This window comes from Mustela nivalis (genome assembly GCF_964662115.1).
Source record: "Mustela nivalis genome assembly, chromosome: 15".
NCBI classification, from domain to species: domain Eukaryota; kingdom Metazoa; phylum Chordata; class Mammalia; order Carnivora; family Mustelidae; genus Mustela; species Mustela nivalis.
The window spans coordinates 21,669,729-21,813,907 of record NC_139034.1 but is presented as its reverse complement, the minus strand read 5'-3'; the positions used below and the strand labels follow the sequence as shown (position 1 = coordinate 21,813,907).

Sequence of the window (144,179 nt, the reverse complement as noted above, 5' to 3'; positions counted from 1 at the left end):
GGACTCCAGGATCATGACCTGAGCTGAAGGCAGTCGTCCAACCAACTGAGCCACCCAGGCGCCCCCCCCAAATTTTTTTAATTAGAAAGAAACTTGTGTGTCAAAGGCCATTCCTAATAAACATCTCTATTTTCTGGGGAAAAAGTAACAAGGAGTCCAGAAAATAACTCAAAAATTCATCTGAGACTAAAACCAATGCAATTTAACCATGATTTTTAAACTGTTGAGACCAGGGGCAGACTTGCCAGAAAATGAATAAAACCTCACATGCAGAGTTTCTGGAGTGCTGGGAGTAGCCAGGAGCTGTGAAGTATTCCAGGTGAAAATGAGAAGCTGGGTGTCAATAAGGAAGCTTTTTAATGTAAGCATTTCTGGTAAATTGTCTCAAGATGACTTAGAAAAAAAGGGATCTGAACCTCCAAGTTCAAGTAAATTGTCATGATTTCTTTTCCTATGTTAAATGTCATTTTTTAAGATTTTATTTATTTATTTGACAGATAGAAATCACAAGTAGGCAGAGAGGTAGGCAGAGAGAGAGAGGAGGAAGCAGGCTCCCTGCCAAGCAGAGAGCCTGATGCGGGATTCGATCCCAGGACCCTGAGATCATGACCTGAGCCGAAGGCAGAGGCTTAACCCACTGAGCCACCCAGGCACCCTAAATGTCATTTTTTTAAATGTTTGTAGTTTTTTCTTCTTTTTTTCTTAAAGAGGGCCAGGAAAAAAAAAAAAAAGTGTCAGCTTACAATCCACAAAACCTGCTTCTGGGTAGTATAATTTACTCAAAACAGTCCACACAAAAAATGTTATTTTACTTTTAATGGGAACAACTTATATTAATAGGAAAAAAATTTTAATGGCAGTTTTAGAAACAAGATTAATCAGGAGCTTAAAAAGGCATTGGTAAAAATACTTTATACAGTTTTTAAAGGAAAGAAAGAAGATTAATATCTGCCCAACAGTGAAGCTATCTAGCATACGAGAATCTCTAGTTTTTGATATCTATGAGTGGTTAAGAGTACTGGCTATGGTGTCAGGAAATTCTTGATTTGAATCCTGAATTCATCACTCTATAGCTAAGTCAGCTTTAACAAGTTAATTGTGCTTTATAAATGTAGGTATTTGATAACTATTTGTTGAATAAATAGATGCATGCATCAACTCCACATGAAAACTTCAATTTAGCAAATATAATAGTTCAGTTTACTTCCATTAAAAAAAAAAAAAAGAGGGGCACCTGGGTGGCTCAATGGGTTAAAGCCTCTGCCTTTGGCTCGGGTCATGATCCCAGGGTCCTGGGATCTAGCCCCACATCCCCGCATCAGGCTCTCTGCTCAGCAGGGAGCCTGTTTCCCTTCATCTCTCTGCCTGCCTCCCTGCCTACTTGTGATCTCTGTCTGTCAAATACATAAATAAAATCTTTAGGGACAAAAAAAAAGAATGATTTGTTGCACAGATATCTGTTAGGGGAAAGGTATTGGGCAGAGGGGGAAGAAAGAATATTAGAGTTCATGCAAAACATTTTTTGAAGATTTCTATTTGCATTTGATGAGATGGGGAAAGACTTCCTGGAGCACAAAGCATTTAAGAATGAAGTCTTGATAGATTGTTAGGATCAGACCTGGTTGGGAAGGTGGAGCAGGCTGGAAGCATTTCAGGCTGAGGGAAAATACACTAAGCCACGACCCAGAGACAAGAAAGTGGAGAGGTCTAAGTATTCTGGGAAGTTAGCAGCCCTGTTAGCTTGAGGTTTGGAAAATCAGGAGAGACTGGGCTGAAAACAAACCAGGGTCACATCACCACTTCAGTTAATAATGTTCCTTATTCTGAACATGCTTATAAAATTCCTTATCAGTGAAAGTCCACACAACCACCATTATAAATTACATTTGGCTTTCTTTCATAGACAATGTCTTTAACTGATACAAAGAAATATAGAATTTAGGATAAAATTTTTTATTAAACTATAATTATTTGAGTTCCAGATTTGAAAAGGGATTTTTTTTTAATTTATACTTTCTCCAAAACTGGACTATCTGTAACTTTTTAAAATACTGACTTCCCTCAGACAGAAATCATTTGAATTTCAAGGCTTATGTTAAAGCCATTCATTGGAAGATTGAAAGAGAAGGAAGCATAATGGACATTGGGTTAGCTACAATAATTTTCTAGTAGGTCATTAGGAAGAAAACTGTTCTCAAGGCAAATGTCATCAACAAAGTTAAGTGGATAAATGAAAGAAATACTATTCTTGTTGGTGTAATACAAAAAGTAATGCTGTTGGGTCAGACTTGAATTTTGAATTGGCCTTGACCACTTGTCAGTACTGTGAGCTTGGGCAATTCATCTAATTTCTCTATGCCTTAGTTTCTACTTCTGTAAAATAAGGATAATCACAATAATAAAATTTGCCTGTGGTATATTATGTTACTATCTGTCCGTGGGAGGAGTATACATTTTCACACACACTGTCTTTGGGCCTGGACATATGGCATGTTTTGTCCAACACAATGTGACATTGGTTCCAACTTTTGCCATGAGAATGAAACCCCCATAAGGAGGCTACCTTTTCAGCCTGGATTCCAGAATGAAGAGGACACAAAAATCAGAGATGTACTGTTCTATATCCTCCATAAAATGTAAATGATGAATAAATTTTATTGTTGCAAGCTGCTGAGAATTGGGGGTTCCTACTGTTGCAAAGCCAATTAATATACTGCACTATCCACTTCACACATTTGTTATAAATATTGAATAAAATAATATATTTTAAAACACTGTATAACCGTCTATGTCCACACATACCTTATACTACCTCCTTCTCTTACCTAGGTTGATGGAGATTAGAAAATTTAGGAACATTAACTTGCAAAGTGCTCAGTTCCTATCCCACCACCATACCATACCTCATAAAATGGAATAGTCTTGGGTTCTTTGTTATGTGTGATATGAATTCCCATGAGAATATTAAAGGAGGATATATCCTTAAAATGATACAGTTCTTCATGCTAGTGCCTAACCCAATTCTTCTAAGAAAGTACTCAGAACCACTTAGGTCTGGTTTCCCTCTGTATTCTCACTAAATCTTACTTAAATCTTTGTTTAGCCAGAGTTTTACCAGAGCTTCTGTGTGGAATCCTGTTTATACTTAAAGGATTCCATGGCGGGGAGGAGGAGCGGGAACTGAAAAAGGATAGCTTAAAAAAAAATTTTTTTTTTCAATTTAACTAACAGAGAAACAAAAACAAAAAACCTTGATAAAACTCAAAAAAAAAAAAAAAACCTCAATAAAGAAATGACTATGGAGATGGCAGAGAAAAAGCCTACGAGATGGTACCATGATTCACAACAAACCATGTAGAGATAATGTCAAGGGAAGCACGTGAGCCAGTGCTTGGGCCAGAAAACAAGAATATTTTTATTATTTAAATCCTGGGGAGGGGCGCCTGGGTGGCTCAGTAGGTTAAAGCCTCTGCCTTCGGCTCAGGTCATGATCCCAGGGTCCTGGGATCGAGCCCCGCGTCTGGCTCTCTGCTCTGTAGGGAGCCTGCTTCCTCCTCTCTCTCTCTCTCTGCCTGCCTCTCTACCTACTTGTGATTTCTCTCTCTGTTAAATAAATAAAATCTTTAAAAATAAATAAATAAATAAATAAATCCTGGGGACTCCCATTTTTGCATGATAAAGTTGAAAGAATATGGGGTGCCTGAGTGGCTCAGCTGGTTAAGCCTCTGCCTTCGGAGGAACGTAAACTCAAGAAGAAAGAAAAATAATTAATGTTTGTGGGGCGCCTGGGCAACTCAGTGGGTTAAACCTCTGACTTCAGCTCAGGTCATGGTCTCAGGGTCCTGGGATCTAATCCTGCATCAGGCTTTCTGCTCAGCAGGGAACCTGCTTCCCCCTCTCTCTCTCTGCCTGCCTCTCTGACTACTTGTGATGTCTCTGTGTGTCAAATAAATAAATAAATAAAATCATTTTTTAAAAAATGTTGAAAGAGTATGTGTTTCCAAGTTATACAAGACTAGGCAGTTTTGACCCTATATAGCTACAATCTCTACAGAACCTTAGACCAGCTACATAATTTCATATATACTTTCCTTATTCAGTAAAGGGAAAAAACAGTTATTTTCCCTTACCCAGTTAGGGGGAATAAACAGCTACCTCATAGGATTGTGGTATTAAAGGGAATAAGGTGAGTGGAGCACCTAACATAGTACTTGAACAATGATAGCCTCTCAAAAAACTCTCTCTTAGCTCTTTGCCATTAACTCCTCTTTTTTCCTTTCTCTGAACCAAACTTTAGCAACCCATGTGCAAGTGCTTTTGTTCCCAGGTTGGGAATCTCCTGTAGAGTAATAAAAGAAGCTGAAATCTAACATATAAAGACAGAAGGCATTTTATGCTTTCAAGCTACGAAGTTTTTTTAAAATATGCACAGATTTATATGTAGTTTTTTCTTTTAATATATTTACAGGTTTAATTGGTCATAAAACACATACACACACATCTGAAATATGTAGAAATAAAATGACACCTTTTCCAAATAAAGTTGCATCATCAGCTCTGTATTTCTTTGACTTCCAACTTTGAAACCCCTAGGAATTACAAAAGAGAGAGCAAGACACTTACCCATCAAGAGGTCATACTGAGAGATTCCAAGGAACATTAGAAAACCTGTACTGAATCCAAGTTTTTAACTGCCAGATTTTTAACTCCTGGCTACAGTTTCCATGTATGATATAATATAGAAACTTAGTTTAGGCACAGGAGAATCACAGGACTTAAAACACTGTGTCCCTCAACACGCAAAATATTAATAGAAAATCCAGACAAGTCATAAATTGTTATAAAGAAATGAAAAAACAAAAAGAAATTTGAAAAATGGAAGGGAGACCTTTATAAACTGTGGGGGAGGGGGGGAAGAAGGATAGCTCCTCTTTAATGCATAGTAGAGTAGAACCTCCAAAGTCCTTCACCTCTTTCTCTTCTTTCGGCATTTTCTACACCAAGGTTTCCCTCGGTCCATTATGAGACCTACTAGGGGATTGAGCACGCAAGTATGGTGCTACTTTTCCAGTCAGAGATGAATCACAGAAGTTCAGAAACATACATTTTTCACCCCAGTCTAGCAGTACCAGCATCAGTACCCACAACCCTTGCATACTGCATACATACAGACTTGTTCATATGGATCTTGATTTTAAAAAGTTCTGAAATATTCCCACTGCATTTCTTTGAACTCATCTGCTGATTCTTGGTTTGAGATTTGAGTCAAAAAACTCTAGATAAAAATAATTTTTACCTATAAATTTCATCTTTACCTCTAAAATCCTATAGTCAATCTGTCATCCCTATTATAAAAAGAGAGGAGTCATACAACACAGGAAAAATTATCAAATCATACAAACCAGTTTTCTTCTACCCCTACTAACATTTAACCTTAGGCATGTTCTGATACACAAACACCCAATTGGAATTGGCTGTTATTACTTCTTGCCTGGGGGCTATCATGCCAAAATTAGTGGAGGGATTAGGCCACAGTCGCATTTCAACACAGTTCATTCATATCTTCATTCATTCATTCATTCATTCAACATTTACTTATTAAGCACCTACACCTACTACATTCCAAATAATGTTTTTGTTTCCTGAGGTCATATCAGTGAACAAATAGATAAAAAAAAAACCTCCTACTATCATGGAATCTATACTGTAGTAGAGGCAAATAAATAAAATAAATTAAATTATTTAGAAGATGATAATTATCGTGATGAAAAATAACACATGAATGTAAGGTAGAGCTAGCAAGAGCAGAGAGAGAGAGAGAGAGAGAAAGGGAAGGCAAATCAAAAATGACCTCTTAATGTTTGGGCTGAACAACTAGGAAAAGTTAACATAAAATGAAATGTGGAAGACCTTGACAGGGCCTATTTGGAGCAAGTCAGATTGAGACTTTGGTTTTGGGGGCACCTAGATGGCTCAGCAGGCTAAAGCCTCCGCCTTTGACTCAGGTCATGATCCCAGGGTTCTGGAATCGAGCCCCGCTTCAGGCTCTCTGCTCAGCGGGGACCTGCTTCCTCCTCTCTCTCTCTCTGCCTGCCTCTCTGCCTACTTGTGATCTTTGTCTGTCAAATAAATAAACAAAATATTTAAAAAAAAAAAAGAGTTTGGTTTTGTATGTGTTAAGTCTGAGATACATACAAGATGCAGATATCTAAAATGAAATGCTTATGGGGAGGCCTAAAAGATAGTCAAATTCAATGAACTCCTCTATAATTATTTGGTTTTATCTACCTCCAAGAAGTCCTTTGATGGTCTCCTTTGCCCTTTAGTTCACCCTAAATACTTTCCCCTTTCCCCATTTTTAGGAGATAGAGATATCACAGATACTTCCATTGCTGATTCTGTGATTCAAGATTCCTTCCATGCTTTGCTTAGGTAGCCATTCAGCAACACTGTGAAAGCTAAAATATGGTAAGGGGTAAACAGAAAAATCTTACAGACTGAGTTATCCTGGAAATAACTTGGAGTTTGAAAATCACATGCAAAAACTCTCTTGAAGTACTCTGGAAAACCAGCTTTGGCTGAAACACCGTCACTATTAAGACCACTATTCAGTGTGAAATATTTGCATAATGCATACTTTATAAGATCAAACTGATTCCTGTTTTTATTACTAAACTAATGCATTTCAGCTGCTGTATCTTGTGGTTTACAAATCATCAGGAGCTTGGGACATTCATGCTCATGTAAAGAGCCAAAAAAGATGTCATTCCCCAAATTAAAAACTGATCTTATTAAGAACGAGCAAATATAAGCAAAGATGCAAGCCACTAAATTAGCCTTGCCTATAAGTCTGTGAAGTTTCCACCAGGGCGAAGCTCCAACAAGGAGCAGAAGAACATTCTGTTTTAAATTATTTGACAATTCTAGCATCTGTCTGGGTAAAAATTTGTTCTAATATTCCATACTTAAAGACACAAAGTGTGGATCCTGCCTGCAGTAGTACATATTTTAAATATGAAGAGTAAAAATATGTATAAGTTGATGGAATTCTCAAGCACTGTCATTACATATCAAGAGAAGCAAAAGGCTAACTTCCTCACCCCTTTTACACTCCTTAATAAATGATACAGAGCAACTTCTTTTCAGGTTTTAAGTAGATACCTGACTCCTTTGCTCTTCTATTTGAGGAAACTTCTATCTGAGGGAGACTTCTATTCTTCCCAATGTGCAGTTATACTACTTAGGGCATAACTGATTACAGGATAATGCAAGCAGTTTTTATAATTAGTCTCATCTCTGAAATGGCAAACATTGGAGTCTGAACAATTTGTTGCAGTTCTCAAAGAAACTATTATCTCCAGACAACTTCACTGTTTGTGAGTAATGAGTGTATATTTTATTCCCTTCAAAATGAATGAATATCATAATTGCCATTCTAATAGCCCTATCGTAGGGTGCAGTGGCTAAAAGTCCAATCTCTTAAGGCCAGAGCTCCATTCCAGGCCCGGCACTGCCTTTTCTGAGCAGGGGCACCTTTGACAAACCTACCTAACCTCTTTATGTCCCAGTTCCCATTGTCTGTAAACTGAGGTCAGCAATAGGACCCACCAATTGACTACTGTATGGATCAAATAATAAATGACACTAAGCATTGTGACTGGCAAATAATAAATGCTCGATAAAAAGACCTAACCTTTGTACTTATGGAGCCTGGAGAGGAATATATATACGAAGTCTCTTGTACTATATGATGAGAAAACAGCAGTTTTGAGTTGCTGCATAGGCATTTTATAGTATGAAACCCTGCTCGTACCTGGAGATTTAGTTAAGGACCTGAGTTTATGTTTCCCAACCGAAGTTCCCACTTCACTTTTCCCTGGGCACCTTTCTGGAGACATATCTAGAAAAATGTTCCCACAGCTAATGTCAGAGAAATTACAGCCTGTGCTCCCTTCTAGGATTTTTATGATTCCAGGTCTCACATCTAGGTCTTTAATCCATCTTATTTTTGTGTATGGTGTTGCAAAGTAGTCTAGTTTCGTTGTTTTAAATGCAGCCGTCCAGTTTTCCCAGCACCATTTTTTGAAGAGGCTGTATTTTCCCCATTGAGCACTCTCGCCTCCTTTGTCTCAGAATAATTCACCATGTAGTCATGGGCTTATTTCTGGGCTTTATTCTGTTCTGTTGATCTATGTGTCCATTTTTGTGTCAGTTCCATACTGTTTTGATTACTATAAGCTTTGTAGTGTATCTTGAAATCTGGAATTGTGATACCTCCAGCTTTGTTTTGCTTTCTCAAGTGTAAGGCATATAACTAGAGGTGCCTCCACAGGGTGCGGCCCAGAATAAAGATGGCGCCGGCTTGCCGTCTCTTCCGGCCAACAAGGCGCCAATTTCACAGTTTCGGTTCCTGAAACCTATGGCACTTCCTCCTCTCCCCCGACACGCCTTACCCAGCAACTGCTACTTGGCATAATCTTATTGGCTCTTCCCCCTCTGTCCTCACTTCCCTTCTGCTGCTCTATATAAGGTGTGTCCCCGCACAATAAAGTGAGATCCTGCTTCGACAGATCCCCCGAGCCCGGTGTCTTCTGTGGGTGCGCTCCGGGTTCGCGACACTCGCCATCCCACTCAGCCCCAAGGAGAGGACTCCGGCTGGCCCGGGCGCCTCCTCCCCTCGGCGGGGAGCCCAACACTCAAGATTATTTTGGCTATTTGGGGTCTTTTGTGGTTCCACACAAATTTTAGTATTATTTGTTCTAATTTTGAGAAAAATGCTGTTGGTACTTTGCTAGGGATTGCACTGAATCTGTAGACTGCTTTAAATAATATGGACATTTTAATAATATTAATTCTTCCAATCCATGAGCATGGAGTATCTTTCCATTTTTTTGTGTCATCTTCAATTTCTTTTATCAGTATTTTATACTTTTCAGAGTTCAGATCTTTAACCTCTTCAGTTAAATTAATTCCCAGGTATTTTATTCTCTTTGGTGCAATCGTAAGTGGAGTTGTTTTCTCAATTTCTTTTTCTGCTACTTTGTTATGAGTGTATAAAAATGCTACCAATTTCTGGGTGAATTTGTATTCCATAACTTTACTGAACTCATTTATTACTTTTGGTAATTTTTTGGTGGCATCTTTAGAGTTTTCTACAGTATCACATCCTCTTCAATTAGCAATAATCGCGCCAGGTTAACTTTTTCTTTACCAATAGAGTTGCCTCTTATTTCTTTTTCTAACCTGGTTGCTAACCATAGGACTTCTAATACTATGTTGAATAAAAGTGGTGAGAGCGACATACTTGTCTTGTTATAATCTTAGAGGAAACACTCTCAGTTTTTCACCATTGAGAACATTAGATGTGGGTTTTCATATATGAGTTTTATTATGTTCAAGTATGTTCCCTTTAAGCCTACTTTATTGGCAGATTTTATGATGAATGGATGTCGTACTTTGTCAAATGCTTTCTTTGAATCTATTGAGATGATAATATAATTTTTATCCTTTGTTTTGTTGATAAGGCATATCATGTTGATTTGTGACCACCAAACTATTCTTGAATCCCAAGAAAAATCACATCCCAATATGATTGGTAAATGATTTTTTTTTTAAATAATTTTAACATATAATGTATTATTTGCTCCAGGGGTACAGGTCTGTGAATCATCAGGCTTACACATTTCACAGCACTCATCATAGCACATACCTTCCCCAATGTCCATAACCCAACCACCCCATCCCTACCTCCCTACCCCCCCCACTCCCCAACAACTCTGTTTTGTGAGATTAAGAGTCTCTTATGGTTTGTCTCCCTCCCAATCCCATCTTGTTTCATTTATTCTTTTCCTACGCCCCAAACCCCTCACATTGCCTCTAAATTCCTCATATCAGGGAGATCATATAATTGTCTTTCTTTGACTTATTTCGCTCTGCATAATACCCTCTAGTTCCATCCACATTGTTGCAAATGGCAAGATTTCATTTCTTTTGATGCACAGTATTCCATTGTATATATATACACCACCTCTTCTTTATCCATTCGTCTGTTGATGGACATCTAGGTTCTTTCCATAGTTCGGCTATTGTGGACGTTGCTGCTATAAACATTCGGGTGCACATGCCCCTTCAGATCACTACATTTGTATCTTTAGGGTAAATACCCAGTAGTGCAATTGCTGGGTCATAGGGTAGCTCTATTTTCAACTTTTTGAGGGATGGCCATATTGTTTTCCAGAGTGGCTGCAGGCTTGCATTCCCAACAACAGTGTAGGTGGGGGTAATCCTCTTTCTCCACAACCTCGCTAACATCTGTTATTTCCTGACTTGTCAATTTTAGCCACTCTGACTGGTGTGAGTGGTATATCATTGTGGTTTTGATTTGTATTTCCCTGATGCCCAGTGATATTGAGCACTTTTTCATGTGTCTATTGGCCAGGTAAATGATATTTTTAATGTTGTGTTAAATATGGTTTGCTAATATTTTGTGGAAGATTTTGTGCATCTATGTTCATCAGGCATATTGGCCTTTTGTTTTTGTTTTTGTTTTTTTGTGGTGTCTTTGTCTGGTTTGGTATCAGGTATTCTGGCTAGCTTCACAGAATTTATCTGGAAACCTTCCTTACCAAACATTCGAAGAAGAGTTAATATCTATTCTCTTCAAACTATTCCCAGGGCACCTTTTAAAATAAGCACTCAAGCTGTGAAGTGTGTAAATCTGGCGATTCACAGACCTGTACCCCTGGGGGCTAATAATACACTATATATTTATTAAAAAATTTAAAAATGTAAAATAAAATAAAATAAATAACCACTCAAAGCCCATGAAAAGTTAGTAACTGCCATCCCAATTACCTTACAACCAATAGGCTTTTGCTACACTGCTCTCTATCTCTTGCTTCTTCATGAACTAGGATGGTCATTTTGTTGATGGTTCCCTTTACTGTGCAGAAGCTTTTTAGTTTGATATGGTCCCACTTGTTTATTTTTCTCTTTTGTTGCCTTTGACTTTAGTGTCGAATTCAGAAAGAACCATGTCAGTGGGCTTATCTTCTATGTTTTCTTCTAGGAGTTTTGTAGTTTCGCAGCTGATGTTTCATCCATTTGAGTTGACTTTTGTGTATGGTGAAAGACAGTGGTCCAGTTTCATTGTTTTGCATGTGGATATTTGGTTTTCACAACACAATTTTTTGAAGAGACTATCTTTTCTCCATTATATATTGTCGGTGTCTTGTTGAAAATAAACTGGCCATATATGCATGAGTTTATTTCTGGGCTTTCTATTCTGTTCACTTATCTCTGTGTGTTTTTATGTCAACCATTTTGTTTATTATAGCTTTGAAATATAGTTTGAAATCAGGAATTGATTCCCCAACAATGTTCTTTCTTAAGATTGCTTTGACTGTTCAGGATCATTTATGATTCCACAGAATTTTAGAATTATGTTTTTCTATTTCTGTGGGAATTCTGAGAGGCATTGCACCAAATCTGCAAATTGCTTTAGGACATCTTAATAATATTATTCTTGCAATCTATGAACACTAAATGCCTTCCATTTATTTTCATCTTCTTTAATTTATTTCATCAATGTTATATAGTTTTTGGTACATTGATCTTTCACCACCTTGATTAAGCTTATTCCTAGGTATTTTATTCTTTTGATGCAATAACAAATGGGATTATTTTTTTAATTTTTCTTTCAAATTGTTCATTGCTAATGCATAGAAACACAAATGACTTTTGGATGCTGATTTTTTTATACTGCAACTTTAGGAAACTTTTTATTCTGAAAGTTTTGTTTTGTTTTGTTTTTGCAGAGTCTTTAGGGTTTACCATATACAATGCAGCATCTGAAAACATTGTTCTTTTAGGCCTTCCAATAATGTTAAATAAAAGTGGTAAAAATGGGCATCCTTGGCTTGTTCCCCAGCTCTTCACCACCGAGTATGATATTATCTGAGGACTTGTCATATATGGCCTTTATTATGTTGAAGTATAGTCCATATATTCCTAATTTGTTGAGAGCTTTTATTATTAAAAGATGTTAAATTTTATGAAATGGCTTTTCTGCACCTATTGAGGTGATCATATAATTTTTATCCATCATATTTCTTAGTATGGTATATCACATTTATTGATTTCTAGATGTTGAACCACCCTTGCTTGCATCCCAGTAATAAATACCACTTAATCATGGTGTATGATCCTTTCAGTGTACTGTTGAATTTGGTTTGCTAATATTTTGTTGAAGAGTTTTGCCTCTCTCAGTGATATTGACCTGTAATCTTTTCTTGTAGTGTCTTTCTGTAGCTTTGAAACTAGGGTAATGATGGCCTGGTAAAATGAGTTTGGAAGTGTTGTCTCCTCTTCTATTTTTAGAAGAGGTTGAGAAGGTTGGTATTAATTCTTCTTTAAATGTTTGGTAAAATTCAACACCTAATCCACCTTGTCCTAGACTTTTCTTTGTTGGGAAGTTTTACTGATTCAATCGCTTTACAAGTGATTGTTCAGACTTTCTATATCTTCATGATTCAGTCTTGGTAGGCTGTGTGTTTACAGAACTTTATTCATGTCTTCTAGGTTATCTGATTTGCTGGTATAATTGTTCATTGTAGCTTCTTAATGATCCTTAGCATTTCTGTATTATCAGTTGTAATGTCCCTCTGTCATTTCTAATTTTATCTGAGTCTACTCTTTTTTCTTAGAGTAGCTAAAGGTTTGTTAATTTTGTTTATCTTTTCAAAAAATTCAGCTGTTGGTTACATTGAATTTTTCTATTGACTTTCTAATCTCTTTCTTATGTATTCATACCCTAATATTTATTTTCTTCCGTCTACCAACTTTGGGTTTTGATTGTTCCTCTTATTCTAGTTCCTTGATTTGTAAAGTTAGGTTGTTTATTTGAGATCTCTCTTTTTTCTTAAAGTTTGTGTTTACTGCTGTAAAATTTCCTCTTAGGACTGCTGTGCTGTGTCACATGGTTTATATGTTGTATTTCCATTTTCATTTGTCTCCAGATATATTTAATTTTTCATTTGATTTTTTTCTTCGACGTGTTAATTATTCAGGAGCATGTTTAATCTCCACATAATTGTGAATTTTCCAGCTTTCCTCTTGTAATTGATATATAGTGTCATACCATTATGATCAAAAAAGATGCTTGATATGATTTCAATCTTCTTAGGTTTGTTAAGTCTCTTTTGTGGCCTGGAGAATGCTCAATGTGCACTTGAGAAGAATGTGTATTCTGCTGCTATTGGATGGGATGTTCTGTATAGATTGGATGGGATGTTCTGGTTGTACCTGGTCTAACATGTAGTTTAAGTCCAAGGTTTTTTTGTTGATATTCTGTTTTATTTATCCATTGTTGAAAGTGGGGTATTTAAGTCCCCTACTGTTATTGGGTTGCTGCCTACTTCTTCCTTCACATCTGTTAATATTTGCTTATATATTCAGGCATTCCAATAATAGGTGTATTTCTTTATGATTATTATATCCTCCTTATGAACTGACCTCTTTATCATTATATACTGGCCTTCTCTGTTCTTTCATTACTGCTTTCTGTTTTCTCTGTCATATAAGTATAGATAGCTCTGATTTCTTTTGGTTTCTACTTGCATGGAATATCTTTTCTCATCTCTTCACTTTCATTCTGTATGTATCCTTAAAGCTAAGGTGAGTTTCTTGTAGGGAGAATATAGTTGGGTCCTGTTTTTTTAATTCATTCAGCCATTCTGTCTTTTCATTGGATAATTCTGCCCATAAACACATAAACTATTTACTGGTATGTATATACCTACTTTTGAGATTTTGTTAAATTATTGTTTGGGGTTTTTTGTTGTTGTTGCTGTTGTTTTTATTTTTTTGTTTTTTTGTGGTTTCTTTTGGTTTGTTTTTGTTTTTGTTTTACTGTTTTGTATTTCTTTTGTTTCTTTCTTCTTGCAATCTCTCTTCATGATTTAATGATATTCTGTAGTGGTGTGCTTTGACTTCTTTATCTTTTGTATGCCTACTATAGGTTTTTATTTTGTAGTTACCATGAGGCTTACATAAAACACCTTAAAGTTATAACAGTATATTCTAAACTAATAACAACTTAAATCTGAACACATACAAAAGCTCTATATTTTTACACTCCTCCCCTACCCCATATTTTTGTTTTTAAAGTCACAATTTTATCTTTTTTATCTTATGTATCAATTCATCAAATTATTCTAGTTACAGAAATTTTAATACTTTTGTCTCAAACTTTATATCAGAGTATAAGTTATTTGCCTACCACCATTACAACATTAGAGTATTATGAATCTAACTGTTTTATCAGTAAGTTTTATATTTTCACACTTTTAATGTCACCACTTATATCTTTTAATTTCAGCTTAAAGAAATCTAACATTTCCTGGGGCGCCTGGCTGGCTCAGTGGATTAAAGCCTCTGCCTTTGGCTAGGGTCATGGTCTGGGGGTCCTGGGATCAAGCCCTGTGTCAGGCTCTCTGCTCAGTGGGGACCCTGCTTCCCCCTCTTTCTCTGCCTGCCTCTCTGCCTACTTGTGATCTCTCTCTGTGTGTCAAATAAATAAATAAAATCTTAAAAAAAAAAGAAAAAAGAAAGAAATCTAATATTTCTTGTAAGGCTCCTTCAATTCCGAAGAACAACCATGCCAAATAGAGTATTCTTGTTTGGTGAATTTTCTTTTTCAGCACTTGAATATATCATCATACTCATCTCTGATTTCAAAGGATTCAGCTGATAAATCAGCTTATAATCTTAAGGGGGGGTTGCTGAGGGTGCTGTTCTCTTGTATGTAAAAAGTTTCTTTTGCTGCTTTTAAGATTCTTTCCCTTTAACTTTTGACAATTTATTATAATGTGTCTCAGAGTGGGTCTCTTTGGATTAATCTTTTTTGGAACTCTCCAGTTTTCCCAGATCTAAATATAAACTTCTTTTCCCAGGTTAGGGAAGTTTCAGCCATTATATCTCTGAATAAGCTTTCTGTCCCTTTCTCTCTCCTCTCTCTGGTACTGCTATAATGTATACAAGTCTGTCTGACAGTTTCTCCTAAGTGCCTTAAGCTATCTTCATTCTTTTTTCATTTTTGCTTCTCTGATTGGTAGATTTCACTGCCCTGTCTTCAGGTTCACTGATCCTTTCTTTCACTTGATTTACTGGGCTACTGAAACCCTCTACTGAGTTTTTCAGTTCAGTTACTGTATTCTTCAGTTCTATGATTTCTCTTTGGTATTTTCTTATATTTCTGTCTCCTTGCTTAAATTCTAACTTTGATCATGCATTCCTTTCCTAATCACATGAGTGTCTTTATGAACATTGTTTTGAACTCTCTATTGGTAAGTCATTTATCTCCACTTCATTAAGGTCAATTTCTGTAAATGTGTCTTGTTCTTTTGTTTGGGATATAGTCTTGCTTTACTCTCTGTTAATTTCTAAGCATTAGAGATAGAAGACACGTCTCCCAGTATTGAGAGCTGGGCTCATGCAAAAGATGCACTTCACCAATCAGCCCAGTTCAAGCTCCTGATTCCTCAAACATTTGTGATTGTTCAAGCTTCCATCTTTGTTCTAGCAGTTCCTAGTAATTGTTGGTATAACAAGACTGTAAGTGTCCCAAAGTGTGGGAAATATCAATATGCCTGTCCAGGCTTCCAGAGAACTATTAATTGCTTACTCTTTTAGCTCCCCAGTGGAAGCAAATTGGAAGCTCAACCTTCAGGCAGCATCTGGATAAATTAGGAGATTGGGTATGTAGTCTAATCCCTATTAGGGAAAAATCAAGAATGAATGTTTTTGCATATACACTCATATACACTCTGTGCTAAGCCAGAGGAAAAAGTTACTGGAAGTGCTCATGTCCAACTAGAAAAGATTCTTTGTTTATGTGGTCCTGGGTGATTCATGAATGCCAAGCTCTGTAAGTTCCTAGGCATGGGTCATTTGGGAAACAGTCCCCTCGGTGGTAACCATACAGTGGGGGTGCTATTTGTGTGGGAAAGCTCCTCCCAGGGAGAAGCTGGTAACTTGGTTTTACTGATGGAACAAGCCAATGGAAGAAGGCAAGGAAAGTGCTCTCCAGCTCTTTCAGGCTCCAGGAAGGTACGCAATCAGCATCTACATGTGGTTTAAATAGAAGTTGGACCCTCAGACAGCAGCTGGTAAAGTATGAAGTCAAACCCCTTCCATGGAAAAACTGAGAAGTGGGCAATTTTGTCTGCTCTCTCTGAACCAAATCCAGGAACACAGCCATGGGGAGTGCTTATATGCCTGCTAATTATTCTTTTGTTTGTTATAATCCTGTGACACTCATGAATGCAAGCCCCATTGGCTCTTAGAACTAGGTGATTTGGGAGTCTGTTCTTAAGTGTAGTCTTAAAAGTTGGGTTGTTACATATGTGGTCCATATCCTTATCTCCTCTGTGAAATTTGGATATTGAGGGTTCCCTCCCAATTATAAGACATTTCTCCAAGGGTGGATTCATGATCAGAGTATGTCCCAGTGCTTCCTACCCACTTCAATGTGGGTATTTCCTCAACCACCCAATGTGTGGGATTCATTCAACAAATTTCTGGATTTCTCTCACAGGCATTGATCCATGTGTAGTTGCATATGTGGTGCATCTGTGGGAGGAGGGAAATTCAGAAGCCTATATTGCCATCTTGGTGATGTCCTGCAGATTCTTCATGGAAATGTTTGTATCCACCATATAATATGGTGGAGTTATTCATGCCTTCTTCCCCAAACTTCCATGGCATGTTACAATGAAAACAAGTCCCCAGATTTACTTAACTTATGTCAGGATTCAGAAAGATCAATTTATCATAATCTTGCTCTCCAGATGCAGAATTGATCAAGATAATATGAAAAAATGTTAGGTAGGAATTGAAATATAGCCTTTATTATTAGAAAAACTATATTGCAACCTCATTTGAAATTGCATAGGAATGAGATTTGGCTTTTGTTTTAACTATACAAGTAGGAAAAATAAAAATCTAGACAGAATCTGAGATAGTTTCTTATCTGAAGAGAATTTACAGAGTTAAATATGGGTAAGATTTTAGCAATATCAATGAGGTCATAGTGAGCTAATTATCTCAAGGTGGTGAGCAAATTCAATTTCCTAGTACAAATAACAGCTTATAACTTTAGTAAGCCAACACAATTTTCTACAACAAACATTTGACCTAGTCTTGAGGTCAACACAGTCTTACTATTCTCAGGAGATTAAAAATAAAAACTCAGTCTTTCTTTAATCTTTCTTATCTGAAATGAATGGCAAATGCCACAGTCTTATAGTTTGAAATCTTAAAGTACTTGTGTCAACAATATTTACTCTGACTCTGTATTTCTTTAATTTTAAACATGGTTTAACTTACCTGTGCAATTTATGCAATTCCAACTTGCTTTATAGGCTTCCCTTCATGAAGAAAATACCACAAAAGATCTGGGGACAGAAGGTCAAAAGGGAAAGGAAGGGATATGAAGGAGAGAGAAGGTAGGAAAAGAACATTAGTAAACAAGAAGCTAGTGTTATACAGTAGCTCCTTTTCTCAATCTCACCAAAAAGTAGTCACTCCCACTCCTGGGCAGAAGGGTAGTTTAGAGGTATAGAGAACAAGGACAGCTTGCTCCCCAATCGTGCTTCTAAAGGGATCAAAGTATTAATGGGAGTTCTTATTTATGACCAGAGTGAACTTGAGGATAGGAAAGAATGTTTCACCTAGAGATAATATTGCTCAGGAAGAGTATGACAAATGAGAAAAGGAGACAATGATGGAATATTGGAGAAAACAAATGATAAAGAAGCAGGTGGGGAAAGAAAAACCAGCAAAGGTAAAGGGTATCCAGAAATATAGGAGGAGCAATAACCCTGGTATATCAGGAACTTGAATAAGATAATAAGTTAAAACTGGAAAAAAAGTTTCAAGAAAGAGAAATTGTTCAAGCCACCAAACATTACACAGTCTACAATCTACATAATAAAGATAATGTGTTATGAACCCCTTTGTGTCAGGCATAGTGCTACATGCACAGCTCAGCCAGTCCTCTAAATAGGAGAAGGTATAATATTAAGTGAGATAAGAAAGGAAAGATAACTGCCATATGATTTCACTCCTATATGGAATTTAAGAAGCAAAACAATTGAGCAAAGGGAAAAAGAGAAAAGCCAAGAAATGACTCTTAACCATAGAGAACTGAGGGTTACCAGAGGGAAGAGGGGGAATGAGTGTAACAGATGATGGGGATGAAGGAGTGCATTTGTTGTGATGAGTATATGGTGATTAAAATAAAAACAAAACAAACAAACAAACAAAATGTGCAGGAACACCTGGCTGGCTCAGTTGGTAGAGCATGTAACTGTTGATCTTGTAGTCTTGAGTTTGAACCAATGGTATATGTGGAGACTGCTTTAAAGTAAAAAAGAATACACTGTTGGTGGAATGCAAGCTGGTGCAACCACTCTGGAAAACAGCATGGGGGTTCTTCAAAAAGTTGAAAATAGAGCTATCTTACAACCCAGCAATTGCACTACTGGGTATTTAACTTAAAGATACAAACATAGTGATCTGAAGGGACACGTGCACCCGAATGTTTATAGCAGCAATGTCCACAATAGCCAAACTATGGAAAGAACCTAGATGTCCATCAACAAATGAATGGATAAAGAAGAGGTGGTATGTATATATCCAATGGAATACCATGCATCCATCAAAAGAAATGAAATATTGCAACAATGTGGATGGAACTAGAGGGCACTATGCTGAGCAAAATAGGTCAATCAGAGAAAGACAATTATCATATGATCTCTCTGATATGAGGAATTTGAAAGGCAGGGCAGGGGGCTGTGGAGGGTAGGGAAGGAAAAAATGAAACAAGATGGGATTGGGAGGGAGACAAACCATAAGAGACTTTTAATCTCATAAAACAAACTGAGGATGGCCGGGGGGCGGGAGGTAGGGAGAGGATGGTGGGGTTATGGACATTGGGGAGGGTATGTGTTATGGTGAGGGCTGTGAAGTATGTAAACCTGGTGATTCACAGACCTATACCCCTAGGGCTAATAATACATTATATATTTATTTTAAAATTTAAAATTATTTTAAAAAGTTAAAAAAAAAATGGACAGAGGATTGAATCAGCAGAGAATTTACCAAAAAAAAAAAAAATACAGTTGGACAACAGGCATATGAAAAGATACTCAGTATCACTAATCATCAAGAAAATGCAATAAAAACCATAATGAGATATCACCTCCCACCTGTGAGAATGGCTAAAATAGAAAACACAAGAAACAAGTGTTGCCAAGAATGTGGAGAAAAGAGAACCCTCATACATTATTAGCAGGAATATACATTGATGCACCCACTACGGGAAACAGGATAAAGGTTCTTCAAAAAATTAAAAATAGAGCTATTCCACCTCTAGATATTTATCTGAAGAAAACAAAAACACTTATATATATATATATATATATATATATATATACACACACACACACACACACACACTTCTATGTTTATTGCAGCATTATTTACAATAGCCAAGATATGGTAAAAACCTAGGTGTTCATCAACAGATAAATGGATAAAGAAGTTATGGTGTATATGCACAATGGAATATTACTCAGCCACAAAAATAGAAGAGGTCTTGCCATTTGTGGCAAGATGAATCTTGGGGGTATTATGCTAAGTAAAATAAGCCAGACAGAAAAAGACAAATACCATTATCATTTCACTTACATGTGGAATTAAAAAAGTAAAGCCAAAACTCATAGAGAAAACAGATTTGTATTTTTCAGAGTGAAAGAGGGTTAGGAAGTGGGAAAAAGGATTAAAAGGGGTCACTGTATAGTGGCAGATGATAACTAAACTTAATGTGGTGATCACTCTGTAGTACATAAAATTACAAAGTATTATGTTATATACCTAAAACAAATACAATGTTATATACTAGTTTTACCTCAATAAAAATTATTATAAAAAATGTAAAAAGAAAAAATGGTTGGGGGGGAGAAAGAATATAGTGCGGAGAGAAAATAGAGCCAGGTGATGGAAAAAGAAAGAGATGTCTGGCAATATTATTTAAGCACCGAGAGACAGCCATGCCTGAAGCAGTAAATTTCTGTATTTTTCAGTTATGTGAATGGATAAATTTTCTTTGATTGTCTAACCTGTTCAAGTTAGTTTTCTTTCGCTGTAAGGAGAAGAACCCTGATCAATTTACCTCCATTCTTCTGTAATAACTCCATAGTCATTTTTAGGTAAGGGAAAATATTTTTCCACTGTTATATATTTTAGTGTCACAGAAAATATGTTCTTTCTTTTCTCTTTTCTGCCTTTTTTTTTTAACCTCAACTAGTTATATAACTGTGATAATGTTCCCAATTGGCCAACATTTTTAAACACTATGCTGCCTTCAAGTAATTTGTGGAGAGGTGTGGCCACAAGGATGTGCGGAGTGACTGACCTTGCCTAAATACAGAAGTAAAGCCATCTTGTGTTTGTCAACTTGTCCATCTTATTCTTTCACAGTTAGGCCATTTAAATATACATAAAACTACCATGTATTACTGTCAGCAGCCTGAAACTTACACTAAGACATATCACTTATCACAAACAATGATCATTCCTTCCCGATTTCCCCATTTCTATCGAGCTTTCCCTTTCCCCTTTACCAACTTGTTTTAATCCACTGTCATAATGGATTGCTTCTTTTGTTTACATGGCCTCTTGGGTCTGATGCTGACTTTGTTTTCAAAAGTCACACCATTCATAGGTCTGGTTAAAACAGTCCTCGGTCACTCTTTATCACGTGGATCCTAACAATGTGTAAAAATATATTCCCAAATCCACTGCTACTGTATTCAATCCAGGCTCCCCCCAGTCTCCTGGCCACACCTCTCAGTATTTCCCCTTCCTCCTTACCTACCACTTCTAATCTCTCTCTCCCATTCTCTCAGTTGATTCTCTTTTTGAAGTTTTTTAATAAGTCCAGTTAAGTCACTGCTTTGTGTGGGTGTTCCCTATCAAAGTTTGAGTTTTTTTAATTTTAAAAAATAAAATCTTCATGTTTAAAAAAGCAAATTTTATACTACAGCACAATTCCTAGGAGCAATTTATGATAAAAGTGAGAAGGAGAAAAATTTGTGGTTAGATATTTTAACTTGATAAAAATGCTTTCTAGGTACCATTGTTCCAATTTGTTAGTTAAAAAATACACTAAATGTTTCCATATGACCTTGACTTCATTTTTGTAAGTGAACAAACTGACCTAAATAAATGCCAAGAGAGACTGCTCAACTAAATCCATAAATGTTGGATTAGAAAATATAATTATACTCAAGCCAAGAAGAGTAGAGGCTGAAAGTTAAAAATGTTGTATACAATTCAGTCAAATAAAAATGCAGTTAATTTCTAAATCTTCTTTAAACACTTAAAAAATAGAAAAGCAGCAGTGTGCTCCTGAGATAGTTAATTAAAGTTTTTACCACTTTAGAAGTTTATTAGCTTTCAAGCTCACGCTATCTTTTGAATAAGGAGCCTTAAAAACTCTTGTTAGAATTTTCATCAGAAAATAGCTAAAATATATGTATATATTACTCTATATGTATGAGTCAGCCAAACTTCAAGAATTATTGTTTGTGGAATATTGAAGTCCTGATTTATAGTCTTCTCATGACATTTATATTAACATGGCAACTCTCCACTGAAACTAAGAAAAAAAATAACAAATGAACTGCAAAGACTATATTTCAGACTATGACCAATTTACAAGGCCAACAGTATAACTTACAAATTAATCATCAGACAAATAATTGGACTTCATGGTCTATGCAATTCAAATTATGAAGTTTCACTTTATTAAGTAAAACTTGATCTGAACTGACATGAGTATATTTATAGTCTTTATTGTCCTTATTTACTCATTTATTATGAATTATTAATGGAAAGTACTACCCAGTGAAGAAGAAAATATTCTAAATTCCAAAACAATCTGGCCCCCAGGGGTTCTGGATGAGGAATAGGGACCTGTATCATTATTTTACAGTATTGAAAATTTAGTCCCCTTTCTCCATTGTGTACAGATTTTAGAAATATTAATGTCAACAGAAATTTCCTTAAGTGATCAGATTAGCCATTTTCATACCTCCTTCATTACCCCAGCTACTCTGAAATAAAGCACTGTACTATAACTTGGCTAACTGTACTATAACTTGGCTAATGAATTTAAATTTGAAAAATTTTAAAAACAAAGAGAGAAAAAAACAAGGCACTGTGCTAGTCATTAGGGACAGTAGAGATCCCTGTGTTTTAGATGCTTACAATTTAATTGAGAACTCACATGCTTTTATATTTACCAAATCTGTAAATAAATGTTTTAGGATTTCCAAGGAATAAATGTTCACTCAAGCCTTGAATCTCCTGGGGTCTCTATGAAGGAAATGAGACTTGTGCTAGACCAGGAAGAACACATAAGACTCATACAGACAGTAAAGAGGAAAGCATACACCAAAATAAGGCAAATGGCATAAACACTAGAAATTGGAATGTTCATGGCCAGCTCATGGAACAATGAAATGACAGACTTAGCTAGAATGAGACATGGGGGATTTATTTAATACAGGCTATTTTTTTCAGCATTCAACTGGAAACTTGAAACATAGCTCTGTCCTCAGAGAACTATAATCTAGTGAAAGGAGAATGATACATAAAGAACTGTCCTAAAGTTTTATAGGTGCTGTGATAGTGTGACAAGAGGATACAAAGGAAGAAACAGTTAAATCTGTGTGGATAAATAAAGAGAAAGTCTTCTTGGGGATAGTGATTGAGTTTGCTCAAAAAAGTACATTAGTATGACCACGTACACAAAGCCAGAAGTTATTCTAAAATGTTATCTAAATGGATCTATGAGTTTAAAGCTCTTACAATAAGAAAATTCTATAATCTTTTGGTAACCTATTACAGCATTCAATAGCCTTTACTTTTACAAAGTTCTTTTTTACTCATGAATGCCCCTTTCCTTACAAAATTCAACATGGAGGATTTTATAATGTCCAGGTTAAGTTTCCACATTCATATTAACATTTTCTGTGAGGGAAAATTAAAGGGGAAAGATGTGTTGCTTAAATCCCAATACAGACTTTAACTATGTAACTCTGAGACAAAAGAACACCTGATTTAGTCTCAGTTCTGGCAGTCTATCTTTGTTTATCTTCTTTGGGTGGCTATACAAATAAAAAGAATATTACTGCTTTGGGAAAAAGGATTAACTAAAATCCAGGTGTTTAAAATATTACTCAATCTAAATATAAACATACCAGAGTGTTTATCCATCAGTCGCTCCAAGCACTTCTCATAGGCTTTTATTTCCCACTTAGTTTACTCATTGTAACCTATCTTGCTTCTTCGGTGTATTTAGGAACCCTATTAAATGATGGCGAAGATTTTCTTTCTGGAATATGGAATCTCTTTCTTGCCATTGGCAGAACACAAACATGCTCAAATTCCTTTACATTTTATATTATTTTTTAAAGATCTTGTTTATTTATTTATTTGACAGAGAGAGTCAGCAAGAGAGGGAACACAGCTCGGGAAGCTGGAGAGGGAGAAGCAGGCTTTCCAACTAGCAGGGAGCCTGATGCAAGGCTTGATCCGAGGACCCTGGGATCATCACCTGAGCTGAAGGCAGACGCTTAATGACTGAGCCACCCAGGTGTCACAAATTTCTTTACATTTAAAAATAATCTTGTTTAGAAATCAATCTCCCAGAACCCTCTTCTTAGTAGACATGGCACATTCTTTCTTTTTAATGCATGACCCATCAGTTTCCAATTTTCTTAGGGCAATCACATACCCGGTTTTCATGTGCTCAGAGGAAGGACTTAGCCTCCCTACCCCTATCTGATTTAGATCTCCTCCACTGTACTAACATAAAATCTTTACACATTATAATTATTTTGAACTGTGAACCCTGATTTATTATCTGCTTCCTCACCAGACTAAAAGCTTATCATGTTTTATTTGAATCTCATCCATTCAATACAAATGGCTGGCTAGCTGGCTGGCTGGCAGACTGGCTGGAAAAACATACAATAAACCTAACTTAATCTTTATAAGCAGAGTTTTCAATACAATTCAATTTAGGTTCATGACTGCAAGAGCCATGCTTCTTTAAATGGTTTCTCCTTTATTCAACTAATGAATAAATATATGGAATAAAATTAGTTATTCAATTAATATATAAGCTCTGTAACTGACTTTATTTGTACTTATAAAACATTGGAATGTCTTAAAAATTTGATGTTTCTTTCAGTTATTTTAATAAATTATCTGGTTTTTCAAAATGCATTTCATTTTCTTCTCTACCTCATTAATTCCCTACCTTATGCAACAACAACAACAAAAACTATTAAATATTTCCAAGTATATTCTTGTATATCTGGATTTTAAAAATCAGTTCAGAATAGTCTTCTAAACATCCAGATGGCCAACAGACACATGAAAAAGTGCTCCATATCACTTGGCATCAGGGAAATACAAATCAAAACCACAATGAGATATCACCTCACACCAGTCAGAATGGCTAAAATCAACAAGTCAGGAAATGACAGATGCTGGTGAGGATGCTGAGAAAGCGGAACCCTCCTACACTGTTGGTGGGAATGCAAGCTGGTGCAGCCACTCTGGAAAACAGCATGGAGGTTCCTCAAAATGTTGAAAATAGAACTGCCCTATGATCCAGCAATTGCACTACTGGGTATTTACCCTAAAGATACAAACGTAGTGATCCAGAGGGGCACGTGCACCCGAATGTTTATAGCAGCAATGTCCACAATAGCCAAACTATGGAAAGAACCTAAATGTCCATCAACAGATGAATGGATCAAGAAGATGTGGTATATATACACAATGGAATACTATGCAGCCATCAAAAGAAATGAAATCTTGCCATTTGCGACAATATGGATGGAACTAGAGCGTATCGTGCTTAGCGAAATAAGTCAAGCAGAGAAAGACAACTATCATATGATCTCCCTGATATGAGGAAGTGGTGATGCAACATGGGGGCTTAAGTGGGTAGGAGAAGAATAAATGAAACAAGATGGGATTGGGAGGGAGACAAACCATAAGTGACTCTTAATCTCACAAAACAAACTGAGGGTTGCTGGGGGGAGGGGGTTTGGGAGAAGGGGGTGGGGTTATGGACATTGGGAGGGTATGTGCTTGGGTGAGTGCTGTGAAGTGTGTAAACCTGGTGATTCACAGACCTGTACCCCTGGGGATAAAAATATATGTTTATAAAAAATAAAAAAAATTTAAAAAAAAAGAATAGTCTTCTAAGTAGCCAAAATTAAATCTAAGGGTTTAATATTAATATCAGCTGAAATGAAAAGATATACTCCTAAAATTAATTTTGGAGAACTTACTAGAAATGGGTAACAGTAGAGAAATTTAAAACTCTTTAGGTAAATGAAAAATGTATTAGCTAAGTATTTAAGAAGATCCTAAGGCCATTTTAACTAGACTCAAATAGTTCAGCATGATTCAGATAAGGCCCAACTGTAGATAATAATGAAAGGCTAGTTAACATCTATCACCTCACATATTTATAGTGTTTTTCTTCAAAATTAGAACTTTCAAGATCTACTCTCTCAGCAACTTTCAAATATATAAGATAGTATTATTAACTATAGTCCTAAGTCTTACTGTTCCCATTTCACATACAAATAAACAGACACTCAAAGTGGTCATGTTATAAGATGCCATAATAAAATACTGCCAGATTCTAAACCCTAGATTATCTGGGTTTAGTCCATGTTTTTCCACCCCTGTAAGATGATAATTGAAGTAAAGAATGTGATTCTCAAAATGTGTAAATTATTGCTATTATCATACTCACTATTGTCTTGACATTAGGTTTTGGGGCAGTAATTTACCATAACAGTTGCACTACTGGAGTTCAATTTTTCCCACTTGTGAAAAAGACAAATAACACATATCTACCTCTAATAAAAATTCTTAGTATGATTAAATTGAAAAGCATCTTTGGATCCACAAGGCTACCCAGTCAATAGAAAGGCACATTTCAAAGAAAGTTCTGGAAATAGTACTAGGAAACAGGCCTGAGGACAATCCCAGGAAGAAGGCACAGCTACAGATTCCCACAAAAGCCACGGACAAGCTTTATTTCCTCCTCTTTTTTACTGCTCATTCCCTTTTTCCATGCTTGGTTCACCAGTATTTTTCCTACTCTCCTATATTTCCTGTTTTACCATTTTAACCAGAGTATTGCATACAGTTAAAGCAGCATATAAACTGATTTAAACTTCTAGGGTAGTTCTAGCAAGTGTTTAAATCTAGGAATCATAATTTTAATATAGTGATAATGGTCTAAAATGGAAAAATTATATTGTAAAAACTATATTTAAACTTCAAAGACAACAAACATTTTAGACTTGAGACAAAAATGTTTACCCAGAGGGTGCCTAAGTGGCTCAGTGGGTTAAAGCCTCTGCCTTCGGCTCAGGTCATGATCCCAGGGTTCTGGGATCAAGACCCACATCGGGCTTTCTGCTTAGCAGGGAGCCTGCTTCCCTCTCTCTCTCTCTCTCTCTGCCAGCCTCTCTGCCTACTTGTGATTTCTGTTAAATAAATAAATAAAATCTTAAAAAAAAATGTTTACCCAGAAATTCTTAATAATGACAACTCATTAACAAAGACTTTTCTACTCTTTATAAAACTTAAGTCTAGATCCTTCACGAGGTCCAGTACAGTATTTATTTTTAAAATAAAGTCCTGACCTCTAGTGGCTAAGTTGAATTAATAATTGACTATACTGAACAATCTTTTTTTTTTTTTTAAGATTTTATTTATTTACTTGACAGAGATCACAAGAGGCAGAGAGGCAGGTAGGTGGGGGGGATAGGCGGGGGGTGGGGTGGGGGAGGGGAGCAGTCTCCCTGTTGAGTGGAGAACCCAACACGGGCTCAATCCCAGGACCCTGGGACCAGGACCTGAGCCGAAGCAGAGGCTTTAACCTACTGAGCTACCCAGGCACCCCTATACTGAACAATCTTCACATCAAAAAAGAGACAAGTCTTTTTTTTTTAATATTTTATTTATTTATTTGACAGAGAGATCAGAAGTAGGCAGAGAGCCAGGCAGAGAGAGACAGAGGAGGAAGCAGACTCCCCGCAGAGAGCCCTACGTGGGGCTCCATCCCAGAACCCTGAGATCATGACCTGAGCCAAAGGCAAAGCCTTTAACCCACAGAGCCACCCAGGTGCTCCAAGAGACATGTATTAAAAGCTCCCTAATGAATATAGTAGGCAACGTACAATTCCATCTATGAAATACTCGTAAAAAGAAGAAAAATAAGATTTCAATCTGATCTAGCCTCTAGGTCTAATACAACAACCAGGTTAGCAAAAATAAAAAGCTAGATTAAAAAGGTAAACACCAATCTAGAACATGGGAAATTCTATCCCATTTAAGATCCATTCCAGAAAGAAAAGAAGTAAAAGAAAGGAAAAGAAAAGAAAAGAAGAAAGGAAGAAAAAAAAGTGATGGGAGAGAAAACTCTTATGGATTAAAAGTGTCTTAAGAGGATACTATGTGGCATCTTAAAAACAAAACAAATGAATAAAACAAACAAAAAGTAGGATCAGAACTATAAATAGAGAGAACACTCTGATGGTTGCCAGAGGGAAGAGGGGTAGAGGGTTGGGCAAAATGGGTGAAAAGGAGTGGGAGAAATAGGCTTCCAGTTATGGAATGAATAAGTCAAGAGAATTAAAGGCACAGCATGGGGAATATAGTCAATGACATTGTAATAGCATTGTATAGTGTCATATGGTAAACATCTGTCATAACCATGTGAACATAGCATAAGGAATAGACAAGTAGAATCAGTATGCTATATATTTGAAACTAAAGTAACATTGTAAGTCATACTCAAATTAAAAATATATATATATCACCAACAGTGTAAGAGGGTTCCCCTTTCTCCACATCCTCTCCAACTCTTGTTGTTTACTGTCTTAATTTTGGCCATTCTAACTGCTGTAAGGTGGTATCTCAGTGTGGTTTTGATTTGAATCTCCCTGATGGCTAATGAAATGAACATTTTTTCATGTGTCTGTTAGGCATTTGTATGTCTTCTTTGGAGAAACGTCTGTTCATGCCTTCTGCCCATTTTTTGACATGATTATCTGTTTTGTGTGTGTTGAGTTTGAGGAGATCTTTACAGATCTTTATACATTTTGGATATCAGCCCTTTGTATTTTCTCGCAAAATATATTTGCGAATATCTTCTCCCATTCTGTGGATTGCCTCTTTGTTTTCCTGACGGTTTCCTTTGCTGTGCAGAAGCTTTTGCTCTTGATGAAGTCCCAAAAGTTCATTTTCACTTTTGTTTCCTTCGCTTTGGAGGCGTGTCTTGAAAGAAGTTGCTGTGGCTGATGTCAAAGAGGATACTGTCTATGTTCTCCTCTAGGATTTTGATAGATTCCTGCCTCATGCAGAGGTCTTTTATCCATTTTGAGTTTATCTTTGTGTATGGTATAAGAGAATGGTTGAATTTCATTCTTCTACATGTAGCTGTCCAATTTTCCCAGCACCATTTATTGAAAAGACTGTCTTTTTTCTACTGTATTTTTTTTCCTTTTTTGTTGAAGATTAGTTGACCATAGAGGTGAGGGTCCATATCTGGGTTCTCTACTCTGTTTGACTGGTCTATGCGTCTGTTTTGTGCAAGTATCATGCTGCTTGGTGATCACAACTTTGTAGTAAAGCTTGAAATCAGGCAAGTTTGAAATCAGTTTTGTTTTTCTTTTTCAACATTTCCTTAGCAATTTGGGGTCTCTTCTGATTCCATACAAATTTTAGGATTGTTTGTTCAGCTCTTTGGAAAATACTGGTTAAATTTAAATTAGGATGGCATTGAAAGTATAGTTTGCTCTAGGCAGGATAGACATTTTAACAATGTTTATTCTTCCAATCCATAAGCAGGGAGTGCATTTCCATCTTTTTGTGTCTTCTTCAATTTCTTTCATGAGTGTTCTGACAGAGAGGATCAAGTACAGATCCTTCACCTCTTTGGTTAGGTTTACTCCCAGATATCTTATGGTTCTTGGTGCTATAGTAAATGGAATCATTCTCTAATTTCCCTTCTGTATTTTCATTGTTAGTATATAAGAAAGAAACAGATTTCTATACATTGATTTTGCATCCTGCCACATTACTGAATTGCTCTATGAGTTCTAGTAGTTTGGGGGGTGGAATCTTTTGGGTTTTCCATATAAAGTATCATATCATCTGCAAAGAGAGAGAGAGTTTGATTTCTTTGCCAATTTGAATACCTTTTATTTCTCTTTGTTGTCTGATTGCTCTTGCTAGGTCTTCTGTTGGTGGGAATGGAAGTTGGTGCAGCCACTCTGAAAAACAGTGTGGAAATTCCTTAAGAAATTAAAAATAGAGCTTCCCTATGACCCTGCAGTTGCACTACTGGGTATTTACCCCAAAGATACAGATGTAGTGAAAATAAGGGTCATCTGTACCCCAGTGTCCATAAGAAGCAATGGCCAAATGTTGGAAAGAGCCCAGATGCCCTTCAACAGATGAATGAATAAATAATATATGGTCCCTATATACAATAGAATATTATGCCTCCATCAGAAAGGATGAATACCCAACTTTTTTATCAACATGGATGGGATTGGGGGAGATTATGCTGAGTGAAATAAGTCAAGCAGAGTCAAGTATCATATGGTTTCACTTACTTGTGGAGCATAAGGAATAACATGAAGGACATTGGGAGCTGGGAGTTGGAGAGAAGAGAGTTGGGGGAAATTGGAGGGGGAGACAAACCATTAAAGACTGTGGACTCTGAGAAACAAACTGAGGGTTTTGGAGAGGAGGTGAAGGGTGGGGAGTTGGGTGAAACTGGTGGTGGGTATTAAGGAAGGCATGTATTTGCATGGAGCACTGAGTTTGATGCATAAACAATGAATCTTGGAACATTGAAAATACATATATATCATCATAAACATACTAAAAAGAGACCTATGCAATGTGTGAAACTTGTTTGGACCCTAATCTGAACAAATGTCCTTTTAAACTGTGAAAACAAGGGAAATACAAACTCTGCATATCAGACGACATTATGGAATTATAGTTTAATATCAAGGTGCAATATTGATATTATGTTTACTTTTTAAATGGTCTCTTAGATATAGAGTGAATTATTTACAATTAAAATTTTAAAATATCAGATAATTATAAGTAAAGAAAACAACAGATGCAAAGAAAACAAAGATGCAAACAAATAGATGCAAAGAAAACAAAAGGCAGAAATGTGTTTCAGAAGGTGAGTTCAAAAAGGGTCATGGGAGTGTGGGATAATATAGGGTTTTGTAGGCTTTTTAATGACTTTCCCTATTTTTAGCAGAGTAGTAATATAATCAGATTTAGAAATTTAAAAGGTCATTCTGCATGGAAAGCACGTTATTGACAGGCAATGGTGAGCACAACACAACCAGTTAGGAAGTTGTTGCCATTATATAGGATAATAAATGGTGGCTTAGACAGTGAGAAGTGGTCATACTCCGTTCTATTGCACAAGCAGAGCTGACAGGATTTACTAAATGTGAGTAAATGTGATGACTAAATGTAAGTGTGAGAAAAAGAGAGGCATCAAAGATGCCCACAGTTTTCTAGCCTGATCTATTGGAAATATAGAGATGTTATCTGGGAAAGGGATAAATGATAGGAGAGGACTTGGTGGGGAATTTGAAGTTCAGTTTTATCATCTTTTCCCCTAGTTTTATCAAGATACACACACACACGATATATATATATATATATATATATATATGTGTGTATATATATGTATACATATGTGTGTACACATATATACATGTATATATATGTGGTGTATATATATGTATATGTGTATATGTGTGTGTACATACATATGTATACATATGTGTGTGTGCGTGTGTCACACACATATATATGGAAATGTCATCTGGGAAAGGGAAAGATGATAGGAGAGGACTTGGTGGGGAATTTGAAGTTCAGTTTTATCATCGTTTTTTCCCCTAGTTTTATTGAGATACATACACACACACACATACATATATATACATATGTGTATACACATATTTATGTGTATATATACACAATATATAATATAATAATAATATTATATTAGCTTATATATAATATTGTATTAGCTTAAGGTATAGAATAAATTTGATATGTATATGTATTGTGAAATGATCATAATTAGTCTAGTTCATATTCATCATCTCACATAACTATAATTTTTTTGAGATGAGAACTTATAAGACTTACTCTCTTAGCAACTTTCAAGTACTGTATATTAACCATAGCCACCATGCTGTATATTATATCTCCAGAACTTATAAGGGGAAATTTATACCTTTTAACCTCCTTTGACTACCTTCACTCATTTAACTTACCCCCTGCACTCCCTCCAGCAACCACCAATCTGTTCTGTTTCTATGGGTTCAGTTGTTTGTTTTTTAAATTCCATTTATAAGTGAGGTCACACAGTATTTGTATTTCTCTATAGAATTTATTTCACTTACTTTAATGTCCTTAAGGTCTAACCATGTTGTTGTGAATGGCACAATTTCCTTCTTTTTCATGGTGATATAATATTCTATTGTGAATATATATCACAATTTTTTTTTCATCCACTGATGGATATATAGGTTTGTTTCCATGTCTTGGCTATTGTAAATAATGCTACAATGAATACTGGGAGGGGAAGATATATTTTCAAACTACTGATTTTGACAGATATATGATAGAGTAGAACTGCTAGATCATAAAATACTTCTATTTTCTTCTTCTTTTTTTTTTTTAGGAAATTCCATACTATTTTACATATGGGTGCCCCAATTAACATGCCTACCAACAGTGCACAAGGGGCCCCGTTCTTCTATACCTTCACCAACACGTGTATCTGTTGTCGTTTTGATGATGGTAACTCTAACAGGTATGAAGTGATACCTCATTGTGGTTTTGGTTTGCCGAGCACCTTTTCATGTATCTATTGGTCATTTGTATGTCATCTTTGGGAAAATGTCTAATTTTTCTTAAATAGGTTCCACATCCATCATGGAGCCCAATGTGGGACCTGTACTCATGACCGTGAGATCAAGATCTGAGCTGAGATCAAGAGTCAGACACTTAACTGACTGAGCCACCCAGAAGCCCCAGTTCCTCATTTTTAAATCATACTGTTTGTGGAGTTTCTTTGCTAAGTTATAGGATTTCTTTATATTTTTTGGATATCAACCCTTTATCAGATATGTGATTCGCAAATATGTTCTCCTATTTGATAGGTTTCCTTTTAGTTTTTTGATGGTTTCCTTTGCTGTGAAGAAGTTTCTTAGTTTGATGTAGTCCCACTTGTTTATTTTTGCTTTTGTTGCTGTGGCTTTTGGTGTCATTTCCAAAAAACACTGCCAAAACTGCTGTCAAAGAGCTTAGCCTCATGTTCCCATGTTTTCTTCTAGTTTTATGATTTAGTTATGTCCTGAAATTCAATCAATTTTAGGTGATTTTTGCATATTGCATAAGACAGAGTTCTGGTTTCATTCTTTTCCACATGGCTGTCCAGTTTTCCCAACATCATTTATTGAAGAGACATCCTTTTCTCCATTGTATATTCTTGGCTCCTTTGTTGTAAATTAATTGACTATATATGCATGGGTTTATTTCTGGGCTCGCTATTCTGTTCATTGAGATATGTGTCCATATTCATGCCAATGCCATACTGTTTTGATTACTAATGCTTTGTAATATAGTTTGAAATTAGGAAGAGGGACGCCTCCAACTTTGTTCTTTCTCAAGATTACTTTGACTATCTGGGGTCTTTTTTGGGTCTATAGTCTAAGATAATTTTTACTATTTCTTTGAAAAATGACATTGAAAATTTGACAGGGATTGCAAAGAATCTATAGCTTGCTTTGGGTAGTACAGACTTTTGAACAATATTATTATAACCCACAAACACAGAATATCCTTCCATGTAATTATGTCTTCAATTTCTTTCATTGATGTCTTACAGATTTCAGTGCACAGCTCTATCCATTGGCTTGATTAAATTTATTCTCAATTTTGATCCAATTGTAAATGGGACTATACTCTTAATTTCAGATAGTTCATTATTGCTGTATGGAAACACATTGATTTTTGCAAATTGTGAGTCTTATAAATTTATTGAATTTGACTTTTTTGTTCTAACAGTTTTTGGGTGGCATCTTTAGGGTTTTGTAATATAATATCATGTCATCTGCAAAAAAAGACTTCCTCCATAATTTGAATGTCTTCTACTTCTTTTCCTATTTCTTTTTCCTCTAGCAGGACCCAGCATTATACTTAATAAAAGTAACATGAACATCTTTGTGTTGTTCCTGATCTTGGAGGAAAAGCTTTTATACTCATAACTAAGTATAATGCTAGCAGAGGGCCTGTCATATATGGCCTTTATGATGTTGAGGTATGTTCCCTCTATAAACATTTGGATGAGAGTTTTCATTATGACAGGTGTTGAATTTTATCAAATGATTTTCTGCATCTATTGAGATGATCAAAGGCTTTTTATCTTTTATTTTGTTATTATAGTCTATGACACTGATTGATTTGCAGATGTTTAACCACCCTTGCATTCTTAGAATAAATCCCACTTTATCAGGGTGTATGATCCTTTTAATATACTATTGAATTTGGTTTGCTATTTCATTGAGGACTTTTGCATCTATGTTCACACAAGAAATTGGCCTATAATTTTCTTGTGTCCTAGACTGGTTTTGGTATCAGGGTAATGGTGGCCTCAAATAAATAAATAAATAAATGATTAAAAAAAATAAAAGACTTTGGGAATATTCCCTCCTCTTCTATTTTTTGGAAGAGTTTGAGAAGGATTGATATTAATATTTTTCAAATAATTAGAATTTACCTATGAAGCTATCTGGTCTTAGATTTTTGTTTGTTGGTAGGTTTATGATTACTGAGTCAATAAACTTACTAGCAATTGGTCTGTTCAGATTTTCTACTTCTTCACAATTCAGTTTTGGAAAATTACATGTCATATGAATTTACCCATTTCTTCTAAGTTGTCCAATTTGTGGGTGTATAATTGCTCATATTAATCTCTTACAATCCTTTGTATTTCTGTGGCATGAGTGTTAATATATCCTCTTTCATCTCTAATTTTATGTAATTGAATCATCTCTCCTTTTTCCTTAATAAGTCTATCTATTTTTGTCCCTGCTTCCTGATAACATCCAATCCACAGCAAATCTCCACTTCATTAGACCCTTTCCAAAACTACCCAGTCTAAATTCTATAATAGGTTCTTTCTAACACTATTACTGGGCCTCCCCACAGTTGCTCATCGTGATAGCTCTCCCTTACTGCAACAATAAGCCCAAGTTGTTCAACTACAAGTGTGTTCCTGCTGGTCTTTGCCTGAAGGACACTGACACATCTAACATACTACGTGTTCTTCTTGTTTATTTGTTTAACATCTGTCTTTCCCACTGGAAGGAATTTTTGTCTAGTCACTGCTAACATCCTTAGCAGTTAGATTCATGCCTGGTATATTATAGGCTCTCAATAAATAATTGCTAATTAAGTGAATGAACATTAAGCACTCAGATTTCAGCAAACAGTAGAGATGCAAATGTGAATCAGAGTAAGTCCCTGAGATGTTCAGAGTAGTGACTCAGTTTCTCCAATACGGATTCAGTAAGTTCGCCTGGGGAAAAAATGAAACAGGCACAGACAGTAAGTCAAATTCTGTGCGGGGGGGATGGAGTGATATTCTGCTTCCCATTCCTGCTTTATTTTTGGTTTCTTTGTTTTCTTTCTTTACCAAGTCAGACACATTCTTCTGAAACGAGTGATGGCTAAAGGAAACTTGAGTTTAGACTGTCAATGAGAATTGGACATGCTATAGAATCTCATGCCAAATCTATAAAACTTCCTCTTGATGGCCTTGCTGAGACAATAATTCAAAAATTAGAGATAAATTCATTGTAATTTAGAAATCTTACTTATGAATCTCAAACTTCAGAGCACTTAAGAATCCCCTGAGGAGTTACATAAACTGTTTGTTTGTTTGTTTGTTTGTTTAGGATTATTTATTTATTTATTTGACAGAAATCACAAGTAGGCAGAGAGGCCTGCAGAGAGGGTAGGGGGAGCAGCCTCCCCCGAACAGAAAGCCCAATGCAGAGTTCGATCCCAGGACCCTGAGATCATGACCCGAGCCAAAGACAGAGGCTTAACCCACTGAGGCACCCAGGCACCCTGAAACTGTTCTTAATTGAAACAAAATTTATTAAACTTATAATAAAATTAGTACATTGAACTTAAAGGCTTAAAAGGTCTAAATTTACTAGTTTAGAATTTTAATAAACTGAAAATTCACTAAACATTGGCAACTATAAATATTTTTTTCAAGCCCCAAATCTTCCCTCAAGAAAATTCACAATGCAACTGACATTTGTCAGGGTTCTTTGCAAATCCTTTTGGCTTACAACAGCCAACATGCATACTTCTCATCTTCTTTGGTTTCAACTATCATCTTTAGGCCGATTGTTTAAACAATTAGTAATTCTGGTTTAGGGAATCTTTTAAAAGTTGGTGAGTTTCCACACCTGGAAGGGGTTGTAGTGATCTAGGTGTTTAGGAATTGTCCCAGGTAGGCCCCACCCATGTATACAAAAGCATCCTTTAGCATCACCATTAGTTTATTATCCTCTGATTGCAATCATGCTTATTTCAGGTAAACTTTAAAGAAGATATATAGCATCTGGATTTTCAAAAAGAGAACAATCTGTTCAAAGAAAATACCAATATAGTACTGACTATTCCAGTTGGTGCCACAAGGTGTCACTTATATACAAGAAAACTCTCCATGTATAATAGACATAATTTTAATTCTTCCCAGTAAACATTTTTTAAAAATTTTTTTAAAAGATTTTATTTATTTGAGAAAAAGACCATAAGGGAGAGAAAGCAGGGGTAGGAAGAGAAGAAGAGGGAGAACAGACTCCCCACCAAAGGGAGCCCAACACGCGGATCGATCCCGCAACTCTGGAATTTGGCTCATAACCTGAGCCAAAGGCAAACACAACAAATAAAGCTATCCAGGCACCCTATAGCAAACTTTTTTTTTTTTTTTAAGACTTTATTTATTTCTTTGTCATGGAGAGAGAGAGCACAAGCAAATGGAGCTGTTGGCAAAGGGAGAAGCAGGCAGAGGGATAAGCAGGCCCCTCTGCTGCTGAGCGAGGAGTCTGATGTTGGATTCCATCCCAGGACTCCAGGATCATGACCCAAGCTAAGGCAGACACTTAGCCAACTGAACCACCCAGGTGTCCCAACATTTTTTGAAGCCCTAACATGGGTCCCAACCTCAAAGGGCTTCAAATATCACTGAAAAACAGATATGTAACTAAATATAACACATGCAATATAATACATACAATGCGATGCCAGAAGTATGAATTGTCAAAGCAAAAATTGCCCCAAAGTTAAAAAGGTAAGGAAGACTACTGAAAGCTATTGAAATAGGTAAAAGAGATCAGAACACAGTATGAACTCAAATGCTCTGGTACAAAGAATGGGAGAGCTGTTTTGGAGGTGTTTTTAGTATTTTCTTTTTTTTTTTTTTTAAGACTTTATTTATTTATTTGAGAGAGAGACAGTGAGAGAGAACATGAGTGAGGAGAAGGTCAGAGGGAGAAGCAGACTCCCCATGGAGCTGGGAGCCCGATGTGGGACTCGATCCCGGGACTCCAGGATCATGACCTGAGCTGAAGGCAGTCGCTTAACCAACTGAGCCACCCAGGCGCCCCTAGTATTTTCTTATTATGGTAAAACATACATAAGATAAAATATACCATGTTTACCTGTTTTAAATGAACAATTCAGTGACATTAACAACATTCACAAATGTTGTTTAACCATCAGTATTCTCTATATCTAGAAGTTTTCACCTACAAAATTGAAACTCCATATCCATTGAGCTACAATTACCCATTCCACTCTCCTCACAGCCCCTGGTTAACTGTTCTATTTTCTGTCTCTATGCATTTAACTATTCTAAGTACCTCATTAAGTGGAATCATGTGATAATTGTCCTTTTGTGTTCAGGTTATTTCGCTTAGCATAAAGCTCAAGATTCGTCTATGTTAGCATGGCATGTGTCAGAATTTCATCACTTTTTAAAAATTTTTTATTTTTTTATAAATATATAATATATTTTTATCCCCCGGGGTACAGGTCTGTGAATCGCTAGGTTTACACACTTCACAGCACTCACCATAGCACATACCCTCCCCAATGTCCATAACCCCACCCCCCTTCTCCCAACCCCCCTCCCCCCAGCAACCCTCAGTTTGTTTTGTGAGATTAAGAGTCACTTATGGTTTGTCTCCCTCCCAATCCCATCTTGTTTCATTTATTCTTCTCCTACCCACTTAAGCCCCCATGTTGCATCACCACTTCCTCATATCAGGGAGATCATATGATAGTTGTCTTTCTCTGCTTGACTTATTTCGCTAAGCATGATACGCTCTAGTTCCATCCATGTTGTCGCAAATGGCAAGATTTCATTTCTTTTGATAGCTGCATAGTATTCCATTGTGTATATATACCACATCTTCTTTATCCATTCATTGGTTGATGGACATCTAGGTTATTTCCATAGTTTGGCTATTGTGGACATTGCTGCTATAAACATTCGGGTGTACGTGCCCATTCGGATCACTACGTTTGTATCTTTAGGGTAAATACCCAGTAGTGCAATTGCTGGGTCATAGGGCAGTTCTATTTTCAACATTTTGAGGAACCTCCATGCTGTTTTCCAGAGTGGCTGCACCAGCTTGCATTCCCACCAACAGTGTAGGAGGGTTCCCCTTTCTCCGCATCCTTGCCAGCATCTGTAGTTTCCTGACTTTAATGTTAGCCATTCTGACTGGTGTGAGGTGATATCTCATTGTGGTTTTGATTTGTATTTCCCTGATGCCAAGTGTGAATTTCATCACTTTTTAAGGCTAAAAATACTCCACTGTGTGCAAACAACACATTTTGTTTATCTTTTGATGGATAGCCTAGTTGTTTCCACCTTTTGGCTATAGTGAATAATGTTGCTATGAACAACAGTGTGCAAACATCTGTTAAAGTCTCTGTTTTTAATTCTTTTAGGAATATACTTAGAAGTAAAATTGCTGGATCACATAGTAATTCCATTGAGCTTTTTAAGGAACCACCATACTGTTTTCCATAGTAGCTGCACTATTTCACATATCCACCAGCGATGTATAAGGATGCCGATTTCTCCACATCCTTGACAATACTTGCTATTTTCTATTTTCTTATTTAAGTGAAATCTTTTCCCACCAGGATAGTGTAGTCTTTATCTCCGTTGTCCATTCCCCCATCCATCTCCCCTCTGGTAACCATCAGTTTGTTCTCTATAGTTAAGAATCCATTTCTTGGTTTCTCTTTTTTTTTTTTCCTTTGTTTTTTGTTTCGTTTTCTTAAATTCCACATATGAGTGAAATCAAATGGTATTTGTCTTTCTCTGACTATTTTACTTAACATTATACTTTCTAGTTCTTTCCATGTTGTTGTAAATGACAAGATTTCATTCCTTTTAATGGCTGAATGATATTTCATTGTATTTATGTACCACTTCTATATCCCTTCACCTATCAATGGGTATTTGGGCTACTTTCATAATTTGGCTATTATAAATAATGCTGCAATAAACATAGGTACATAAGTCTCCCTTTGAATTAGTATTGCATTTTTGGAGTAAATACCCAGTCAGTGTGATTATTGGATCATAGGATAGTATTATTGTAAACTTTTTGAGGAATCTCCATAATATTTTCCAAAGTGACTACATAAGTTTGCCTTCGCACCAACAGGGCACAAGGGTTCCTTTTTCTCTGCTTTCTTGCTAGCATTTGTTGTTTCTTGTATCTTTTATTTTTGCCCTTCTGACCGGTGTGAGGTGATACTTCATGGTAGCTTTGATCTGTATTTCTCTGGTGATCAGTGATGTTGAGCATCTTTTCATGTGTCTGTTGGCCATCTGGATGTGATTGGATAAATGTCTGTTCATTTCTACCCATTTTCTAATTTGGTTATTTGATTTTTGGGTGTTGATTGTGTAAATTCTTTATATAGTTTGGATACCAAACCTTTATCAGGTATATCATTTACAAATATTTTCTCCCAATCCATAGGTTGCCTTTCAGTTTTATTGATTGTTTCTTTCACTGTGTGAAAGCTTTTCATTCTCAAGTAGTCCCATAGTTTATTTTTGCTTTTATTTTCCCTGAGGAGACATATCTAGAAAAAGTATTGCTATGACCAATGTCAAAGATGTTACTGCTATGTTCTTTCCTAGGATTTTTATTGTTTCTGGTCTCTATCTAGGACTTTAATCCATTTTGAGTTCATTTTTGTGTATGGTGTTACAAGTGGTCCAGTTTCATTCTTTTGCATGTAGCTGTCCAGATTTCCCCGCATCATTTCTTGAAGAAACTGTCTTTTTCCCCCATTGGATATTCTTTCCTTCTTTGTCGAATATTAATTGACCATGTAGTTGTGGGTTCATTTCTGGGTTTTCTATTCTGTTCTATTGATCTACATGTGTCTATTTTTTATGCCAGCACCATACTGTTTTGAGAAGTACAGCTTTGTAATATAACTTAAAGTTCAGAATTGTGATACCTCCAGTTCTGTTCTTTTTCAAGATTGCTTTGGCTATACAAGGTTTTTTGTGGCTCCAAACAAATTTTAGGACTGTTTGTTCTAGTTCTGTGAAAAACACTCTTGGTATTTTGATAGGGATTGCATTAAATGTGTAGATTGCTTTGGGCAGTATTGACATTCTGACATTATTTGCTCTTCCAACACATGAGCATGGAATGTCTTTCCATTTCTTTGTGTCATCTTTAATTGTCTTCATCAGTGTGCTGTAGTTTTTAGAGCATGTCTTTTATCTTTTTGGTTGGGTTCATTCCTAGGTATCTTATTATTTTTGTACAGTTATAAATGGGATGGTTAATTTCTCTTTATACATTTATTTTGTGTCCTGCACAAAAGTAGTGAAAGTAGTGACAAACACTAATGATTTCACTTATCAGTTCTAGCAGTTTTTTGGTGGAGTGTTCCGGTTTTCGACATATAGTATTATGTCATCTGCAAATAGTGCAAGTTTTACCTCTTCCTTGCCAATTTGGGTGTCTTTCATTGCTTTTTGTTGTCTGGTATGGTTAGGAATTCCAGTACTATATTAAATAAAAGTGTTGAGAATGGACATCCTTGTCTTATAATCTCAACCTTAGAGGAAAAGTTCTCAGTTTTCCCCCATTGAGTATATTTATTGTGGGTTTTTCATGTATGGCCTTTATTATTTTGAGGGATGTTCCCTCAAGACCTGCTTTGTTGAGGGTTTTTATCATGAATGGATATTTTATCTTGTCAAATGCTTTTTCTGCATCTTTTGAAATGATCATATGGTTTTTATCCTTTCTCTTATTAATGTGATATATCATGTTGAATGAACTGTGAATACTGAACCACCCTTGCATCCAGTAATAAATCCCACGTGGTCGTGGTGAATATTGCTGGATTTGGCTTCCTAGGATTTTGTTGAGCATTTTCTTTTTTAAAGACTTATTTATTTACTTTAGAGAAAGAGAGAGCAAATACACAAGTGGGAGAAGGGGCAGATGGAGAGGGAGAAAAGCAGACTCCCTGCTTAGTATAGAGCTGGACTCAGGGCTTGATCCCAGAACCCTGAGATCCTGACCTGAGCTAAAATCAGGAGTTGGATGCATAACTGACTGAGCCACCAAAGTGCCCTGGATTTTTTTGAGGATTTTTTTTTGCTTCTATGATCATGAGACATACTGGCCTATAGCTCACTTTTTTGGTGATAGGTGGTTTTGGTATCAAGGTACTATTGGATTCATAGAATGAATTTGGAAGTTTTCCTTCCTCTTGTACTTTTTGGAATAGTTTGAGAAGAATAGGTATCAACTCTTTAAACGTTAGGTAGAGGGGCACCTGAGTGGGTTAAAGCCTCTGCCTTCGGCTCAGGTCATGATCCCAGGGTCCTGGGATCCAGCCCCACATTAGGTTCTCTGCTCAGCAGGGAGCCTGCTCTCCCCGCCCCCCGCCTTTCTGCCTACGTGCGATCTCTGTCAAACGAATAAATAAACTCTCTAAATAAATAAATAAATAAATGTTCGGTAGAATTTGTCTGTGAAGCTGTCTGGTCCTGAACTTTTGTTTGTAGGGAGTTCTTTGATTATGGATTCTATTTCATTGCTGTAATCACTCTGTCCAAACTTTCTACTTCTTTCTGCTTCAGTTTTGGTAAGTTATATGTTTCTAGGAATTTATCCATTTCTTCTAGGTTATCCAATTTGTTAGCATATAATTTTTCATTTTTCTTACAATTGTTTGCATTTCTGTGGTGTTGGGTATTTTTTTCTTCTCTCATTTGTGATTTTTGTTTGGGTTCTCTCCCCTCCCACACACTTTTTATTATTTTTTTAATGAGTCTGGCTAGAGGTTTGTCAGTTTTGCTGATCTTTTCAAATAAGCAGTTCCTGGTGTATCTGTTCCACTTTTTAAAAAAATTTCTATATCATTTATTTTTGCTCTAATCTATTATTTCCTTCCTTCTGCTGGTTTGGAGCTTTGTTGTTCTTTTTTTATCTCCTTTAGGTATAAAGTTAGGTTGTTTATTTGACATTTTTCTGCTTCTTGAGGTAGGCCTATATTGCTGTAAACTTCCCTCTTAGAATTGCTTTCGTTGCATCCTGAACATTTTGGATCATTGTGTTTTCATTTTCACTTGTAATTTTTTATTTCTTTGATTTCTTGATTGACTCAACCATTGTTGAGTAGCATGTTATTTAACCTCCATGTATCTGTGTTCTTTCCAGATTTTTTCTTGGGGTTGATTTTCTAATTTTGAGCATTGTGGTCAGAAAAGATGCATAATGTAACTACAATCTTTTTGAATTTGTTGAGACTTGTTTTGTGGCCTAACATGATCTATTCTGTGTGTGCTTGTAAAGAATGTGCATTCTGCTGTTTTAGGATGGAATGTTCTGAATATATCTGTTAAATCCATCTGATCCAGTGTGTCACTTGTAGCCACTGTTTCCTTGTTGATTTTGTTTAGATGATCTATTCATTGATGTAATGGGGCATTAAAAGCCCCTATTATCATTATGTTATTATCAATTATTTCCTCTATGTTTGTTAATCACTGCTTGATGTATTTGGGTGCTCCCATGTTGGGTGCATAAATATTTTCAATTGTTATTATCTTCTTGTTGAATTGGTCCCTTTATGATTATGTAGTGTCCTTCTTTGTCTCTTGTTACAATCTTTGTTTTAAAGCCTATTTGTCTATTGCTACCCTGTATTTCTTTTCACTTCCATTTATATAAGTGTTTTTCCTACCCCTTCATTTTCAATCTGCATGTGTCAGGTCAAAATGAGTTTTTTGTAGGCAACATATAAATGGGACTTGTTTTTTTATCCTTTCCATCACCTAATCTCTTTTGACTGGAATTTTTAGTCCATTTACACTCAAAGTAGTTATCACTAGGTATATACTTATTGCCATTTTATTAGCTGTTTAACAGTTGTTTTGTAGTTCTTCTCTGTTCCTTTCTTCTCTTGCTCTCTTCTCTCTATATTTGCTGGCTTTATTTAGTGATATACTTGGATTACTTTCTATCTCTCTCTCTTTTTCTCTCTCTGCATATATATTGAGGTTTTTTATTTGTGATTACCATTAGGTTTATATATAACATCTTATGCATAGAGCAGTCTGTATTAATTTGATGGTTGATTAAGCTTGAAGCCATTCTAAAACCACTAAATATTTACTCCTCTCCTCATCCCATGTTTTAGGCATATGGTGTCATATTTTACATTCTTTTGTGAATCCCTTAACTGATTTTTATAGATATACCTAATTTTGCTGTTTTTCTGCTTCTCACTTTTCTTACTCTTACTTATTGTCTTTCCTTCCCACTCAAAAAGTCCCCTTTAACATTTCTTACAGGGCCTGACTCAGAGATGAATTCTTTTAACTTTTGTCTGGGAAATTCTTTATCCCTCCTTCTATTCTGAATAATAGCCTTGCTGGACAGAGTATTTTTGGCTGCAATTTTTTTCCTCTCAGCATTCTGAATATATCATGCTAATCCCTTCTGGCCTGTAAAGTTTCTGCTATAAAGTCCACTGATAGCCTTATGGGGTTTCCCTTGTATGTAACTGCTTTCTTTCCTCTTGCTACTTTTAGAACTCTCTGTCATGACTTTCTGCCATTTTAATTACTATGTGTGTTGGTGTGGACCTCCTTGGACTGATTTTATTGGGGATCTCTATACCTCCAGGATCTGGATTTGTTTCATTCCCCAGCTCAGTGAAGTTTTCAGCTCTTATTTCTTCAAAGAAATTTTCCACCCCCTTTTCCTTCTCTTCTCCTAAAGGAATCCCTATAATACAATTGGTGTTAACACCTGATGGTGTTGCTGATTTCCCTTAATCTCTTCTCATTTTTTAATTATTCTTTTCTCTTTCTCCTTTTCAGCTTTATTGCTTTTCATTACTGTCCTCCAGGTCATTGATCCATTCTTCCACTTCCTCTACTTTAATACTCATTCCTTCTAATGTGTTTTTAAATTTTAGATATTGAGTTCTTCATCTCTGATTTGTTTTTATGTTTTTCTATCTCTTTGTTGAGGGTTTCACTAACATCTTCCACTCTTTTCTCAAGTCCAGTGAATATCTTTTTGACCATTACTTTGAATTCTCTACCAGTCATACTACTTATTTCTGTTTCATTTAGCTCCCTTGCTGTGATTTGTCCTGTTCTCTCATTTGGGACATATCCTTCTGTCTCCTCATTTTATCTTACTCTCTGTATCTGTTTCTATATTAAGAAAGCTTTGTCTCCTATTCTTGAATAGTGACTTTATGAAGAAGAGCTTCTATAGGGCCCTACAGTACCATGTCCCTGGCACTTCAGAAATGTTTTTTTTCCAATGTATGCTGGGTGCACACTAATATTGTGACTAAGCCACATTTGCCTTTAGTCCAGTCACCTTTATGGCTCCTTTACCTGTGTGGTTCATTTTCTGAGTTATTTACACTGAGGTGGGTGTCATCTGGGTGTATCTGTGGGAGGAGGTGAGCTAAGTGTCATCCTATTCCACCATCCTCCCCAGAAATTCTATTAGCTTTTATTCTTTAAAAGGAAACTTTTACTCATAAATTAATTGAATTCCTTAAGGTAGAGAAAATTACAAAAACAGAATAAATGATTAATCCTCTCTCTTTATTTAGTAATAAAAGACATACACACACACACATACAAATGATAACTACACACATGTGTCACATACATTCATATAGTAACTACATTAAACTAAAATATATGCTTAACAATATAGGGAAGATGGAAGAGAAAAAGGAACTGGAATAGAAGCTAGAGTTTCTGAGCTTAACCTAATTTTATAGATTTAATATATAACCATATATTTAATTCACATTCTTATAAAAGTAAATTATTAAAAAAATCAATTCCTAAAAACAAAAGCAAAACATAACCAAACTGAAAGAAATTATTTCAAATGTCTTTAAATAAAACAGAATTTATATAATGTATTTTTTATAGTATATACTCTAAGGACAAATAATCTTCAAAAAAAAATCCTTAAATGTTACAGTGATCATATTGTTAATTGTAGTTTTGATGTTATTCTGAGACAGTTGCAAATGTAATGTAGGACAAAGCAACAAATCATTATTTAGGTACACTTTGTGGACCACCATTTTCACTATGTGAGAAAGGCTATATACAAATAAGATAAAGAGGTTAAATAAAAATGCCAAAAATACTGAATTTAAATTGGAATGTCCATAAATTTCATGATATATGTCAATATATATATATTTTTAATTTTATTTATACTTACATTTATTTCCTACCACTGTCTGGTGAAATACCTGGAAACAATAACTAATCTGGAAGCCACAAACACTACTAGGGCCAGGTTGTACTCCACCTTCCCACTAAAAGGAACCAGGTCTCATTAAAGGTGTAGGACTTTCTTCACACAATATATGCTATAGACAGATATATTCTTCATTCCTTTTTAAGGTCACAGATTACTCCATTATATGGCCCTACCCTGGTTTACTCAGGTTACCTTTTGAGGGAAATTTGGTTCCTTCTAGATCTGTACTACCATAAATTGTACCACAATGATAGACTCACTTTTCTATTGTTATACCCTTTTGCACTGTTTCACGTTTGTATATTTCCTGTCCAACTTTCTTTAAAAAATTATGAGAAAAAATGACAACTTTAGCAACAACATGAACAAAGCCAGCAGAAGGAGACCCAGAATGAGAAAGGAAGCAAGGAACTTTAAGAGTTACCTACAGCCATCCAGGTAAGAGTACAGTGAACCAGAATGAGAACCATGGAAGTGATACCATAAGAAAAGAGAGGACAGACTCAATAGGTATTTAGAAATAGAACTCCAGTAACTTAAGGACTGGTGACATATGGACCTAAGAGAGATCTCTAAGCCAGACTCTTATCTATGTGGAGGAGAAGACCAAAAGCGGGGAAAACATGGAAAATCTGAAGGAAAAGATGATGATTTCATTTTGGACACTTTACATGTGAAAGGCCTCTGGTACAGCAAGTGAAAAGGTTGAGTTGCCAGAAATGGGTAAAACTGTAGACTTGAGAGTCTCTAGCACATGCCAGTAGCCAAATCCATCAGAGTGGATGACCCTGAGCCAAAATTCTGACAAAAACTCTATTTACATATGATATATATTGGCATATTGCATGTATGAGTATGTGTGTGCATGTGCATACATGTTTAACTGTTTATTTTGGACATCTTCAAACATATACAAAACTGGAGCAACAATGCTCTTCTAATACCTCTTGCTCAGTTTCAATAATTACCAAAAATTTGCATTCTTATTTCATCTACTATATATTTTTTAAGTATTTTAAGCCAGATTCATAATTTCACCTGTAAATACTAAATTTTATATCTCTAATAGATAAAGTCCATTTTTGTTATTCTTATAACCAAAAAATCATTATTCCACCTACTGTTATTATACTAGTTTACTAGGGCTGGCTGCCATAACAAAATATCACGGATTTGGGGTGCTCTTACTGCTCGTGTCTCTTCATGTGCCATAACTTCTTTTTACAAGGGTACCCATCATATTGGATTAGGGCCCACTTAACAACTTCATTTAAGTTAATCACCCCTTTAAAAACTCTATTTACAAATACAGTCACATTCTGAGGTCCTAGGTATTCAAGCTTCAGCACAGAATTTTCCGGGGACAAAATTCAGTCCATGACAGTTAACACAGCCAGTTTACATTCCATTTTCCTACAGTGGTTACCACATTATATACTGGTGGATTCTGAGTAACATCATCATGATGTTACTTAACATGTTATTCTGTGCCTCCTTTTCCAAGTAAACTAGGAGTTAAATCTAGAGGTTTCACTAGATTTAGATTCAATTTCTGGATTTGTAAAAGTATTTCATACATAGTAACAATATGAGATGTATCACATTAGGAGGTACACGATACTGGATCATCTCACTTGCAGTACTATTGAGGTTGATCAAGTGTCGTCAGCCTGATCCATTTTTATAAAGCCCCCTTTCAACCTTCTACCTAATGGTTATTTGGCAAACATTAGTTATTACTTCCTCAGCCATGTCCAGTCTTCTAACAGGCCCATCAAAGGTATTCATTTCTTTCATACATCTTTTAGTCTCTAACATTTACTTTTGGTTCCTTGTTATAACTTTCATCTCTATGCTTACATTGTCCATCTATTCTTGCATGCTGTCCACTTTGTCCCTTAGAGTCCTCAGCATTTAATCACAGTTTTAAAGCCCCAATCTGGTAATTCCAATATCTGGTTCTGATGCTTGCTTTGTCTCATCAATCTATGTTTTTTGTCTTTTGGAAAGTCTTGTATTTTTTTCTTGATAGCTGGACACATAAAAGGAACTGTTGTAAACAGGGCTTTCATAATGTAGTAGTGAGATTTAGGTGAAGTGAAGCATTCTACAGTCTCATAAGTAGGCCTCAGTCGTTCAGTGAGCCTATGCCTCTGAACCTTGAACTTCATGAGTGCTTCTCAGTTTCCTTCCCCTTCCTCTCATATGTGGGACAGGATGGCTAGAGTGGGCTAGAGTTGAGTATTTCTTTTCCCTCAGGTCCCCCGGGTCCCCCAGGTCCAGGCTCTGATAAAACCACAACATCATAGGCTCTAGTTTCCTCCGAGGGCATGCCTTACTAAGAACAGAGTTCTCTGGTTTATTTTCAGATGGCTCCTTTTCCTCTCCTCCTATCTGGGCACAGATTTTTCTCTTAATATTTACTGTGAGAACCTGGTAGAGTTCTGGGGAGTTCTTACAGAAGAATTCTTTTTTTTTTTTTAATTTTTTATTTTTTGTAAACATATATTTTTATCCCGAGGGGTACAGGTCTGTGAATCGCCAGGTTTACACACTTCACAGCACTCACCAAAGCACATACCCTCCCCAATGTCCATAACCCCACCCTACTTCTCCCAACCCCCCTCCCCCCAGCAACCCTCAGTTTGTTTTGTGAGATTGAGTCACTTATGGTTTGTCTCCCCTTACAGAAGAATTCTTATAAAAGTGTGCCTCATGACTCAGTCCCTGAGTCTGGGTGTCAGAATAGTCCAGACTGAGCCCCCAGAAATTCATCAATTGTAATTCAGGTCTCCCTACCCTGGTACTGGTTCCCATGGAGGTTGCTGCTCCAATAAATTGTGATTCTATATTCACATGGTGGGCAGTATGTGCCTTGTGACCTCACTTCTCTTGAAGATCTAAAGAGTTACTGATCTTTCAGTTTTTTCATCTTTTTACTTATTGTTATGATGGAGTAGCAATTTCTGAGCTCTTTACATGTGGAACTGGACTCACTATTTCTTAGAAACATTATTTTCTTATGGGTTCCAAAATGGTAATATATCATTCCTTCCTTATTTATTCATTGGATTTTTTTCCAAAAAATGTTTTTCTTCATCAACAATTTGGTTACTCTGAATTTCAGTTTATGTAGAAAAAGCAGGTCAATTGTTTTATCTTTTTAACCATTATTTACCATTTTCAGAATAATGAATTGATATCCTAGCAATCTTCAATATGACTAGTGAGGGTTTTTTTTTAAGCAATATTAAGAATTCATGTGTTTTTAACATACTTAATTAGTTTAATTGTCTTTGGTGAGCCAAGTATTTCTTCTTTTGCCAGTAGGAGTCATTTCAAGCTGGACAATATAACATTGCCTGCAGAAATACATACATAAAAATACACACACATACAGGCAAAGTCAAAGAATTCAGAACATACATGCCTTCCCCTTCTCTCCAAGACTGCATCCAGTTTCACAACTAGAGGGCATATGTTACATACACTTACATTCCATTGGCCAAAGCAAGTCATATGGCAAAATGGAAAGTCACTAGGGCGGGGGTTAATATATTATACCCAAACTAAAGCCATGAGAAAAGTGAAATTTTTTATTTAAAAAATTGTGAATAAAACTATCTACCACACTGGGTGTGATGGTTGGTTTTATGCGTCAACTTTGCTACCCACCTATTTAATCAAACTCTAATCCAGGTGTTACTGTGAAAAGAATTCTGTAGATGTGTTTTTCATCTACACTTGATTGATTCTAAATGAAGATTACTCTTGATGATATGGGTAGGCCTTTTTCAGTAAACATTGGTAATACATAAAGGCCTTTACAGCAAAAACTGAGGTTTCTTGGAAAAGAAATTCTGTCTCAAGACTGCAACATCAACTCCTGCCTGAGTTTTCAGCCTACCACCCTGCCCTACAAATTTCAGACTGGCCAGCTGTAACAACTGCATGAGCCAATTCCTTAAAATGAAAGAATGACCCTAGTGAAAGCAATTAGACAAGGGAAAGAAATAACCAAATTGTAAGGAAGAAATAAAACTATCTCAATTAACAGATGCTATGATCCTATATATAGAAACCCTAAAGAACATACACATGTGTACACACACACACACACACACACACACACACACACAATTATTAGAGGTAATAAATTTGGTAAATTTGCAGAGTACAAGACCAAAATTGAAAAAAAAATGTGTTTTTTTAATACACCAACAATGAATAACCTAAAAAGGAAATTAAGTGATAATTCCACTTATAATACTAACTGCTATGGACTGAATTGTGTCCCTCCAGAATCCATATGTTGAACCCATAATCTCCAATGTGATTGTTTTTGAGATAAGGCCTATAAGAAGATAATTTAAGGTTAAATGAGGTCATAAGGGTAGAACCCTGATCTGATAGATTAGACATGAGTAGATTTTGTCTCTCTTTTCTTTCTCTCCCTACCCACTATGGAATGACAAAGTGAGAAGGCAGTTATCTATAAGCCAGGAAGAAAACTCTCACCAGAATCCAAATTGGCCTTGATCTTGGATTCCCAGTCTCCAGAACTGTAAGAAAGAAATTTCTGTTGTATAAGACATCCAGTATGTAGTATTTTGTCATAGCAACCTAAGCAGACTAAGATAGCATTCAAAAAGATGAAATACCTAGGAATAAATTTAAGGGGATGAAAAGTTTCTGCACTGAAAACCATAAAACATTGTTGAAAGAAATTAAAGAAAACCTAAATAAATGGAAAGACATCATGCTCATGAATTGGAAGACTGAATATTCAACACACCAATACTTGTCAAAGCGATCTACTGATTCAATACAATCCCTACTGGCCTTTTTGCAAAAATGGAAAAGCTGATCCTCAAATTCATATAAAGTTACAAGGGAGCCAAAACAATATTAGAAAAGAAGAACAAGGGGCCCCTGGGTGACTCATTGGGTTAAGCCTCTGCCTTCAGCTCAGGTCATGATCTCAAGGTCCTGGAATCGTGCCCCACATCTGCTCAGCAGGGACCCTGCTTCCCCCTCTCTCTCTCCCTGCCTCTCTACCTACTTGTGATCTCTCTCTATGTCAAATAAATAAATAAAATACTTAAAAAAAAGAAAAGAACAACAAAACTGGAGAACTTACACTTTCCCATTTTAAAACATACTACAAAGCTGTAGGAATCAAAACAGTATGGTACAGATTTCTTCCTGCTATCAAAAAACAGAGTTCCTATGAAAACTTTTACAAACTGAAATGGCATAGAGTGAAAAAGCAATTAACATTAATTTATATGGATTTTTTTTAATATTCCCAGACTGAAAAAACAATCTCTGTCAGGCTTTTCAGATACTTTAGGACACATCTTGCTAATGGATGCACAGCATAAACCAAGATTAAGCACAGATGCTCAAAGACATAGTACAAAGTTACAGTGGCTTGATACTGAGATGTAGTTCCCAGGGAAAGAGTTTGGTTGTGTCAGTCTTGCTGCTCAGGGTGCATGCTGTCTCGATAAAGGCTTATTACAAAACAAATGCTGAATGTTTTTTTTCTCCCTTTTAATCTTTTGTCATAAAAGCAACAATCCTTTTAAGATTTCTTTCAGTTAATAAAAACAGGTACCCATGTAGGTTTTTTGTAAAAGCAAAATGGCATAACACAAATTTTTGAAAAGCAAGGGATACCTACACTGACACAAGATAGACATATAGACCAATGGAATAAAATTAACAGTCTATAAACAAACCCATATGTGTATGGCAAATTGATTTTTGATGTGGAGGTCAAGACCATTCACTGGGAGTAACAATAAACTCTTCAACAGATAATTCTGGGACAACACGCAAACGAATGAAATGGAATCCCTATTATACAGCATATACAAGAACTAACTGAAAGTGAATCAATGACTTAAACATAAGAGCTAAAATCATAAAATTCTTACAAAACCCTAGGAGCAAATCCTATAGAATCAAAATTTAAATGGAGTCACTTATGATGGGGACAAAATGGTATTGGCCAGTGAGGGCACATTAAAGCAAAACAAAACTTAGCCTTACCTGACAAATTGCAATAACTTATGACTCCTCTCGGAAATCAGCCCAGGACAGGGATGCCCCAAAATGCCATGTCTGTTCATGTCATCTTTGGACTTTCTTTTTTCTCCAATTCAGCTACCCTGACACAAATACAAAGACCAATCAACTAATCAAATGAAAAAGCCAAGTAACTTCCATGTTTACCCCATAAACACCTTTTAACTTTAAACTCATTGCTCTCTCAGTGTTGAGTTTCCCGGTTTACAGTTCAAAGAAACTCATCTTTCTGTCTTATTTTACTCAGTGTGCGGAGTGAGGTTTTTGGCAATCCTTATGAATTTGGATTTGGCAATGGGTTTTTAAGTATGACACCAAAAGCACACCATAAGAGAAAAAATAAACTAGGCTTCATCAAAAATTTAAGTTGGTACATCAAAGCAAGAAAGTGAAAAGACAACGTACAGAATGGAAGAAAATATTTGCAAATCATATATCTGATAAGGATCTAATATCCAGAATAAAGAAAGAACTCAACTTAAACAACAAAGACAACCTAATTAAAAAATGGGCAAAGGACTTGAATAGACATTTCTCCAAAGATACACAAATGGCCAACACAGACATAAAAAGATGTGAAACATCACTAGCCTTAGGAAAACACAAATCAAAACCACAATAAGATACTATTTCATACCTACTAGGATGACTATAATTTTTTTTAAAGAAATTTGGTGAGGATGTGAAGAAATTGGAACCACCACATATTGATTTCTGTTGTAAAATGTCTTAGCCACTGTGGAAAACAATTTTATCAAGTTCTCAAATATTTAAGAATAGAATTACCATATGACCCAGCAATTCCATTCCTAGGTATTTGACAAGCTATCTCCATGGCTCTAGGCTGATTTGTGGGGCATGTACCAACCAGTTGTAGCAAGAATCCTAAGTCAGTTTACAGAGAACTGTATATCTGGATCCACCTGGATATCTGATCACCTTCAATATCTGATCAAACTCTTAGTCCCCACCCTTGGTGTCTGATCACCCTGATTTGCCTTCAGTCAGAACCCCAACAAGTCAGTTTAGCCAGAATGCCTCCTGACCCCTATTTCCTATTAAGAAACTTCCATCCAATGCCCTCCAACTCTGCTCCTTAGCTATAAACCACTACTTGTTCACACTGTATATTTGGAATTGAGCCCAGTTCTAGACTGAAGTCTCTTTCCCTCCTTTGCAACAGTTCCTGAATAAAATCTGTTTTCACACTTGAACTATATCAGGCTCTGGTTTTCTTTTAGGGTATATTACACCCCACCAAAATTGAAAAAAGTGTTGGGCTGCCAGAAAGGGCTACTTAAGATGGAGAAAGTTCCCGCCACAAAAGCTGAACTCGGACAGGAGAACAAAGGCCCAAGCAGGAATCTGAAAACCCTCCCGCCCCGGGCTCCCGTGAACCAATGGGACCCCTACGAGCAGGTGAAATATCCAAATAAGGGAAACTTGCCAAAAGACCCCCTGAGCTCCCCTCGGGACCCCTTAAAAGCCCCCTCCTCCCTGCCTTGGGCGCGACTTCTGCCACTCTGCTTTCCAGAGTCACGGAACCTTGCCCAAGGGTGCCCACCTCCTCCCGGCACAACTTTCCTGGCTCCCCTTCTCCTGAGCCCTGAAACTTCGCGAGAGAGTGTTTTTAATAAATCTTGCCTTGCACCCACTTTGCCTGGTGTTGTATTTATCTCGCAGGAAAAAAATTTACAAAAAGGACTCAAATATTACCACACAAATATTCACAGCAGCACTATACACAATAGTTGAAAGGCGTAAATAACCCAAATGGCCATCAATGGACCAATGCATAAAACTGTGGTATATACATACAATGGAACAGAATATAAGCCATAAAAAGGGATTAAGTATTGATACTTGCTACAAGGTGGATGGACCTGGAAAACTTGCTAAGGGAAAGAAGACAAACACGAAAGAAAAAACACGTTCCATTTTTGTGAAATATCAGATTAGATAAATCTAAAGACTCTAAAAGCAATTGGTGTCTGCTAAGGTCTAAGAGAGGGAAAAATGGAAAGTAAATACTTAATGAGGGTGATGAAAATGTTTTGGAATTAGAGTTGATGGTTGCACATCATGAATGTACTAAATTCTACTGAATTATACTCTTAAAATGTTTCATTTTACGTTCTGCGAATTTCACCTCAATGAGAATAAAGTTTATACCCAACAAAACAAAGTTGTTAAAGGTGCAGAACTGAAATTAGACATTGTCATGTATGCTGATTATTCCCTTTCTGAATTGTTAGAACTCTTCAGTGAGGTTGCTTCTGTTTGTTTTTTGGAATTTTTTAAACATTAAATTCATTAGCATTTGATATATACTATGGATAGCTGAATGGCATCGACTAGTAACTATAGAAATGGTGACATTCCCTTTCCACTGGGATGCGCTGAGCAATAAAGCTCGTTCCAAGTTTTTCACTCTGGAAATTCAGAAGGGCACCTACCCACCAAATAGCCACATCCTACCGGCATTTTACGGAGCCGAATGCCTGGCCTGGGGAGGAGCTTCCATCCCCACCCCTCACCCCCCGCCTCACCCCTCTAGTTGGGCCTGAGTCCCCAAGGCTTTGCGGAGACAGCCTCCGCAACACCACCCGTTCGCGCGCAAGCCTCCCAAGTGCCGCGCGGCCCTCCCAACTCCACCTCTTCCGCCCGCGGTCCCCAGCTCGCCCCGCCCAGCGCACCAGTCGGAAGTGCGGACGCCGGAACAGGCCCGGGCTGAATTGCGACACTCCCGCGAGGGGACGCACGAAGCGAACCTGCAACCCGCGGGGCGGGGCCCTTGCCCGCACGTAGCATTCCAGCCGAGCCAGAGGCGCCGTCATGACGCCTAGCGTGGCGTCTTTCCGCACAGGTGGGCGGTGGCCGGTGGCCGGTGACCGGTGACCGGTGGCGGGTTGGTGGGTGAGAGTGGCGGGCCCGCTGCGGACGGTTAGGCGCGCGAGATCTTGGCCGGGGTCAGAGGTGAGCGAGCGGCTTCCCGCGTGGCTTTTCGCCGCTTTCCACAGAGTGGGGATCCCTCAGGAGGAAAGTGTTCCCACAGGCGGGAGCTGGTTGGGCTGAGTCTCCGCACCCCAGGTACTCGCCTCAGTTGCCTCTCGCCGTGTTTCCAAGCAACGGTTTTGGTTGTAGTTTTGACTTTTGGATTCCAGGTACGGGTGTTTCCGGAAATTCCTAAGAATTTCACGTAGCGCTTCTTTGGGAGAGGGTATCCATATTGAATAAAGGCTGTTGCCGTTGCTGCGGAGTTGTGGCGTTATGTTGGTAAAGCCTAAATTGTTTCAAAAACAAAACAAAACAAAAATTCGAACAGCTAAAGCGTCAGGTCGATCAGGAAAAGCCGTGGAATCAGTTACGAGTTTTACAGTTGGATTAATTTATCGGCCCTCGCTGTGGTTACCGGGAGTTCAGAATTAAGAGCTATCTGTTCCTGGAAGCCGTCTCCTACAACCATCGCATCAGGAGGGGCTGCGTTTTCCTGAAGTCCCCGGTAGGAGGATAGTGATTAGCAAGATTTTCGGAGTTAGATTGAGTATAGTGTACGAAGGTTGAGAACCATGATATGAAGTTAGATCAAAATTCAGAAAAAAAGATGTACAGTATTAGTCTGAGCAGAATTCGATCTTTAAGTGCACTGCTTTTTAAAATCTAAAAACGGGTGCTGGATTGAATGGCCTGAAGGTTGTAAGCTTTAGTAGAAAGAATCTAAGATTAAAAATTGAGAGAGTCTGAATTCCAGTCTGTGGTGTGATTTTGGGAAAATTTTTCGCTTTGGTACCTTATTTTGTAAAACCAGACGATAATGTCAATCAATGGTCTTTTCACAGGGTTCTGGTAAATCTTATATGCGGTCCTAGGGCTTGGTTTGTAAATTGTAAACGTAGTTAATGGTATTAAAAAATTTAAAGTTGGGACGCTTTCCTCTTCCTACCCCTCCCCCCAGTTCAGTGACAGGAGATCTAATTTTAAAATCATCACAGTTTGCCTGTACCTGGTGTATCTTCATCTTTAGATTCAGTGGTTAGAAATTTTCACCTTAACTTGAACTTACTAAATCCATGAGCTGTTGGAAGGTAGGATTAGTGTCTTCCTTTTTAAATTATTGTTGCTGGAACTTGGATGGTGCCTGTCATTTTTTGGTTTTGTTTGTTGCTTAAACCCAAACTGGCAAAACCTAAGCTTTGGGTTCAACAGAAACAGTTTCACATGGAGAATACTGTTTTCTGTCAGTTGAGAATGTGGTTTTTATAGCTTAGTGGTATGTAGACACACAACTTAGAGGGAATTAGGTAAAATTAGCCTTTGCATCCCCTGGAGATTAAAAAAAAAATGCTGATCCCTAGACCCTACTCCACACCAGTCAATCAGAATGACTGAAAGGGAGGGCGTGAGTATACCACTTTTTAAGGTCCCCAGGTTATTCTGTTGAGCAGCCAGGATGAGAAACCCATGTGTTAGAGGAATGAGATTCTTCAGCAGTGTATCCATTTTGCTTGAAGGAGGGGAAAGGTTAGAAGGACTGGAGCTATATCTGCAAAATGTAGCTTGGGATATTTGGGGAATCTTTAGAGGACTTTTATCAGCAGGTGTGATGAAGTGTATGATTTGTAAAGTGAACTGTACAGTGACAAAGGGCAGTGGGTAGATTGTTAGAATAATCCATAGGAACAATAACAGTAGCAGCAGTGGTGATGAGGAGGAGAAATTTGAAGACATTTATTCTTTTCTCTTCCAATGTTAAATATCCTGAAGAAAGCAAGTAATGATTTAATTTGCAAATTTAATTTGTAAATTTAATTTACCTCACTTAGTTAAAACTGTACTTTAAATTCAGACTGTACTTTTTAATAAATGGAAGGACTATGATACGTGATTTTTATTGTTGCTGATTATTCAAAAATGTGTTTAAAAATTTGTTTCTCAAGTAATTTTCCTTAGTAACAAAATCATCTGATTTCTCTTAATAGCTTTATGTTAATGTGGGGGGTTTGTTGTTTTTTTCAGCACTGTAAGATTGATATTAAAGACATGGTTTTCAACCCTCTTCATCAGTGCACATAAGTTATCTCTTCTTTTTGGACCCATTTTACATCACAATGGTAAGCTAGAGCTCATTATGTTCTTACTTGTTTTTAGAGTGTTCTCTTCCTTTATCTTCATAAAAATATCTGTATTGCAGGTACAACAATACTTATGTATGCCTAAGTTACACTACCTGGGAAATTATTTAGCAGTCATCTGCAAAATCTTTTCTAGAAAATAGGGGACTCGGACACCTGAGTAGCTCAGTCGGTTAAGCAGCTGCCTTCGCCTCAGGTCATGATCCCGGAGTCCTGGGATGGAGTCCCACATTGGGCTCCCTGCTCAGCATGGAGCCTGCTTCTCCCTCTCCCTCTGCCTGCTGCTCTGCCTACTTGTGTTCTCTATCCCTCAAATAAATAAAGTCTTTTTAAAAAAAATTTTTTTTTAATGAAATAGATCAAAATTTGCTGGAACTGGGATGGTGCCTGTCATTTTTTGGTTTTGTTTGTTGCTTAAACCCAAACTGGCAAAACCTAAGCTTTGGGTTCAACAAAAACAGTTTCACATGGAGAATACTGTTTTCTGTCAGTTGAGAATGTGGTTTTTAATCTCTCAATTGAGTTGTACAATTATGTCTAACTGAGAAAAACAGTGGGTCTGTCCTAATGTTTGTGAAGCAATAAAAAATGTTTACTTCTCCTGCCACAATTAAATCACTGGCAAGGAGGATGTGTATAAATATGAATGACTTCGGGTGGGGGGGTGGGCACAGGTTTCTTATATTTTAAAGTTCCTTTTAATTGAGATTTTTTTTTTAAGTTTAAAAACAAATGTAACCTGCTTACCACAAATAACGTTTAAAGCAGCATCAATGTTAGCCTTCTAATGTCACATTTCTGTTCACTGACTTATAGTCATTAAGCATATTTGGGACTGGGCATTTACCTTTTGCCATGAAAAATTTTAAAGAGAAAGGGAAAAAAATCACTTAATTGTGTTTGAGAGAAGCAGCAGCATTTAACAATGAAAAACTAAACATCTTTAGTGCTGAAGAAATCTTTGAAAACATTTATCCTCTCTTTTGATCTTGCCTACCCACCACTGCTCTGTTAGAGAAAAGTAGAGCTGTCACACTGATGATCTTGACTTATATTTTGCATCCATATTAGCTATCACTTCCCTCTCAAGTGTTAGGAGGTTGTGAATAAATGATGCTTATAAACGTAAACAGTTACATCTCACTAGAGCTTTTGAAGTTTTGATTTCAGAAGATACAGCATTTATTTGAGATGACTAACAACCAAATGTCTTAGAGTACACGTTTGATTATGTTTATTATGATTTTTTTATAAAAACTTGAAGATTTTTATGACCAAAATAATGAAAAGAACCTTATATATTTGTTAAAAGGGTATATCTAGAGTTACAGTCTTGTGCTGGAAAATGGTTCATATTCAAGAGTCTCATCTTGAATCCTGGGAACCAATTTTATTCGGAATCTGCTGCTTGTAAGATTATTTTCATAAATTAAATTGGTATAAATTTATTTTAACTGAACTTTTTGAAATGATGGCATATTTCACCCTTTCACTTTTACATTTTAGATGTTTGGTAAAGTCAGTGGGTCGTTTTTTGTTTTTTGTTTTTTTAATTGCTGTCTAAAAAAACCAGCTGTTTTTGTCATCATAAGAATTCTCCATCCCTAGAACTAGGGTGGCAGGGTCACTTAAACCTTTCCATGGTTTCCAAAGTCTGGCAATATTTTTCCCCCACCCTGCCTTCTTGCGATTTTGGTGGGTGCTAATTTTTAACACATGGAGTTTAGTAGGTAGAATTACTGGACTCCACAAAATAAAACAGAAAAATTTAGACCCTTACTAGTAAAAAATGAAAGTTCTCTGCCTCTCAACAGAATTAAAAATTAAAGATGATTATCATTGTGAATGAAAAATACTGTAACACTGTATAATACCCAAACCACAAAATTAGAAAGAAATATCATTGGTGTTAAATGTGCTTATATAAAACCTAGTCCTGGGCGCCTGGGTGGCTCAGTGGGTTAAGCCGCTGCCTTCGGCTCAGGTCATGATCTCAGGGTCCTGGGATTGAGTCCCGCATCGGGCTCTCTGCTCAGCAGGGAGCCTGCTTCCTCCTCTCTCTCTCTCTGCCTGCTTCTCTGCCTACTTGTGATCTCTCTCTGTCAAATAAATAAAATCTTCAAAAAATAAAAAAATAAAACCTAGTACTTATTCTTAGATGTCATTATAGAAGACAGTTTTACAAGTGAGGAAGACAAAGTTTTACCTTCCTTCTCTTGTCTTGATAGAAGGGTCTCAAAATGGATGAAGAGTGGGAATCTATTATATATTCTCAAGCCCTACCTGCAGTAGTAAAACTATTATTACATTAATTTTAGATGCTTTTTTTTTTTACATTTTAATATTACTGAATTAATTGAGTCTGCAGTTAAGGACATCTTGCACTTACAATTGGCTGCAGTTGTTTCTTAATATAACCTAGGATACTGATGCATACTTACAGTTAGTGGTATCTTAAAGTCATTGAAATATGGTAATGATAGCTATCATTTATTGCATTTCTACTGGGCACTGACCTAGGAACCTTATATTATAGATTCTCTGCATTAAAATATCAAGATTATCGTTGTTTTTTTTTAAGATTTTATTTATTTGACAGCACAGCGAGAGAGGAAACACCAACAGGGGGAGTGGGGAGTGATAGAGGGAGAAGCAGGCTTCTGCATGCAGGGAGCCTGCTGTGGGGCTCAATCCCAGGACCTGGGATCATGACCTGAGCTGAAGACAGACACTTAATGACTGAGCCACCTAGGTGCCCCAAGATATGAGGATTTTCTGAATTGGTGTTAGGTACCAATATAACAACACCCCCAATTTCCAGGGTCCCTACCAGATTAGGAGAGTTAATCTTTCCTTCACTTTAATTGCATACTTGATGGCTATGTTTTCCTGAAGAGTGCTCTTAGAATGTTGAACTTGAGGTTTATAAAATGGCAGTAGTTTCTATATCTAACTCTTGGCTCTGTATCAGCCTCTATAAACACTAGCCAGAGAAAATAATTTTAGCATTTCTTATATAATTTATTGTCATAATCAGGTACCCAAAACTGACATGATTTTTCTTTGTAATATATCTTGAACATATAGTGGGGTGGGTGGATATAAAATAAAGGAAAATATCTTAGACATATTTTAGAAAAAACATTTATAAACATTTAACTTAGAAGTGTTAAATTATTTTTTGTGAAAATAACTAATACCAAAAACACTGTTTACTTTTTACAGCAACAAGCTTTAGAACTAGCTTTGGATCGTGCTGAGGTGAGGTGTGACTAAGTTACATATTGAAATAGTGTTCTCTTAATTAACAAAACTCAGTTTTAAGAGATTTCTGTATGTGGTTCTCAAGCATATTAACGTAATTTTAGGATAAGGATGCATATAATTTTGCCATAAATAAAAATGCTTTGGAATGAGGTTTGGCTCATCTTTTATTTGGAATTCTTAGATAATGTTGTAGAATAAAAATTATTGAACAAAGAATTTCTAAAATTATGTTTTCCTGTTTTGATAAGTTGTGTAATTGCTCAGTTAGAAGGGAAGATAGTTCAAAAATATATCGAGTTCTTGCAGTTGGGTATGCTGTGCATATTCTGAACAATGATAAAACATTTTGAGGATAATTCTCACTTCTGAAACTATATGATTTTGCTTATATCATAGTGAAATATTGTGCTAAATTTTAGTGCAGTTTAAATTTCACTTGTTTATAATATAAATTTAGAAGTTAAGTCGTTTTTCCTACAAACTATAATTTAATATGGTTTGGGACTTGAGTGACTAGTCTTTTTGATCTTAACACGTGTTTTAAGTATTCATAAAATAGAGCTGTTTGTGCACTAAGCAAAAGGCAAGCTTGTTTTCATAAACTTTTCTTTTTTAGTATGTCATTGAAAGTGCCCGACAGAGACCTCCCAAAAGGAAATACCTGTCTAGTGGAAGGTATGCATACTTAATTGATTGATATCTTTGATTATTGGAAATAATGATTGCTACCATTTATTGCATTCCTTCTAGCACTGTGCTAGAAATGTTAGAGGTACTTTAAAGTTGATATTAACTATTGTATTCAACCCCACTTCACCCACAGTGTGGGGGAAATTGAGGAAAAAGTTAGGGATAATTTCAGAGTAGCATTCACTTCATGATAATTATAATATTATAGTCACATTATTTTGTTTCATTAAATTTTAGAAAATCTGTATTTCAAAAACTTTATGACTTATATATTGAAGAATGTGAAAAAGAGCCTGAGGTTAAGGTAAGTGTAATTTTTTTATGTTATTATTGCTTTTGAAATGTAGAGGAAGAGGGACATTCGAAGCAGTTAAATTTGAAGCAGTAATGATTTATATTTTTGTCAGTTAACTAACATCTTTTCCAGCCAGACTAGCCAATTCTGCAGTTGACTCATAACCTTGGCTAATCTGGCACTGGGTAGAGTTCACCTGCTTAAGTAAGAGAGGTGAACAGTGTTTGCTGAATAACAGAAAATATTTCCTTGAGTACCCAAAGAAGTCATCATAAATATTATCTTTTGCTTCTTTACCCCTTGAAAAGTGATTTGTAGACCAAAGACAGGAGGGAAAAGGTCACTATTTCCTCATGGTCATTTGTATTGGAAAGTTAAAGCTATTGTAAGGATGTGTAGGAAATTCAGGTGTGATAATAAAAGATTAATTTGGCCACAAAAATTAGTTCAGAGCCATGTTAACTCATTTTTATTTAGTATAAAAATATGGGCAATAAAAATGTAACAAACTTTTGGATTGTTGGGTTATAAGAGCCGTAAAAAGCTCTATGAGCTTCTTTAAAGATGAATACCATTGTGCTCACTGTGGCAGCACATATGCTAATAGTGAATACCATTTGGGGTGCTTGGGTGGCTCGGTCATAAGCTTTGGACTCTTGGTTTCCACTCAGGGGATCTCAGTTGTGAGTTCGAGCCGGGCATAGAGCCTGCTTAAGATTCTCCCTCTCCCTCTGCCCCTTATGCTCTCTCTCTTAAAAAGAAAAATACCTTATTACCTGTTAGGCAAAAAATTAGTGGAATGCTAATAGTATCTAGCCTTTAAGATCTTAACATAGGGAAAACAATAAGTATTGAATAAATCTTATGGTATGTTTCTAAATAAGTTTGTTGAGATATAAATGATGTACAATAAATTGCGCATGTTTAAGGTATATATTTTGTAAGTTTTGACATAATGTACATCCATTAAACTTGGCCACAGTCAATAAATATAGCAAATATATCCATCACCTCAGGGACAGAACTAAGATAGGATACATAAATAAAGATTCTAAATTGGGGTTGGCAACCATTATCTGCCAGATGAATCTAGCCCACTGCATGTTTTTGTAAATGATGTTTTGTGGAATCCAGCTGCAGCCATTCATTTATGTCTTGTCTGTGGCTGAGTTCAAGGTATAACAGCAGAGTTAAGTATTTGCAACACAGACCATACATAGCCTACAAGCCTAAAATACTATCTAGCCCTTTAAGAAAGAAATTTTCTGACCTCTGATTTTTTGCTCACACCAGAAGTAGAAACCAACTTGTCTTGAAGAGATACTCAATACTGTTGGAATTTATCTGTCTTATGTCAAATTAGAAGGTTTTCTCTACCCTTGAAACTACTTTAAAATTTAGTCTCGGGACGCCTGGGTGGCTCAGTTGGTTGGGCGGCTGCCTTTGGCTCAGGTCATGATCCCGGCGTCCTGGGATCGAGTCCCGCATCGGGCTCCTTGCTCCGCGGGGAGCCTGCTTCTCCCCCTGCCTCTGCCTGCCATTCTGTATGCCTGTGCTTGCTCTCTTACCCTCTCTCTCTGATAAATAAATAAAATCTTTTAAAAAAAAAAAAATTTAGTCTCTCTCTACAAATCTTTTTTCCCCCCCCTGGTGGGAGAAAGAGAGCATGCAGTGGGAAAGTGTAAAGGAAGAGGGAGAAAGACTCTGAAGCAGACTCTGCACTGAGTGTGGAGCCTGATATGGGGCTCGATCTCAAAACCCTGAGATCGTGACCTGAGCCAAAACTGAGTCAGATGCTTAACCAACTGCACCACGTAGGTGTGCCCCTCTACTGATTCTTCATTAAATAGTTCAACTGTTGATTTGTTCATTTTTTTCAAATTCTCAAGATGCTGAGGGTTTTTATTCCACAGTTAGAGTAAATCAATTTATCATTTGTCCTTGCATATAACTGCAGATATACATGTTTAACACAAAATACTTGGGTTTGTTTTTTGAGATCCTGTAGAACTATTCTATTAACTCGGTTTTTTTGTAAATAAAATTAGATTAAATGAATTCTAATATCTATATATGTGGGCTTCATTTTAAAACATACTCCTTTCTAAAATAATGGATTTGGGGGCACCTGCGTAACTCAGTGAGTTAAAGCCTCTGCCTTCAACTCAGGTTATGATCTCAGGGTCCTGGGATCAAGTCCCCGTATCAGGCTGTCTGTTCAGCAGGGAGCCTGCTTCCCTTCCTCTCTCTCTGCCTGCCTCTCTGCCTACTTGTGATCTCTGTCAAATAAATAAATAAAAATTTAAAAAGTAAAATAAAGTAATGGATTTTTAGGTATGTGTACTATATTTCCTAATGACTTTTTTTTTTTTTTTTTTCCCTCCACAGAATAGTTTCTAGGGTGTCTGGGTGGCTCAGTTAGTTAAGCATCTGCCTTTGGCTTAGGACATGATTCCAGAGTCCCGGGACTGAGCCTCTCAGGCACCTGGCTCAGAGGGGAGGCTGCTTCTCCTTCTTTCTCTGCTCTTCCCCCTGCTGATGCCTTCTTCCTCATACCCTTTCTCAAATATATAAATAAAATCTTTAAAAAGAAAAGTTTCTAAAGAGCTCTTATATTGAATTTATAGGAAATTGCTTAATTCCTCATTTCTTACCAGCTAGGTATCTTTGAGCCTAACATTACAACTAAGTAGAGTTTTTGAATTTGTTTATATCTAATTTATGCCAGAAAATATTTTAAAAAGGGGACACTGGTAAGAGTATAATCAAAGCTAATACCCCAGATTCTTTATATGTAGACTTATACTTAAAAGAAACTATGTATATGGTACCTGTGTTTTATGTATTTGCCCTTAATGGTTTTACATTTTACTCATTTAAATATTTTTGTTTTATTCTACTTGTATGCAAATACATGTATTTTATATATGAGCATTTTTGTTTTTTTATAGGTCACTTTTTTCTTTGTGGTATGAACTCATTTGTGTAAAACATAGCAGGAGACCAAAATTGAATTTACATAGTTGTGTCTTGTATTTGGTGACTGTATTGTTTGTGAATCTTCCCCTGTATTCAGGATCATAATGTGGAAGGAACACTGAAAGTTTCATTCAAGTCTGAATGAATCATAGTATTTTGGGGGCACCTGGGTGGCTCAATGGGTTAAGCCTCTGCCTTCGGCTCAGGTCATGATCTCAGGGTCCTAGGATCAAGCCCCACATCGGGCTCTCTGCTAAGCGGGAAGCCTGCTTCCCCACTTCTCTCTCTCTCTCTCTCTCTCTCTTCCTGCCTCTCTGCCAACTTGTGATCTCTCTCTGTCAAATAAATAAAAGCTTAAAAAAAAATCAGAGTATTTTCACTAAGGTTATGCCAGATTATTTTCATGAGCTCTGCCTCTTTTTAAAGCAGAAATTAAGAAGAAATGTGAATTTGTTAGAGAAGCTTGTTATGCAAGAGACATTGTCCTGTTTAGTGGTCAACCTATACCCAGGAAATGAGGGATACTCTCTGATGCTCAGGGGCAAAAATGGATCAGGTAAGAACCTTCGGAGAGCTGCACCCACAAAAATCCCTCTGCAAGGCGGGATGTGCTCTTTTGGTAGTAGTTTTATAATCTGTTAAGTGGTCTGTCCCTCAGATCAGTGATGACTTGATAAAAGAAGGCATGAGCCCAAATTTTCCTTTTTACAATGTTTTGTTAAAAAGTATGTGTAATATGATTGCCTTCATGAATAAGAATTCTAATTGAGGTAGGTCTTTGAAGTTAAGTTATATAAGACCTAACCTTTATATAACTGTCACAGTTTTCTTTTTTTTGCTATTTACATTTTAAGGTAGCGTAAGGTGTTCTATGTTTTTCTTCTGTATTTTGAGTCTGAAACCTTTAAAATAAAGCAGACTCTCTGCCTTTTGAATAATTTTCTTATTTAGTAACATTTATTTCTATTTATATCCTGAAAATAGAGTTTTGAAATATAAGCACTATTAGATTTCACTAAAGAGACATCTAGAAATTTGATACAGTGATGATGATATGGGTTCTACAAGGAAATCATCCAGTTAAGGATTTTTTTTCTTTTGTTGATAATTATAAAATGTTACAGAATTTTGTTCTGTATATAAGTGACCATTTTTCATATGAGGTACCAAGTTATCATACTGATTTTCAGATTAGAGATAAGTAGTCTTCAAGGGACTTTCAGTTACCAGTGTGGGAATTTTCTCACATTCTGATTATTGTATTGCTGGCTATGGTTTGCATTATGTCATTAGGCAGATTGTTTTTGCAGTGTGTTGGGGGTTTTCTCCTTTCTGGCCTAAAATTATATACAATTTACCAAGTCTTTTAGTAGTAAGTGAAGTGATTGATTTATAAGACTTAAATAAAGAAGGACTTTAGGAAAGCCTTTGGGATTTTTTTTTTTTTTTTTTTTTGGAAACTCATTTAAATTATATACCTAAGTTTTGCAGTGAGCCTGAACATTTTTCAGAAACTTTATATTTTAATATTAAGATTCTGAGACCATTCGACTGCCTTACGAAGAAGGAGAATTGCTTGAATACTTGGATGCAGAAGAATTACCTCCTATTTTGGTTGATCTCCTAGAAAAATCTCAGGTACGAAATTTTTCTTTTTAAAATGTCATTAGAGAGGCTCCTGAGTGACTCATTTGGTTAAGTGTCTGCCTTCGGCTCAGGTCACAATCTCAGGATCCTGGGATGGAGCCCTGCACAGGGAGTCTGCTTCTCCCTATCCCTCTACTGTACCACCCCCTGCCCCTCCCCTCTCGTGTTCTAGCTCTCTGTCAAATAAATAAAATCTTATTAAAAAAATAAATTAAAAAATGTCATTAGATTTGTCAATTCTGTGGCATTTGTTATAAATGATATTTAATTGTGTTCTGGATGGTGCTGAGAACATGAAGTGAGACATTAGATATAGTTATATGGCAACGCATTTTATTGTGGGATACTCACCCTTTAGGCTGTAATGAAATGTGTAGATTTAGTTGATCTTTCTAAAATTGCTCTAACATTTAGTTCGTTTGTTGGAAATCTCCCTATACCTACAATCAAGAGTATGGGAGAAACTATTTACTCTTTGGTTGCACTCCAGCAATACTATATACTTAGGATAAAGAAGCTATCTAATTGGAATTTCTGTTTTCTCCTAGTCTTAGTTAACTAGCATCCACATCTCTTTTCACACTTTCTGCCTGCCTTTCTGTTAAAATGGATGAAGTATTCTGTTCTAAGAAATCTTCTCTGCTGGTATTCTGGATACTGTTCCTTCTCAGGAATTTGCAGCTTTAACCCCTCTCTTATATCATCTGTTTTCCCCCTTTCTACTAGATAAAGAGCACAAGTATGTTGTACTATATCTCAGCTTTTAAAAAAAAAAAATCCTCCCTTGAACCCATGTCCTTCTCAAGGTACTGTTCTATAATTCTGCTTTTGTGAATAGCAAAGCTATTCACAAAATTGTATGTAATCATTTTGTCTTTTTTCTCACATCTCATTCTTTTCTCTGCCTATCTTTTTCAATATTTAACATCACCATTCTATAGAAGCAGCTTTGTCAAGGTCACCAGTGATCTCCAAGGCACTGAATCAACTGGTCACTTTCTGTTCTCATCTTTTTCTTTTTCTTTTTTTTTTTTTTAAGATTTTATTTATTTGTCAGAGAGCGAGCACACAAGCAGGGGGAGCAGTAGTCAGAGGGAAAGGCAGACTCCCTACTGAGCAGGGAGCCCGGTGTAGGACTTGATCCCAGGACCCCTGAGATCATAACCTGAGCCAAAAGCAGCCACTTAACTGACTGAGGCACCCAGGCATCCCTTCTGTTCTCATCTTAATTGTTCTCAACAAAATTGGGTGCAAATGACTGCTTCCTCCTTGGCACGCTCTTCTTTTGGCTTCTGAAACATTGCATTCTGGTTTTCCTTTTCTCTCTATTCCTTCTGTTTTCTTAACTGTCATCTTTTTTCCCTTCATAAATGTGTGATGGTTTCAAGATTCAATCCTATGACTTCTATTCTTTAGTAACCGTCTGTTGCTCGATGATCTCAACCAGTGTCATGAGTTTTAAAATGACGTTTAATCCCTTGCTTATCTCTCCATGACTAGTCCATTAAGCTCCAAACTTACATTTACTAGGATATGTAATAGGTTCCTCAAACTTCACATGACGGGAACAGTACTTTTTTTTCTACCTCTCAGACCAGTTTTAGTTTTCGTAATCCATGACCCTGCTTTCCCCTTTCACAATCAGTCCATCAGCAAATGTCACCTGTACCTTCAAAATATATGTGGTCATGACCTGCTATAGTTACCTTCCTGAATTTTCTGCTTTCATTCTAAAACCCTAGAAATCAGTTCTCCACAGACAGCTAAATTAAGCTTACAAAACCAAAAAAAAAAAAAAAAAAGGCGGGGGGGAAGTTCCCAGCTTAAAATTTTCAGTGTCCTCTCACTGTCCAAAACCCCTGCCTCCTTGGCTTCATCTCCTGATTCTCATCCCCCTCACTACACTGCAGCCATTCATTGTGTTTTACATACTAAAACACACCAACCTTATTCCTATCTTAAGACCTTTCATCTGTTCTTTCTTGTGTGTGGAGTGATGTGTGCATATGTCTGGCCCTTTTGTGAGTCAGGCCTCACCTGAAAAGTCACTTCCTCAGAGAGGTTTTTATCTGAACACACAATCTAAATTCGCTTCTCCCTATTTTATCTCCTTTCTAGCATTCCTCACTACCTAAGATTATCTTGTTTATTGCTGTACATGTTTTTTGCCTGTCTTCCCACACTAAGAGTAAATAATTGTCCCACCACTGCTGTATCTGTGAAGCTTCTTGGATAGTGCCTGGCATATAGTTCACATTGTCATGGCTCAATAAATACTTGCTGAAAAGAATGAGCATAGTAAGAACTATAGCAAAGAAAGTCCCCAGTAAAAATTCTGAAAGGGTAAAAAAAACATAATACTATAAGTGCCTATGTCAGGTTGTGATTAGCAAGTCTTGAGTGATAAAGGTTCTTACTTTTGGACTAGAAAACAGTATGTTTAGCCAAAAATTATTATTTGAATTCATAGTTAGCTTTCTTCCTTTTATTAATAAAGACAGTCATATTTCTGGAAGTCTTCGCAGAGCACATAGTAGTTATTTCCAGAAACTGAAACTCTGGCAGAGATGATTGACAATTTAGAACATAGATGGACTTTAGAAAAATGATGAAGTTAGCAAAGTATAGCTGTGAGCCAGTGAGCATCAAGACAGCATCTCCAGTGATTTGTAACACTGAAGTATATAAATGTCAAAACTCAATCTATAATTAGAATTCAGTAAATGATTTTAAACTTCTTGAGTCATAATGATGAACATAAAATAATTGCTTAGAAAAGTTTATATAGTGGTAAATCCACCAGTAAGGAAGGCCACTTAAGATACTGTGAGTGACCGGAAGTATTGCATAAGCATGTAAAGAACCTGAAACATTGAATGTAAGCACACTTATGTAGAGTTTTTAAAAATGACATTTACTTAAATATTTTCACTCAAAACAGGTTAATATTTTTCATTGTGGATGTGTCATAGCAGAAATTCGTGACTACAGGCAGTCCAGTAATATGAAATCTCCTGGTTACCAAAGTAGGCATATTCTCTTACGGCCAACGATGCAGGTAAGGAATGTTTAAATATTTTAGGGGCTCCTGACTGGTTCAGTTGGTGGAGTGGGTATCTCTTGATCTCAAAATTAAAAGTTCAGATTGGAAGTAGAGATTACTTAAAAATAAAATCTTAAAAAATAAAAGAATGTTGGGTTTTATTTAGAGTTTTATTCATGAAATATCTTCATATGTTAGCATGTCTTTATATTAATGGTTTTTTTTTGTTGTTGTTTTTATTTTTTGTAGACTTTGGTCTGTGATGTACATTCAATAACAAGCGATAATCATAAATGGACCCAGGTTAGTTTGTTTTTAAATCCGAAAGAGACAAAATAAAGGAACAATACTTAACATTAAGTTAAGCAAAAGATATTTTATTTGTAGTTTTATTAAAATGTAAATTTTGCAATTCCTTTATGAGCTTTAGAAATCAGGGGTCTCTTTATCTATGCAGTAATCACTCAAAGAACTAAGCAGTCCCATCCCATTTGCTTTAGGACCATGGTGAAACAGGGTCAGGCTGACCTGATCTGTCCAATGTGTGAAACTTCGTTTTTTAATTTCCTCTCAAATAGAAGAAAAATTATTTGTTTTTATACCATCGATACAAATAGATAACTGGTTTTCTATAATCTAGGATTCTAAAGCACATCTAGCCTGTCCTATTGCCATTCACCCCAGTTGTAGGCTTGAACCTTGAGACTAGCCAGTTAACTCTCTGGTGCTGGCTCAATATGTATTTGGTGCCCACTCACAAGAGGGTGGTTGGACTTCTCTGCTACTGTAGAGAGGAACAATAACTAAACTAAAGAAAATACTGATAATGAAAATTATCTGCAAGATGTAGTTATGAATAAGATGCCATCATCAGTAACTGTCAAATGTTGGGTTTCAGTTTGGGCTATAATCTTTTTGCCTGCAAGGTTAAAAGCTGTTGAAAGAATATTTAAAACCAAAAAAAAAAAACACCTCATTGGTCGCCCTAAGAGGTTATTAGGGTGTCAGTTTCTTATTCTGAATGTTGATGAATAAAGGGAGAGATCGTAACATTTTATTCTGCTTTTTCTGTGTGAACTGTATGATAGATAGCCAAATAGTAAGTAGGGGAATATTCAGAAACATTAGATCTTAAAAGTTCTCATGACAAGAAAAAAATTTTTGTTGCTGTGGGTAACTGGACTTACTGTGATAGCCATTTTTTTTTTTTTTTTTAAGATTTTATTTATTTATTTGACAGAGAGAAATCACAAGTAGGCAGAGAGGCAGGCAGAGAGAGAGAGGAGGAAGCAGGCTCCCTGCTGAGCAGAGAGCCCGATGCGGGACTCGATCCCAGGACCCTGAGATCATGACCTGAGCCGAAGGCAGCGGCTTAACCACTGAGCCACCCAGGCGCCCTGTGATAGCCATTTTGCAGTGTGTACAAATATCAAATCACTTGTGTACCTTTAAATTAATATGTCAGTTATACCTCAGTAGAAAAGAGGAAGAAAAAAACAATTATCCTGGTACAAAGTAATTGTTGGTAGAGGATATTTCTTATAAGCAGATGTGTAGTTTCTATCTTTGAAAAATACCTGCATTTTTTGAAAATTGCCACCTGTATCTTTATACAGCAGTTTATTTTCTTAATTTTCTTTCATAAAAACATGGGACTTAGAGTTAACTTTTTCAGAGTATAACACATTCAGATGTTTCAATAATTGTTTCAGTTGTTTTCAGTAATTTATTTAAGAAGGTTCCTGTAAGAATCAGGAAGTATAGAAGACATTTAGGCATTTAGACAGAATTTGTAGAAGACAATTTAGCGTGTAGAAAACCATTTAACATTTCTGATATTAGTGAGAATTTGAATTTCTTTGGGTGAGGTGCATATAAATGGTGCTTTTGTAAGTAATGATTCCAAATAGAAATTTTTAGTTGTAATTTCACGTATTACAGATACTAATAGCATCTCAACTTAATTTCCTTTAAATTTTATACCATTTAATGTTATACCATTAAATTTTATACCATTAAATGTTGATGTAGGCTCCATAGCATTCCTGCCTGAAGGGTAATCTTAACAGAATTGAAAGGTGCGCTTCCAACTATTTAGCACATATATAGGAATAGTTCCAGCTAATAGGTACAAAAGAAATGATGGTTTTTTTTGAAACATCAATTTTGGAAGTCTTTTTTTTTTTTTAAGATTTTATTTATTTATTTGACAGACAAGAGGTCACAAGTAGGCAGAGAGGCAGGCAGAGAGAGAGGAGGAAGCAGGCTCACTGCTGAGCAGAGAGCCTGATGCGGGGCTCGATCCCAGGACCCTGGGATCATGACCTGAGCCGAAGGCAGAGGCTTTAACCCACTGAGCCACCCAGGCGCCCCACAATTTTGGAAGTCTTAATGAATTAATCTAGACAACTGTAATTCTTAGATATAAAAACCATTAGATCATAGGTCCATAGGAATATTTATAATGCAGGGATCTGACTAATCCCACTGATGTAAAAATGGAACACTCGGACATTGTGTTCCTCCTGATGTGATGCAAGAGAAAGTACACAGTACGCAATAGTACCAATAAGGAATTCTCATCTAAAAAAACAGAACCAGAATTAAATTAAGCTTCTAGATGTAACAGTTTACAAGAAATTCAGGACATAAAAAAGATTATTAAACGACACAGTGAGGAAGCAACTAGTCATATCCAGTTAAAGTCCACAAGGAAGTAGTTGCTCAAATCCAACAAACCAATTAATTACTTGAGAAAAGGGACAAAAAAGTTGGGAGAAGAAGGTGATCACATAACAGAATTAAAAAAAAGGAGTTTGAAACAGATACAAACCAGATACCATAGGCCTTGTTTGAGTTCAAATTCAAACAAACCAACTAAAACTACACTCTTGAGATAATGGGAAATTTAAAGCCAGACTGGATGTTAGAACTCCTTATCAGTTAGCAATGCATGCTGTAATAGATTATTTTAAAATACTCTAGCAAAACAAAAACATAAGTTACAGAGGGAGTTATTGAATGAAATTAAGTATTGGTACTTGGGGTCACTACGCTTCTGCTTTTATGTATGTTTGAAAATGCCCATAATAAAAAGTTGAAGTATTGAAAGAAGCAGTGTTTGTTTGCAAAAAATCTTACTCAGCAATAGTATTGACTCATTTGACTTTAAAAAAATTTAATTGTTGCTATTAAAATATTTCAGTAATTCAAAAAAAAAAATAAAGGAATGCAGTATTCCTTATGTAATATCAGTAAAACACCTGTGTATATTTTGGAATTGGGTATATAGAGCTTACACAGTATTTGTATGATCATTTTTAGTCTTGTAATGAAGTTAAGCTGAGTATAGAATGGGACTGTTAATCTCTGTGTTATTGAAAGTGCTATGATCCAACATTTATTTGTAAGCTTTGTGGAAGCAGATGATTTTATCTGTTTTGTTCACTACTTAATCCTCAGCTCTTAGAACAGGGCCTAAGAACAGTGCTTGGCAAATATTTGTTGAATTAATGAATGGATTAATGAATAGGCACTCTTACAACTTGACCATTTGAACACTGTTAGATAACTGAATTTCCATTAATACTTTCATTATGCTGTCAAGTTTTTGACGTTTACAAAAAGGTTGGAACTTGAAATACTGTGTTTTATGTTAGTATGTAACAGTTCCAAGGAATATTTCTAGATTAAGAGATACTTGTGATTTGAAAAACTTAAATCGTTACGGACATGTGCTCTTATACATTTCAGGAAGATAAACTTCTGCTTGAGAGCCAACTGATCCTAGCTACAGCTGAACCACTGTGTCTTGATCCTTCTATAGCAGTAACCTGCACTGCAAACAGACTCCTTTATAACAAGCAAAAGATGAACACACGCCCAATGAAACGGTAATTGCCTTTGTAGATAGGTAAACCAAAAGATGTTCCTAGGCAAGTAGTTTTAAATTTTGCTATTTGTGGTATCTTTCCCTTCCAAAGTATAAAAGTGCTGACTTTTTAAAAACGGGATTTTAGGGGTGCCTGGGTGGCTCAGTGGGTTAAGGCCTCTGCTTTCGGCTCAGGTCATGGTCTCAGGGTCCTGGGATCGAGCCCCGCATCAGACTCTCTGCTCAGCAGGGAGCCTGCTTCCTCCTCTCTCTCTCTCTGCCTGCCTCTCTGCCTACTTGTGATCTGTCTGTCAAATAAATAAATAAAATCTTTAAAAATAAAATAAAATAAAAACAGGATTTTAGGGGCACCTGGGTGACTCAGCGGGTTAAGCCTCTGTCTTCGGCTCAGGTCATGATCCCAAGGTCCTGGGATCAAGCCCCATATCAGACACTCTGCTCGGCAGGGAGCCTGCTTCCCCCTTCTCTCTCTGCCTGCCTCTTTGACTACTTGTGATCTCTTGTCAAATAAATAAACAAATAGTCTGGAAAAAAAAAGGATTTAAATGGCCTTATATTACTTTATTTGTGTATTATGGATTTTTAATACTGTGCTTTATATTGAAGTGGTGCATTCTCTGCATTTTGTGAAAGAAGAAACTTCCTAAAGTTTAGAGTCTGTTTACTAAAAAGAGTCTGAGAAGAGACAAGAATAAACAAAAAGAATAATCCTGATTAATTACTAATAACCAATAACCTGTTTGTTTTGTTAATACTGCTTTTAAAGAAACAATTTATAGTTTATTTTTGAAATCTAATAAAATATCACAGTCTGACAAGTCAGTTTATAACCAGATGCCTTTTATAACATGGGAAGTCGTCTTTAAATGTTTTTGCTCTCTCTTTTGCTTAATATTAACTTGGACTACAGTTATAGTTGGTTCATCATTAAGTACTTTTGACATAATTGTTTTAATGGCCCACTTTGGATAATTGTCAAGTTTGGAGGAGTTCAAAAACCTATCCATTTTTCTAAATTCCTCAATTTACTATGTAAACAATATATGCTGAGGAAAAGGCAAAGTTTCGGAAATAGTGAAGTAAGTTCATATAAGATCTGTCAGCAGCCCTATAAAATCTCTTTGTATCTCTCCACATCTCCATGCCCACTGCTAAATCATTGTTAAAGTCATCATCATCTTCATCTTGACTTCTTTTGTAAATTCCTGTTTGATCTTCCTGCTGCTGTGTTTGCTCCCTTTTGATCTATTTGCTACATAAGCAAACTGGAAAAATCTTTTAAAAATGTCAAAGGAGACTATGCCACTACTTGCTTAAATTTCCCTAAGGCTTCCCCCTATTTTACATTAAATCTAAACACATTACCATTAATCTGTAAAGCTCCTTTCTTACTCTCTGACCTCATCTATTATGTGGACCCTTGTGCTCTAATCACACCTATTTTCTGTTTCTAAAAACAAATTTTAAGTTTTTAATTCTTAATTTTAAATTCTTCTCTGTGCTTCAAATATTCATTCCCTGATCTTTCTTTTCTTTTCTCTCTCTCTCTCTTTTTTTTTTTTTTTTAAGATTTTATTTATTTATTTGAGAGAGAGCATGAGGGGTAGGGGGCAAAGGGGGAGGAAAAAGCAGATTCCTCACCAAGCAGGAAGCCCAACTTGGGGCTTGATCCTACGACCCTGAGATCATGACCCAAGCCAAAGGCAGATGCCCAACCACTGGAGCACCCAGGCACCCTCCCTGATCTCATAGCCACTTCTTTCATGCCGTTCATTGCTCAGCTCACACAGCATTTCTTCAGAGTCCAGTCCTTCCTTCCTTTTACCTAATTCTGCCCTATCACTGACTCACCACAGTACCCTGTTTTGTTTTTTCTCCTACTAATCAGTGCTCTTTGAAATGATCTTACCTGTTTACTTGTGAATGCCTGTTTTCCCTTCTTGACTATCAGCTCCAAGTAATAGGAATTTTGTTTGTCTTGTTCATTTTTGTTTTTTCAGTCCCTGGGACTTTGCTTGGCAAGCGGTGGTGTTCTACAGATATTTGTGATTGACATACATAATGTTTACTGACTGAATCAAGATTTATTCTGAGTTTCTTTTGTTTAGTTCACTCTCTTAATATTTCAGATGTTTCAAGAGGTATTCCAGGTCCTCTCTGAATCGGCAACAGGATCTTTCTCACTGTCCACCTCCTCCACAGCTAAAATTACTTGATTTCTTACAAAAAAGGAAGGAAAGAAAAGCAGGTCAACATTATGACCTCAAGATATCTAAAGCAGGAAATGTAAGTATGTGTTTTTTAAATGAAGCTTACTATTATGCCAAAAACTTGGCTCATTTTGAATTTTCAGCATATTAATACTGATTTTAATTTTCAGTGTGTAGATATGTGGAAGCAAAGTCCCTGTAACTTGGCCATACCTTCTGAAGTGGATGTAAGTCAGTTCATGAATTGCATGAATTTTTATTTTCGTACAAAGTTCCTAAATTTAACTAATAACAGCTTATATTCAGGGAAAACAGAGACTCACTTGTTTTAAAAACAGTTTTTTTTTTAAATCAATTGCTTATTTTTAAAATATTTTAAAACATTCTTTCACATTAACTTGTATAAAATTACAACACTTTAATACCTCTGTATATTGCTATAAAAGGTCTGTGTTTAGGAACAATAAGAGAATTTTGAAATGGAAAAAGATGGTACATTATTACATAATATGTATAGAATATGTTCTTTTTTTCATAATATATCATTATAACTTCCTGGTAATTCTTTTCTGAAATTAGTTAAATGTAAAAATTCACAATAGTGGAGCAGTGGCCAGGATTAAGAACTTCAGATTTTGTTTTCTGCTCATCCATAATATTCATGAGATATAAACAATCAAAAACATAAAAGAGGGGACGCCTGGGTGGCTCAGTGGGTTAAAGCCTCTGCCTTCAGCTCAGGGCATGATCCCAGGGTCCTGGGATTGAGCCCCTGCATCGCATCGGGCTCTCTGCTCAGCAGGGAGCCTGCATCCCCCCCCCCACCCTCTGCCTGCCTCTCTGCCTACTAGTGATCTCTGTCTGTCAAATAAATAAGTAAAAATCTTTTAAATAAATAAATAAAAGAGATACTTTGATGACTTGTCCCATATTTCTTTTACTTTCCTATTTCTCCTGTGTTCCTTTCTGTTTTTCACTCAAGTTTTTATAATTGGTTAGTTATTTTAACAGATGTTTGCTTTTCTTCTGCATCCTTGGATAGCTAGCACATGGGCTAGCACATGTACTAGGCTAGCACATGTACTATTCTTATTTCCTGAGATTAAAAGTTTCTGAAAAGCACAAAACCAAAGCCTTCAGAAGTACACGATATATATGACTTAAAAGGAGTATAAGCCACATTATTTTTTGATAACTTACATGTTTCCAGAGGAATGCAGCTTGAGAAGAGATGTTAGTGTAAATATCAAAGGGTGGGATTTAGCTTTGGATGGTGACTGGGTATCTAAAGCAGTGCTTCTCAAACTTTAATGTATATCCTAATTACTTTGGTTTGCAGAAGTTCTAATTCAGCAAGTCTGAGCTAGAACCTGAGATGCTATAATTTTTCCAGGTTCTCAGGTTGCATGGTTCTGGGGTCCATAGCCTACATTTGAGTAGCAAAATGCTGATATAAAGTTTCTCAGTCTGAGTAGATCAGAAGAATCTAGAATACCAGGTAAATGTAGATTTCACGTCCCACTTCAGACCTTCTAATTTAGTCAGCTCTCCAGGGAAAAGACATGGTAATCTGAATTTTTACCCAGTTCCCAGGTGAGCGTGATTTATCTTAAGGTCACGGTTACCAGGAAGATGAGAATACTTGATTCACACAGGCTGGTAAGAGATAATACAAAATATATAATCCATGCCTGATTAGAAAATGGAAAAAGTTCATAAAAATTTTGTCAACTTTAATATAACTTACCTAGTCTTTTTCCAATTTTCTCTACATTTACTTGGCATTCTAGATTCTTCTTCTGATCAACTCAGACTGAGAAACTTTGTATTAGTATTTTGCTTCTCAAATGTAGGCTGTGGACCCCAGTACCAGTTTTGTCCCACCTATCACAAGAGAACTTTTGTTCCACTGAAACCCAGCCATAGGGAGCATCAGGGTGGCTCAGTTGGTGAAGCATCTGCCTTCAGCTCCAGTCATGATCCTGGGATCTTGGGATTGAGCTCCACAACAGGATCCCAGCTCTGTGGGGAGCCTGCTTCTCCCTCTTCTTCCTCTCTCTCTCTCAAATAAGCAAATAAATAAGTGGTTTAAAAACCCAGCCAAAGGAGAAGATTTTGGTCCTGATGATGTCTGTGACATTCAAACTTTCCCAAAGGACAAATGTAGTATCAACTTATGGGACAAAAAGAAGAGGCACTGTCAAAAAAAAAAAAAAACAGCTGTTTAAACAACAACAACAAAAACAGCTGTTTATTAACTTTTTTAATGACAAAGGGGATTCTAATTTTGTTTTTATTTTTTTTATTTTTTTTTTTACGATTTTTTTTTAATTTATTTGACAGAGAGATTACAAGTAGGCAGAGAGAGAGAGGAGGAAGCAGGCTCCCTGCTGAGCAGAGAGCCCGATGCGGGACTCGATCCCAGGACCCTGAGATCATGACCTGAGCCGAAGGCAGTGGCTTAACCCACTGAGCCACCCAGGCGCCCCTAATTTTGTTTTTAAAGCCAATTGGTCAGACGATTGTATCAGGAGACTTTTATATTAAGCATAGTTGGTGATTTTAGCAATTCGATAATTTTTGTGCTTGAAGCTATATTGTATTGTTGAGTTACTTGGGCTTTTCTCTTTGGTCACAGTATTGATTCCATTACATCTGCTGTCTCTTGATTTGATTGCTTAGGTAGAGAAATATGCTAAAGTGGAAAAATCCATCAAATCTGATGACTCACAACCAACAGTCTGGCCAGCCCATGTAAGTCCATCCTTGCAGTCTTCTTTCTGATGAGACTGTTTCTGAATTTATTAAACATAAAGTGACTTTACTTTTAGGATTTTTTTTTTTTTAATTTAAAGGATATCCTGGGGGTTAGGTGAATTAAAAAACAGTTGTTTAGTTTTGTTTTTCATAAAGTATGGTTTAGGGCATTCGTAATATGTAACTGAATTTTTACTTCTGTTTCAGTTGCATATTGGTGGTTCTGATTGGTTTTCTGTTTCTAATTAGTAAGTTATTCTAAAGATGATTTGAAATGTTATATATAAGTTTTCTCTAAGTGCAGTAATATTTCTTGTATGTGATAAATAGAAGTAGATCTGTCTTCAAAAGTTTTACCCCTTTAATATTTAGTATTTATATTCATATGTCCAGTATATCCAGTTTGGCCACAAATTGTGAAATATTGGGCCACATTTCACTTGGGCTTGGTTAACTACCTCATTGGACCCTCATTCTTATACTGCTATATAAAAGAGAATCCTGGGCTTTATTCTCTTTGATGGTTTTAAACAGGTCTGTAGTCAAAATGTAATGTGTCTTCTGTTGCCAGAAGCAAGTTAGTGTGTTGTTTGTTCACTTTGATTATTTACTGAAAAAGATAATTATCTGGATGTTCTTTTATAGGATGTAAAAGATGATTATGTATTTGAATGTGAAGCTGGTAATCAGTATCAGAAAACAAAGCTCACCATTTTGCAGTCACTTGGTGATCCACTATACTATGGTAAAATACAGCCATGTAAAGAAGATGAAGAAAATGACAGCCAGATGTCTCCATCTCAGTGAGTTCTGTTAAACACATGTAATTGAGAAAATTAGGCATCCGAATTTATCTAGCAGCTACTGATGAACAATTAGTAAATAAAAATTTCCCTTTTGGGATTCATTTGTTATTTAAGGACTCTAATTAGATTTGTCAGCAGACAAAAGTAAATTACAGTTACCATGTTGTCCAGGAGTTAAAATAATCTTTTTAAAAACCTAAGGTATAATTATTTTCATACCTATTTTGAAGGATATATCCTTCTTGTTATATTTATGTGTTGACACTTTTGACTTCAACCTGTGAGCAGGAACTTGAAGTGTTTCTGAGATAGCAAGTTTACTATAAATGAAACTGTTAAAGGTGCTTGGTATTACAGCACTGCATTTAAGAATAAAGACTCAGTGCATAATATAGTTACTGGCTCTAAAAGAAAATACACATACACACATATTTGATCTTCTAAAACTTACAGACTATAAGTTACTACAAGGTAACAGTATTTAGTTTTGTTTTTATTGCTTGATTATTTGTTTTGTTCTTCAATCAAGTTGATGGTGTTTCAAAAAGAAGAAACTACAAAGAGGAGCTCAACAAAAAAAGCAGGGGCCAGGACTGTGTTAAATTTTTTATAAAGTCTTTCCTTAACACGATACTAAGTGAAACAATAGTAGAAATGGATTTTTAAAGACCAGCCTCACCAATATCTAAGTAAAAGTCAATGGGAAGAAATAGTTTCAGTCAAAGAATCATTAGGTAATTTTTTTACATTAGGAGTTTCTATTGTTGAATACTACATAGATGAGATGTTTTGATTACCTGTGTCTTTAAAAATCTTCCCCTTAAGACATATGTTGATTATTTTAAATTATGAACCTTTCTCAAACATAAGATAATATATGGGTTTTTTTCTCATTTAAAAAAAAAAAAAAACAGTTCAAAAGCCAACTGATTAGATCTAACAAGAGAATTTAATTTTTTGCCTTTACATCAGGGACTTGCTGCAAAAATGCTGCATGTTTTGTTACTTCCAGTCATTCTTCCATATTCATAAATTACTTGCGTTAATAACTTTGAAGTTAAAGTTTGAGCTGCATTAACCAAGTTTTTTCTTTTTTTACATTTTATATTTCAGCTCCTCCACAGATGATCATTCAAATTGGTAATTAAAAAATAAACAAATTCACTATTTTAATCTGTTAAGAAATCATATAAATGTCAAATTCTTTAAAAAGACTTGGTAAAGCCATTTTATTGAATTGGCAATAAACTACCTTCCTTGTCTAAAATATATTCTAATATCTACTCTGTAGACATTATTAATGACTTCAAAAATCAAAGATTAAAGTGAGAGGAAGGCCAAAGGCCTTGCACACAGTAGTTCAGTGAGTTTTGCTGTAGGGCAGACACTTGTAAGGATGTATAGTACTTGGTAACTCTGAGCCCAGATTTTGTTTTGATACATAAGTTTTATGCCAAAATACATCTCCCTTAAATTAAATCAGCCAAATTATTCACAGGATATTTTATAATGCATGCAAAACTTGGTCACTGCTTCATAAGTTTAAATGTATTTTTAAAAGTTTTTTTTACAATATCTTTGTAGTTTGACTTATTTTATAAAACTGCAGTCACTAAAATATGGAAACCTTCAAAAGTAATCCCAGCACTCCTTAAGATAACTCTTAACATAATATTTTTCTCTCTTTTAAACATTTCAGGTTTATTATTGGATCAAAGACTGATGCTGAGAGGTAAAAATACTTGTGTCTTTATCTTTAATCGGGATGAATATGTAAAACTTTACTTTTATAGGATAGAGAGTACTCCACTAAGAGTCACAACTTTGATTTTAGTTATACTTTAAATATTACTAGTGTTTTTTATAGAATTGAGAATATAACACAAGAATAATGGTTTAAAATACAGTGTATTTTATTTTTTTTTTTTATTTATTTATTTATTTTTTTTAAAGATTTTATTTATTTATTTGACAGAAAGAAATCACAAGTAGATGGAGAGGCAGGCAGAGAGAGAGAGAGGGAAGCAGGCTCTCTGCTGAGCAGAGAGCCCGATGCGGGACTCGATCCCAGGACTCTGAGATCATGACCTGAGCCGAAGGCAGCGGCTTAACCCACTGAACCACCCAGGCGCCCAAAAAATACAGTGTATTTTAAATAAGAAAGCATACATACATCTATGGTAGCTAAGGAAGACAATCTCTAAGTAGTACTTTAATCAGAATGTAAGTGAAAGTCAGTGGGTAATTTCTTCGGCTGCTTCTTGGTTAAATAATCCCTGTAATTTCTGTATTAAAGGGAGGATACTTTATGTTTATCTTTAGATTGTTTATTAGCAAAATGTTTTGAGCATTAGTTTGTCATTGAAAAGATTAGAAGAATTGGCATGAACCTAAATTATTTAGTTTGAATTTTTGTGTTAATTTTGATGGAAATTCTTTTATTAACTGTTATTATTTATTTTCTATAAATTTATGTTTAGAACAGTTACCTAATCCTTACTCACTTACTCCTAATATTCTAGGGTAGTCAATCAGTACCAGGAATTGGTCCAGAATGAAGCCAAATGTCCAGTCAAAATGTCACACAGCTCCAGTGGCTCAGCCAGCTTGAGTCAGCTTTCTCCAGGAAAAGAAACAGAAGTGTGTTTGATTACTTTTTTTTGCCTAATTGTTTCTTAAGGAATCTAAGAAATGTTAAAGATTGTTTTTTTGAGGGATGGGGGTATTGTTTAATATTTAACTTTCTGTAATGGAAACTTTCAAGTTTCTCTCTACACAAAGGTAGAAAGTAAAGTATAATGAACACCTGTGTATACTAATCACCTGACTTCAACAGTTTATTCTTTTCCCTGGAAAGATTTAAGAGTAGAAGCTTTGCCTTCAGTTTACCTTTTTGCTCTTTTCTGTCAAACTTTCACCCCACCCTGTTACTTAGAAATCTTTCCTTCATGAAGCTTTATATATACTATAATGTCATGAATCTTCTTAGGTGAAATTACATATTTTTTGAACATCTGTAACACCCAGCCTATCACACTAAGAGTACTTTTCAGAGTTTTAAAGTCCCATGTTCTCATCTAGATGCTATAGTGGTACTAATTTATGAGTTTTTAATTTGAGCTTAATTTTAATAAGCATGTTTAATGTCCCTGTTTCTTAGCAACCGGAGACTGTGTCAGTTCAGTCTTCAGTATTGGGAAAAGGAGTAAAACATCGACCTCCACCCATCAAACTTCCCTCAAGCTCAGGAAATAGTTCTTCAGGTACACTTTGGTTTCTGTCATTTGGAGTAAAATACATGGTACAGTCATAATCTATTTTTAAAACTATACAAATATTATGGCTTACTTAATTCACAGAATTTGGAATTATAAGTATAGGAAATAACTTTTTTATATTCTTCTAGGTAACTATTTTACACCACAGCAGGCTAGCAGCTTTCTTAAATCTCCAACTCCTCCACCTGCTTCCAAGCCGCCAAGTCTTTCTCGGAAGTCATCTGTGGATCTCAATCAAGTTAGCATGCTTTCTCCAGCTGCCCTGTCACCTGCCAGCTCATCACAAAGTGAGTTATAACTTAAATTCTTCATTAGCTTTTCATTAGCTTTTTGCATTAGTGTTTCTTAAAACAGCTATTTTCTTTTGACCAGTGAAATACTGAAATCTGAATGTACTATGTACCCAAAATGTATAACTTTTGAGAAGCTTCAGGGGAATCTCTTGTTAATTGTATGTATTATGTGTTTATTGTAATTGTATTTGTTTTTCTGTATCTATGTATGCACTGTGTGTATACCTTGTAGATTTACAACCTACACATCTCCTTAAATAATCTTGTTAAATATGGCAATAAGATTCCAAAATATTTTTTATTCCAGTGTTCACTAGGGATCATGTTGTTACATTTTATGTAAACTATGTAGCTGATAAGAAAAAAAAATGTCATATAAGAGTTGTTGCTGCAGTCCTATCTTTGTATATGTAAGAAACCAACTAATTCCAAGGTGGTGATAAAATAAACTGAAAGCCGATCTTTCAAAAACACTCCTACACTCTTAAAAATTGTAACCAGTTACTAAAATGTGGTAATAATCATAAGGCATTATTCTGAAAATATTAAAATGTAATTTTTACTACTAAATATTTTTTTTAACATCAAGAAAACTTATGCAAGAACTCTAGCATTCATTTGGAAGAATTTCTTCAAATTAGAGTTTTCTGAGATATTTAGGTATCAATTTGCAAAAAAGCATTCCAGTTTTTTAGATTTTTTTATAGATAACTAAAGTGTGCTGAAAGTTTTAGTACACTGCACAGTGATAGGGTGGTCTTTGCCTTAGATATAAACATCTTCATCTTGATAGCTCAAAAGGTGTAATTTTTCTGCCTTCTTGTTTTGCACAAAGAAAAATTTATAAATTTCCTGGAAGTCTTATTCACACTTCTTATGTTGTGGGTATGGATTATGTTAATCTACTGCACACAGTTGTTACTTTAAGTAAGGGTTGAGTGACAGCTTCTGGACATTCACATTTCTTTCCTTTCTTTCTGCAGGACATGAAAGCTAAAAAAGAAAACACCTCAAGAGCTTTTGGTTTTATTTTTTTGTTTTTTGTTTTTGTTTTTTTTTAAAAAGTTGATAAACTGTGCATACTTCATTCACAACAGATTTTCTATACATTCTTACATTTAAACAGAAGTACACAGTTACTGTTAAAGATGCAGTATTATCTATCAAATATTTGCTTTATTATTGTGTTTTGTAAATTTGTTTGTCAGGATAAACTTGATGTGTTAGGAATTAAACATGTACATTTAGGTGCCAAATATGATTGTTAACCATATGTAATTTATTAACTATGTTCAGAGTTTATCTCAGACTGTTAGAGAAAATAAGCAATATTTTTAAATGAAGTTCTAAATTAGTGAAATCGTAAATAATGAAAATTAATTTGAATTCCTCTTAAACTTTTTAGGCCAAAGGTAGCATGTAGGAAATTAACTTTTAAATGGGTATTGTGGTAGTATACAAATGTATATTTTTACTGTTACTGTAATAGCATATCTGATGGAATTTTTAGGTGATATACTGCATCCTTAATTGTAATTGAGTGTAGCAACACTCATGTATCATGTGTAGAAATTAACACTTGCAGTTAACTGCTTAAAAAAAAACTGGAACAAATTGTCAGTGCTAAGTAAGATTCCATTAACCTTATTTTAAAAAGGACTGGCCATTTATAACAAACTAGCAATTTTTATTTTTCTCAATGAGCAGGATCTGGAACTCCTAAGCCATCTACTCCTACACCAACCCCTTCATCGACCCCACACCCTCCTGATGCTCAGAGCTCAACTCCTATTACCCCTTCAGCCACCCCTACTCCCCAAGATTCAGGCTTCACCCCTCAGCCCACTTTGTTAACTCAATTTGCTCAGCAGCAAAGGTCTCTGAGCCAGGCAATGCCTGTAACGACCATTCCTCTTTCCACCATGGTAACATCCATAACTACAGGAACCACGGCCACCCAGGTCATGGCAAACTCTGCTGGACTTAACTTCATCAATGTTGTGGGCTCTGTTTGGTAAGTTTGCATTGATGCCCTGATTTTGGTGGGTTTTTTTGTTTTGTTTTTTGGGGGGGGGGGTCTGTATGTGTGTGTTTTAAGATATTCTCAAATAAATTTTTACTTGTGAAATTAATAAATTGCATATTTCTGAAACTGAAAAATAGTTCAGATATGGATAGAAACTATCTCAAATATCTTTTAATTTAGGTTTTAATTTTAGGTACTATATGTATTATATGCACTAACCTGATACTATTTCACAGTGACAGCAGTATAGATTTTCTTGTTTATCCTCAGTGTTACCATCTTTTAATCCCTTCATTAATGCTTTTACTCTTTTTCAAATTATATCTTAAACATTGATAAATATACAGTAATTAATTTTAGGTAATCTTACTGTCTAGCATAAAAATGAAACAGAGCCCCCAAAACTGATTTAAGACTGAAATACTTAATTATGTATGGTTAGTCCAGGGAATTAATATTTCTGTTCGTTTTTTAGTCCAGGGAATTAATATGTGACTGAAATTTTCTCTCGTAGTGCAAGTATTAATGCTTTGTCTTATTCTCCCACAGTGGAGCTCAGGCTTTGATGAGTGGTTCAAATCCTATGCTGGGCTGTAACACTGGTGCCATAACTCCTGCAGGAATAAACCTGAGTGGCCTTCTCCCCTCAGGCGGTCTGCTACCAAATGCATTGCCCGGTGCAATGCAGGCAGCTTCTCAAGCAGGTCAGAATATTGGAAATAATAATCTCTAAAAAATTAAAGTACATGCTAATATAAAAATGTCATTTTAAGCATATTATGTACATTTAACATTCTTATTTCTTGAAGCATTATGTCCTAGGTATTTCATTTAAAAAGCCCTTGAAGTTCTGGTACTTAAAAACCATTTAGCCATTTTATGAAGAAACTTGGTAAGTTTCTGCAACTTATATCTGCCTTCCAAAATAATAATTTTGATAGCCTTGCTGTCAGTGTAGTCCTCCAATTCCAGGTAAAAGAAATACATTTTGGAAACATAGGTTGTGTGAGAAAGGCAACATAGAATGGCAGTAAAAAGCCTGGGCTCTGGAACCGGACTGCCTAAGTTTGAATCGTAGTTGTACAACTACTGAATAATCACAGGAAAGTCACCTCACTTTCTTTGTTAATAAAATGAGGGAGAATAATGCTTTGCCTCATAGCTGTGAAGGTTGAATGAGTAAATACAAATCATGTACTTTAAACTGCCTGAGATGTAATAAGCATTCAAAAAAATTTACTGTCCTCATCATAAACAATAATAGTTTTAGTGCAATAGGAATTACTGTTACATGTACTGGAAAACAGTTCTAACAATGTGTGCTATTTTTTAATGCTGTTTAAAATAATGTTTTTTTAATATCTTGGAATAATCCAATTTCTTAGATTGCTGAGAAAAAAACATAGGGAAAAGCAAACTTGACAAAGTAAGAAATATTTATCAAAAAACTTCTGAGTTATAAGAAGTCAAACCCAAAGAGTATAATTTAAACAAGTAACATATTGCTGTGATCTCATTTTAATGTTCATAAATGTTAGTGGCAGAAACTCTCAAAATGGAATCGTGTGTTGAATTTAGGATGCTTATATTTACTTCTACCAATTAGTTACATGTGGCTACAGATGGTCACTGTGGGGCCTAAAAGAAGTCACATAATATTTCTCCCTTGACCTCAGTTTCATTTGTTCTAAAATGGGAATAAAAATATCTAATTTCAGATGGCACTTAGATGTTAGTGAAGTGATTTGAAAGTGCCTTTGAGGGTGCCTGGGTGGCTCAGTGGGTTAAGCCACTGCCTTCGGCTCAGGTCATGATCTCAGGGTCCTGGGATCGAGTCCCACATTGGGCTCTCTGCTCAGCAGGGAGCCTGCTTCCTCCTCTCTCTCTCTGCCTGCCTCTCTGCCTACTTGTGATCTCTGTCAAATAAATAAATAAAATCTTTAAAAAAAAAAAAAAAGAAAGTGCCTTTGATAAGCAATAAGCATTTGATAGATGACATTAATTTTTAAAAGAATTTTGGGGGTGCCTAGGTGGCTCAGTTGGTTAAGTGTCTGCCTTCTGCTCAGGCCATGATCTGAGGGTCCTGGGATCCTCCCTGCTCAGTGGGGAATCTGCCTCTCCCTCTCCCCCTCCCCCACCTTGTTCTCTCTCTCTGTCTCTCTGTCAAATAAAGTCTTTAAAAATAAATAAATGAGTAAAGGAAGTAATGTCATATCTTTTCATGAGAATTTTTCCTGATGGGGATATATCAATACTATAATATTTTAATGTGATTATGCTTCTTCAGTTTCTTATTATAAGGCTTTGATATGTAACCTGTGAATGTTCTGCCTTTTATCTTTTTATAATGCTATGACCTGCTGAGAGGACTAAATACATTTTAATTAGTGCTCAAATTGGTATATTTTGTTGGCAAAATATGCACATATTTTGAAACCATGGTCCGCAAACTACGTGAATGGTTATATGTTTAAAGGTTTCCTGCAGCTCTGGTCATGATCCCAGGGTCCTGGGATGGAGCCTTGCCTCCCATTGCATAGGGCTCTCTGCTCAGCAGGGAGCCTGCTTCCCCCGCCCCTCCCCTGCCTGCCTCTCTGCCTACTTGTGATCTCTCTCTGTCAAATAAATAAAATCTTTTAAAAAAATAAAATAATAAATTTGTTTAAAAAACAGTGGAGAGGAAGAACATGCCACAGAGGCCATGTGTGGCCCACAAGGCCAGTCCATGCTTTATGTGCTCTGTGTTGCATCACAGATTTGGGGGATTAAGTTCAGAAATAACAGCATTGTTTCCTGATCGGTTCTGACAAAATTCAGTGTTAACATTATTATTATTACTATTAGTACTTGAAAAAATAGCAAACAGCACATGGGTTCTCAGAGATGGGATTATTGTATATACTACTTAGCACTGAGAAATTTAAATAGATGTCCATACCTGAAATGCATTTGCACAAGAGTGTCAGTTTTATTATATTCATGGTGTCTGCATACTTCCTGATTACTTTCTCTAGCCACAGTCAAAATAGCGGTAAAAGAGATAATCATTTCTGAAATAATAGAATACAGGCTTTATTGCACTTCGAAGATAATGCATGTTCTTCTACAAATTGAAGGTTTGTAGCAATCCTGCATCAAGCAAGGCTCTTGGTTGACATTTTTGCAGTAGCTTTTCCTCCTTTCATTATCTCTGTATCACATTTTGGTAATTCTTGAACTATTTCCGATTTTTTCATATTCATTTTTCATAGTCCTCTGTGATCAGTGATTGTGACACATTGAAAATTCAGTTCATGTATTTTTTAACAAAATATTTTAATTAAGGTTTGTACATTGTGTTTTCAGACATAATGCTATTGCACATTTAATACACTGCAGTATAGTATAAACATATTCTCTGGGAAATCAGAATTCATTTGACGTGCTTTTTTGCAGTACTCACTTTATTGCAGTGGTCTGGAATGGTACCCGCAGTATCTTTGAGTTATGCTTATAAAATGTGTATCTGGTGCTCCTTATCTTTGAATAAGATCTTAGTGTTAATAGGTATTGATGATTTTTTTTTGTTTTTTTTCTAAAAGTATAGGAAAAATAACTGCATCTGTGTAGAAAGTACTTAAAACATATTTATAGATACTAAAGTATAAAATATTTTGAAGTGTAATAACATTTTAATTCTCACTTGTAACCATGAGTTTTATTTAACAGGTGTTCCATTTGGTTTAAAAAATACTTCAAATCTCAGGCCCTTAAATCTACTCCAGGTAAATATGATATACTGCTTTTGATTGAAGTTTTTATGCTTGATATCTTTTTTTAATGGTGTATATCTGATCATATAAGCATTTGAAATGTTGAAGTCTGTTTGAAATCTTCTAAGGGTGTGGTTAATTATTGCTTTGTGTGATCACGAGGAAAGTGGACAAAAGAGAAAGAATCTGTATCCTGCATATCACACTCACTGGCTCTAGCACCCTGCCTAATCAAGCACTAGCTGTTCAGTGGGGAGAATTAACAACTACCAAGGACTACACTTGCCTACAATAGAAATAAGAGATATACTTAGAAAATAATTCCTCTTTCAGTAGACATTTTATGTATGTATTATACGTATTACTGTTGATTATAGAAAGATTTTAAAAATAGTTAAGTGTTCTTTTCCAAAGCAGAATATGATTTCATAGCACTATTCCAAGCACCTAACAGTCACTCATACAATGTTTGTCAGATTACAGTCTGTGTCTAATGATGAGGCATACTTACATGTTAGCAGTGTCAGGATATAAAAAGAGATTGAAAATGGAGAATTTAGTACACGTTGTGAACTTAAAATATTCTGGGTGTTATGCTAGGTCCTTTAATTTAAGGATGAGTTCCAGTATAAAGCTACCACATTGGAAAATGGATGGGTTTGTCTACAGAGAACTTTTAGAAAAGGTAGACATGAATGTCTGGACACAAAATGGCAGAGCTTTGGATTATTAGGATATAACAGTATCAGACAGGAGCACCTGGGTAGCTCAGTCCATTAAGCATCTGTTTTAGGCCCAGGCTATGATTCCAGCGTCCAGAGATCTAGCTCCATTTCAGACCTGCTAAGCAGGGAACCTGCTTTTCCCTTCCCCTCTGCCTACTGCTCCCCCTGCTTGTGTGCATGCTCTCTCTCTCTGTCAAATAAGTAAAATTTAAAAAAGGAACAGTACCAGACAAATCAACTCAACCTGGTTTTTAGGAATAACAAATCAGGAAGTATATTTCAAGCCAAAACTTAAAAAAAAAAAAAAAATTTCTTACACAAAATGCAAATAGTGTCTGTATTTATGGAATGTAATCACAGCACAGTCTACTTGTAGTATCAGCAGACCACAGATCATACTGGTTTATTTAGCCAACTAATTTGCATATTGCTCTTGGAAAGGAGTAGAATTCCTTAATAGTACTAATTATAATGAGTAAGGCTACATTTAAGTTACTTACATTTTGCTGCATTTATTATCTTAACTGATTGAGGAAGGAACAGTTGACCTATGCTAAATCCAAATTTTCCTACAATGAGGTTTAGAGATAGTGACTTGAGGACACCCTTTTTTTTTTTTTTTTTTGGCTACGCAGATCTAAGAGTTCTGTAGTTGGGTATTTATTTTTATTTGCTTGGACTTCTTAATGACTTCAAAGTGCTTCTACAGTAGTCCCCTATTATCCCAGGAAGATGCATTTTCAAGACCCCCAGATGCCTAAAACATGGATAGAACCAAAACCCTGTATATACTGTTTTTTCCTCTACATACATACTGTTAACCTTAAAAATAAAACTCAAGTTATTTTACGAGCAAAATGGTTTTATTTGGGAATAACAGAGAATTGCTTTTTGGGCCAAATAAGCTGTAACAAAACCATAGGGAAGTTCAACAAACGAAAGAGGGGAATGTTATTTTATGATGGAGGAGGAAGAAGTGGAGAAGGTTATTTTGAATGAAGTGCTTTGGAGAAAAGCAAGAGTTCAGGTGATGAGAAGCTGATGACAGCTTCTCATAGGGATGGCTGATTTCTTGTTGGAAATGCAGTGTACCTCTTTCCCTGCCGGGGCCTGTCACTTAAGATTTTTTCTCCTGTTGAGGATTCTTTTGTTAGGATCTGTAATTGACAGTTTTCGTATAATTGATATTGAGCTTCCTGACTCTAATCAGTCATTTCTGTTTTTCACAATACCTTCAGTGAAGTTTATTTGTGAATTAGACATAGTAAGAGATTAACAATAATAAAATAGAACAGTGATAATAAGTATACTGTAATAGAAGTTTTGTAACTACGGTTTCTCAAGTACAGGGTACTATATTTACCCTTCTTGTACTGTGAGATGATAAAATTCCTAGTTGATATGAAGTGAGGTGAATGACATAGGTGTTGTGATGTAGTGTTAGGCTCCTCTTGACCTGACCATGTCAGGAAGATCATCTGCTTCTGGACTTCGTTTGACTGTAGTAACTGAAACCAGGGAAAGCAAAACCATGCATGAAGGGAGATTACTATAGCTTAAATGCATTAGGAAGTAAATGGTCTTCCCTTTATTCTGTAAGGGTGTAACCTCTATAAACCCTCTATAAGGGTATAACCCTTATAGAATAAAGGGAAGACCATTTACTTCCTCACACATTTGAAAACCATAGTTTTAATATTTAACATGGAGTTTTCTGGATGCTTTAAAAAAGTATTTGGGTTTTTTGTTTGGGGTTTTTTTGTAGCAGTTTAGGTACAGAATGACAAAACAGCAAGTTAATACCTCTAAACTAAAAATATGGCTATCTAATGTACTTCCATTACAGCTTTAGAATTCCTTACTGTGTTATATAAAAATTAATGCATATGTGGGTTTTGGTTAAGCTAGAACAAACTAGAGAAGTTTTCTTAATATACATATACATATATTAATATACATATACACATATATACATTAATATACATATACATATCACTAGTTTCTTGTTTATACTTTGTAATGCATTTAATGCTGTTTTATATTGATGTGTAAGAAGAGTAAAAGCAGTATGTATATTTGGATGGCTAATTATTAAGCAAAATCATAGGTGTTTGAGATTACTTACCTGTGTGAGAGTCTAAAGTAATAGTGATTAAAAATTGCTTTTAAATACATATTTTTAAAGGGCAGGGGTATTGGTTTGGTTTGGTTTTTGTTCATCTGTTTCCTCAATCCACAGAAGAATGCCTGATACATAGTGAATCTTCTGAAAGTGTTTATGAAATAAAGTTTTGGGTGCCTGGGTGGTTCAGTCGATTCAGCGTCTGCCTTCAGCTCGGGTCATGATCCCAGAGTCCTGGGATCAAGCCCCACATCAGGCTTCCTGTTCCATAGGAGGCCTGCTTCTCCCTCTCCCACTACCCTGCTTGTATTCCCTCTCTCACAGTCTCTCTCTGTGAAATTTAAAAATTTCACACACACACACAAAAAAAAAAACCTTAAAAAAAAATGTGAAATGAGCTAATTGGTCCTTCTTTAAAGCTTCCAGGTGGTTCACTCATTTTTAACACTCTGCAGCAGCAGCAACAGCAGCTCTCTCAGTTTACACCACAGCAGCCTCAGCAACCTACAACTTCTAGTCCTCAACAGCCAGGGGAGCAGGTATGTGCTTTCCAGCCCTTTATTTCTTTGTATTACAGAATTGTAACTTTTTTTTTTTTTTTTAATTCCAACCATATTTGACATGGTTTTAGTTCAGACAGACATTTCTTGTTCTGCTTTTATTATCAGTAGCAGTGGTCAGTTATTGGGTACCTATTTCAAATTCTTTTTCTGCCCCTGTAGCCCATACATTTTTTGCCCAGTAATCATACTTCTGTTTGCAGTGTTTTGTCTCTGTTGGAATAGAAATGTCCATATTATCATGAAGCTTAGGGCAAAGGAAAGATAGACTTAAATAAATATTTGTATATTGTTAAACAGAACGAAATTGAGTAAGAACTGCAGTAAATTAAAGGAGAAGGAACTACAAGTTTTTGTGAACCCTCACTACACTTTGGAATCATCAGGGAACTAAAAGTACTGATTCTTGGGTTCCATCACCCCCAGAGTCTCTCTTAGTTCACAGATTCCCCAGTTAAGTCTTGGCTGGGTTAAGCTCATCCTCTAGTAGATTCTCAGGAAGGGTACATTCAAAACAATTTTTCATTATTCTTCAACACATGAAGGATTACTTGGCTGGATATAAAATTGATTTGCACTTTTTAAAATTATCGTAAAATACATGTAATAATTTGCCATCTTTAGTAAAATACACGTAATATATAATTTGCCATTTTCATCATTTTAAATATGCATGTTAAGTATATTCATATTGTTAGGCAACCAATCTCTACAGCATTTTCCTCTTGCAAAATTGAAACTCTGTACCCATTAAATAATAATTTCCTATTTCCCTCTCCTACTAGCCCTGACAGCTGTCATTCTCCTTTCTGTTTTCTCTGCATTTGACTACTCTAGATAGTATTTGTCTTTCTGTGACTGGTTTACTTCACTTAGCATAATGTGCCCAAAGTTATTCCATATTGTAGATGTGTGTCAGAATTTCCTTACTTTTAAAGGCGGAATAATATTCCATTGTATATATATACCACGTTTTGTTTATTCATTCATCTTTCAATAGACATTTAGATTGCTTCCATCTTTTGGCTGTGGTGAATGATGCTGCTGTGAAAATGGGTGTACAAAGAGCTAAGTCCCTGCCTTTTTTATTTTTTTTTTATTTTTTTTTTTTCTTTAAGTCCCTGCTTTTCAGTTCTTTTAGATAATACCCAGAGGTGGGATTTTTTATTTTTTGAGGGACCTGCATACTGTTCCATATGACTATACTGTTTCACATTCTCCCCAACAGTGCACAAGGGTTTCTGTTTCTCCATATCCTCACAAGTTTTGACACTTGTTATTTTCTGGGGGCTTTTTTTTAATAGTAACTAACCATCCTAATAAATGTAAGGTAATAGCTCATTGTGATCTGTGTTTTCCTAATGATTAATGTCTTTTAACATCTTTTCATATACTTGCTTGTTGTTCATATATCTTATTTGGAGAAATGTCTGCTAAGGTCCTTTTGCTCCTTTTTAAATCAATATCCAGGTAAATCCTCTCCAGATAAATGTCTTATAACTTTTTAAATGTTTGACTTAATGTTATTTACTAAAATGATATTTCAGTCACAGTTGTAGGTTGTAGCAAAGGTTGTCTTTTTCAGAGCAAAGGTTTTTAGTTTTGATGAAGTCTGAGTTACCAGTTTATCATGCCTTATGTTTTAGGAATGCCTCACCTAGCCCTGTGGCCCAGAGATTTTCTCTTTGTTGTTTTCTAACAGTTCTATGACTTTGCATTTACATCTGTGATCTATTCCAGTTAATTTTTATTTAAGGTGTAAGATTTAGGTTAGAGGGTGAAAGGGATCATTGTCCAATTGCTATACCGCTAGTTGTTGAAAAAGCTATCCTTAGTTGAATTACCTTTGCATCTTTGTGTTAAGATAATAATTTCAAGGCTCTCTGTGTTCTCTATTCTCTTCCATCTATCTATGTATCTATCTCTGTGTTGGTACCACACTGTCTTGATTAGTATAGACTATATAGTAAGTCTTAAAATCAGGCAGTGTGGTTCCTCCCATTTTATTTTTCAAAACTGCTTTTCTAGATCTTTTTTTTTTCCAATCTAAATTTTAGTATTATCTTGTCTAGATACAGAGAAAAAAAGCACGTGTTGGGATTTTTAAAGGAATTGAGTTGAACATGTAGGTCAGTTTGAAAGTGACTGTACCATCTTTACTATGTGAATTGCCAGTCTGTGAACACTTTGGTACTCTTTTTACAAGACCTAATGTTGGTATTTTTCACCATATCGGGGGGAAAAAAAATTTACCAACTCAAAATTGTTTTTTCTTTTTGTACAATCACGTATTATTTTTTTATTCAGGGTTCTGAACAAGGTTCAACTAGTCAAGAACAGGCCTTATCTGCTCAGCATGCTGCTGTTATTAACCTTGCTGGAGTAGGAAGTTTCATGCAGTCACAGGCAGCTGGTTGGTATCGTTATACCTTTATATGTTGAATTTACTAAAAATAACTGATCACATAGGGATCTGAATATTTTAATTATTTCTTTTCCTTCTCTTACAAGCAGTAATGACAGAAAAAATACGGTTCTATTTAATGCGTGAACTGTTAAGTTGATTGATGGTGCTCTCAGTTTTTTTGTTAATATGACAGTTGATTAAAAGTGTTTTTACCTACATACATTAATAGCAGTTGGAGTTTCTTCACATTACAGTTGGTAAAATTTTATCCAATTATCCAACTTACTAGGAAGCTACCAAAACTGTTAAATCTTCAGTTCTCCTGGGTTATTGAGACTGCATTTTTCTTGATTGCATAATCTTTGGTTTCATTCTGGTAGCTTGCCAATTACGTGAATCAAGATTTAATGGTCAGCATAAGTTTTATAAGCCACTTTTATCATTTGTTTAAAAAAATGAGATTATACTAAAATGACTGTTCACCACTTCCAGCAGTAAATGGTGAACCAAAGATTTACCTTTAATGAAGATACCTTGCCACTTAATGACAGTAATTATAACTTTACATTTAAGTTACTAAGCCATATGTATAAGTAAGCTATGATAGAGTTTGAGGATTGAGTGAACAAACATGTCAACATTTTGAATGATCACTGGGCATAACTGTCCTATCTCTACAACTCCCAGTGTCTGAATTTAGAATAAGCAGGATCTTACATAATGCCCTATTTTGAGCTTGTGAATTTCCAGATGGAAATTTGTGATCATAAACCTTTAGCACCCAAGTTATAAATTTCCTAAAATGGCTGTTGTATATTTTAGTGGAAAGAATTCTAGGCTGAAAAATCATGAGAACGTTTCTAGCACTAGACCTGTCAGTAATTACTTTTGAGTGAGTCACTTAGACCATCTTGACCTGGGGTTTTTTCATCTGTACATTGAGGGGGTTAAACTGAATACTCTGCCCACACTACCCCTCAACAGAAAGAAAATATTGCAGTCTCAGTTCAGTACCGTTGTTGGCTAGTAATGTAGTCTGAAACTGATTGCAGCATCTTTTGTTTAAAGCTTTTATCCACCAGTTTTATCATTATGGTAGATTGGACTTCTCCCACTCCTTTCCTACCTCATTGATTAGATTTTAAAACATACTGTATTTTATGTTTTTGCAAGAAAGCCTTCTCAACAAAATAGCACTAGTATCAAATTTCATTGTGATGCAGGGAAAGGGATATAGTGCTTTGGCACTCCCTTCCCTTTCATATCCAGGAGATTCTATAATCAGTGGTACCCTCAACTAACAGGAGACTATACTAAATTTATTCTCAAATGTCTGTGATTTGATACTTAAGATTAATCATACTGATAACTTTTCTATAATTTCATTTTCTGTGTTGTCCTTTTCTAACCCTGGTAGCCTTCAAACTTTTTGACTGGCTTGCTTTCCCCTTCTCCTCTCTGTAGTGTTGTCTCAGCTTGGCTCTGCCGAGAACAGACCTGAGCAAAGCCTTCCTCAGCAGAGATTCCAGCTCTCCTCTGCCTTTCAACAGCAGCAGCAACAGATACAAGTAATCCAGCAACTTCACTCTGATTACATTTTAAAGATACTCTGCTCCAAAAGTACTTCAACATACCTTACTCTAGTTTTATTTTACTGTCTTTTAAGACTATACAGTAGTAGGTAAATAATTTAGCAAATTTTACTTAAAGTCTGACATTTTAGCCAGTCAACTTGGAGCACTGAACATATCTTGTACATTTAAGCCATACTCTTCCTGATTTAAAATCTTTCATGAAGTGCTGGTGGCACATCAACATACATTTTGTAGTTTGCAGTATTTTTTGAAACAGAGACATTTGTAAGTGCCAATGGTTAACTTTTTTATATTGTACTGCAGAAAAAGGCAAGTATACCAGTGTTCCTATTAGTAAATGTCATACCTGTTTTAGAAAAATGTTACTCCATGATTGTAGGAAGTTCGCATATTATAGTTGACTATCTCTGATAATGCAGGGTGGTTTTATATTGCTATAAACTATTATACAACAAAATAGTAACTGAAGTTGCTGAGTTACTACAATACAGACTGACAGGGCAAAGTAACAGAAATATTTTTGAAGTTTAAGAGCCCATTTTTAAAGCCCTCAGCAGGCTTCTGTGCCACTGGTGCTGTTTGACTGTGCATTGTCTCAGTGTGGTATAGTCCCTTTTTGTTATCTTGGTGCTTTCTCCCTTTCAGTTTTGTTGTTTCCATCTCTCATGAAAAGCACCTTTCCATACCTGCCTGCATTTAACATAACTTGACTTTTTTTTCCCCTCCCTTTTGCAGCAGTTGCGATTCTTACAGCATCAAATGGCTATGGCAGCAGCAGCAGCACAAACAGCTCAGCTACATCGTCATCGGCATACAGGCAGCCAGTCAAAAAGTAAAATGAAGAGAGGCACACCAACCACTCCAAAATTCTGAGTCTCGCTTTTCTTTCTCTCTCTCTCTTTTTTAAAACCATAAGAGCATTGAATCAAAAGATTCTGAGTTTCTACTTCCATTTTTTGTTTTGTTTATTCAAATGTGTCAGTATTTTACACTGCTAGATGTACAAACTTTATACAGAAGCACAACCCTATGATTTTTAATTAAAAATGGTAATGGTTTAACGAACCATTAGGGTTGGTTTGCCTAAGTCATTGCTTTTTAAAAATGGTTTCACTGTACATACTACATACGGAAGTGACCTAAGAAATACTAGAAACATCTTTCTGAAGAATGTAGTTTGATATTTATTTAGTATAAAAGGTTTGTGCACAGTGTAACAAATACAGTTTTTACAAATCTGTTTTGGAAATGTGGTGGTTGTTTATTTGGGTTTCATACTCTTAATTACTTCATCCATCAGTTTTTTTACTTCTTTGTGTCTGGTAACTGCTCGACTCATACAGTCCTGAAGTTTAGCTCCAGTCAGCCCACTTCCACCTGAAAAATTATTGTAACAACACTTTCAGTGTCTATCATTTTACATCACATGCATCATTTGATGTTGATACTTTTGTGTAAAAAAAAAATCAACATCAAGTATCAAGACAAAAAATTCAATAATGTAAGCCAGTGAGACTATTCCAAGATTTACAGATTGTGTTTTAACAAGACTTGCAAGTGATTCTGATGCATACCATAAGTTTTAAGAACCACTGACAGACAAAAATAGATTAAGGAATTTGAGATAACAAAGAAACTACAGTAAACAATAAAACCTCTCATATTCCATTTGGTGCCCCCTAATACAGAGAAGCTCACACTGACTTTTTATTTTACATGTTTAGGTTTGAAATGGAAGGAACATGCCTGGTTTGTGAAGACAACATAGCTTGCCTTCCTCATCCATTACTACTGTTAAGGTTCCAGTTGCCAGATGTTCCTCCTCTCCAGTAGGGTCAACTATGAGCAGAGTGCTATTTATAATACAAGAAAAATATAAATTACTGATCCATAGAACAAATTTTATAAACAAAGAATAAAATGAACTTCCAGCCTTTTAGCTTAGGAACTGATATCTGATTTAAGCACTGAAATAGATCTGGTGGGAAACCAGAAATGTTAATAGCAACCTAACATTATACTACATGTAAGAATCTTTGTTTCAATTTATAAATATACTAATAAAGTCCTTCACAAATACAGAAGGTAGTCTAAGGTAAATCTTCTGTGAAAGAATTAAGAAGATTAATATTACACAGGAATAAGAAAACCAAGAAACAGAACACAAAATTCAAAGCAGAATGGTTTTCAAAGTATAAGGCAAAGCTAATAATAATTCTGCAGGGACAACAGTTATAAACCTAGATGTTCAGGGCAAACTAGAATGTATGGTCACCTTAGGTTATTTCCTAAAAAGTCAGAATGCTGAGTAACAATCCATTACCTTAATTACATAATATTTTATACATCTGATTAACTTACTCATCAAATACAGCAAAGGAAGTTGCAACTGGATGAGTTCTAATATTCAAATAACTTTTTTTCTTTAAATTAACTTCTGCTAAACCAGTTTCTTCATTTATAGTAACTTCTGGCAGCTGTACTAGAAAAAGGCAAATACATGAAGTAAGTCTCTCACTCTAAGAAATACAGGTTTCTATGCTTTAGTCATTCTTCCCTCCTTAAAAACTTAGAAGTATTTTTTAATTAGGATAATTAAGGCAAATTTAGTGGATATAAACATGGTTTCTCGTGAATGATCAATCACTAAACATTAACAAAAACTTTAAAAAGTTTACTGATAAAAGTTTAACAAAATAATATTCTGACACCAAGAAGGAATTGTGTCTTTTATTAAGGTTGCTTACCATTTTTTAAGGCTGCTAACAAAGCAAATGTACAGGCATCCAAGATGTTCCCATCATAGTCGAGGCAAATGATATCACAGTACAGAACCCAAGAAAGCTAAAACAGAATTTATATGAAGTGGGGGTAGAATATGGTATTTGTTTTAAGTTACAAACCACAGAATCCTTGGTTAGACAAGCATGATAACCTTTAAGGCTCAAAAACTTAAAAACAAGCAAACTCTACAAAGTATATTACCAACAAAGTAGACCGGTTTGGTTTAAAAAAAAAAAAAACACAAAACAAAACTGGCTTTTAACTACCGAACTGACAAGTAACATCTAGATTTCCACTGAAAGCTACAGATGTAGGAAGAATTTATTTTTGCTGCTAAGTTACCAGATAAAAGAAATGCTTTTGGAAGTCCTAAATGAAGTCCAAAACATACTTTCCCCCAGAAACATTAACATATGAAATGGCTAGGCTTTACAATGCTAATAAATCTGTATATAATTGAAGAGGAAAAGCCTCTAAGTTATAGTCAATTTTGTTCTAAGTCTTAGACTTGAAATTAAAGACTTGAAATGTATAGTGCAGATTTACTCTAAACACATCAGCTGATCAGATACTAATCTCTATGGAATAAACAAGTGACTGAATTATTTGTTGCAAAAGGGAAAAAAAGTTACCTCAGCTTAAAAAGTAGCTCCCAGTTAGGTAATAAATTACTCAAAACTTTTTTTTTTTTCTTTAAGAACTACATGGTTTATTTAGATAGTTACAGAGTAAGCTAACCAAATTCCATCTTAGGACATTCATATTTAAGGCCACTGGCTTATTATTTTAATTTCCCTGCTCTTTCTCTAAAAACAATTCAGAATTAATAAAACCTTATAGCTTTTTTATTCATCTTACCTTTCCTGGAGAAATGCATAAGTCTTCTTTCTGAATTATCTGTGAACTTGGATTTAATAATAAGCACAATAAATGAAAGGTCAAAAAACATCTGAAAATGAATGACAGTCAAATGTTCAGAATAATCTTACTTTTCAATGACATCTGCAATGAACTGGCTAGCCACTTGGGCCTCTTCTCCAGGAGGTCCAGACCGAAATCTCGATGAACACAGAGGTGGTAGATCCACATTAGGAACTGAAAGAAACACTCTGGAGCTATGAACTAAACTTTACCTCTGGTTTATGGAAGTGTTAAAGGTATTCTCAATCCACTGCAAATGTGACTATAGCCATAGATAAATTTGCCAAGTGGAAAGCATAACACATCAGTTATTTCTTTTTGATCTTTTTAATACTCTCAGGCTTAGATAAAATCTACTTCCAACTTTTTTTTTGCCCCAAGACAAATACCAAAAATATAAAAGGATGTTAAGGAAGGCTTCAATCCTAAATCCTTCCGAAAAATAAGATTTCTTCCAAAATACCTCATTCTGTAACAGCAGATAGCCTCTACACTCCTACCCAAGTGCCTGCATTTTTAAAATGCTGGTACCTACCATAAAGAAGAGATGGTCCAAGGCAAGAAGAAAGTTGCATAGTGGTATAAATGACGAATACTTAAGGGAACATAAAAGTTTGCAATTATGACCCTTTCCTAAGAGATTCTACTTTCTTGGTTGATGACATCTGAATGTATGCAAAGCTGAAAATTTTACAAAAATTCTGTATCTTGCTATTAGGCTATCTTCTAATTAAACTTTTCAGGACTGTCTGCCCCATTCCTATATATTTCTGAATCTTCTATATTATCTTCAACTCAGCTACTAGGACTGACCTACAATATTACCATTAAATGTGTTAAAGTTTTTGTATTAAAATTACAAAACCATTTAACTTACCAACATATCCTTTATCAGGGGCATCTGTTGGTGGTGCTGCAAATTCCTAAAGAAGCAAACAAATAACTTCCTATGAAAGAAGCTACTTAATAATTGTGAAGACAGCAATCAGTTATAAAAACCTTTAGCAAAGACCATCTTAGCTAGTTAACTACATCAAGACCATCTACTATGCTTATCAGGGAGTCCTATCAGGCTATATGGACATTGTCACAAATCCTCATATTAGGTCTGCAAGATTAAAAAGGCAGCATAGCTTAGCTCTCTAGATTCTAGTGCTACAAACCAAAATTAAATGGGGCTCTTTCAAAAAAAAAAAAAATACGTTAATTTGTTTTCTTTCATTTAGTAGCAAAGAATCTAAATTTAAACCCAAAGTGATCCCTTACAAAGCCAAATATAGGAAGTGATAAAGTGATTAAGAGCAAAAGTCTGCAACTCAGCCTGGTTCAAATGTCAGACCCATACTTTTTGGCTGAGAGATTTTAGTCAAATTGTATAACCTCTTACCATTAACTTTCTCATATGCAAAATGAGAAGTTAATGATGACCTACTTTTAGAGATTCTCAGTGAGGGTCAAATGAGATAATGTTATGTCCCCAGCATAAAAGCTGGCAACAATAAGTGCTCAGATCATACTGTTAGATACCACCCCAGCTTTACCACCCTGAGGAAAAATCTGAAGGTTAAGTAATTCACAGTGCAACACAGTGAAAAAAGCACAACCTTTGGAGTCAAAGTTACAGTTCTAGTTCTGTTCCTGGATAAGTTACTGAACCTCATGTAAAACAGAAGACAAATTATACTTCAAATGACTGTTCTCATGATTAAACTGGTAATTCTGTATTAAAGCACCTAATTTAAGGTACCTGGTACATAAAAGGTATTCAGTAAACAGTTACTCCCTCAAGCTTTCTTTGGAGTAGGCCCAATTTTCTACATCATTTGCACAGATTAAATGCTATCACTGGATAAAGGGATGTCACCAAAAATCTCCTCAATAACAAATTCTTAAAGAATTAAAGGTAGTGAGGATTTTTGAAATGGTTTCATTTCAGCCTATTTGATGCACGTTCATAAATTAAGTCCCTGGACTTGGGTCATTTTTAATCTACTTTGAGTATTAATCTACTTAAAGATGAAAGCTCTTAAGAAATGAAACATACTAAAAAACTGCCGAGTCAACAGAAATATAGGTGTAAAAATTACAATCTAATAACTTGAAGCTAATTTGGTAATTCATATCCCAGTAAGACATATTAAACCTACCGCCTTAATTCCACAAATTACTGTAGTATTTCCCAGCTTCACTAAAGCAGAACCATCTGCAGTACTAATTGAACCTGAAAAGATAATAAAATGAAAAAGTCCATGGAAAGTGTTCATTTTCTACATATAATTTTATCTTGCTATATATCTCAGTTGCTTGTGTAAATTTATTCCTAGCTCAAGTCTTTTGTAAATGATGTGACTATTTTAAAGTACTAGTGTTTTAGAAATTATTCACCTGTTCTTGAATTTGAGCGAATCATTTTCATTCAGTCATAGAACTGTTCTGCAGATAAAGATCTCAACACAGAATCACTGGGTTCCCTTATATATGGTAGAATTTGGCTCAAATATTGTTTAAATGGTCAGTCTAAAACTCAAGAATGTCATACAGGTTAAACTAGAAAATTCCGTGTTCACAACAGAAAGTTAAGTGTAAGATACAAGAAAACGATGTCTTGGAGGTTTTGAAGGAAGAAAGGGGAGGAAACACTTTACAGTCACTTCAAAATTTAAAGAGAATGTAACAATTGAAACAATAGTTTAAAAAACATCACAAGTAAAAATACATTTAAAAAAGTCTGTAGCAATTCCATTCTATTTTAGAATTCAAAATATCCTCACCTATGTTGACAGTTGTGGTTCTGAATTCACCAAGTTCTCTTCCATCAGGACGGCAGTTCTCTTTCTAAATAAATAAATTTACATAAAGTAAATTATGTCTATGTATTTTATACACACCAGGAAAAACACAATAAACCTCATTAATTCACATAATTTGAAAAGAAGCATAGGATACTGTTATCAAAAGGTACAACCTGTATATAACCATCTTTACTTACCAAAAATCTCCTGTAATACTCCAGAGGTTCCACAGTTCTGAAACATGTTAAAAATTATATCTGAGGTAAGTTAATGAATCTTAACATAAATCCAGAAAATGGCAAAGATTTTAGGAGTGTGATGATGCAGCATAAATCTTCCCAATTTGTTACGAAGTTTCTTTCACGAATTCTGATGTTTTGTTGCCACATGTAACTATTAAAAAGAGGTACTCTTGCAGTAGTAATCACACTCAACTGCTGTCCTTAACTCTAATCTTACAGTTACAGGTTGGAGCCCAGAGCCTTTGGGCATCTTTAAAAGAATTAATCCAGTTGTTAAAATAATGTCACTTTCGCTCTGAAGCAGGGATTCTTAACATTTAAAAATTACATCTTTATTTTCACTATCCTGTAACTGAAATTTAGCATATCCTCCAATTTTGACTGCAGGCAATAAGCCTTTGTGTAATACATTAGTACCTGCAAATTTAACAACCACAGAGATTAAATGTTTTCGTTTTTACTTTATAGTTGTCGAAGCTTATGTGCAAACTTTGGAATTCCAGATGTTACTAGACTCCCCAGCAGAACTTGTTTAAGAATGTGCATTTTTAAAAAGAGCACGTATATATCACTATATCAAGAACTAGGAATTTATACAAATAGAAGATAGCTGCGTCAATACAATAGTTTTCCTTTGGAATCTTATGTATTTTATCCATTTAAAAACTTAACTCTGAGGACAAAAATCTACAGGCTTCACCAGCGTGGCACAAAAAAAGGCTTAAGTAAAACCTTCGGAACAAGGCACAATCCTTTTAGAAATAAACCACGGAGGAAACAAAGCACAGGGTGGCATGTGGTTCTGATAGAACATATTTTAAAAGATTACAGCGGTGTCCCCTGGGGCCGCACATCCACTACACCAAGCCACAAGCGCTTGTCGCAAGTACTGAACTCTGTACACAGTCCCTTCCATCTCCCGTCTCACTGCAGAGAAAAAGCCCCCTTTCCTTTCACAACGACCACCTCCAGGTCCTTCCGCCCGTCGCCTACTTCCGTGGCGGAAAGAAATGGGAATCTAGCAGGGTGGCCTCCAGGTGAAAAAGATCCCAGCGAAGGGTTAAAGGAAACCTCCAACCGCCAAAGCACAAACACGCGCCCGCGGGCCGCCAACACTCACTTGAACCCGGCCGCCATCTTCCCGCCCGCGCGCGTGCGCCTGCGCCGGGCGACTCGGGTCCTCGGGGCCGCGGGTCTACACCGCTCCCAAACTTTCGGCAGGGACGCCTGCGCTCTTTGCCGGCTTGCCGCAGACGCAGGGGGGCTGGGCGTGGGGAAGGTGGTTTCCGGCCCACCTTTGCTCCCGTGGTTTCTAGCTCCGCACACCTCCAGGCTTCTTTGCTTTGGATGCGTTTGTGACGAATCTGCTCTCATGAAAGAGACGAGTGTGGCTCTTTAGAAACACTCTGGTAGTTCAAGGGTTTAAGAGAAAACTGACCTTATTTCCTAGATTTTAGTATTGAGTATGGGAGCATTATTTCAAAGTTTCTGCGTCCCATTCCCGCCTCTGTCTTGGCCTGGGCCCTGGGCCTCTCCTTCCAAGTTACTGAAGAATTATGTAAACTTTCTGTGCGCTCATTATCCGCACCAAGTTACACTTTGCCAGGTCCCCGGAGCGGGCTCCAAAGGAGCGCCTTGTATTGTAAGCTGTGCTGTGGCTCAGAGCCTCCACCTCCCTCCTAGGTAGGGTTGCCACAGGACAACACAGACAATTAAATTTGAATGTCAAATAAAAGAATTTTTTTTTTCTATGAGTATATGCCAAATAGTACATGTAATTAGTTATTACCAGGGGCTGGGAACAGTGAAGAATGTTTTAGAAATCGATAATGGTGATGGATGCAGAAAATTGTGAATGTAATTAGTACCACTCTGTATTGCACATTTAGGTTAAAATGGCAAATTTATTGTTGTATCACACTTTTTAAAATCTCGTGTAATATACCAAAACCTTTTCAATGAATGGGTTGTATGGTGTGTAAATTGTATTTTAACAAGGCTGTCAAAAAACTGTTCATTGCTTACCTAAAATTCAAATTAAGTGGACATTCTGTATTTTTACTTGCCGATTGTGCCAACCCTGCAGTGGAACGCGGCGCCTGCCTTTCCACCGCAGAGCCTCGCTCCGAAGAGCTGCGTGTTTGTCTCCTTGCCGCGAGGGGCGCTGTGGGCGGCGGGCGCCGGGCGGGAGAGGACCCTCCGCCGGCGGAAGGCGGGGCGGAGCGGCTGCGCTTCCGCGTGTGTGTAGGTGCTGGGTAGGGTAGGGCGGCGACCTGGGCATGGAGGATGAGTTCGCTCCTGCTGCAGCTGGCGGTGCTCGGCGTGGCGCTGGCGGCCGCAGCCCTGATACTGGTGAGGAGAGGGATGGGGGACCGACGCGGGCCTAGGCTCCCTGCTGTCTTGGAGACTCGGCCGCAACGCATCCTCTCCGCCGCACAGCCCACTCACTCTTCGATGTGTCCCTTCTCACCACGCTTCTCCCAAGCCTTGACCCCGGGATTTCCTCTCCTAGAATTTCACACCCCCTTTCTTCCCTTCTTTATTTTTATTTTGGAGCTTTACCTCCCTCTGTGCCCAGAACCTTGTACTTTTGTTCACTATGGGACGTGCTCACCCAGTTTCTACTCGTCCCTCGGTCCCCGGACCTCTGTCCACCCGCCCTGTCAGTCCCGCCCTCTCCAAGACTTCTCCCGGATCTGCAGCCTATGCAGCTCTGGTTCCACCCGGGAAGCTTTTGAGCTCCCGGGATGTGCGTGCTCCCTGGACTCAACCTTTTCCTGATGTGGTTAAGCAGATAGAAGGTGGTGACAGAGCATTGACGAGAGCCATCTGTTACAGATCGGAATAAATCAATGGATCAAGAAGACCAACCAGGGGACAGGGGACACAGTAAGACCAAGACACAGAGGCCTAGTGTTACCATATGTCTGGGAGTCGTTATGACCCAAAATTAAACATCCTATATTCGCTGCCTCTAAAGGAGAATTCAGACTCATTTTCTTTGCCATTACTCTGGAAATAGAAACGTTGTAAACACTTGCTCGTACATAAGTAACAGTTTGCCGAGTGAGCTTTCTCACTTACGAGAAATTACAGTCCATGTAATTTGGAATGAGCCTGCCATCCAGTTCCTACATGGAGAGGTTTCAGCTTCTTAGACATTCAAGTTCGTCCCCAGATAGCACTGCTAAGGAAGGCCATTCTTCCATCTTGCCAGGTTTGCAAACTCAGTGAGTAGAAACAATTTAATAGAGAAAAAGCAATGTGTCCTGTTTGTGTCTGGGTGAGAAAGGAGTCCTCTCTCTCCCTTAGCGGTATATGAAGATTTCAGGGGTTATTCAGGTTTTTGAGCAAGTCACCTTTTTTTTTTTTGATGGGGCAGAATTTTGACAGATGCCTGGATTGAATCTGCTTGTTGAATCTTATCTGTTGCAGGGAGTTAAATGGGTGCATTATGAGGGTGTACTGCAAGTATTTGATCCCACTAGCTTGAAGTGATTATAAGGGTTACCATTTACAGAGAATTTATAATATGCTGGCGGTTGTATTCAGTGTTTAACAGGGGGTTATCTCATGTGATCTTTAAAGCAATGCTCTCATAAATGTTATCATCATTAGCTTCTTTTGATGAGACTGATTGGAGAGAAGAGCTTATGTGTGAAAATGTCAGACAGCTAGTGGAACTTCATTTATTTAAAAAGCTGCAGCAGGAAATCATTATAAAACAACAACAACAACAAAAAAAACCTGTTTCATATATATCCACACTTTCCATACATAGTCTTCCTCACCCCGCTTCCTTTCTGAATTATTCTGAAGCAAATCCAAGACAAAACACTCTATCTGTAAACCCGCAGCATTCATCTCTAAAGACCCCCCTTTTTAAATATAACCATAATAAAGTTATAATGGAGTCTTAAAAATTTTTAACCATTATTCAGTGATTTTAAGTGTCCTGTCAGTTCAGATATCTCATGTATGTTTTAGTATAGTCATTTTTTTCGATTAAGCATTTACATACACTTAGCACTCTGTTGATGTCTCAAGTATCTTAATCTGTAACACTTTGTTTTTCTTTTTTTTTTTTCCCCTTGTCTTTAATAAGTGGTCATTTGTCCTGTAGAATTTCTCAGAATCTGGGTTTTATTGATTTCATCCCATTGGTGACTTTGAACATCTTAGTCTGTCTCCTGAATTTCCTATAAACTGGTAGTAACATTTAGAGACTTAACGAATGCATGTTTGAGTTTTTTAATAAAAAAAAAGTATGTGACTGATGCTGCATACTTTGTCTCATATCATATCAGAAGGCTCATAATATATTATTTTCTCTGGTGTTAAGATGGATCCAGGAGTTCAGGAGTTTTGTTAGCCTGACTCACCAATTCTATAGTTTGTCAACCTAAATCCATTATTTCTCTGGGAGTTGCAAAGTGCAGTATTATAATTGTATCATTCCTTTTTTATGTATTATCTGAAATTCCATAATGAAAAAAGTTTCATTCTCAGCTATTCAATTACTCTGAAATATCTTTCATATATAAAAGGTAAGATAAAAGGCAAGTTTTCAAAATAATGACATAATTATCTGGCATCTTACAAAGAGCACTGATTCCTTTTACTAGGAAACTGAATTTAGAAATCACAATCTGAACACTGGGGTGCAGAAAAGGAACTCATAATCACTAGTCAGGATACCGCCTCCATGTTCCTACTAATCAGAGCAAATTCAATTTCAGTATGTACCCAATGGAATATTAAAAATGGTCACCACATTAAAAATGAGTAGCATTCCAAAAATGTATGACTGTTTTAAAAGGAGCAAGTGTACCAGTAGAGACAGTGTTCCAAAGACTGGTTATTTCCAACACTAGTTCACAAATAAATATGGAAGAGAGCTACCTAATGTCAGTAGTGTATGGTGCCAGAGCCTACAAGTTTGATACTTCAAAAAGTAATGTATTCTGAATTCAAATCTGGGATAAGTGTCAAGAATATGTTCTTAAGCATTGCTGGCCCCTACTATGGGGATAGAGGGGTCTTCCCTACATATTCTAGGTCAGTCTAGTACTCCATGGGAGATCTTCCCTCACTCCATACATTCCACCTGCACTGTGAACTTAATCCTCTGGCACATATAGGCTCCAAGTAGGAATGGGACCTCACTGTGTGTTTGCCAGGGATTGGAGGTTCAGGGCATCTTAAAATAGATTACATTTCTATAGTGACTTCCCTATTAGATCTGGGATGATAGAAGCCTAGGGATTACAGGTAGGAACAGATTGGGAGTCTCCTAAGTCATTAGTTCCTTACCAGTGGAAGAAAGGACAATAATTAGTTCATAAATAAGGGATTTGAATTTTGTTGTCACCTCCAGTCCAGTTAATGGACTAAAAGCAAAAAGCAAATATTCCACCAAAAAAAAAAAAAGAAAAAAAAATCATGTAAATGATGTATTCTTACATAAGAAGTCTAAAAAAAAAGTCAGCATAGCATGATTTCTTATTTAACATACCTGCTTTTAGATTTCCTTTGTTGCATTTATAACTGCTACAAAAATGCCACACCTCCATCAACATGAAGACGAGAAGTTCTTCTTAAATGCCAGAGGACAGAAGGAAGCATTGCCTAGCATATGGGACTCACCTACCAAACGGCTCTCTGTTGTTGTGCCTTCATACAATGAAGAAAAACGGTGTAAGCCCGATTTCATTTAATGGGTAAGGGTTTATTGGGAAGAAAAGGAAACTGAGAGTATGGACTTTACTCTTTATCAGAACATTAATAGATGTGGGCTGTAGTGAGTGCATTGTTGTTAGTTGTAGTTCATAAGAGGGGAAACAAAGAGTAGCTGTAAAGGATTGGGTCTACATCATGAAGTCATAGGACTGAAGTATTTTAGAGAAGCCATAAGCTAGATGTGAACGGAAAACAGTCCTTCCAGATGGGAAAAGCTATTGGGAGAGAAGCTTGTTAGACTATTCAGATTTTTTCCAAATGTAAACTGCGTGTTTGGGGGTGTGGAAAATCGTTTTCAAAACTAATTTTTCGGGTGCCTGGGTGGCTCAGTGGTTAAGCCGCTGCCTTCGGCTCAGGTCATGATCTCAGGGTCCTGGGATCGAGTCCCGCATCGGGCTCTCTGCTCAGCGGGGAGCCTGCTTCCCTCTCTCTCTCTCTGCCTGCCTCTCTGTCTACTGTGATCTCTCTCTGTCAAATAAATAAATAAAATCTTTAAAAAAAAAAAAAAAAAAAAAAAAAAAAAAAAACTAATTTTTCATACTTTTTTTTTTAAGTGCCTGTAATGATGGATGAAGCTCTGGGCTATCTAGAGGAGAGACAGGTATTGTGTTTTTCCTTTCAATATGATGTCTCTATTTAAAACTAGACTAGATTGGGGCACCTGGGTGGCTCAGTGGGTTGGGCTTCTGCCTTCGGCTGGAGTCATGATCTCCGGCTTCTGGGATCAAGCCCCGCATCAGGCTCTCTGCTTGGCAGGGAGCCTGCTTCCCTCTCTCTCTGCCTGCCTCTCTGCCTACTGGTGATCTCTCTGTCAAATAAATAATAAAAAATAAAATAAAAATAAAACTAGATCACCAACTTGAAGATCGTAGGCCAGATCTGCTATGAGAGGCAGTGCCTGCCATGGCCGGGCCATCAAGGTCACCAGGCCTCCCGTGTTCAGCTTGCTGCCTACCCCCAGGTGTTAGCAAGCAAACCCAACATGTGACTCCCTGCCTCCAGAAGCAGGTGGATGAACCCAGAACAAACAGAACGCTGAAATTTCTAATGTACCCTCCCACCCACTTTTTATCTTCTTGCCTGATGATACATTTAAAATTGAGTACGTCTACAGACTTTGTGTGGCCCCATGATACTGTTTTTACTTCTGTGACTTTTTAAAAAGACATTTATTTAAAAAAGACTTATAATGAAAGTGAAATGGCTCTTGTTTTTCTTTATTAGTCAGAGGCGTTTCCCTCATTTATTTTCTCTTCTTTTCTCACATAAAGAGAAGAAAAGTAATATGTGTCCTTGTTTCGTATCATCAGTTGCTGTTGGACTCTCCTTGGAGAGTTTAAGGAAACAAATGAGCTTTGCGGCTTTTTTTTTTTTTAGAAAATTCCTTGTTTTGATTTACTTTGGTTTTAGGTTTTACATGTAAAAGGAAGATAGAAGATTCATTTAAAGAAAGGGGCACCTGGCTGGCTTAGTACGTGGAGCATGAAACTCTTGGGATTATGAGTCGAAGGCCCATGTTGGGTGTAAAGATTACTTAAAAATAAAATCTTTTAAAAAGAAAAAATAAAAGAGGGAAGGAATGGAGCCTTTATTATTATATATGAGGCTCCTGACGCTTCTGTTATGTGTATTCACAAGAACCACAGGAGCCACAAGGAATTTTTTTGGTGGAGGGGTTGGGTTTTTTGGTTTTTCTAATATTTTGTTTGTATTTATTTATTTATTTGACAGAAAGAGACATAGAGGGAGTGGGAGAGGGAGAAGCAGCCTTCCTGCTGAGCATGGATCCTGATGCAGGGCTCCATCCCAGGACCCTGGGATCATAACATGAGCTGAAAGCAGACGCTTAATGACTGAGCCACCCAGGTGCCCCTGGGAGTTTTTTAAATGAGAAAACAGGTCAGAAGTTCATAAGGGTAAGAAAAGTGTAGCCAGGTTAGAATTACACTAACCTTTAACCTCACGGACTTTTTTCTCATACATGATTGTAGCGTCTCTCAGAAGTGCTCAGCCCCACAAGCACCAGGTTGCACACCGATTTGGTGTGGGGTGGGTTGCAGGGGAGGAGGGAGACAGGCTCACAGATGTTCAGTCAGTATTTGCCTTCTGTTCCTGTCCAGTATCTTTCCTCCTTTTTGGTTCTTGGCTTTTTTATTTTATGTGGTTTTTGTACACTTAATTTATATTCATTTTTATACATTTCACACTAAAACAATTGTTATTTAAACTCCTTGCAATTTTATCAGAACTCTTCATGGCATTTATAACAAATTGTGGTATTTTACTTTTGTTTCTTACAGAAGCAAGATCCTACATTCACTTATGAGGTGATAGTAGTTGATGATGGCAGCAAAGACCAGACTTCAAAGGTTAGTAAACTTGCTTTTAGAATTGCCAGTAGGTAGAAAAAATAGAATAATTTAGCAGATGTAAAGTTTTTCCACTCATCAGAGAACGTGGACACTGAGCCAGCACTCTCTATTGTTAACAGTGTGGGTTCTCAGAAAGGCAGAGAGGTTTCATCTATGGAAAGCTGGAAAATAAACCTGCTATTCCACCACTCCATAGACCAGGGAAGCTTTGAAGATCACCAAGTTGGGAGGAAACATGTACAATTCATCATGGCCACTTGGAGCCTTCTTTGCCGGCTGATACATGGTTCCTTTTTCCTCAGCACAGTTTTTTTTTTTTCTTATGCTCCACTTTGCCTTACAATTTCTAAAGCAGTCATACAAATAAAAAGATGTATTCACATCTGGCTCTGGGTATCAGCTATGTCCTTTGGCTTACTTCCATCCAGATTTACCCATGGGAGGTAACAAGTGTCTTAGAGTATTGTCCCCTCACATTCCCGCATTCTTAGACCTATAGCTACTGAGCTGCTAGAAACAATAAAAGCTAGTCTGCCAGGAGTGAGAATAACTTCACACTCCCCATAGAAATGAGGGTCAAAGGGAGAGGGCATTGGGGTACCTGGCTGGCTCAGTCAGAGCATGCAACCCTTGATCTTGGTATTGTGAGTTTAAGACGCATGGTGGGTGTGGACCCTACCTATAAAAAGGAAGGGGGTTGCCGCCTGGGTGGCTCAGTTGGTTAAGTGTCTAACTCTTGATCTCAGCTCAGGTCTCAGTCTTGGAACGTGAGTTCAAGCCCCACGTTGGGCTCCACACTGGGCATGGAGCCTACTTAAAAAATAAAATAAAATAAAGAGAGAGGGTGCTATTGATAAAGAGAGATAAAATAGAGAAACCATGTGAAAAAGCAAAGGGTATGGACCATACTATAGTGGATTGATGACTGAGTGATGAAGAGATGTGCACAGCGAATACAGATCACTGTTTATAGCTTCGATTATAAATCAGAAAGTAATGGCAGGAACACCTGGGTGGCTCTGTGGGTTAAGCTTTCAGCTCTTGGTTTCATCTCAGGTCATAATCTCAGGGTTACGACATCAAGCCCCACAGAGGGATACACACTCAGTGGGGAGTGTGTGACCTCTTTCCATTTGCCCCTTCCCCCCACTCGCACACACTCCCTCTCTCTCAAAATAAATAATCTTAGAAAGGGGGGGAGGTGCCTGGGTGGCTCAGTGGATTAAGCCTCTGCCTTCAGCTCAGGTCATGACCTCAAGGCCCTGGGATCAAGCCCCGCATTGGACCCTGGGATCCAGCCCTGCATCGGGCTCTCTGCTCAGCAGGGAGCCTGCTTCCCCCCCTCCCCCATCTGCCTCTCTGCCTACTTGTGATCTCTCTCTGTCAAATAAATAAATAAAATCTTAAAAAAGAATTGTTTCTAATTAAGTAAAAAGATCTGGGGAGACATGGTTCAGGATATGAGCAACTTCTCTGGGGAGTAAGATCAGTTGCTGACAAGTGAGTTGTTAACCAGTAAGGGCGGGGGGATGGCAATCTCAAGTGTGTAACAGTTAATCAGTGCATGGATTTTATTTTCTCTAGCAGCTCATTAGTGTAAATAAAGGAGTCAGAATAAGAGAGAGTTGCTTCCTGTTCTGGTAGTACCTCTGCAGGAAAGTGAATTGTGACTTCAGTCTAGTGGGTCATTATTGGTTCTTGGCATCGGGAATTCTGGGCCACTAAAACGTACAGTGAGTATAATCTAGTCACAAGAAGAAGGCAACTGGAAGAGCAGTATTTAAACCAAACTCATAAATGCAGTTTATGTTACTGTCTTAGAATCCAAGTTAATATTATTCTGACTTTTATATAATTTGACAGGTAGCTTTTAAATATTGCCAGAAATATGGAAGTGACAAGGTACGAGTGATAACACTGGTGAAGAATCGCGGGAAAGGCGGAGCTATTAGGATGGTAATACATCGTTTCAACATTTTTTATCTAAAATATAAACCTGTTTTTAATGACTTCTTTTGTGCACTATAGTACATTTGTATTCTACAGCTAGCTAGTTGAATACCATCATTCCTAAGATAGTGGCAAATTAGTTTTAATAAGAACTTCATATAATTTTGTATATATATGTGATCAAATCTTAAAAATCATGCCGTATCTATAGCATACTAGGTAATTCAGGAGAATATGCTTATCTTAATCAAAGTTTAAAATGTTGTCGTGTGCCTTTGTGCGTCTTTGATATAGTTACTGGATGATAAGTTTTAAATGACTTTTTTTTGCAGTTTATAAAATCCGATTTGGGTCTATCCTGATGAAATTTGCAGTCTGCTGTACTTATGGGAGGTACACATAAAGTACTATAGGAATTTCAAAAGGAATAAGTTGCTTTCAGAGTCAGGATACTCTGAAGAAAGACCACAAGTCAAGATAGATACGTGAAAGAAAATATAAAGAGTGCCTCAAATGATTTAGAGGGTTTATTTTATTTCTGCTCCCCCATAAAGAGAAGTTTAAGTATAGGCAGTCCAGGCCTTGTTCATTATGGTGTCTCAGAAACCCTGCCTCCTAACTTTTCATTCCCTCTTCCTCGTGCACACACCGTGACTCCTGGAGGGCTAGCCATTACAGCCACATTCCAGACAGGACGGAGAAGGGCAGAGGCAGAAGATACATACTGGCTGGTTTGCCCTCTCTTAGGGAGCTTCCCTAGAAGCTCCACCCAATGACTTACTTAATTCTCATTGGCGAGAACAGTGTCACAAGGCCACCCGTATTTCCAAGGAAAGCTGAGCAGTGTTTCTAACATTTTCACTCCTGACCTAATCAGAGATCTACTAGTAAAAAAGAAGGAAAAAATAGATATTGAGTAGGTAACTGGCAGTCTCGGACATGTGTCAAGCAGACTTGACAAAGGAGATATCACCAAAACCAAGTCTCCCAACAGTGGTGAACACTAGATTCCACTTCGTTATCCCACTTGATTGGTTATTTTGAGTAAATTAACCACTTTAGTATAATTATCACATTTAATCCTCCTCATGTTGTCTCATGAGTTAGATCCTATTATTTCAATTATGGAGATGTGGGATGTGACACATAAGTAAGTAAAGCAACTTACTCAGGGTCAGATAGTTATTAATAGGTAGAATAAAGGTTTAGATTAGGTACCCCAGAGTCCATGCTCTTAACCTAACCTCTCTGATAGTGTGTGGGAAGAGTTGAGAGAAGAGCATGCCAGTCAGCAAAGTAAGAAAAGACAGAAGACCAGACTCTTAAAATGTACACTGGGAGCAGTGAGTTTGCTCTGACTGGGCCATGGGACATGCAAAAAGGAGAAAAAGAAAGTAGGAGGATGCAATATCATGGGGGCCTTTAAATCTATCCATTCACTTATTTATTCAGCCAACACTGGAGTGCTACTACATGTCTACTGCTTTAGTAGAGATACTGAGACGAAGGACAACCAGAGGCACCTAGGTGGCTCAGTCGGTTGAGTGTTCGACTCTTGATTTTGGCTCAGGTTGTGATCTCATGAGTCTGGGATTGAGACCCATGTCAAGCCCTGCATGGGAGCTCTGCACACAGTGAGAAGTCTGCTTGAAGATTACCACTGTCTCTGACCCTATCCCCACTTGAGTGTGCATGTTCTCTCTCTCTCTCTCTCTAAAATAAAAAAAAAATAAAAAGACAACCATCGTATTTTTAAGAATATCATAGTTTAGTAGTAGAAACAATGTAGTAGAAATGTATACCAAATGTTGGCACCACCTTCCATCTGGAAGGAGCAGCAGCAAAGACTTCCCATACAAGGTCACTTCCGCATGGAATCTTTAAGAAGGACTAGGAGTTATCCAGGCAGAAGGTGGTGCAGGGGGCTTGCAGAGGAGCAACATGACCAAAGGTATGAAAGAAAGTGTCACAATAAGGAGCCGCTAGTAGTACATGTGGGTTGGCTTTATACAGATAAGGTCTGAGAGGTAGATGGGTTCAGATCCTGAACTTTTAGATTAGGGACTTTAAGCTGTCACCTTTGACAAAGTGACAGCAGCCAGCGCAGCAGTGTAAGTGAGGTACAAAGAATCGTTATTTGTATCATGATGATGACATAGCAGCAGAAGAGGAGAGGACAAATGTTGTGAGGGTGAGGGGGTAAAATTGTATAATGTGATCAGGGAAAGGAATAATTTAACTGTGGCCTTGGGTGACAGAGGAAGAGAATGTCATTTATAGAAGGAATGAAACACCAGAGGAGGAGCTGGTTTAAAAGACAGTATCTTTTTTTTTTTTTTAATTTTTTTTTTAAGATCTTATTTATTTATTTGACAGAGATACAAGTAGGTAGAGAGGCAAGCAGAGAGAGAGGAGGAAGCAGGCTCTCCGTGCAGCAGAGATCCCCATGCTGGGCTTGATCCCAGGGTCCTGGGATCACGACCTGATCCGAAGGCAGAGGCTTTAACCCACTGAGCCACCCAGGTGCCCCAAAAGACAGTATCTTTAATTGAGTTTGAGCCATGGAGTTTGAGATACCAAGTAGTGGTATCCAGAATAGCCTGGTAGAGTGTAAGTGAGTAATTCACGTGCATCAGATGATAGTTGAACCCATTAAGTTGGCGAGGAAAAAGGACAACCAGAAACCAAGCCTTGGGGAAATGAAGCACGTAATGTTGAGGCCTCTGAGCCGTGGGAGGAGATAGGGTGGGATTGAATGGGTAAGAATGCGAGGCACAACATAGACTGCTTTTTTCAACAAGTTTGGCAGTGAAGTAAAAGCCATCGTTGGTACAGTGGGGAGTAGCAGTCATTAAAGAACCCTCTTTAGGGGTGCCTGGGTGACTCTAGTTGTTAAGTGTCTGCCTTCGGCTCAGGTCATGATCCCAGGGTCCTAGGATCCACCCCTGCATTGGGGGCTCCCCTGCTCAGCAGGAAGCCTGCTTCTCCCACTTCCCCTGCTTGTGTTACCTCTCTCGCTGTCTCTCTGTCAAATTAAATCTTAAAAAAAAAAAAAAAAAAAACCCTCCTTTAAAAATAATAAAATGGCTTAGACAAGATTGAAAGCCAAAGACATTATTTTTCTATAATGCTAAATTATTACCACCAGTTCACCTTTAATGTATATCTTTGAAATAAGCCTTTGGTTTTTTGAGAGGTTTTTGGTTTTTGTGGGGGTTTTTTGTCTTTTTTTGTCTAGATGTTAAACAAAACATTTTTATTCCACTTTTTCACCTATATCCTAGTGGATATGATCTTTTAAAAATTACAGAAACTAATTAGTGGGTTTATCATGTAGAATAAATGACTAAAATTTTGTCTACGTTTTTATTTATCTTACTTAAACTGTTGTGATATCACAAATAATAAATTCAGTCAAGTAGACCATGAGTTAAGAGTTGATGTATAATTTATTTCCATGTGAAATAAACACCCATAGAGCCATATTTTACACAAAACACCAATCAATTCAATATTGAGAGGCATAATTTTGCTAAGTCTCAGACCCCTCAAATAACATAAACTAGTGTTTGCATATATCCACATTTCCTAAATTTTAATGGTATTCCATATTTCTTTATTCAGTAATTAATTTGAACTAATTTAGATTCCAGGGGAACCTGGAATAAGGTCGGTTAAGCATCTCCCTTCAGCTCAGGTTATAATCTTAGGGTCTTAGCATTGAGCCCTATGCCAGGCTCGCTGATCAGCAGGGAATCTGCTTCTCTGCCTCTGCTACTACCCCTGCTTGTGTTCTCTTCTCTGTCTCTCTCTCTCTCTCCCTCTCTCTCACAAATAAATAAAATCTTTAAAAAAAAAAAAAAAACTTTAGATTCCATAATAAAGAATACAAAAGATCTATTATCTTAGGATATGTTTCACAGCAAGTTTGTATATATTACATTTGTTCAGCACACCCGTAAATACTTTATTCAGATGCTGCCCTGAAGTAGACCAGATACATACACAATACATATATAATGTATATGATAGCTATTTTACTTTTTTGTTTTTATTGATGTAGGTTATCTTTTACTTGTCCAAATCTATTTTCTTACCATGTTTTATAAGGTATTAATGGTATGATCTCACAGAGTTTTTAAAATCATTAAATAGCATTAGATACATTTAGATGGATCTTACCCATGGAATGTTTTCAGGGAACTTTGGCCTCCTGCCATTTTCACACCCAATATGAGATATTAGACTATCCAATATTAGTGATTTTAAGTAAAGCAAAACAGACCGATATGTCATTGAGTTTAACCTTAATTTTAAGCGACGTTCTTTTAATCGAAATGTTTATCTATGCAGGGTATATTCAGTTCTCGAGGAGAAAAAATCCTCATGGCAGATGCAGATGGAGCCACAAAGTTTCCAGATGTTGAGAAATTGGAAAAAGGACTGAATGACCTACAGCCTTGGCCTGTGAGTATAAGAACATAATTTAAATGGTCTTCAATCAAGAAAACGGGTAGTCTAAAGTAACATTAAAGTGGAATGTACATATAAGTTAAAAAATTGTGCTTCTTTTGGTGTGAAATTCCTATATACAACTTCACAGAAAAGCTACTCATTTTATTGTAAACATTACTGATGGCTGAGATTACTTGACAATTACTTATTTAATAAATTAGCCATCTCTGTCAATTTTCAATCACTGCTACCAAAGTTTTAATATTTATTATACATATTCAGCCAAGCTTTTTATTTAAAAGCATAGGCTGAGTCTCCCAAGTAAAGATGTGAAACAAACCTGGATCACAGAATTCTTATTCCTGATGAAACAAAACAAACCCAAGGAGCAACCACTCAGAAAAGATTGTGTGCAACTACATTGCCATAATTTCAAAAAGTGGAGATCAACTTTCACCAGCATATGCATTTGAGATCCATCCATATTAATGATCTTTATCAATAATTTTTCCTTTTAATTGCTAAGCGATATTCCATTATATGGATTTATATGTTTATCCATTCAGCTGCTGAAGGACGTTTGCATTGTCTCTAGCATTTGGTAATTATGAATAAGGCAGTACCAACATTTTGTTTAAAAAAAAAAAAAGTGGAAGTTGAGGAAAGAAAAATTCTGATGCCATCTCCACCTTTAAAAGGCCATTTAGAAGAAATGAATTTACCAAATTCTAAGCTTTTTACCAAATAATCTCAATCTGGAGAGAATCAGACTGAGACAATGAGTAAGCACCATTGGACAACATTAAATAGCACACCTACCTACCATCACACAATATCTCAGAATTTCAACAGAAGCAAGAAAAATTGCTAGGGCTTTCTCTTTTCAGGACTTCAAGCTAAGTTTAGGGCATAGATCCATGTGACTAAATCCATTCCTCAGTGGAGTGTATCCTTATATAGGACATAAAAAAAAAAAATCTCACAACACAAAGGAACCCAAATAACCCAACAAAGCTATATTGGGCTTTAGGGGTGCTCCCTCCCTCCCACGCATACAATATTCAGGCCTTGAAACTCTAGTTCAGAGGGGACAAACAGGTGCTCCAAAAAGTACAAGTTACCCCTGCTATCCAGAAGGAGAGAATGTTCATTCGTAAGCCAAATGGCATAAAGCAAAGAAGGAATTAACATTAATTTATACAGCAATTGTTTTTAATGTTCCCAGACCGAAGAATAACCTCTCTTGGGCTTTTCTGACACCCTAAAACACATCTTGCTAACAGACACACAAAATAAATCAGGGTAGAGCAGAGATGCTCACAGACAAGGTTCAAAGCTATGGAGGCTGGATGCTGACTGAGATGCTGGGGAAGGAGCTGGGCGGGGCCCCTCTAACTGCTCAGTTTGCCGCAAAACAAATGCTAAACACTATGCTTTTTGCTTTTTTTCTGTAATAGTGAAAAGCCTCTTCATATTTCTTTCAGTTAGCAAGAACAGGTACTAATGTTGGCCTTTCATAAAAGCCCCATGACCTGACATGAGCTTTTAAAACCAGGGGATACGGGACGCCTGGGTGGCTCAGTTGGTTGGACGACTGCCTTCGGCTCAGGTCATGATCCCAGAGTCCTGGGATCGAGTCCCACATCAGGCTCCCAGCTTCATGCGGAGGCTGCTTCTCCCTCTGACCTTCTCCTTGCTCATGCTCTCTCTCACTGTCTCTCTCTCAAATAAATAAATAAAATCTTTAAAAAAAAAAAAAAAACAGGGGATACCTGTCTATCAGGTATAGTTCCCTTATACTGTCCAAGAGCTACCCTTGTTAGTCATGACAAAGTGAAAGAAATGTCCCCTGCACCAACATATTACTATAGAAAAAGAACTGAAGTTTCATACAATAGAAAGATAAACTCCAAATGAAAGCCAGTATAATCCAAGAAAAGGGATAAAATTGCATGAAAGTATTTTTGCTGGAGAAATAATGAAAATAAGAATTCACAACTTAGGTATTGGAAGGAGAGATGGCAAAACAACAGAATGGTATTAGATAAATTACAAAAAGTAAAGAAACAAATAGAGGGCTGAACTAAGGTCAATAAATAGAACTATCCATGAATGAAACAGACCTAATTTAGAATTTATTATTATTATTATATATTTGGTAAAATAATCCCTGTTCATTATAACAAAAACTGAACAATAAGAAAAGTAAAGCAGAACATTTAATACTTAAAAAACCTCATATCCTTCCTAGAAATAAGTATGTTTATTTAATTTTATGGCTTTTCACAAGTATTGCATTTCCTTTCACCATCACTGACTTCCCTTTTCTATCTAGTAGTTTTTCTTTAAAGATATTAAATGAGGGGCACCTGGGTGGCTTAGTGGGTTAAAGCCTCTGCCTTTGGCTCAGGTCATGATCTCAGGGCCCTGGGATCGAGCCCCAGAGCAGGGAGCCTGCTTCCCTCTCTCTCTCTGCCTGCTTTCTGCCTACTTGTGATCTCTGTCAAACAAATAAATAAAATCTTTTAAAAAATAAAAATAAAAAATAAAAGATATTAAATGCATTAACTAATACAATTCATAAAAATTATTTCTGAAAATATCCCTTTCATCTGTGCTATTCAAAAGAGTAGGTACCTGCTACATGTGGCTATTTAAATTTAAATTAATTAAATAAAATTATAGTTCCTCACTAAATTTTGAATTCTAGTTCTCACTGGCTACATTTCATATACTTGTGGCTATTGGCTAACACAGATCTTGAGCGTTTCCATCATCACAGAAGTTTTATTTCACGTTACTGCTTTATGCCATATGATATGAAATTATTATTGGATATGTTATATGTTCACTATTATTTAAAAAGTATTTCTTCTTCCACCTCTTAGTGAATCATGATAAGCTAAAAGAATATCCAACTAGTACAGTTGTTAGGTTTGATTTCCTGGTTCTCCCTAGAGAACCCACAAAGATTTGGTAAATGTTTCTTCTGCATTATGACTTCAGCTTGGGGGGGCCATGAGTAGGAAGGAGGCTGGATGGTTTCAAATTGTTTGCAGATGACTTTGTCATTCTACAGTAACGCAAAGAAAAATTAAATGATGTAGCCAAAGTTACAGAGTGAATGAGAAAAATCTGGCCCTTCTGTGAATCCAGTTTCCTTTCTACAACTCTGAAAAGGAAAAGAAAGGTTTCAAAGTATGTGGATCAACTCAATAATAATTATTTTTGAGGGGTGCCTGGATGGCTCACTGGGTTAAAGTCTCTGCCTTCGGCTCAGGTCATGATCCCAGGGTCCTGGGATCGAGCCCCGCATCGGGCTCTCTGCTCTGCAGGGAGCCTGCTTTCTTCTCTCTTTTTCTGCCTGCCTCTCTGCCTGCTTGTGATCTCTGTCTGTCAAATAAATAAATAAAATCTTCTAAAAAAAATTATTATTTTTTAATTGGGATCCCTGTGTACTCATGCTTCTGATAAAGCTTATAAATAGCCAGTCATTGCTCTCAGAAGACTTGCACTCTGAAGCTAACACTCATAGAGGAATTAGAAGGAATCTTCTTAATTATCTAATTCAGTTGTTGGCACACTTTTTAAATTTTTATTTATTTATTTATTAGATTTTATTTATTTATTTGACAGACAGAGATCACAAGTAGGCAGAGAGGCAGGCGGAGAGAGGGGAAGGGAAGCAGGCTCCTGGGTGAGCAGAGAGCGCTTTGCAGGGCTCTATCCCAGGACCCTGGGATCGTGACCTGAGCCGAAGGCAGAGGCTTTAACCCACTGAGCCACCCAGGCGCCCCTGGCACACTTTTTCTGTAATGGGCTATAGAGTAAATATTTTCAGCTTTAAAGCCATATAGTCTCTGTTGCAACTACTCAAATCTGGCGGTAGCACAAAAGCAGACCTAGATAATACATAACTGAATGACCATGTCCGTGTTCCAAGAAAAGTTTATTCACAAAACCAAGCAGCAGGCCAGGTTTGGGCCACGGGCTATACATTACAAACCCTTGGTCTACTTCAATCATTTATCCAACATTGGAAACTTTTTATAGCTACCAAGTGATCTTTCAGTCTCTGCTTGCATAGTTATAGTGATGCCCAAGCAGCCTGTCAGTCTCAACTGACTTACAAAGTTCCTCTTTACATTAAATGCAAATATGCCTCCTTTTAATCACCCCCTTTGGTTGGTTCTGTTTTTCAGAGTGACACAAACTAGTGTCCTGTACTTCTTTGTGACAGCCCTTTAAAGAGGGAGCTGATTTCTGTGTGCTCTTCTCTATTTTAGGCTGTCAGTAGTTCTTTCAGGTTTTAAAACAGAATATTTCTTTCTGTCATCATCCTGATCATTACCCACTGAGGGTGCTTCAGCGCGTGTGGATCTGGTTACCACATTTACATAGTCACCTCACATGGCCAACTCTTCTGTATGCATTGCCATTGCACCTTGTCTCCCCATCCTCAAACTGGCACAAATGTATCCTCAAGTTGTGTTTGTTTTGCCTTGTTTTATTTAGGAATGGAAGTGTGACTGCATTAAACATTAGCATCAAAAATGTTCGATTTGCATTTGTCAGGCTGTAGGACTTTTTCCCTATCTTTAATGTAATTGCCATTCTGTTCTCAATTCATTTAAGTCACAAATTTGATAAGCATGAATCGTATATGTTCCCTTAAGACCTAGTAATTGACTAGAACAGTTCTGGAAATAATGAAACCAGAACGTGGGTTCCAAAGTAGTCAAATCCTATAATGGCTACATAACTAACTCACTAGATGGCAGTAGTTAGCTTCAGTATCTTCTGTGTTAGTGTGTTAACTCTCCAGATGTAATGGCTTCTAATGTTTTCTCAGCTGATACTATTTTTAATTGCAAGAAAAAGAAAATTTGTTACTACTTTGTGCTTGTATTTCCACTTACAGTGCTGGATAGATTATCCTTAATGTATTTAGAAAAGTTACTTACAATTTCTTCTCCAAAGAAGATCTTTTAAGATTTTAAACTAAACCTTCAACACACATACCTCTCAGTCTGGAGTGATTGCTAACTAATGTCCCTAAATGTTCCTTTGTCTTTAATATAGTAGTCCTGGGTTAAGTTTGGTTTGGGGACCCTAACACTTCATACATATATGCATGGTTTGGTTTTTCCTTAAACGAGAATATGACAATTACTGTTTCTCCTCTTTTTTTGTGGACCGTGGGCAAGTCTAAGAGCCAAGTATATCTGTGTCACCTTCTCAGATGGCCAAGCATCCAAAAAAATCCCTTAACTTTCCAAATCATTTGTTTTATAGACCCGGCAGTTACACAAGCATTTTGCTGAGATCTTTGTGAAAATCCAAAAAGGCAGAACACAAAAATTAAGAAAGATAGTCTTGAAAATGTAAGAAGAGGTAGATTTTGCTCGGTGGAACTTTCAGGACAGTCTGTCTCAGCAGATCACACAGTGAAGGACACGAGCTTCCTACCAAAGCAGGTATATAATGCCAACAAACCTGGTTTGAAAGTGGGTATCTCTTAAGAAAAGGGAAAGCAAACTTTTTCTCTAAAGGGCCAGAGGGTAAATATTTTAGGCTTTGTAGATCACATATGGTCTCTGTTGCAATACTCTTTTTTTTAACAACACTTGAAAAACCATTCTTGCTCATAGATCATGCAAAAGCAGGCAGTAGGCCGGCTTTGGCCCAGAGGCCATAGGTTACCAACCTTGTTCCAGAAGACTGAAACCTTAACGTTAACCAAAATTTTTGCTGACCACAAAGATTTTCATAAATTTAATATCCTCATGATTGTCAAGAGAAAATTCTCTTAATTTAAAAGGCAGGAAAGGACAGTTGGGTGGTCAGTCGGTTGAGCATCTGATTCTTAATTTCATCTGGGGTTGTGATCTCAGGGTCGTGGGATCCAGCCTCCCTGCTTTAGGATTGTTTTCCTCTCCCTCTGCCCCTCCCCCTGCTTGCCCACCCCCCCCCCAAAATAAATAAATAGATCTTTTAAAAATAAAAATAAATTAAAAACTCAGGGAAATGGGGCACCTGGGTGGCTCAGTGGGTTAAAGCCTCTGCCTTCGGCTCAGGTCATGATCCCAAGGTCCTGGGATCGAGCCCCGCATCGGGCTTTCTGCTTGGCGGGGAGCCTGCTTCCTCCTCTCTCTCTCTCTGCCTGCCTCTTTGCCTCCTTGTGATCTCTGTCTGTCAAATAAATAAATAAAATCTTAAAAAAAAAAAAAAAACTCAGGGAAATAATTAGGCACCTTTCATCAAATAAAAAGAAAACAAGAATAAAGTTGCCAGGGCGCCTGGGTGGCTCAGTGGGTTAAGCCGCTGCCTTCGGCTCAGGTCATGATCTCAGGGTCCTGGGATCAAGTCCCGCATCGGGCTCTCTGCTCAGCAGGGAGCCTGCTTCCTCCTCTCTCTCTCTCTGCCTGCCTCTCTGCCTACTTGTGATCTGTCTCTGTCAAATAAATAAATAAAATCTTAAAAAAAAAAAAAGAATAAAGTTGCCAAATTTATCAGGTGAGTCTGTGCAGATTAATGTAATATTTTTATAGAACAAGTTCAAAATAAGAACCAAAAGGTTTAAATAATTCACTTCCATTGATTCAATAATACATATCCCTTGATTCAGCTTTGAGAAGTTTACCTTAAGGAAATAATTAAGAATGTGTATAAAATAAATTTCCAAGGATTTTTTTCCTCATTTTAAAAATATATTTAATATAATTTCTTAGAGGAAACATTAGAAATGATTTAAAGTGTTAAATTAATTGTCATATAGAATGCTATTCAGCATATATTATTAAGTGAAAAAATAAGTTTTAAATATCTGGTATCTATAGAGATAGCTGTAGCCCTATCTAGTTATCTATCTAATAAATAATGTATTAATATCAGTTGTCTTTGGATAGTGGGAGTGGAGATATCTTTTCAAAGTTTTATTTTTCTTCAGATTGATTTTAAGTTACTTCTGTACCCAACATGGAGCTCAAATTCACAACTCCGAGACCAAGAGTTGCATGCTCTTTCCAGTTAACCCAGCCAGACACCCTTATTTTTTGTTTTTAATAATGAACATTTACTGCTTTTGAGAAAAAAGAGGGATAGGATTTTTTTTATCAAAACATAGTTTTTTAATAAATAAAACTTTTTCTTAACTCAGTACTTCACTTTATATGCTAAGTTTTCCATTTCTGCCCACCTTGGATGAATATGATTAATTTTACTATCTGACTTTTCTTTTACTAATTTCTAAATTGTCACAACTTTATTTCTGTATATCCACCTCATTTGGAGTTACATTTACCTTTGGAGTACTTATGCCAATTCCCATTTCTACTTCATATGTTTCTTTCTTTCTTTCTTTCTTTTTTTTAAGATTTTATTTATTTATTTGACAGAGATCACAAGCAGGCAGAGAGGCAGGCAGAGAGAGAGGGGGAAGCAGGCTCCCTGCTGAGCAGAGAGCCTGATGTGGGACTTGATCTGAGGACCCTGAGACCATGACCTGAGCTGAAGGCAGAGGCTTAACCCACTGAGCCACCCAGGCGCCCCCACTTCTTATGTTTCTTAATTGTGGGTGTGGAGCTCAAATACTCCTAGGTTCAGACTGCATATAACTTTGGGCCAGTTAATCCACCTACCTCATTTCCTTATCACTGACAAATGGACAATAGCCCTAAGTTCATAATCCTGAGATAATGATTAAAATTTTAAAAAATTTATGGTTAATTGTTTAGCATATGTTGAGCACTTAATATCCATTACCTCTAATTATTAACATAGTCTTTGTGCTTGATTTTTCAGAGCTAATTCTAATGTTACTACTGATAATCATTGATATAAATTAACACTATTTAGTTCTTCTAGTCTATTCCTTCTCTCCAGTGAATTGTGAGGAAATACTTAAATGGAGAAGTACTAGGTAAGAGATTCTGATGGAGCATTTCTTTCTAGAAGACAATATGGTACCACTTTTTACCACTTTTAAAAGCTACCTGGCATAGTAACTGAAGTATTCATTTCAACACCCACAAAAAAATTAGCAATACTCTGAAAGAGGCTTAAAAGAGACTTCATGTTTACATACATTTTCTAATACGAGCAGTTTTAAAAGCAAGACTATCTTTTCCTGAAGAACAGCTAACTGTTCTTTTTTTTTTTTTTTTTTAAGATTTTATTTATTTATTTGACAGACAGAGATCACAAGTAGGCAGAGAGGCAGGCAGAGAGAGAGAGAGAGAGGGAAGCAGGCTTCCTGTGGAGCAGAGAGCCCGATGCGGGGCTCGATCCCAGGACCCTGAGATCATGACCTGAGCCGAAGGCAGCAGCCCAAACCACTGAGCCACCCAGGCGCCCCTCAGCTAACTGTTCTAAAAGCTGTTTAGATGAATTCCTTATGATGGAGAGGTCAATACCAGGGATTCAGTTCTTACATCAGAACCGCAGATATACAAACTTCTCCTAAAAGCTTTTAGAGACTTACACTGAGAGAAAAAATTTTGAATGAAAACCTTTGTTGTTTTAATTTGTTTTTAGTTTAATTAAATGGCATTTTTTTAAATTAAATGACATTTTAATTCTACTCAGTCTCTGAAAGGTAGGAAGATGTCCTTTCCCGCCCCCTCCCCCATGTAATACTCGGTAACATTGCTGCTCTTCTTGGATTTTACTTTGAAGCTTATTTGCGATATACTGTCTGAACTTTTTACACGATTCTTCCTTAAGAAAAGCATTCTCTGGGGCACCTACCTGGGTGGCTCAGCCAGTTAAGCCACTGCCTTCAGCTCGGGTCATGGTCTCAGGGTCCTCAGATCAAGTCCCCTTGGGTAGAGCCCTGTGTCTGGCTCAGCAGAGAGCCTGCTTCTCCCTCTCCCACTGCCTGCTGCTCTGCCTGCTTGTGCTGTCTCTCTGTCAAATAAATGAACACAATCTTCAAAAAGAAAAAAAAGGAGAGAAAGAGAGAGGGAGAAAGAAAGAAAGAAAGAAAGAAAGAAAGAAAGAAAGAAAGAAAGAAAAGCATTCTCTCCCTTCCTGGCAAAGTACCTCTGCCAGAAAAAGGGAAGAAAGTATTCCTACTACTAACTAGTAGGCAAAGTATGTAACCATACTTTACAATACAATACAATAAAAAATACAATAGCCACTAAAATTTCACCCAAGTTTACCTCTTTATTATAAAGAAAAGAAAATTAGATCACATGTGGTTATATTTTCCCCTTATAGAATTAACAAATTTAAAATAAGAATACTTAGAACTGGCAAGGATTTGATGAAGTAGTCAATATCATACCCATTTAGTGGTAATATAGAGAGCCTTTTAAAGAATAATTTGGCACATAAACATTTAATGTTCAGTTTAGTATTCATATGTTCAGTTTAGTATTCTGCTTCTATTACTTTTTCCAAAGTAGGAGATCCAAAACATTCATTTTTTAAATGTTCATATGTTCAGTGTAGTATTCTGCTACTATGACACTTTTTCCAAAGGAGGAGATCCAAAATACAAATTGAGTTTTATATTCAAAGATGTTCTTTTGGTCACCTTTCTAAAAGCAAATTAGAAATAGTCAACACATAGGCAACAGTGAAAATATGGTGAATCATTATGGTGAAATATAATATTGCCCTCACCATTGACACAAAAAAGAAAGACAGACATGCAATTCTGCTAAAGTTCTTGAAAAGTAAACCTGAATTTTATCAAGCTTCTAACAACCAGTTTACAGGAAATATAGGAGACAGAGGAACATGATAAATGTCAGCAATGTGAGTACAGTCCACAAAATCCAACATCTGGGAAATTCTACAAACTAATTGCATAGTTTCTTCAACAAATAGAGTATAAGAAGAAAATTAAACCGAAGTGGGGGGAACACACGGGTAAAAGAAACATCAACTAATTTGTATAAATTTTATTTGGCTTTTGATTCAAATAAACTGAAAATATTTATGAGATAAGTGGACAAATCTGAAAACTGTACCTGGTGGTATTAAAGAATTATTAATGTTTTAGTTGGGATAGTGCTATTTGTGTTTGAAATATACAGCAATTTATAATGGGATGCCATTATAATTGGATGGGATAGTGATGAGGAGCTTTAGAGGAAGCAAGATTGGCCATGCATTGGTATTTTTTTTCATGTATTAATAATTGTTTAGCCAGATTATGGGCACATGGGGGCTTCATTTTCCTAGTCTTTCTGCTTGTGTGTATTGTTTGAAAATACTTATAATAAAAAATTGAAAAATAATGAGTTGAATGTAAGAAATTTTTAGGTTATTTTGAATGATAAAACTGATATGTAGGTAAATTTCAGCTATGGTTTTAAATGCAGAGGGGGAGAAAACACTAGGAAATAAATAAAGTACTATAAACGACTGCGTTTAGGTAGTGAGATTAGACATGACGTTTTCTCTTTATAATAAAGTTTTATTATAGGTAAATTTATATGCTTGCCTTTTTTCCCCCTACAATATGCACTTTCAGTTTTGTTTATTTTGATGAATAATTCAAAAGTCAAATGGCACAAGAAGATACACAGTGAAGGGAGGCCTGTCCTTCATTTCTCAGACACTCAGTTACTCTAAGAAGTAACCCGTGTTAATTTCTTATATATCCGTCTGGAAGATGTATATGTTTTCTTTATTTAAAAATGTGAACTGTTACACTATTCAGTGTTCTCTTGTTCCACTTAACAATGTATCCTGGGGATTGAGCCATATTTATACAGCTAAGTCCTTCCTCATTCTTTCACGGTGTCATAACTAATGCCTTTGGATAGACATGCAAGTTTGCTGCTTCAAACAACACTGAAATGATTAACCCTACTTGAAAGTCCTTTCATACATAAGAAGTTTATTTAAAGGAAGAATTCTTAGTTGTGGAATTGCTGGATCAGATTATATGTGTATTTGTAGTCTTGATAATTTTCATATTCCTGTCTGTTGGGCGTGTAGACACGATATGGTAAACACGGATAGGTTGTATTTGCATTGCTCTTGGGATACATGTGATTGAGGATGTTTTCAGTTGTTTAAGAGCTATTTTCACTTCCTCTTTTATGAACACTGTATTCATAACCTTTGCCTCTTTTCCAGCTGAGTTATCAGGCTACTTTTATAATAATTCATAGGGGCACTTTAGCATTTTGGAAATGATCCTTTTGTCTATAATATAAATTACCAATATTTACCCCCAATTTATGTGTCTTTTAATTGTTTTAAAGATTTAATTTATTTGAGAGGGAGAGACAGAGAGAATAAGCAAGTGAGAGAGAGAGACAGAGAAATAAAGCACCAGCTAGGGGAGGGGCAGAGAAGCAGACTTCCGGGTGAGCAGGGAACCCAACACGGGACTTGATCCTAGGACTCTGGGATCAAGACCTGAGCCAAAGGCAGATGCTTGACTAACTGAGCCACCCAGGCACCTCTATGTGTCTTTTAATTTTGAATATGCTTGGATTTTTGTTTTACCGTACAATTTTTTAAAAATTCATTGTCAAATTGCTTTTTCTTTCTTTCTTTTTTTATTTTTTATAAACATATATTTTTATCCCCAGGGGTACAGGTCTGTGAATCACCAGGTTTACACACTTCACAGCACTCACCAAAGCACATACCCTCCCCAATGTCCATAATCCCACCCCCTTCTCCCAAACCCCCTTCTTTCTTTCTTTTTTTAATATATATTTTTTTTATTTGTCAGAGAGAGAGTGCACACAGGCAGGCAGAGTGGCAGGCAGAGGCAGGGGGAGAAGGAAGCTCCCTGCCAAGCAAGGATCCTAATGTGGGATTCAATCCCAGGATGCTGGGATCATGACCTGAGCCGAAGGCAGCCGCTTAACCAACTGAGCCACCCAGGCATTCCTCAAATTGATTTTTCTTCTAGATTTTGTGTACTTATGCTTTCCTTGAGATCATTTAAAAAATTATTCCTTATATTTTACACTTAAATCTTTCATGTATCTGAAATATGTCCTACTATTTAGTATGAGGCTCAGGTTCAGCTTAATTTGGTTTCCAAGTACCTACCTAGATGTCCCACAGCATTTATCAGTTCATCTTTTCCCTACTGATTGAAAATGTCATCTTTATCATATTCTAAGTATCCATATTGTGTGTGTGTGTGTGTGTGTCTGTGTGTGTGTGTGTATGTATGTGTCTGGCCTTTCCATTCTGGTCCATGGATTTATCTGTTCACATTCTAATACCTTTGTTTTAATTACTATAGCTTTATAATATATATTAAATCTTCATTATTAGAATTTTCCTGGCTCTTCTGGTTCTTTATTTTACAATATTAACTATAAAAATAGCTTATCAAGCTTAGTGAGAAATTATTTTGATATTTCTATTGGTATGACCTTAAATTTAAAGATTAATTTTAAAAAATAAAGATTAAGGGCACCTGGGTGGCTCAGTGGGTTAAGCCGCTGCCTTCGGCTCAGGTCCTGATCTCAGGGTCCTGGGATCAAGTCCCACATCGGGCTCTCTGCTCGGCAGGGAGCCTGCTTCCCTCTCTCTCTCTTTCTGCCTGCCTCTCCATCTGCTTGTGATTTCTCTCTGTCAAATAAATAAATAAAATCTTTAAAAAAAAAATAAAGATTAATTTTAAGGAGGATTAATTTTTGATACTGTTATCACATCTGCTCATCCATGATTATGGTATACCTTTCTATGTGTTGGGTTCTTTTATTTCCCTTGGTAGCTTATACATGTGTTCTTTATTTAGGTATTGCCACATTTTTTGTAAAGTTTATTTCCAGAGTTTGCTTTCTTATTGATGTTACAAATACCATCTTCTGTTCTATTTTCTGATTGTACATATGCAGACTAAAGTATTATATATATATCTTGATCTGTGCCCACTCATCTTCTTAAATTCCCTTAATATGTGTAGTAGTTTTTCAGTTGATAATCTTGGATTTCCCAGAGTATAATGATTATGTATAATCATAGCATTTACAGATACCTTTTTTTCTAATACCACTATTTTTCCTTCTAACTATGTTAATACAGTATTTTTAATTAGAAGAATCACTTAAAAATAAGAATTTTCAAGTCATACATGCCCCTAATATCTACCCTGTTGTCCTCTTAGTAAGCATAACTAGGCTTATTGAAGCTGTATATATTCTGAACACCTAAGTAAACCTTTAAAGATATTAAATGTAAGAAAAAAAAAGATATTTAATGTTACTTTTTTAAAAAAAATCAGTATCTTAAAATGAGATAATCTCATTGAAAATAAATATTTTTAGTAATGATATTTAATTACTGAAAAATCATTTTATTGCTTTTTCCTCAGGAACAAATGGCTATTGCATGTGGATCTCGAGCACATTTGGAAAAAGAATCAATTGCTCAGGTGAGGCTTTCACTGACAGCCATGATCAGCAAGTTTCTTTTCTCTTTTTTTCATATTCCTTAGCAAAAAAATAAGCTTTCATGTTTAATCTCATAAAAATAAGTTTGCTTTCAAAGGAAGAAACATTTTTAATAATTAGAAGGTTTGTGAAAGCACATTTAGGAATCAAATTTTTGTGTTACTATTTTTTAATGAGTGTACAAAAAGGATGTGGACGTCACTTTGACTTAGGATGCAAGCAGCTCTTTTTTATTTTTTATTTTACGATACTAGATTTTCCATTCAGTTCTAATATAAGGCAAACTTCTAAATGATGCATTTTAAACCTTTCAACTTGCCTTTAGTTTTTCTCATATTGGCACACTTTAAGTACTGTATTTTGGGTTTCATTTAAAGTTTTTTGTTTTCTTTTTTTTTTTTAACTTTATTCCTCTTAGAAAATTTCTGCACCTTAAAATTTAACAAGTTGTGACTGCCTTCAATGAAGACATTAAATTCTTCATTTTATAATTTGTATATTAGGCTAGAAAAGCTGGAGTAACTTGGGAGGGGAAATATATTAAAGAATTATTCTGTGCTTTTTTTTTTTTTAAGATTTTATTTATTTATTTGACAGACAGAGATCACAAGTAGGCAGAGAGGCAGACAGAGAAGAGGAGGAAGCAGGCTCCTTGCTGAGCAGAGAGCCTGATGCGCGACTCAATCCCAGGACCCTGGGATCATGACCTGAGCCAAAGGCAGAGGTTTTAACCCACTGTGCCACCCAGGTGCCTTGTGCAATGTTTTTTAATTATTTTATTTTTTCACTTAAAAATCTGGGTCCAGTGTGTCAAGCCCAGTAATTGTCTGTTATATTCTTTTTCTTTTTTTCTTAAGATTTTATTTATTTATTTGACAGAGAGAGAGAGAGAGATCACAAGTAGACAGAGAAGGAGGGGGAAGCAGGCTCCCCGCCAAACAGAGAGGCCAATGCGGGGCTCGATCCCAGGACCCCGAGACCATGACCCAAGCTGAAGGCAGAGGCTCAACCCACTGAGCCACCCAGGTGCCCCTGTCTGTTATAGTCTTAATGTTTCATCTACTAGAGTGCCCAAATAAATCAAGAATAAAGCAATATCTTTCAATGCAAGATCAGAATTGCCTGGGAAGTTTTGTTTTGTTTTGTTTTAAACATGCATATTTCTGAGCCAATCCCAGACACACTGAATCAGACTAGAGGGATAGACCAGGGACCTGCATTTTTTAACATTTTCCCAGGTCAACTTAATCCATACCAGAGTTTGAGAACCAGTGGAATAAAAGGCTAAATTTTTCCCTCAACAATTCTGCAGTAAGATACAAAGAAATAATAATTTTTTTTCAAGATATACTGATGGCAGCGTCATAGAACCTCTTAAGGATTATGCTCAAGATTCTTCTTTCCTTAAGAAATAAATTAGTATCTTCAGTATCTGATCCAATGTTCTGTGTCTGTATGGACTCTCTATAGTATTTGGAAAAGGTAATCTGTTAACCATAAAGAGTATCATACTACTAGAAGTTAAAATTGAAAGAATGGTTAGTGGTTAGCTAGTGCAGCTTCATCACTTTACTGATACACAAGGGAGAAGAAAAGGAAAAGTACATGTCCAAGATTGTTTTATAATTATACAATAGAAACTATAAAATAAAATTTCTCCTGGATGGAATATCTTGCAGCACATAAGACATGATAGTGGACACTACATAATAACGCAGGAAAATATCCAAAATACTAGATTGTATTAAAAAAAAGATTATAGTATTGTAAATACAGCATAATTACTTATGTAACAATATCTGTGCAAACAAAAATACTTAAGACTATGCTACTATTAATTTAATGGTTTTAATGTATAATTTTTTTCCTTTTTAAAAAATGTAGGAGAAAAGAAGGATAATCCCTTTGGTGAAGCTAAAAAAGATACGGCAAAATAGGAAGCAAGAGAGTAACAATTAGGAAGCTAGTGAAATAATCTCTAGGCAAGAGATAGCTGGGACCTGTATTTATTGTTCGTGGCAGGAGAAAGGAACCAAGTTTTTGGTTTTGTTTTTAATGGTGTAAATTCTTTTCATTTAGAACTTCCATTAGTTGAAAATTGAATTTTTCCTGGCAATAATATTTAAATACGACTGTGGTATTGTCTAAATCTCCTTTGTATCTAGTACTGCTTTTAGTCAGACCTCAAGGGATCTATCCCAGGATCTATGTATTTATCATTTATTTTGTCATCCATTCATCTGTTCCTCCATCTCTAAAACCTAGTGGTTGATGACGTACCTTTGAAGCCCACAGAATCAGCTGCTTCTCTGTAGAAAAGAAGGACAAACTGATCCACTGGCGAGAAACCTGCAGTAGTCTACTGCAGATGTTATGCATCACTGCTGCTCAGTAGGCTTGTAGTTCAGATCCTGTATATTGTAGAACCCTACCTGCCTTACACAAGTTCATTTCCACCTGCCGCACGTGCGAGGAAGTGCAGTATGGCCTTCCCTTCCCGGGCCACTCCAGTTTTCTCTAAAGATGCTATACACAGTCTGAACCCTTGCATATGGTGATCAGTCTGTGGACAGTGAGAAGATTACAAAAGAATTAATCAAGATAGTGAACAGCAACTTCAATAGCTTAATTGTATAGTTTTCAGATCTCTCTTTCCTGAATACTTTTAGACATATCCTCTGTTAATCCTACCATCTGTCTGCTGCTCTCTTGGAAGACAAACATGACACAGCACCACTGGAGTCCGTACCATCTTCAGTGTATCCACATGCCCATGTGTTCTGTATAATAGTTAGAACAGGGATGTTTACACTGTCTTGGCATTCTTGGATTTATCGTTTTTAAAGGATTCAAAATAGACTCTGTTAGTGTTTATTTGATATCTTTAAATTTTCTTTGAAGAGTCTTGGCTTAAATCTTGGGACTTCTTTTAATTTAAGATGATTTAAGTATCATTCAGCTTTAAATTTCATCTGAATTCCTTGTTTACATTGCATTAACATTAGAGAGATTATTGTTAATATTAAAGTAGTGAGTGTCTTTCTCTTCATATTTTAAATGTCTACTTCAGAAGTTTTTATAATGTTACTCTACAACTGTTAGTTTCATTGAACTAACTCTGTTCCATAATATATTTTTAGAAGTCTTGTAAGATATTTTACAAGGTTATAAAAATTAAAGGGAGATACTCTTGTTTGTAGTTTACCTTGTTATGTTTTAAATATGTTAGAAGTCAAATAAGGTCTTCATGTGAACCCCACGTGTTTCTGTTTTTTAAAAAATAACCCATTATCTTAAAGCAAACAAAAATCTATTAAGATCCAAGCAAAAGTAGTCATGGGATATTTTCATTTGGTAACCAGTAAGCTCACCTAAATCACATTAAAAATCATTCAAGGAGAATAGTTTATAGGCATTATTTTTTCTACCTTTTAATTTTAATTTTTCTATCTTTCAATTTCTATTTGTTCCTTTCCTAAGCATAAGTGCTCTTTTGGAGGTTTAATCAGTCAACAAGTATTTATTGGAAATATTTTATATGGAAGGCACTGAGCAAGCTGTTGTGAGATTACCAAAGTATTTTAAGATGAGGTTTCTGCCCTATCTGCTTAGAGAGGTAAGACTTATTTACATCAGAACATAACTAACGATTCCTGGTAATAAATGGGAAGTGCTAGATCCTTTCACAAAGTTTATTTTACAGTTTACAAACATTTTGTCTAATTGCTCTTCCAAACTGGTAACCAATCTATATTCCCACTAGTGGAGTACTCCCTTTGCTCCATATCCTAACAAAAGATTTAATGCTTTGATTCTTTTTAGCTTTTGCCAGTTTGACTGGTGTAACATGGCATCATTCTATAGTTAAAATTTGGTCTTATTGGTCACTAATGAGAATGACCATTGTTTTATATGTCTACAAGTCTCTTTTGGGTCCTTTTCTGTGAGCTGCTCTTAGACTGTGTCCAATTTGCTTTATGACTGTACTTTTTATTTTTTATTACTAAAGAGTTCTAAAATGTTAGCTTTCTAATGTAGAAAGAATGGATGCTAATCATTTTTAATTACATGTACTGCAGATATTTTGTTTCACTGTGTTATTTGACTTTTTCCTTTTTGACATGAAACATAATAAAAACACATACAAGTATACACACACACACACACACACACTTAAAAAGAAATTTGTTTCACATACCTGCCCTATGTAATACACAAATGAAGTTGTGGTCAAGAGGTTAAAAGTGAGCTCTCAAGCTTTCTTCCTTTATTAAAAACATTTATTGAGTTCCTGTTAATGTCTGTTCCAAACGATTGGCTAAAGGCTTGACTGTTATCTCACTTAATCTTTTTTTTTTTAAGATTTTATTTATATATTTTTTGAGAGTGAGGCAACGGCAAGAGAGGGAACACAAGCAGAGGGAGTGGGAGAGAGAGAATAGGCTTCCCGCAGAGTGAGGAACCTGATGTGGGGCTCAGTCCCTGTACTCTGGGATCATGACCTGAGCGGAAGGCAGATGCTTAACAACTAAGCCACCCAGGCACCCCTATCTCATTTAATCTTTACAATTACTTTGTGAAGTGGGCATTTTCTTTCCCATCTGATAGATGAGGAAAGTGGGATGGAGAGAGTTGAAGTAACTTGCTCAAGGTCACCCTCCTAATTATTAATGCAGCCATGGTTCAAATACAGATTTGCTCAGGTCAGTGGCTTTCTCTGCTTTGTCCTGGTATCACTTAGTCATGTTTCTGTTTGATGATGATAGAAAAAGCCAGTAAATGAAGAATGATACTAAAGATTGCAGTTCTAAAAAGCAAAAACCGAAAGGAGGAAGAGAAATATTAAATAGTTTGAAATAGTAAATGTTCTACATAGACTCTCAGTAGGTTGCCAATGTGCATATATAGTGTTATCATTCCATGGATTTATTATGCTGTAGAAAATTTTTTTTTTTTTTAAAGATTTTATTTATTTGTCAGAGAGAGCGAGCGAGAGCGAGCACAGGCAGACAGAGTGGAAGGCAGAGTCAGGCGGAGAAGCAGGCTCTCTGCGGAGCAAGGAGCCCGATATGGGACTCGATCCCAGGACGCTGGGATCATGACCTGAGCCGAAGGCAGCTGCTTAACCAACTGAGCCACCCAGGCGTCCCTATGCTGTAGAAAATTTTAAGAGCTCCTTTATTTTAATCCTAAATAGAAGAGTCTTGAATACAATGATAATTAATGATCTGTTATTTTTATGTTTTAAAGTTTGCAGTACTTAATAAATAATGGAATATTATGTCACATACTACTAATAAAATTAATTACTAATAATGTGAATATTCAGGATTAAAGACTACTTAAGTTGAATATCCAAAGTATTAAGAAACGTAATCATTGAAATCTATTTATCAGATATGTGTCATACCTAACCGGAGAGACTATTCCTTCTTAGGCTGTGACTTTTGTGACACTCTGCTATACTTCTTTGATCAATTCTCATTAACTAGGCATAGAACTTTAGGTTTAAATCATAGTGTTTTATATCTCCAAGATATCCCAATAACTGTCACCTTTTTAAAAAATATTTTATTTATTTGAGAGAGCAAGTGAGTATAAGCCAGGGGGCAGGGTGCAGAGGGAGAGGGAGAAGCAGACTCCCCGCTGAGTAGGGAGCCCAACCCCTGGCTCGACCCCAGGACCCAAAGATCATGACCTGAGTTGAAGGCAGCCGCTTAACTGACGGAGCCACCCAGGCGCCCCATCTGTCACCTTTTTGAAACTGAAATATATCTGGGGCAAAGAGGCATAAAATGTATAGATGAATGAGATGCTCTCCTTGCTCCAAGCAGCCCAAAACAGTTATAGTATGCTCCTGGTAGATTAAAGCCCTGACCTCTCACAGGTACTGTGATTCTTGTCTGATTCTTCTTGAACCTGTGAGAAAGGAGTAACCATTTCCCTGGTACCTCTGCCCTGCTCTAAGCAGTAGGCACCCTCAAAGTTTCTGTAATGTACTTCACCAGTGAAGCTAATGAAACAATGGTGTTCTTAAGTAAGATCTACCCAGCCAATTAAATATTAAAATACAGTTGTCTATAACCAGGTGTTTTCAATGGTCCTTTATAAATTAATGGAAAAGTCCTTTATATTTTCTCTTTGTTTCAGCGTTCTTACTTCCGTACTCTGCTCATGTATGGGTTCCACTTTCTGGTGTGGTTCCTATGTGTCAAAGGAATCAGAGACACACAGTGTGGATTCAAATTATTTACTCGAGAAGCAGCTTCACGGACGTTTTCGTCTCTACACATTGAACGATGGTAAGTTCCTGACCAGATGTACAGGGCATGTCTCACACAGCAGCTCCTCCACATCATGAGAAGCAGCCCTGTATTCTGAGAATGAACACTGAGCTTTAAACAGAACTGACACCTGTATGTGTAAAATTAATCCATATCTTTATTCTGTTACTGAGTTAGATCTTATTTTCAAAATTTCAAACTACACATGTGGCATAAAGTTAATTTATTCACCTTAGTTGTGGACAGTACAAATCAAAAGTCCTGAAAACATCCTGTTTCTTTAGGCTTCCGTATTTTCCTTTGAAGAGAAAGAAAGCTCAGAAGTACAAGAATGGAAGAGAGCCCCTCCTTTTTCATTTCCTTCTTTCCTTTTCAGTAGTAAGTTCCCTCTCCAGCCTGTGACCAACCAGTCTTTCGACCTCTGCATCCCCTCTACCTTCTTAAGAACTTCATCCTGTTCGCTTATTTGTCTTGTCTTTTCCTGTCAACCACATCTTTCCCATCAGTTTCTAAAACAAGTTTAAAGTTATCTTGCTATTAAAAAAAAAAAAAAAACTCTCGGGGCACCTGGGTGGCTCAATGGGTTAAAGTCTCTGCCTTTGGCTCAGGTCATGATCCCAGAGTCCTGGGATCGAGCCCCACATCGGGCTCTCTGCTCCAAAGGGATCCTGCTTCCTCCTCTCTCTCTGCCTGCCTCTCTACCTGCTTGTGATCTCTGTCTGTCAAATAGATAAATAAAATCTTAAAAACACAAAAAACAAAAACTCTCCATTGACACCACCCCCCAGCTCCAGCCCTCTTTCACAGCCAGCCTTTTCTTGAAAGAGTGCTCTGTGGCTTCTGTTTTCTCTCTTCCCACTAATGCCTCATCCCACCTGAGTACGGATTTTCCCATCCCTCCATCTCAGCATCTAGGGACCTCCGGTCATGAAATCCAGTGGTCAAGTTTGATATGACCACTTAGTGTCTTAATTAACCCATCAGCAGTGGTCTGTACTTCTCAATGCTCTCTCTTGACAACCTGGTTATCCGGCTTGTCGTTATCCCAGACCTCGCCTCAGCTCTCCGCCTGCTTAGTGAATGACACGGATACACAGGAGCTTGAAGCCTTGCAGTCTGCTCGGATATTCCCCACAGCCCCTCCATATATCCAGTCCATGGCCCCGGCCTGTTGATTTTAGCTTTTATGCTCCTTTGCTTCTCTTCATCTTCTCTACCACCATGCAGGATGCCATTATTGCTGTTACTGTAACCCAAGGAGTCCTTTCGAATTTAAAAGTGATCAGATCCACCTCTTTTGCTTAAAATCCTCAGTGGCTTCTCAGTGCCTTCCTGTGGGCTTAAGAGGTACAGAATAATCTGTCTCCCCATGGGGACCCTTCCTTTCTCAACTTCTTCTTCAGTTCTTCCTTAGGACAACCAACACTCACTCTCCAAACCAGATCATCAAGGTATACTTATAAGGCTAGGCATGCAGGTGCCTGGGTGGCTCAGTTGATTGTCTGCCTTCAGCTCAGGTCATGATCCTGGAGTCCTGAGATCCAACCCTGCATGGAGCTCCCTGCTCAGTGGGGAGTGTGCTTCTCCCTCTGTCCCTCCCCACCACTCGTGCTCTCTCTCTCAAAAACAAATAAATAAAATCTTTAAAAGAAAAAAAAAAAATAGACTGGGCAGGCATCTCTGATTCAAAATTACAGACCTGTGGGGTGCCTTGGTGGCTCATTCAGTTAAGCATCTGCCCTCTTCAGCTTAGGTCATGATCTCAGGGTCCTGGGACTGAGCTGCACGTCAGGCTCCCTGCTCAGCGGGGAGTCGGCTTGAGATTCTCTCTGCCTCTGCCTCTCCCCCTCACCAAGCGTGCTCTCTCTCTCTCTCTCTCATAAATAAATAAAATCTTGGGGCACCTGGGTGGCTCAGTGGGTTAAAGCCTCTGCCTTCGGCTCAGGTCATGATCTCAGGGTCCTGGGATCGAGCCCTGCATTGGGCTCTCTGCTCAACAGGGAGCCTGCTTCCCCTCCTCTCTCTGCCTGCTTATGATCTCTGTCTGTCAAATAAATAAATAAAAATCTTTAAAAAAAAAAAAAAAAAAACCTTCATTTAAATAAAGGTCTTTTAATGGATAGTAATAAAATGGATTCCTTGCAATGTACTTTCTTCTGAGGAATACTTCTTTTTTAAATCAATGTTATGCATGTTAATAACTTAAAGTCCATTCCATAAGGCTTATACTAAAAAATCATTCTCCCTTACCCGATCTCCCTCTGTCTCCAATTCCTACTCCCTATTTCACTCTCAACTCTGCTGTTTCTTTGTGGTATTTGCTTTATTCAAAATAATGGGTTTGCATAGCTCTGTCTCCATTTTTCACTTTTAGATATTACTTTCCAAAATAAATCAACAGATATGTACGTAGTTCTCTTAAACCCCCGTACACCCTCCACATGTATCCTCCTAATGCAGTTTCTACATAATTTGTGGTTAGATCACTACTGGTTGGTATAGCTGTGTAAAGGTAATTCGTATTTGAGCCAAAGTGTGATATGATTTTATTACCTGTCCTGTAGTACTTTCTGTTTTCCTAAAGATAATAAACATCTGGAGTTTCTGTCAGCCTCTTTACTGTGGACCTGTCACTTAGGCTCACACTCCACGTGGAGTAGGAAGTATGTCCATATGGTCCCGTTGCAGCAGGTCACGCATCAGTTTCACCTTTCTCTTGGAGACATCCTGTCGGCTCTCACCTGTCTAGCTGTTCTCTGGCCTGCTGCACAGTTCCTGTTCTTCCTTTTCCTTGTTTCACACCACGATTGCAGTAGAGCACATCCTGTTAAACTTCCTAAACATGAGAAAGAAACCTTGAGACCCTGCATGTGATCCTGCCTTTAGTCTCCCCTCACATTTGCCTAATAGCTGGAGAAAGCATTCTAGGTTGGAAATCATTTTTCCTCCGGATTTTGAAAGCATTGCTTTATTGTCTTTGGCATCCAGTGTTTCTGTGGAGAGGTCCACTTCTGACAGTAATCTGAATCTCAGTTCTTTGTCTATGCATGTTGTTCCCATCTCCTTTTGGAAGCTTTTTCTCCAGTGTTTTGAAAGACCATGATTTCCAGGACTTAATGTGGCTCTTTTTCATGCGTCTTGTTGAGCATGCGGTAGCTGCTCCAGCTCTACAAACCTGTACCCTTTTTCTCTTCCCACCTGTAAAACAGATGTGGAACCTCTGTCCTCACATTTTCTAGTATGGTCCTGAAAAGCTCATCAGAAGCTGTGTGCATGGGCAGAGAACTCTGATCAACTGGTTGATGTCACTACAGACTAAGTAACAGAGCCACTTGGTGTGGGAAACTCCCAGCTGTCACTATCTTTTGGGCTGGTTGTTTTCACGTTTCTTGTTTCTTGATTTCCTGCCTGCGATATAGAAGCCTGGCTGCCAGCATTCACAGCACGAACTTGAGGAAAAGAGAACCTCCTAGAGATTTTCTGTGAGCCTTCCCTTTTGAACACCCCCCCACCCCGCCGCCACAACCGCCACTTACAGACATCACCTGCAACGAGGCCAATGATGCCTGATCCTTTGGGGGCTCTGCGGGTGCCACTCGTCCATTCTAGGACGAATCACAGTCTGTATTTCCTACTTAGCAGTTTACCAGCTACTTTCCAAGTTTCCGGTATTTTTTTATTACTTTCATCTCTTCTGTGTTTATTCCATGATTGTTGTTTTCATTTTAGTGGGATTTCAGGAGGGAGCAGTAGGGTATGTGTGTGTCTGCAGTGTTTAACAGACTATCGACACGCTCTTTGTTCTTCATGAAAATATCTCTGAGCTCACAGCAATACCAGGAACTGAGTAACAAAAGAAAACAGTGGCTCTGCCCTCCCTACATCTGCAAAAACACATGAAGGCATCTGAGTTGGAAACTAACCCTTATACTGTTTCTGTACAATAGCATAAGGCTCTATCTAGAAATACTTGGTATTTTAGTTATGTTTTCTTTGGTAACAGATTGGTCTCTTATAATATGGTGATGTGAACTATACTTTTTTTTTAACTATATTTTTAAGTAAACATCTTCATTTCTTAAAATGGTAAAAAAAGAGAAGAATAGAGTAAAAGTATAGTAGAAGACGACTAGCCCTTTCAATTTTTTAAATATAAATTCAATTAATCAGTGCTTTTTTCTCCACTCCTTTCTACTCATCATTCTTAAGTTGTTTTATGTCTTTGATAAATTACTATATGCTGATATCCTTAGAACAATTAATAATCTTATTCAGATTATTGAATATCATTGGAACTAATTCAGCATTTTAGGTATTTTTTTTGGTGTTGTGGTAAAGGAGAGAATTAAGGGTTAACAAGGCTTAATATTCAAATAATTTCCTCCTTTCTTGAGTGTCCCAGGCTAGTTAACAGAAGTTTTACACAGTCTTCTTAACACAAAGAACGCTTTTGTAGATGGTTTTTTCATCTTAAGTAAATATTTTATTAGGATAAGAAAACGCATTAAGTGTTTTTTTAAAAAAAATAGTTTTCATATTGAATTATCCAAATACTTGGGATTAAACTAGCCACAGAATGGACAGTAGTAGTTTTGTGGCCAAGAAGACAAAGCTCCAAAATTCTAGTTGTCTGGGATCAGGAAAGCAAACAGAAGTGGGTTTTAGGTATTTTCTTGTTTGTGCTAATTTTTTAAAACCAATCCCTGAAGTCTGAAGTGTGTTCCATGCAGTCTAGAAAGTCGGGGCAAGGGCTGCTTAACAGAACAAGATGAAAGCCAAACAGTAAAGGCCTCCAGCACTTTCGGTTACAAGAGATGAAGAAGGTTTCACAGGCAGTGGTGCTTCTTCCTGAGCTCACTGCCAGTGAGAAGAAGAAACTGGTTTCAGAGAATCTGTAAGCAGAATCCAGGAAAACTTCTAATCAGGATTCAGAAACTCTAGGGTAAGCAGATTTCACCTAAACCAAGAGGTAACTGAGGAGGAGCTTTCAGAGCCTTTCATAGGGAGAAGGAAGGATGAACTGGTAATTCAGACTAGAGATGATTTTTAACAATGCAAGTTAAAATGAGATAATATATGTAATTCCCGTGTATGTATGTCCTTAAACCAAAGAGTATTTCAGACTAATCTAAAGTGCCTTTTCATTGCAATAGCTGGCAGTACTATCTTGCCCAGAATGGCACGGGGAAAGGAAAAGGAGAAGGCAAGTCCCTAGGCAACCCTGTATTTCAAAAAGAAACTTTGGGGCACCTGGGTGGCTCAGTTGATTAAGCATCTGCCTTTGGCTCAGGTCATGATGGTGGAGTCCTGGGTCAAGTCCCACATTAGCTCCCTGCACAGCAGGGGAGTCGGCTTCTACCTCTCCATGTTCTCTCTCACCCTCTCAAATAAGTAAATAAAAATCTTTTTAAAATAAACAAACAAATAAATAAACCTTGACCCTTGGTGGTAGAGAAATATAATCAAGCAACTCTAAAGTGGCTGGCAACATTTTCTCCAAGAGATCCTCAGAGTTCTGTTTTATTAGCTCTCTGAATCAGTTGAAAATGCTATCAATTCTGTACCTTGAGCTAGTTAAGCCTGGGATTGAAAACCATCAATCTTGAAAAGTTGCATGATTAAATTTTCTCTTAGAGCCCAACAGGCCAATTTTATCTCTAGGAGTTTCTGAGTTATGATAGAGACACCATATTTCTCATTTAGATGTTATACAGTGACACACTAAATTATTTACCTTGAAGCTCCTGAACTACTTAACCTTTTATATGACCTATGAGTCCAACTTTCAGTTTTACTCTATAAGCTATATATCTGCCTTATAAATTTCTGTAAAACATGCCAAGGTAGAGATTTAATTACACTCTCTTTGTCTTTTTAAAAATAAAAATCAATATATTTTCTGTTTCAGGGCATTTGATGTAGAATTACTTTACATAGCACAGTTCTTTAAAATTCCAATAGCAGAAATTGCTGTCAACTGGACTGAAATTGAAGGTATGTTGTTGGTGTTACCACTGATCTTAAGTGGCGGGGGGGGGGGGGGTAGGCAACAATACAGTTGTGCAGCAAAGTTAGCTGGCTGCCCCCAACAGGGCCTACTCAGCTGACCTGAAAGGGGCAGTTCCATAGAAAATTCTTCTCCTAATCCCCTCCATCCTCCAAATGGCTTACTGCCTTCTCTCTCCCTGCAGTCTCTTCCTGGGGTCTTCCGTAGGCCTACTACCCAGCCCAGGAAATTCAGTAAAACTTCTACAGCAGACAGGATCATGGCAATTGAGGCTAGAAGCAAGGTTGAGAAGTCTTTGAGATAAATTTTGTTTGCATCCCCTTTTATTTAATATTATCTTATTTCATTGCTCAGTCGATACTGAGTACCTACAAGCCACCATGCAGAGCTAGATAAGGAATTATAGTTGTTTTTACTCGAAATGTCCACAACCCATTCAGAGCCAGTCTTTAACTGGTATCTGTACATATATCCAAAAAATGTGAAAATCTCTAAGATATCTCATAATGATAAATCTATCATAATTCTTAATAATTCCTGTTTGAAGAAGGTTATAATTTGTAGAGCTTAAAATATATTCTAGTTTTCTCCTTCGCTTACCTTAGAATGCTCCAAAATTAATTCACAGTGTGGAAGCAGTTAACAATCACCTGGAGACTTTCATAGTCACCCCTCCCTTGCTGGGCATGGCCCCCATAGAAAGTCATTGTTGATATGCCATTATTGTTCTGTAACCATGGATGTTTAGGAGAAGGTCTACAGATCATTCAAACTATATAGTCTAGAACAAATTCAGACCTCTTGGAGTCTTGCTGAATCAAAGTTAACTTAAAAAATTTAACTACTCTTCCATAGTAGCAGCCTGGATCAAAGGTGATTAAAAAGCCAGTAAAAGATTGCTCAGATTTTTAAGAATCTACTATGTTGATCTATGTTGATCTATGCTCAGCATAGACTCTGTGGTAAGTTGAAGTAGGAAAAAGTAAAAAATGTGTTTCATATTTACAACATTTGCTCCTGTGCATTTCAGAGATAGTTGCGTATTACTTTTCATTAACCGGCATTCAGTAAGTAGTTCCATGTTAGTCATTCCCAGAATCCTTGGCCATATACCCTCAGTCCCTATAAGTGAGCCATCTGAAATCTCCACAATTTAGATCCTTTCCAGTTTCATTTAACTGCCAAGATGTTTTGTTTTTGTTATTAGAGAAACCACTAAATTCAGCTTTGAAGATGTTTAATTCTTTTGTAAATGATTGAAATAAAATTAAGGTAGATGTGTTAATTAACTTGACAATGGTAATCATTTTACAGTATGTATATATAAGTATATACATGTATATGTATATATATATCAAATACATACATTCTGCACTTTAAATATATTTCAATTTTATTTGTCAATTATATCTCAATAAAGTTGGGGGGCGGAGAAGAAGAGGAAGAAGCTAGAGTATTTGGGCTTAAATCTAGAAAACTGTCAGTGATTAGTATTTTGATACTGGCCATGACTCTACCATCTAGCACCCCAGTTCCTGTGACCTGCAGTCTCTCCTCTTGACTTAATATAAAAAGCAGTTCCATGGGATAAAGTCAAGGCATGTAAGCTTTTAAAACATGCTCCAGGAGGCAGATCTCCTGGAGTCAGCTGCACGTGGCACTCTGCCATTAGGCCACCACTGGGCAAGAAGATGTCCTAGCTAAGATGGTATTTGTTTTAGCTGTTTGAGAGTCTTTGGTAGAATTAGAATAAAAACTGGGTTTTTATCTAGGATTTCCCAGATTATTAATTTATATTACATGTGGAAATGTACCTGCTTCTCTGCAGTACATGAGACTGAAAAGTAGCATGTAAAACATGAAAATTTGTCCTAAAAAATCATTTTTTAATATACCAATGAAAGTAAATATATATGCATACATAATTTTAAAAATAAGGTGACTAGAAGGTCACAAATGTCATGTAGACACACTTCTAAAATATAATTTTAAAGTGATATATTTTCTCCAGAGTTTACTTAATTCATTTTTAATTATTTTTAAATCATAGGTTCTAAATTAGTTCCATTTTGGAGCTGGCTACAAATGGGCAAGGACCTACTTTTTATACGACTTCGATATCTAACTGGTGCCTGGAGGCTTGAACAAACCAAGAAGATGAATTAGGTTATTTCCCATCTTTGTATTCTTATGTATCAGTGTCAACACATTTCATTTGAAATTAAAATTTTAAATAAATCTGGAATAAACGTATGCCATTGTCTGCCTTTTGGTAATTTTAAAGAATTAACTGCCACAACTAAAAATGCTTATACCCCTTTTGGACCAAAAAAATTAAAGGTATTTGTAATGAAGTCAGATTTTCTTTTTGCTTTGGCAATTTAGTTTATTCAGATCAATTATCGTTATAATTCTGAGAAATGCAACTTTTAAACAGAAGAGAGAATCAGTTATTCCTACTCTGAAGTACCTGCATAATTCTCATGAACTTAAGTAAATATAAACCACAATCATGTATCTGTGCTCAGAGGTTTAAAAATCAAATTAGCATATG

General features: G+C 36.6%; 3 protein-coding genes and 1 long non-coding RNA gene across 60 annotated transcripts; 2 read left to right on the top strand and 2 right to left on the bottom strand.

Annotated features, from left to right (window-relative positions):
• Positions 1-29,369: 29,369 nt before the first annotated feature.
• Positions 29,370-54,055, bottom strand: LOC309848593. 5 transcript variants are annotated; one of them, XR_014303150.1, is made up of 4 exons: positions 53,874-54,055; positions 51,183-51,301; positions 49,644-49,687; positions 48,169-48,487 (listed from the first exon to the last, which is right to left on the bottom strand). It is a non-coding gene; the product is annotated as an uncharacterized lncRNA (long non-coding RNA). The 5 variants fall into 5 exon arrangements; XR_014303152.1 differs by having other exon boundaries at positions 51,183-51,296; positions 53,915-54,005; XR_014303153.1 differs by having other exon boundaries at positions 53,915-54,001.
• On the top strand, positions 53,911-95,943 carry SUPT20H (SPT20 homolog, SAGA complex component). Of its 50 annotated transcripts, none has more exons than XM_082700415.1 (26): positions 53,918-54,084; positions 56,235-56,329; positions 59,576-59,611; positions 60,234-60,292; positions 60,545-60,611; positions 64,008-64,137; positions 65,116-65,219; positions 68,170-68,286; positions 68,521-68,574; positions 72,025-72,164; positions 74,293-74,449; positions 74,544-74,600; positions 77,056-77,127; positions 77,776-77,933; positions 79,050-79,076; positions 79,636-79,668; positions 80,459-80,576; positions 81,097-81,199; positions 81,343-81,501; positions 83,215-83,521; positions 84,083-84,237; positions 87,242-87,297; positions 90,552-90,671; positions 93,000-93,105; positions 94,564-94,667; positions 95,430-95,943. In XM_082700415.1, the coding sequence occupies exons 2-26, from the start codon at positions 56,327-56,329 to the stop codon at positions 95,565-95,567; spliced, it is 2,580 nt and encodes an 859-aa protein (XP_082556541.1). In that variant the 5' UTR covers positions 53,918-54,084; positions 56,235-56,326; the 3' UTR covers positions 95,568-95,943. The 50 variants fall into 50 exon arrangements, 39 of the variants coding, with proteins under 39 accessions (XP_082556541.1, XP_082556568.1, XP_082556553.1 ...); XR_014303134.1 differs by having other exon boundaries at positions 53,921-54,084; positions 64,011-64,137; positions 82,491-83,521; XM_082700418.1 differs by having other exon boundaries at positions 53,921-54,084; positions 64,011-64,137; positions 83,452-83,521.
• Positions 95,855-103,084, bottom strand: EXOSC8 (exosome component 8). The gene is made up of 11 exons (XM_082700465.1): positions 102,554-103,084; positions 101,389-101,425; positions 101,171-101,234; positions 100,547-100,620; positions 99,277-99,322; positions 98,468-98,573; positions 98,337-98,382; positions 97,442-97,538; positions 97,056-97,176; positions 96,441-96,547; positions 95,855-96,071 (listed from the first exon to the last, which is right to left on the bottom strand). The coding sequence occupies exons 1-11, from the start codon at positions 102,805-102,807 to the stop codon at positions 95,956-95,958; spliced, it is 1,068 nt and encodes a 355-aa protein (XP_082556591.1). The 5' UTR covers positions 102,808-103,084; the 3' UTR covers positions 95,855-95,955.
• A 542-nt stretch (positions 103,085-103,626) lies between these two features.
• On the top strand, positions 103,627-143,878 carry ALG5 (ALG5 dolichyl-phosphate beta-glucosyltransferase). Of its 4 annotated transcripts, none has more exons than XM_082700466.1 (10): positions 103,627-103,785; positions 106,959-107,130; positions 107,727-107,773; positions 109,473-109,541; positions 111,408-111,500; positions 115,848-115,961; positions 129,256-129,315; positions 135,485-135,636; positions 141,527-141,612; positions 143,676-143,878. In XM_082700466.1, exons 1-10 carry the CDS (start codon positions 103,720-103,722, stop codon positions 143,789-143,791), a joined length of 975 nt encoding a protein of 324 aa, XP_082556592.1. In that variant the 5' UTR covers positions 103,627-103,719; the 3' UTR covers positions 143,792-143,878. The 4 variants fall into 4 exon arrangements, with proteins under 4 accessions (XP_082556592.1, XP_082556593.1, XP_082556595.1 ...); XM_082700467.1 differs by having other exon boundaries at positions 103,631-103,785; positions 109,473-109,545; positions 111,412-111,500; XM_082700469.1 differs by lacking the exon at positions 106,959-107,130 and having other exon boundaries at positions 103,640-103,785; positions 109,473-109,545; positions 111,412-111,500.
• Positions 143,879-144,179: the final 301 nt, after the last annotated feature.

Bases quoted from the DNA above. Each gene is read 5' to 3' on its own strand.
- EXOSC8 (XM_082700465.1), bottom strand. From the start codon at position 102,807: ATGAGAGCAGATTCGTCACAAACGCATCCAAAGCAAAGAAGCCTGGAG. The intron at 101,235-101,388 runs GTAAGTAAAGAT...TTATTTATTTAG, and splicing joins AGTATTACAGGAGATTTTTG to AAAGAGAACTGCCGTCCTGA. The intron at 96,072-96,440 runs GCATGTTCCTTC...ATAATTTTTCAG, and splicing joins ATGTTGTCTTCACAAACCAG to GTGGAAGTGGGCTGACTGGA.
- SUPT20H (XM_082700415.1), top strand. The intron at 81,502-83,214 runs GTGAGTTATAAC...CTCAATGAGCAG, and splicing joins ACCTGCCAGCTCATCACAAA to GATCTGGAACTCCTAAGCCA. The intron at 84,238-87,241 runs GTCAGAATATTG...TTTATTTAACAG, and splicing joins GCAGGCAGCTTCTCAAGCAG to GTGTTCCATTTGGTTTAAAA.
- ALG5 (XM_082700466.1), top strand. From the start codon at position 103,720: ATGAGTTCGCTCCTGCTGCAGCTGGCGGTGCTCGGCGTGGCGCTGGCG. The intron at 107,131-107,726 runs GTAAGCCCGATT...TTTTTTTTTAAG, and splicing joins ATACAATGAAGAAAAACGGT to TGCCTGTAATGATGGATGAA. The intron at 141,613-143,675 runs GTATGTTGTTGG...TTTAAATCATAG, and splicing joins CAACTGGACTGAAATTGAAG to GTTCTAAATTAGTTCCATTT.